Source organism: Tachysurus fulvidraco, chromosome 16, assembly GCF_022655615.1.
Source record: "Tachysurus fulvidraco isolate hzauxx_2018 chromosome 16, HZAU_PFXX_2.0, whole genome shotgun sequence".
Taxonomy (NCBI): domain Eukaryota; kingdom Metazoa; phylum Chordata; class Actinopteri; order Siluriformes; family Bagridae; genus Tachysurus; species Tachysurus fulvidraco.
The window spans coordinates 18,687,259-18,809,154 of record NC_062533.1 but is presented as its reverse complement, the minus strand read 5'-3'; the positions used below and the strand labels follow the sequence as shown (position 1 = coordinate 18,809,154).

General features: G+C 43.0%; 5 protein-coding genes and 1 long non-coding RNA gene across 6 annotated transcripts; 1 reads left to right on the top strand and 5 right to left on the bottom strand.

Moving 5' to 3' along the window:
- Nucleotides 1-1,732: 1,732 nt before the first annotated feature.
- Nucleotides 1,733-32,512, bottom strand: LOC125138987 (NACHT, LRR and PYD domains-containing protein 4E-like). Its single transcript, XM_047801542.1, has 10 exons — nucleotides 32,459-32,512; nucleotides 31,278-31,394; nucleotides 30,796-30,844; nucleotides 30,389-30,593; nucleotides 28,388-30,164; nucleotides 24,555-24,728; nucleotides 16,268-16,320; nucleotides 15,156-15,160; nucleotides 2,770-3,293; nucleotides 1,733-1,985 (listed from the first exon to the last, which is right to left on the bottom strand). Exons 1-10 carry the CDS (start codon nucleotides 32,509-32,511, stop codon nucleotides 1,733-1,735), a joined length of 3,210 nt encoding a protein of 1,069 aa, XP_047657498.1. The 5' UTR covers nucleotide 32,512.
- A 10,290-nt stretch (nucleotides 32,513-42,802) lies between these two features.
- Nucleotides 42,803-64,289, bottom strand: LOC113660200 (NACHT, LRR and PYD domains-containing protein 12-like). Its single transcript, XM_047801811.1, has 9 exons — nucleotides 64,165-64,289; nucleotides 60,459-60,575; nucleotides 59,977-60,025; nucleotides 59,541-59,745; nucleotides 57,541-59,311; nucleotides 48,651-48,824; nucleotides 44,070-44,243; nucleotides 43,236-43,409; nucleotides 42,803-42,983 (listed from the first exon to the last, which is right to left on the bottom strand). Exons 2-9 carry the CDS (start codon nucleotides 60,572-60,574, stop codon nucleotides 42,803-42,805), a joined length of 2,844 nt encoding a protein of 947 aa, XP_047657767.1. The 5' UTR covers nucleotide 60,575; nucleotides 64,165-64,289.
- LOC125139031 lies at nucleotides 60,966-62,235 on the top strand. Its single transcript, XR_007138141.1, has 2 exons — nucleotides 60,966-61,608; nucleotides 62,065-62,235. It is a non-coding gene; the product is annotated as an uncharacterized LOC125139031 (long non-coding RNA).
- Nucleotides 64,290-68,150: 3,861 nt separating the features above from the next.
- On the bottom strand, nucleotides 68,151-69,524 carry LOC125139030 (ankyrin repeat and SOCS box protein 2-like). The gene is made up of 2 exons (XM_047801814.1): nucleotides 68,799-69,524; nucleotides 68,151-68,711 (listed from the first exon to the last, which is right to left on the bottom strand). The coding sequence occupies exons 1-2, from the start codon at nucleotides 69,106-69,108 to the stop codon at nucleotides 68,707-68,709; spliced, it is 315 nt and encodes a 104-aa protein (XP_047657770.1). The 5' UTR covers nucleotides 69,109-69,524; the 3' UTR covers nucleotides 68,151-68,706.
- Nucleotides 69,525-90,255: 20,731 nt separating this feature from the next.
- LOC125138986 (NLR family CARD domain-containing protein 3-like) lies at nucleotides 90,256-107,045 on the bottom strand. Its single transcript, XM_047801541.1, has 4 exons — nucleotides 106,959-107,045; nucleotides 103,758-103,862; nucleotides 92,264-92,465; nucleotides 90,256-92,036 (listed from the first exon to the last, which is right to left on the bottom strand). The coding sequence occupies exons 1-4, from the start codon at nucleotides 107,043-107,045 to the stop codon at nucleotides 90,256-90,258; spliced, it is 2,175 nt and encodes a 724-aa protein (XP_047657497.1).
- A 7,644-nt stretch (nucleotides 107,046-114,689) lies between these two features.
- LOC125138938 (NLR family CARD domain-containing protein 3-like) lies at nucleotides 114,690-115,737 on the bottom strand (the record flags this gene model as incomplete). The annotated part of the gene is made up of 1 exon (XM_047801324.1): nucleotides 114,690-115,737. A coding segment is annotated over one exon (819 nt), but the record flags the coding sequence as incomplete, so codon positions are not given.
- Nucleotides 115,738-121,896: the final 6,159 nt, after the last annotated feature.

Genomic DNA, 121,896 nt, shown 5'->3' with positions numbered 1-121,896 from the left:
TCTGTACTGTACCTGTATCTGTACTGTACCTGTACTGTTCCTGTACCTGTTCCTGTACAGTACCTGTACCTGTACCTGTATTGTACCTGTACATGTTACTGTTCCTTGGTCCTAAAGTCTTGGTCCTAATGTCTTTTTTTCAGTGTAAAAGTCAGGATTAAATCCTACAGCTTTAATAAATAACTAAAATATTACAAATTATTAATAATTTATTTAAAATAATTTATTGGTTCAGGATCAGAAAAGAAGAAAAACATGAATGGGAACAAACCAAGAATCTATCAGAGAGGAGAAAACAGCAGATACACAACACTACAAAACTACACAACACAACACAAAACAACACAATGCTACACTACACAAAACAACACAACAAAACACAACACAATACTACAGATCACCAGCAAAAAACACAAAACAACACAACAATTCTGACTGGACATGAAGGAGCTGAATGTGTTAAATGAGTAAACACTTTAATAAGGCCTGCACCTAAAGGGGGTCCAAACTTTTGAACACAGTAATATTTGTTTTTTTCCATGTTTCTCCACACCGAGCTGCTGGTTCATTTGGATGTACAGAATGTACCTGATTTGTCTCTGATGTGTGTCCAGGAATCATCAGTTTCCCGTTTTTGGAGTCTGGAGCAGAGTTTGACTCGAGAGACATAATCCAAGAGCAGGTTAATGGGGGTCCAGTGCAGTGACACACCGACCGAGTCGAGATCATCTCACAGAACTGTTTGTGGAGATACCGAAGATAAAGATGATGAAGCAGAAAAAAATCATTACATTTGCGAGAAGGTTTTGAAAGTAAATAACACCTGCAGTCTTGGACGTGTCTCTGCCTCACTCCAGCTGTATGCTGGATGCTCTTCAGATCCATGTTCACACTGAAAACATGCTTCTACATTACAGCCGTGGTCCAACAGTCATTTTATCATAGTGACGCTGAACATTATGCAGGTGTGGAACGTACTAGGGTGTGTGGGAACAGAGGCATTAACGGTTACTGTTGTCTACAGCAACGTACAGAGGTGACAGACGACGATCTTCATGCATGCAGGAACGTTCTGGAGCCAGCAGAAGTTGACATCAAAGCGAGTGTGGATGAGGAGCTCAAGGTCTTCGTCCTGGCTGCTCTGGGTTGAGAGATGCATGGGGCTGATGCCACTGTGCTGGAGTTAACTCAAATATGTAACTGGGATCAATCTGGAGATGATCCTGGAGGACACGTAGAAGCTTTATCTCCTTTACAGAGCTAGAACCACCTAATAAAGGAGAACTCTTGAGGAACCTCTTTTCTACCAAAATATTCACAGAAACATCTGTACCTGTAACTGTACATCACCAAAACTGATGTTTTATAAAACCTGATAAAAGTGTGTGAGGAGGACCAACCTGCCACAGCACAAATGTTTTCAAGGGGGACACCCCTGGCCAAGGCACTGGACGAGGTAATACCCCGAGTGAGCCCTGATGCCAAGAGAAGAGGAAAGACCACGCACCTCATAGGCCTGAGCTAATGGCCTCCACTACCCAGTGCGCCATGCGCTGCTTGGAAACCGGATTACCCTTATTCCGGCCCCGAAAAAAGACAAAAAATGTGGAGGAGTTACTCCACGAGCAAGAGCGGTGGACATAAATCCTCAAGGCCCTCACTGGGCAAAGCAAATGCAGCCTCTCCTGTTCCGCTGACTCATGGGGCGGGGGAGAGTAGGCCTGCAGTATGACTAAACAGCCAGCTGTCTTGGGCACCTTAGCGACATCTCCTGCCCTGGGGTGCAGAACAGTCTTGGAAATGCCAGGGGAATACTTCTAGGCAGGCAGTGGGCTATTGACAAGGCCTGCAAATCCTTCATTCTTTTGAGAGAGGCCAAGGCTAGCAGCAGAGCCACCTTCAGGGTCAGAAACTCCAGCAGCCCCTCCATGACCACAAAGAAGTCCCAGGAAGGAAGGTGCATTCTGCAAGAAGTCCTTAGCCACCTGACACCACGCAGAAAGAGAGAGACCAGAGGGTGCCTACCCAAGGAGACCTCAAAGACAGGTTCATGGTTCGCAGCGATGGTGGCCATGTACACCTATAAAGTAGATGGGGACAGGACCCAAGAAAAGCAAGACTGCATGAATTATAGCACTGTACTGACCAGGCAGTGAACTGGATCCTGACAATATTCATTGCACCAGAGGCGAAAAAGCCTCCACTTCAGATCATATAGCTTCCTAGTGTAGGAAGCCCTAGCATTCAGTAGAGTATTGGTCAACTCAGATTAGAGGCCTGCCTCTAGGAACTGGTCCCCCTCAGGGGCCAGACCAGAAGCTTCCACATCTCAGGGCAGGGGTGTAGGATTGCCCCCTGCACTTGAGAGAGGAGATACTCCCTGACGGGAACCTCCCATGGAGTGCCATTCAAGAAGGAGGCTAGGACCATAAATCAACTCAAAAGGGCCAACGAGGGGCAACTAGGAGAAGATTGACGCGGTTATGGCGCACTCTAGCTAGGACATGCGGGAGCAGAGCTACCGGGGGGAGGCGCAAGGACGGAGCCTCGGTCACGTCCATACCATGAGAAAGGGAAAAGGACAGCAGAAAGTGGGTCGACGCCTTGGAGGTGAAGAGATCCACTTCTGCCCGGCCGAAAATTGCTCCACCACATGGGGTGGAGACGTTACTCCCCGGGCCTCAGCACCTCCCTCGACAGGAAGTCTGCCTCACAATTTTCATAATTTTAATTATTTTCAAAGGAATCTGGAGAATTTGCTGTGCCAACCTGAAACGGGGCGCAAATGCAGACCGACCTGATGACTGATACAGGGAACCACCACAGCGCTGGCTGTCCATACTAAGACATGTCAGCCCCTGAGGTGTGGAAGAAAGTGTTAGAAACACAGCCCTCATCTCCAGGAGGTTTATGTGCCATGAGACATAGGGGCCCACCCATAGACCCTGGGCAGGATGGCCGTCCAAGGCCGCTCCCCAGCCCGAAAGTGAGGCATCCTTCGAAAGAGTCCTGCGATGGCCAGGAACCGGGTTCTTTTCCACATAAGAAGGGTACGACGCCCACAGCACGTACCCCTTTATAACCCTGAGGGGATGTCTGCGAGGATGGAATCCCGCACCCCTGAGGCAGAGCTGGAATGGCCTCATGTGAAGCAGACCCAAAGGGATAATGTTGGCTGCTTCTGACATGAGGCCAAGCACCCTCCGTGCCTCGGCAACATAGAGGCCTCCTATGCTCATGTGAAAATAAGCGTCCTCGAGGTCAATCGTCACAAACCAGTCTTTGGACCTGATCTGGGACACGATAACCTTGAGCGTGAGCATCTTGAACCGTTAAGTCTTCAGAGTACAGTTTAAAGCCTGCAGGTCCAAAATCTGACACAGCCCCCCGTCCTTCTTGGGAACAACGTGTAGCGATTTTGGCTCGCGAAGCAAGGTAAATATTTATAAGTAACTACAACGTGTTATAGTGACTTCTAAATATTTTAACCTAAGTTGAAATTAATGGTAATGGAATTAACGTTACGCTTATTTGGTCTGTTCGTCCGGCGAACAGGCCGTGTAACCTTTATTAATTCTATGAAGGCGGTATCTTCCCGGCCAAGAAAGATTCGCTTCCCTTTTACTTTATACCGTAATTTAAATTAAATTAACTTAATAGAGCATGTAGTTCAGACCAGATGTTGCAGGTACCTTAATTTGTGAGCGATACTCAGAGACAATCACTTATTTGGCACAAAATTATGGCATTTAATGAATGAGACAAACACAACATAAACTAACTACACAAACAAACAAAAGAAATAGGGAAAACGAAGATGAAAATAAAATAAAACAAAAGAAATTAAAATTGGGGAAAGGGAGGAAGAGACTGGAAAGAAGAAATTAGAGAAAGGAAGGAAAGGAACGGCAAGCTTAAACTTCAAAATTAATCACACCCTAACTGGGAAATCGTCACAGAAACTTAAATTCACCTTATGATTCAATGAAAGATTCCTACTTAAAATTACGCATCTAAATTGATTGGTAGAGGAACCGGTTACTTGCATTGGCTTACTGCACAAGAGTCCGGATGCAACAGAGAAATCTCTGAAAAGTCAGTTAGGGTGGGGTCAGACGTTCTTACAAGTTCTCCTGAAGATAAGAGAACTTGTCGTTCTTGGAAGTGAAGCTTGCTGGAACTTTTGAAGGAAGATGGAGTCGTCTCCAAGCTGTTCCAAAGTCTGACCACGGATTAGTGTTGTTTGTGACACTTTAAAGGTCGCGAACGCCACCCATCTTTGGGGAGATGACCAATACTTCGGTCAAGATTTTGGAGGGAAAAACTCCCTTTGTTTCAGGTGTCTGTGGGCGTGGTTTAGCTATCAAACTTTTAGATGACTTTAAAGTTTTATCCAGGGTTTATTAAGACGGTATGGCGCCTTTTGTGCTCAAATAAAATACACCATTGTTTGAAAAATGAGTAACCGATAATTTTGTGGTCATTTGGATACTAAACATGAAGGGTAATGACGGTATAAAGGGTAATGACGGTATACATTACATACACAGATCAGTAATCGAAGGGTAACTGATGTTAATACAATATTGTGTTCTTATAAAGGCAAAGAAACAAAAATTAAACATAAAACAAGATGTACTTTCATTAGAGAAGTAAAAAGAAAACAATAGCTTCGTATACATTCTGACATCAGACCTTAAAGGGGCATACAGCATAAGAACAGGTATACATTAAGATGCCATGATCAGTAATTAGAGTATAACTGATGTTAAATACAATGTTGTTTTCTGACACATGAATAAAATACCCCCTTGTCAGGAAATTAAGGAGCAAATAATTTTAAGTCAGGCAAGCCTTAACAGAAGAACACATTACAAAAAGGATTATAAGAATGAGAACCTTAGAGTACCTTATCTTTGGGTTTTATTAGTAAAAGGAATGTCTCATTGTATTGTGTGTGTGTGTGTGTCAGTGTTGTATAAAGTACTAGAAAGCAATACTTGAGTAAAAGTACAAGTATTGTACTAGAAAAAGACTTCAGTAGAAGTGAAAGTCACCTTTTAGAATATTACTGAAGTAAAAGTCTTAAAGTATCTGATATTTACTGTACTTAAGTATCAAAAGTCATTTTCTGATATTTAATGTACTTAAGTATTTGAAGTAAAAGTAAAAAGTAAAATTTCAGTGATTTTCAGTAGGTATAAGATCAGGGGCAGTTCTGGGGTTTCATCTTTAGGGGTTTTATCCCTCAGTGAGAATTTAAAACAAGAAGAGTTTTATATTATATATTATATGACTACATAGTAAGCCAAAAGTTATGGTGTTATTAAATGGCAAAAGTGGGCACCAAAATTTTATGCATGATGTAATGATGTCAGTCTTGAATCAGATCAGTTCATGTGTATGTGCATTCTCTACAAACAGTGTGTCCGATGAATGCAGTCTTTAATAAACTAATATTCACAAGACAAAGACCAAATATTATATATGGTTATTATTATTATTATTATTATTATTATTATTATTATTATTATTATTATTATTATAATAAATGTTATTTTTGTTCAGTATTGATATTGCATTAATATTTAGTTTGTGCTACAACTCTGGTAATAAGAATAGTGACATTTCACTGCTTTTGGTTGCCGTATTTGCGGCTTTCCGCAGATTAAAGTTATAGATAAACGCCCCCAGCTCTGACTGCGCGTGCACGCTGCGCGTACCTGTGCTTCTCCGTAGAGCGTGCGGAGCATAATACAATCTAGGAGCAGTGATACACCAAACCTCCCTTATTACAGTCACACACATTTCTGTTGCGTTTATTTTGTAGTAACAAGTAACGAAGATACTTAGTGGAAATATAACGGAGTAAAAGTGTACATTTTATCTCGGAAATGTAGTGGAGTAAAAGTGAAAGTTGTCATAAATTTAAATAGCGAAGTAAAGTACAGATACGTGACATTTCTACTTAAGTACTGTAACGAAGTGTTTTTACTTCGTTACATTACAACACTGGTGTGTGTGTGTGTTCTGGTTGAGGGCCCCTATGAGTTCAATCAGAGAAGCCACATGGGGTCATCTGGTCATTGTGTAGGCTCCAGTCATTCTGGAGCCAGTTGTGTGTGTGTGACGCTGTGGAGTGTAGCCCTCGATAAAATCGTAAAACTGAGTGGTCATCAATTTATTGAGGAGTAGATGTTGAAATTTAGGGTGCCTGGGTCATGAAATCACCTCCCGGGTGCCCTGAAACACCGCACTGGCAGGTGCTAACCCAGGGAGATCCGTGCAAGGAAGAGGAACAGGCACAGACCCTACTGCTCCCCGAAACACCGGAGGCGGCTGGGCAGGCAGTAAGGGAGCCTTCCTGATTGAGAAGCTCCTCGGAACCCCAGCGCTCAGGCATCGGGTCTGGGCCAGGGTATGCTGACCTGCCTCCCTAGTCTTAGACGGGGGCACGGCCAGCCACACTAACCTGCCTTACTGCCCTGAGTGAGCTAGGAGTTGGTTGGGTGGGGCTGGAAGATGACCCAGGCTGCGCACCTGAAACTCCCTGAACGCCTCTTACTGGCATTTTACCTCCTGGTGTCTGTCAATGACAATAATAATAATAATAATAATAATAATAATAATAATAATAATAATAATAATAATGTAGCGTTCAGCATCAGTTAAGGCAGGCCACACAGTCAAGTTCGGCTATCAGCTGATGTCAATTTTCTAACCCTGCCCATCAGCATTTACACTGGTCGGTCGGCGCTGTTTCTGTTACTGTGTATTGTCTTTTGTGTATTGCATTTTTTGTACTTTTTGTATTGTCTTGTAACTTAATGTCTGCACTGTTTTTTGTCCTGCACTGTCTTTTGTCCTGCACTGTCTTGCTTGTCTTGTCCTGCACTGTTTGCACCAGGTTGCACAGTTGCACTTTATGTGGCTAAGACTACTTACATGTCCTTAGCCCTGTCTTTGTTTTATGTAGCACCTTGATCCTGGAGAAACGTTGTCTCATTTCACTGTGTACTGCAACAGCTATATATGGTTGAAATGACAATAAAAAGCTTCTTGACTCTTGACTTGAGCTGATCTGATTCCTAAGCATGCTTTTGGTCCATTTCAAACAGGGCGCCCTATTTAAATGCTTTTTTCAGTCTGTCTGCTTGGCTGTTTCCTCTGCATTGCTGCAACTGCGATTTAAACTTGGCAGCTATTTGGAGTTTAAACTATCTTCTTTTGTGGGGGCTGCTTCCTCTGCTTTGCTGCTGCTACGATTTAAACTCGGTGGCTAATACGAGTTTAAACCACAAGCTATCTCCTTTTGTGAACTATAAGAGGTTGTGATTACTATTAGTATACTCGAGCCGAAGGGGATGTTTTGATGACGCTTTGAACTTACAGTAAATCGATACGGCGTGCATGTTCGTGTATAATGGTGCGTTTGTTGAGCCGGAAGCGACCTTAGGGCTGGCGTGTTGTACAGTCTGTTGTGCTACGCTACGTTAGGCTATGTTTCACTATGCTATGTATGTTATGCTATGTTAGATTGTATGTTACGCTATGTTATAAGATAAGGTTATGCTATGCTTTTGCATTGCTCGTCATGATGGGTCATGCCAAGCTTGCTATACTAGGCTAGATTACTTTATGCTAGGTAATGCTATGCCTCGATATGCCTTGCTATGCCAGCTCATTATTGTATGCTAGCCTATGTTATGCTAGGTAGGCTAAGCCTTGCTAGGCTATGTTACATTATGCTATGCCTAGCTAGGCCAGGTTAGGTTACATTGCGTTTATTATAACTCGCTAGGCTGTTATGATACGTTATGCTATGCCTCGCTAGGCTATGTTGGGTTACGTTATACTATGCCCTGCTAGGTCAGGTTAGGTTAGGTTGCGCTATGTTATGCCTTGCTAGGCTGTTATGATACGTTATGCTATGCTTCACTGGGTTATGTTATTTTACGATATGCTATGCCTTGCTAGGATAAGTTAGGTTACGTTATGCCATGCACTGCTAGGCTATGTTATGTTATGTTATGCTATGCCTCGCTAGGCTATGTTAGGTTACTTTATGCTTTGCCCTGCTAGGCTATGTTGCGTTATGCTATGCCTCACCAGGCAATGTTAGGTTACATTATGCTATGCCTTGCTAAGCTATGTTAGGTTACATTATGCAATGCCCTGCTAAGCTATGTTAGGTTACGTTATGCTATGCCCTGCTAAGCTATGTTAGGTTACGTTATGCTATGCCTTGCTAAGCTACGATAGGTTATATTATGCTATGCCCTGCTAAGCTACGTTCGGTTACGTTATGCTATGCCTCCTTAGGCTATGTTATGTTACGTTATGCTTGCCTTCCCTGCTAAAAAAATAGCATTGCTGGTCCAGCATAAGGTATGTTTTGCATGCTGGGACAAGCTTGGGATGGTGGCATGCTGGTCCAGCATTAGCTGCTGGTTGCTGGTCTGCTGGCCGACTAGCCTGGGATGCTGGTGTGCTGGCCAACCAGCTTGGAATTGTGGAATGCTGGTCCAGCATTAGGTGCTGGTTGCTGGTGTGCTGGCTGACCAGCCTGTGATGCTGTGTTTGTTTAAAATATTTACTGGACAAAGACATTTGCCATCACACTGTAATATTACACACGTGCACAAATAACGTTACATAATTTAACCTTCACAACACACATTTTTGATCTTAGCTTCCGCTCTCTCTTTTAGCGAGTAACAAGTTGTATGTGGTGGCGATGACCATGTTTTTTTCAGAGGTGCTACCCGGAGTCATTTACTTTAGACAACTCCTGCTCTATGTCTTCTTTATTCTTTGAAAAATTATAGAAACAAAACTATATATCACTCATTTGTTTATATTGTGCAGTGAACGAGTTACGATAAAACAGCTACTGCTTACGTTAAATACCTTTAAGCATCAGTATTTGTGCCCTGAAGATGTCTTGTTTCCATCGTAGCTACCCAATAAACCTGAGTTTGGTCAAACATGTCATAGTTAAAGTCCTTAATTTCGCTAGTTGAAACAACTGCCGTGCAGCCGTCATCCAGGTACCTCACATATGCAAACATTCTGATTCCCAGTGATCAGCAGATTCGTCGTGTAGAAGCAGAAGCTTTTTATTTACCCAAAAACAAAATCCTAATTATGGTGGCAAAAACATGATGATCTGGAACACGTGCACTTACACTAATTTCGATAAACACTGTAAGGTATATAATGTAGTCGAAAACATTGTGAGATTTATTTTTGGAAAGTGCAGGAACTACATTTACCTTCGTGAACATAGTTGCTTTAAAAGTTGCATAGCAATGCTGATGCTGGGTAATATCTCTTCACATTATCGCTTTACTAAAAAAACTTCTTAATTGAGACAAATGGATTATATATATATACCATCATTCTGTATGCTTTATATGCTGCTTCCCTCATGGAGCCCGGAAAGTAAACATTTGTTGGTATTACTATATTTAATTTGTGGAGACACTTTAATCCCTAATGAATGATTTTTAAATGTTTTTATTCTTTGTTATTCAAAGCTTTTTGAGCTTTGTTATTTCAGTTCTTTATTCAAAAGAGGGAGCAAAAGAAATAACACATTTCTAATTAAATATATTCCAATATATTGTGTTTTAATCTTATATTAATGTGTTACATAGAAACATACACAAGCAAAAATATAGGTTGTTCCCATAAAGCTCATTCAAGAAAGATCATACTGGTTAACCGGCTACACCAGCCCCGTTTTGCTTGATAACACCATGACTATGCTGGCCACCCATCTATACCAGCACTATACCAGCACTGACCAGCATTATACCAGCACTATACCAGCATGAACCAGTAAAAACCAGTCTGGACAAACCCCTCCACCACAGTAAGGTGGCAGTTCAAGGAGGGGGATTTTGGACCAGCTGTAATTAATTTAGGGTAGCGTTTGAAACCCCAACCATCAAAGCATTACAATAATCAATGCTGGAAAACACAAAGATATTGATCAGCTTTTCAGTCACCGGGAGTGACAGCATAGGACGCAATTTGGCAATGTTTTTCAAATGAAAGAATGATCTCTTTAGAGTGTTCTGAACATGGGGAACAAATGTTAATTGTGCATTAAATATTACCCCTAAATTATTTAGTTTGTTTGGAATTCTAGTGTAGAGCCATCCACAATTAGAGATAAAGACCCAGCATTATGTAATTGGTAGTGTGAACCAATGAGTATTACCTCTGTCACTGTTGACACAAGAAATTTCCAGACATCCATTTTTTTTATCTCAGAGATACATTGTGAGAGAAAAGACACAGCCACCTTAACATCGGGTTTTGAATGTACATAAACCTGTGTGTCATCTGCATAAAAGTGAAAGTTGAGACCAAGTGATCTTAAAAGTTCACCAAATGGATAAATGTAAATGCTAAAAAGTAAGGGTCCCAAGATTGATCCTTGAGGAACACCAGATTCCACAACATCAATATCAGACCTGTAACCACACATAGTAATGAACTGCTTTTGATCTGAAAGATGTGACTCAAACCAGCTCAGTGCAGTCCCAGAGACACCAAACACAGACTCTAACCGAGTAAGTAAAATTGAGTGATCAACAGTGTCAAATCTTGGATCAATCTTGGAGCTAAAGAATTCAAGAAACTTATTACAAAGGTGAGTTGAGGCAGAACCAGTCAAAGAGTTATTACATTTAAGTAGTTTGTTGATGGAATGAAACTATTGTCTCAGGTTATTGTTGTGAAAAATCTTAGTAGAAATAATTAAAGTATTATTCCTTACAATACTATAACCAAAGTAAAGTATTAGTCCTTGCAAAATATTACAATTGCTGTCATAAGACATATGTAGGCGATGTTGTAGGCCAAAGATGTTTATTGTAATCATAAACTTAGTAAAAGTAACCAGATTCGGGGCTGTCAGGCCTAGTCAGTCTGAGCTCTCTGTTCAACAATGTGTGAGGAAGTGAAAATCAAAATGCAAAGCAACATTATAACAGCAAGGGCTTAGCAAAAAACAGTAATACAACATAACCAATATAATCACGAACTTTCATCATAAGTCAAACTCATAAAACTAACATATAATCAATCAGTTATATAATCAGTAGAAATCATATATAATAGCAAGAAATGAAATGAGGAAACTTGCTCATTGTAGCTGTAAAAAAAGGATTAATCCTCCACTTTGACCAGGAAGTAAGGCTCTTTTGAGCACATTTGTAATAACAAATACAAAATTGTTATGTAGAATGGAGAAAACCATGGTTCCCAGACCTTAGCTCATAAATTGTTATGTAGAATGGAGAAGACCTTGGTTCCCAGACCTTAGCTCATAGCGATAACTTGTTATGCAGAATGAAAAAGGCATTGGTTCACAGACCTAGGCCCTGAGAACTAAGTGGAGGAAAATCCATAAATGGGCATATGGGAAAAATGTGATGGGAAATAAGGGGAAATTAGGTCAGTGTATTTAGAAAACATAGGAGGTGATGCTGCTAAATAAGGTGATATGGCACCGTGGGACTCCAAGATATACTGGGAACCAAAGAGGAGGCTAGGAGCACCAGGGTATATATTGAGAAGATATCTGGGGCACGGGGTGAAGGTGTGTGTGTCAAATTCTTCTGGCCAGATGAAGGAGGCAGCCCCACGTGCATGTGTGTGTGCGTGTGTGGTGTGTGCATGTGTGGTGTGTGTGCGTGTGCATGTGTGTGAGGTGTGTGTACATGTGTGGTGTGTGTGTGTGTGTGTGGAGGTGTGTGTTTTTTACTTTTGCAAGAACGTCGCGAGAGTTTTTGTTTTTGATTGATTTTTGCATGACATGCTCTTTTTGGGGTTTTCATTTGTTACTTTCAACTTGGCAATTTCTCTTAGAGAATTGTTGGCTGATTGACCACAATAAAGAAGTTTGCTCATTCTCATCCAGGTCTGAGGAGTTTTCTCAGTGTTTTTTGTAGTAATTATTAACTAAAACAGTCTTTAGTAACCAAAAAGTTTGAGAGGAGGACACCCTGCAATGTGTCTACTTGGAGACGGGCTCTGAGTTACGACATTATTCTTATTGTTATCAACAATCTGTGCAAAATAGGCAGATCTTGCTGCTGCAATTTTAGTATTATATTCAAGTAAGCGGTCTTTCCATGCCAGCTGATAGACAGTCAGGCCAGACACACGCCACCTACGCTCCATTGTACGACATGATGTCTTCATTGCATGCAGATCATCATTAAACCAGGGAGAGGATCGTCCAAAGGAAACGGATCGTGATTTCAAAGGGGCAAATAAATCCAGGCCAGATGAGAGAACAGAGTTCACCATAAAGACTTTGTCTTTCAATGCAGCAGATGGAGAAAAACAACTTAAAGACGAGTCAATGTATTCAGCAAAATCAGAGGGGTCAGTAGATCTCCATTTGTGATACTTTATTATGTGTGATGAGGTATTGCTCATGTCAAGCAATTCTATATTAAAATAGACAGCAAGATGATCAGATAGTCCTAGGTCAGAGGTGGACAACTGGGACACAAATGAACCATTTAGGATCACTAAATCAAAAGTGTGGCCTTTATTATGAGTAGGACAGTCCACTAGCTGGTTCAAATCGAAACTCTCAAATAGAGATGAAAAGTCTTTTGTTGTTATAGAATCTTTTATGTCCATGTGGACATAAAATGTGGATATAAAATGAGAAATCTCTCAAATTTGAGGCACAATAAGTCACTGCGTCGCCGAACAAGCCCTGAGGTGACACGGCATGTGTTACCACCTCGAGGAGCTCTTCAAACACCACCGATTGTGTCAGCTGTTTAGTGGGGAAAAGCCCCTCCCCACCCGCATCGAAAGCCCCTCCCCACCCCACTCTCTTCTGGGTTGTTAGAAATCACAGTGCGAGCTCCCGAAACCGAAACCGAGCGAACGGAGTCAGGGGAGAGGGCAAGAGAATGGGAATACCCGTCTCTTGCTCCGCTTCCGCTAACTCAACCTACAAACCCCATGATCGAATCAACAACCTACAAACCCCATGCTCCTCTCCCAAACAAACAACGCAAAGAAAGTGCATGTCATCCCCCGTGATAAAGCGGGGGCATGGATGGATGCAACTCTTAACATGCTTTAACATATTTTGTCTCTCTGCACTAGACAGACATGGCAAACATTTGACACACATACACAGAGCGCTTCCTGAAGACAAAGAAGCTGGAGTAATGTGACGTAGATGCCCTTATATGGACTTACTGGCGCATAATCACTTTGTCACGTGTCCTTCCCGAGCCATTAAATTGGCGTGTGTGCACACAGAACTTCAGACACAACTTCCTCACAGAAGCTTTCCCATAGCGTCAGCACTGACACAGCATCGAGTTCCCTCGAAAGGGAACAACAAATACATTGCGCCCTTTGCTGGAATTAATCGCTATCGTCCAACTGGTCAGCTTACTGGTCGCCCTACTGGTCAGCTATTTTCTCCACTATCATCACTAATGTCAGCTGTGAAGTAGAGGTGTTCACAGGTCCACTTAGAACCCGAGCGGGTTCGGGTCTAAAAGTTTCATGTGTGCCTCGGACATGGATCGGGTCTAATAATAGCGGCATCGGGTCTCGGGTAATTTAAAATAAATGTGTTTTTACCGAACGGACCTGAGAAGACCTGAACTACTGTATCTCGTGTGTGTGCATTGACTCAACTCCATTTCCAACCGCTCCTCTGTTTGCCAAGACCGCTTGTGACATTGTCTGGCTAGCGGTAAGCTAATTTTTGTTGGAACAGACCTGTCAATCAATTTTGAATCCACTCTGTAGAGGTTACTTTAGTGCAGAGTTATGCAACATTCGGGTCCAGTCGGGTTAAAAAAAAAATTGCCGTCGGGTCGGACTCGGGTCTAATTTTTCCGGGTTTGTCTCGGGTCGGGTCTTTATTAAAAAAAAAAAAATTATGCACGTTGGGTTTGGGTAAAAATTGCTTTGGGTCGGGTACATTTTTTTAGACCCGAGAAGACCTCTACTGTGAAGCCTAAACATTTTTTACCACAGAGCATAAACTCCTTCAGCCATCATCACATAATATCTCTGGTAGTGATACTCTTGGTTACTGTGTCTGTTTAAACCAAATTATTTATTAATGTTCAGTTACATCCCTAGCAGCCAGACAGACAAAGCAAGGTTTATATATCTACTATAATAAACTTCATTGTGATTGATATTCTCATCTATGGTGGATTCTTGTCACATGTCCAGTATTACTGGGATAGACTCCAGATCAACAGCAACCCTGTGGTTGAACATGAAATGAGGTACACAGATGTACAGAGTTAAGAGCCAGTCTAGGGTTAGATTTCACAGAGTAATAAGTTCAGGATTCAAGGACTTGCTATATTTAATAGGACCAGGAATGATAGACACACAGAAAGGTTCCAACAAAAGAGTGTTGGTATATTGTTAAACACTGCGCCGAGCCTTTAATCTTTATTGTACTGGTTATCAGGAATACAGAATAGCGTCATCAGTGTATAACGATTTCTTTATTGCAAAAATGATACAACCCACACTACAGAAAACACTTCAGGCAGAAGAATAGTAAATATTTTTTATGGTAAAATATGTTAAAGTGTGAAGTAGCTGAGAGGATAAAAGGATGTGATCAGTCACAGTTATTGTTATGAATCTTCTACATCTGAATATGAATGATTCAGCTCCCAAACTGCTGGAAATGTGGGACGTGTTCTAACGCTTCACCACCATAACTGATTTATCCTGGAAAAAAGGTCTGAGGAGAGACTCCTGTCATACACCAGACTTGGTGAGTGTCTTATTCTTAATGCTGAAAAACACAACAGGACAGAATTACAGACAAATTTAAACACATTGTTTATGAACAACAGAAGCATAAATACACACATTAGATGTGACATTTTACAGCACACAGTGAATATCACTCAATATCATACAGTAAAGAGACAGTAAGTCAGTAACTCACTGTAGTGTCTCCAGTTTACAGTGTGGATCCTTCAGTAGATCAGAGAGCAGCTTCACTCCTGATTCTCCTGGATTATTATTGTTTAGATCCAGTTCTCTCAGGTGTGATGAGGAGTTTGACCTCAGAGCTGAAGCCAGAGCAGCACAACCTTCATCTCTAATACTGCATTTACACATCCTGCAAGAAAGAAAACCTTCTCACACTTAGCACACTCAGTTTTAGTATTGAAAACATGAACTACACAAAATCTTCACTATATTTGCTATCAATCTCAGACACACAACAACGACAATATATCAGATCACTACAATTACAGTTACCACAGAGGAGAACTGGATGTTTTGTTGTGTTTATACCACAAGTGTGTGTGTGTGTGTGTGTACCTCAGTATCTCCAGTGTACAGTGTTGATTCTTCAGTCCATCAGAGAGCAGCTTCACTCCTGAATCCTGCAGTTTATTGCCACTCAGGTTCAGTTCTCTCAGACTGGAGGAGTTTGAGCTGAGAACTGAGGACAGAACTCTACAGCTTTCCTCTGTCAGATTACACCGACACAGACTGGAAGAGAAATGATGAAGTGTTTGATTTATAGTGAAATGAGGTGTTTCCATCAGTGAGAAATAAAGTGTCTACCTTAACACAATGATCTCAGCTATAGGTTAGAAATCTGGGTGTAATAGTCGACTCTGACCTCAGCTTTGTTCCTCACGTCAATAATATGTCTAAAGTCACATTTTATCATTTGAGGAACACTGAAAAATTTTGTCCATTTTAATGTCAAAAAGACAGAAAAACTTTTTCTACATACATTAATTCCAAGTAGATTAGATTAATGTAACGCTCTCTTTTATGTATTTCACAAAAAAAAAATCTTTATCCATTACAGTTAGTAACCAAATCACTCCTATTGTACAGGAACTGTACTGGTTACCTGTGACATTCACAATCATTTTGATATAATCTCAAATATTTGTTTATCATCAACAAATGCTGACTTCCTTAAGGTGAATTTTAATAAGAAGAAGCTTCATTCAAACTGCTTTTAGTGTCGCTGCTCCCAGGATGTGGATCTCACTCTCAGTGTTTATCCATCAGTCACCTTCACTAAATACATTTACAAAGCAGCTAAAATATGCGTGTGTGTGTGTGTGTGTGTGTGTGTACCTCAGTATCTCCAGTGTACAGTGTGGAACCTTCAGTCCATCAGAGAGCAGCTTCACTCCTGAATCCTGCAGTTTATTGTCACTTATGTCCAGTTCTCTCAGACTGGAGGAGTTTGAGCTGAGAACTGAGGACAGAACTCTACAGCTTTCCTCTGTCAGATTACACCGACACAGACTGAAAGAGAAATGATGAAGTGTTTGATTTATTTCTCTGATAGTGAATTGAGGTGTTTCTATCAGTGAGAAATAAAGTGTCCACCTGAACACAAAGTTCTAATATCAGGATAAAAATATAAGATGAACATCGGTGTATAGATGGCAAGTAAGAATGCGCATCACAGAGAAAAGGATCCTGCAGTTTCTCGCCACATCACAAGAGAGTATGTAAAGCTGACATTAAGGTGTTTTTTATCGACAGACGCTTAGCGTCATCATTAAGTCACCGTCTCCCATACTGAACCTGTGTTGGTTCGAGGCTCTGAGCTGGACAAGTAGGATTAGTCCCTTTGAAAACCACTAGCCACAGTATCAAGCCCTGTTTACAGGTATAGGTTTAACATTTGTTAACTTTATTATTCCTTATATTTATTAAAGTTTGATTTATGATTTTATTGATTTTAAAAATGATTTATAGCATTTATTGGTAATATTAAGTGTAAATAGTAGTTATACGATATTGGTACTTATAAATAGTGGCAGATACGATTTGCAACTCAGTATTGTTGTGCATTAAACATTATGTAATGATAGAGTGTAAAGATTGTTACATTATAAAGTCTTATACAGTTTTTTACAATCGCTATGACAGTTTTTTCAATACATTTAACAAGTTTCCGAAACTCTTAACACGGTTAGCACAACATCCGTCTTTGTAGGCTATACAATTAACACGTCTTGTTGCTTTGATACAAAATGCACACAGTTAACGCAAATTTAAAATGCTTGAACCTCTTTTACACACAAGCTCAACCAAGACCAAAACAATGTAATTTTACAGTCACATTTACAAATGCTTTCACACTGTATGTGAGAACAGATAACATCATGCTCTAAACATAACTTATATAGGCTAAAGTCAAAATGAACAGCTGTTCAGATTGGGACTTGAAATACAAATATATTCCCTGTATTTTATTCCATCGCTAATGAGAAAAACAGCTTATTGCAGTTATGCAAATATATAAATCAATATATAACAACAACAATATAGAACAACACAAAGAAAGAAATTAAGAGAGAAAGAGAGAAAGAGAGAAAGAAAGAAAGAAAGAAAGAAAGAAAGAAAGAAAAATGCCTGCACGAGGGAGAGGAAGACGAGTACCAGGACAAGGGAGTGGAGTGGGGCAAGGACAAGGACAAGAGAGGAGTTAGAATGCATGGTGGCGCTCAAAGGAGGACCAGAGCTAGGGTAACTGATCAAATAAGAGACCATGTCATAAACCACGGGCTATCATACAGAGAGGCTGGTGAACGAGTACAGCCAAATCTCAGCCGGGACAAGGTGGCATCCATTATCCGTATTTTCAGAGAAACCAACAGATATGATATTGCTTCTCCTACAGCAGAGTGTAAATAATTTTACAGTCCCTAATATGTAACTGTATTTTGTCCCTCTAAGGATTCAACATCTACCTCCCTCAGGGGGCAGAGGAAAGCTCATGTATGAAGAACAGGGACTTGCTATTGGCAACATGGTGATTGCTGACAATGAAATAAAACTGAATGACATTCAGTCCAGAGTTGTAGAGGACAACCTTGTCTTTTGGAACATTGCAGAAATCAGCATAACATCCATTTCTCAGACTCTAGCTAAACACAGAGTCCGAATGAAACAACTATACAAAGTTCCTTTTGAACGGAACAGTCACCAATATGTCCAGGTAAGGTTATGCAATTCCACCATTCACTTCACAGCCTGGTTTGATGCCCATCCAAGGATGATGTCCCATCTCCTTGCCCCTTACTCCCCTTTCCTCAACCCCATTGAGGAGTTTCTCTCAGACTGGAGATGGAAGGTTTTTGACCATCGTCCACATGACCAAATGTCCCTCCTGGATGCAATGGATGCTGCATGCCAAGACATCACAGCTGAACACTGCCAGGAGTAGATAAGGCATGCCAAAATATTCTTCCCACGATGCCTTGCCAGAGAAGATATCAGATGTGATGTGGATGAGAACATGAGGCCAAATGCAGAAGACCGGGCAGATTACTTTGTTTTTTTTTTTTTATTATAATGCCGGTGCTTTTTCTGTTTGTATATCTTGCAGTAATGTCACAGCAAAAAAAAAAAAAAAATGCATGCATTTACTAAACCCAACAAAACAAAAATGTAGAGAGGCTTCAAAAGAAAATACAGTGCAAAACACAATCTATGATCAATAAAATATACTGTCTATTGTATAAGAGCAGGCCTGACACATAAAATAATGCAGTTTCTGTAATTTCAACTGATGATAGTTTTTTTTTCATTGTGTTATGATTGACTAAATGTTCGTGTTGGAAGAGAATGTGTGTTAGTTTTTTGAATAATTATTTGATTTTGAAAACATGTATGCAGTGTTTTGTTAGACATAGTGTATTGTGTTAGTTTATTATTGTATTTTGAAAATTAGTTTTGGGGTTTAGTTTACAATGTGTGATTTTTAGCATGAAATTAACCATTTTGCCAATTGTGTGTTTTAGGTGTGTTGGTGCGTTAAGAGTTTAGGAAACTTGTTAAATGTATTGAAAAAACTGTCATAGACATTGTACAAAACTGTAACAGACTGAATAGGAGCTTAGAATGTGAGAGTTTCAACACAAAGCATTAATTATCCTCTAAATATATTTACATAGCATCATTTTTAAATAATTCCATAACAATTAGAGAGATTTAGATCGATCACTTTTGAGTTTGGGAGTTAGATACATGGTGAGACTGCTGAAAACTGCTGTGACCTTGCAAACATTTCATGTTGTCTCACCCTCAAGTGCTTACCCAGGACACGCTTCACCTACAGTATGGGGGAAGTTTCTGTTTGATGTGTTTGATGAGTCCATCTCTGATCATCTCATTCACAATGGAGTGAAGTGGAAGATAAACTCTGTGTGGCTTTAGACATGGTTTAAGTCTTACCATGTATCTGACTGTTGTATCATCAGTGTTCATATAATTGTAAGAAGGAGTTGTAGGGCTGGTGATCCATGTGCAGCGTGATTTTTATTAACAGATCGAACACAGACAGTCAGGATCAAAACATGGCAGAACAATATCGAAGGGCAGGCAAAAAATCATAAATGACAAGGCAGGCAGAAGGTCAGGGCAGGCAGCAGAGAAACAGAATACCAAAACAGAGTCAAACCGGAAAACAGAATCGCAATAAGGAAATGCTCAGAATGACAGCAAATGCTAGTCAAGACTTCGCACTGGGGGAAATTTCAAGTTCAGTCTTCATAGCGTGGGAAATGGGAAACAGCTGGTGGAGTAATTAACCCAGCGAGGGGCTTTGTGGGAATAGCAGTCGGAAGTGCCTAATATTCCGGTGAGTGTTCTCTGTGTTGTTGGCTGGGAGGCCCCCCTGCGAACGGCTCCCGATGCGAGGGCTTGTGGGGCGGCCGGGGCCCTGGTTTGTCCGGATGCTGCCGGTGAAAGTCAGCGGTCAGTGAGGAGTCCAGGATGTCCCCTGCCTTCACCCAGGAATGCTCTTCTGGTCCGTACCCCTCCCAGTTGGCCAGGTACTCCAGGTGACAACCTCTGCGTCTGTAGCTCTACTTCTACTAGGAATCTAGTAGCTCGCGGACCTGGTACGCCTCCTCGTTGCCAACTAGGAGGGGTGCCGGTGGATCAGTGGGCCCACTAGGTGTCTCGCAGGTCCCTCCGCGGGCTTCAGCAGAGAGGCGTGGAAGGTCGGGGAGATGCAGTATGTCGGAGGGAGTGCCAGGCGGTAAGAGACCGAGTTGATCTGTTTGGTGATCTGGAATGGCCCCACATATCTGGGGCTGAGCTTACAGCAGGGCAGACGGCTATCTACCCATGACCTCTGTCGCCAGACACACTGACCAGGTTGGTAGTCTGGATGCTCTCGGCAACGCCTGTCAGCTTGCTTCTTCTGTCGGCACATGGCTCGCTGCAGCTGCCGGTGTGCCGCACTCCATGTCTCCTCACTCCGTCAAAACCAGTCATTGACAGCCGGCATCGTGGAGGGAGTGTCGGACCATGGAAATAGCGGAGGTTGGAAGCCCAGGACAGACTGAAACGGAGTCAGACTGGTGGTGGGTTTGATGAGGGAATTTTGTGTGTGTTCGGCCCATAACAAATACTCCAGTCAGACTGATTGCTGTGACAATATGAGCGGAGGAAACGGATGAGTTCTTGATCTGCCCATTGGCCTACGAATGGTACCCCGAGGTGAGGCTGAGGTTGACACCGAGCTGCTTGAAGAACGCCGACCAGACGCGCAAGGTGAACTGGGGACCGTGATCGGACACGATGTCTTCGGGCACCCTGTAGTACCGGAAGACGTTATTACACAAAGCCTTGGCGGTTTCGAATGCCGTGGGGAGCTTAGGCAGGGGAATTAGACGACAGGCCTTGGAAAATCAGTCTATTACAGTGAAGATGACCGTGGAGTTGTTTGAGGGGGGAAGATCGGTGACGAAGTCAAGAGCGATGTGCGACCAGGGCTGTTGTGTTGTGGGTAATGGCATCAGGCTGCCTGCGGGGAGCTGGCAAGAGGGCTTGGAGGTGCTGCAGACGGCGCAGGAATGGACTTATGTTCATGCGTCCGCAGACAGACAGCAACCAGAACTGATTTTGCGCTAGGTGCGTTGTTCCCATAATGCTGGGGTGACCGGAGCTAGGCGTGGAGTGCAAGAGCTCCATGAGGCTGGCATGTAGGTTCTCTGGCACATAAATTTTTGAGTGCGGACACTCAGCTGACGGTGGTGTCTGTGCGTTAGCCTGGGTGATCTCGGTCATGATGTCCCACTGGATGGGTGTGAGGATGTGGGTCTCAGGAATGATGATCTCGGGAGGCGTGTCCGAGCCGGGTTCCCGGAACATTTGGGACAGGGCATCGGCTTTGGCGTTATTGATTCTGGTAGGTACGTCACCGAGACTCGGAAGCGGGTGAAGAACATGGCCCATCTGGCCTGGCACGGGTTCATGCGTTTGGCGGCACGGAGATATTCCAGGTTACGGTGATCGGTGAGAACTGTAAATGGGTACAGAGTGCCCTCTAGCCAGTGCCGCCATTCCTCGAATGCAGCTTTCATGGCGAGCATAACTTGCGCTAGTAGTACGCGCACAGGAACATCTTGTTGGCTGCCCCCTGGCGTTGAGACAATACAGCTCCAATTCCAATGCTGGAGGCGTCCACCTCCACTATAAACGGATGGTTCGGATCTGGATGGTGAAGGATGGGGGCCAAGGTAAAACTTTCTTTCAGGCGTCCGAATACTGTCATGGCTTCAGGGGACCAGGTAAGCCAATTTGACACCCTCTTGGTCATGGAAGTGAGCGGCGCGGCAATCGTGCTGAACCCGCGGATGAAGCGACGGTAAAAATTGGCAAAACCCAATGAAGCGCTGCAGCTCTTCATCGCTCTGCGGTCGGGGCCACTGCAGTACTGCACGCACTTTGGAGTCATCCATCACGACCCCTTCAGCTGAGATGACGTAGCCTAAGAAAGTCGTCGAGGTTCGATGAAACTCGCACTTCTCCACTTTGGCGTACAGGCGGTGCTGGATGAGGCGTCCGATTACGTCTCGCACGTATTGGATGTGCACGTCCAGGGTTTTGGAGTAAATCAGGATGTTATCTATGTATATTATTACCCATTGGTCTAACATATTGTGAACACGTCGTTGATAAATGATTGGAACACAGCTGGACTGTTCGAAAGGCTGAACAGCATGACTAAATATTCGTAGTGGCCTGACTGGGTTGAGAAGAAATATTCGTAGGTTGTCCCCTCTCTGATCCGGATGAGGTTGTACAGGTGCACAGGTCCAGCTTCATGAAATATCGAGCCCGACAAAGCTGTTCCAAGGCAGACGGCATGAGAGGAAGGGGATACCAGAACTTGACGGTTATGTCGTTCAGTGCTCAGTAATCAATGCAAGGATGGAGGTCTCCATCCTTTTTCTTTACAAAGAAGAACCCGGATGATGCTGGAGAAATGGAGGGTCGGATGAACCCCTTCTTGAGCTCCTCCTCGATGTACTCTTTCATGGCCGCGGTCTCAGATTGTGATAGGGAGAATTTTCTCCCTCTAGGAGGTGTGGTGCTGGGAAGGAGCTCTATGGCACAGTCGCCTAGTTGGTGTGGCGGCAGTTCTCCGGCTCGTGTCTTGCTGAAGGCCTCCGCGAGGTCCTGGTAGTCTGCGGGGAGTTTGTAGTCTGCGGGGAGTTTAGGGATGTTGGAGGTGGCACACACCGTGATCTTGGTGTTGCGATGTGAGGGCCCTGCGGTGAGCTGCTGATGTTCACTGCACGTCTCGCCCCAGCTTGAGAAGCGCAGGTCCCTCCAGGATATGATGGGGTTATGGAGCTGCAGCCAGGGGAGGCCCAGGATGACGGTGTGACATGGAGAGTGGATGATGTTGAACCGGATGAGTTCTTGAGGGTGAGGACCCACCTGAAGCTGGAGGTCCTCTGTGATGTGGGTGATGCGGCCTTTACCCGAGCGGCCGGCCGTCTATCGCCTTCATTGCCAAAAGGAAAACACATGAAGTTACTGGCAATTCGTGAGCGTGAGCGAACTCTCTTGACATAAAATTCCCCGCGGCATCGGAATCAATGAGAGCGGGTAGACTAATCCACTCCCGCCGTATACTGAATTGCACTTGAACTTGGGCATAGCTAGGGGGTTGAGGAGTGAAGGAGTCAGAACTCACCAAGGTGTTCTGCCTGCTGGGAGGTCTGGTGGGCCAGTTTGTTTCCGGCCTCCCCGCAGTACAGGCAGAGTTGAAGATGGAAGCGTTGCGCTCGTTCCTTAGGCATGAAGTGTTTGTAGTCCAGCTGCATCACTTCCGGATACGCTGTACGGGCTACAGGCCCTTGCGATACAGCACTCGCAAGGGGCGCTCCTCCCAGCCAGCCTCTGCTGCAAGGGTGTGGAAGGCAAGCTCGTACTCCACACACGGGTGGTCGCCTTAAGAGATGGCTAACAGGCGCTTCTCCACGCTCTCCCCTGTGGTGGAGTGATCGAAGATGGCCTGAAATTGGGAGAGGAAGTGGGCGAACATGGGGAGCCGTACACTCCCCATACCTCAGTGGCCCATTCCAGCGCTTTTCTGGTGAGGAGGCTGCACACAAAGGCTATGTGGCTGGTGAGGAGGAGTCATATGGCTGGTGATCCATGTGCAGCGTGATTTTTATTAACAGATCGAAACATGGCAGAACGATATCGAAGGGATGGCAAAAAATCATAAACGACAAGGCAGGCAGAAGGTCAGGGCAGGCAGCAAACAATCAGAGAATACCAAAACAAAGTCAAACCGGAAAACAGAATCGCAACAAGGGAACGCTCAGAATGACAGCAAACGCTAGTCGAGACTTCACACTGGGGGAAAGTTCAAGTTCAGTCTTCATAGCGCGGGAAATGGGAAACAGCTGGTGGAGTAATTAGCCCGGCGCGGGGCTTTGTGGGAATAGCAGTCTGGAAGCGTCTAATATTCCGGCGAGGTTTCTCTGTGTTGCCGGCTGGGAGGCAGGGCAGGTGCGCCGACCGTGACAATAATGTTATGTGCTTTTACAGTATTCTGTGTGAAACACTAGAGAGAAAGAACAAGAGGCCCTTATTCTAACTTTTATGGGAACTTTAGGGGAGTTTGTGTGCAGGTGTTCAATAAGAACTGAAAATGGATTGTGGCCTTGCTGAGGTGATAACTTAAAGGGAGACATCTTCAGTAACACACACGTACACACAGACAGACACAACCACACATACGTACACACATGTACACAAACAACACCAAACACACACAAATGTACACACACACACACGTACACACAAGCACACACACAAACAAAACCACACACACTCACGTACAAACATGCCCACACACACACATGTACACAAACAATACCACACACACACACACACACACAAACAAAACCACACACATGTACACAAAAAACACACATGTATACACACACACACACACACACAAACAAAACCACACACACACACACATACATGGGGTACAAAAGGGGGAGCTAAGACACTTGTTTTTGCCTCTTCACTGTGTAGACTTTGCACTGTATGGAAGAAGCCTTTTGCTTTTACTACCAACTCTGAGTCTGAGTGTGTTTTATACCTCTTCTGACACCACACTCTCAAACTCGAACGTATCTAAAAACTTTATAATGTAACAATCTTACTTTTATTAAACTTATATATATGAATGATGTGTGTGTGTGTACCTCAGTTTTTGCAGTGTACAGTGTGGATCATTCAGTCCATCAGAGACCAGCTTCACTCCTAAATCTTGCAGTTTATTGTGACTCAGGTCCAGTTCTCTTAGACTGGAGGAGTTTGAGCTGAGAACTGAGGACAGAACTCTACAGCTTTCCTCTGTCAGATTACACTGAAACAGCCTGGAAGAGAAATGATGAAATATCAGAACACTGTTCTCAAACACACAAACACAGCCATAATCCAGCCAAAGTTGAAGATATAACAGAAATGTCAGTATGTTTGTGTCACACACACAAATCAGAGGACAGGACACCACATCAGCACATTTACAGGAGCAGGGACATCTTTCTGCACTCCACAATCTCTCAGCTACAATTTATTATAACACCATTAGGTCATGTACATAACACACTTATTTATTTATTTATTTATTTATTTATTTATTTATTTATTTATTTAACTAGGTGAGTCAGTTGAGAAGCAGTTCTCGATCACAATGACGACCTGACCAAGAGGCAACATAAAAACTAATACAATACACAAACTGTCATGATAAAGAGCAGGAGGCCAGGGCGGAGCGGGCAGAGCAGGAGGCCAGGGCGGTGCTGTAGGCAAAGCCAGAAACCACAGCAGAGCTAGCGGCCAGGATGGTGCCACAAGTCGAGCCAGAGACCATGGCGGAGTTGGCGGCCAGGGTGGTGCAGCAGACAAAGACCAGAGCAGGACTGGAGACCAGGGTGGTGCCGCAGGCAGAGCCAGAGACTAGAGCAGGACTGGGAGCCAGGGTGGTGCCACAGGTCGAGCCAGGGACCATAGCGGAGTTGGCGGCCAGGGCGGTGCTGCAGGTGGAGACAGAGACCACAGCAGAGCTGGAAGCCAGAGTGGTGCCACAGGTCGAGCCAAAGCAGAGTTGGCAGCCAGGGTGGGGCTGGAGGAGGAGGCAGAGACCCGGGCAGAGCTGGAAGCAAGAGTGGTGCCACAGGTCAAGCCAGGGGCCATAACAGAGTTGGCGGCCCGGCTGGTTCGGTCGAACCAGCTGGTTCGGTCGAACCGGTCGGACTGGCTGGTTCGGTCGACCCGGTCATCCCGGCTGGTTCCGTCGACCCGATCGGACCGGCTGGTTCCGTCGACCCGATCGGACCGGCTGGTTCCGTCGACCCGATCGGTTCGGCTGGTTCCATCGACCCAGCTGGTTCGGTCGACCCGGTCATCCCGGCTGGTTCCGTCGACCCGATCGGACCGGCTGGTTCCGTCGACCCGGTCATCCTGGCTGGTTCCGTCGACCCGATCGGTTCGGCTGGTTCCATCGACCCAGCTGGTTCGGTCGACCCGGTCATCCCGGCTGGTTCCGTCAACCCGATCGGGTCGGCTGGTTCGGTTGACCCAGCTGGTTCGGTCTACCCGGCGGTTCCGTCGACCCGGTCGGACCGGCTGGTTCCACCGACCCAATCATCCCGGCTGGTTCCGTCGACCCGGTCATACCGGCTGGTTCCCTTGACCCGATCGGTTTGGCTGGTTCCGTCGACCTGGCTGGTTCGGTCGACCCTGTCGGACCGGCTGGTCCCGTCGAACCAGCTGGTTCTGTCGACCCGGTCAGCCTGGCTGGTTCCATTGACCCGAACAGTCCGGTTGGTTCTGTTGACCCGATCGGTCCGGCTGGTGAAGCAGATGGCTTAGGGATGCCGGCTGCCCAAACCGACATCAGAGTATCCACCAGGTTGGAGATCAGCCGGTTCGCACGGTCCTCAACAGAGCTTGCCGGTATGGCAGCCATGTGAACAGGCTCGGTCACAGGCCTGCACAGGACTGGGCTGGACGAAGTTACTGTAGTGCATACGGGCATCCGTGGCTGGTTTGGCTCCGTAGACTACTTACCCCGATGCTTACTGCCCCCACCAAAAAAATATTTAAGGCCGGCTTCCGTTTCTCCACTGCCCATGGTTAACGAGGACCCGCTCAAGAGCAAGGCTAAGTTGACAAAGTCTGACAACGACCCCATTTCTCGGCCAGTCGGCATTAGATAGCGCAACCTGTACTCCGGTCCATGCCTGAAGATGACTTTAAGAGCCTTCTACCTGGTTACACAGGTGGACAAATACCTCAGCATATTCCTCGATGGCAGAATCTTCCTGACGTAGGCAAAATAAGATTTCTGCTGGATCCATTGTGGCGAGTCGTTCTGTCATGATAAGACAAAGACGAGTGAGGATCCAATTGCAGTTAACCAAACACCAGACAGACTCATTACACAAACACAGCTATAAACAATGACATGTAAAAACAAACAAAAAACTAAAAGTACAGTGATCGTGAGTTAGTGACTGATTTGAATATTTAAAGGAAGAAAGAGATATAAATGAACTAAGCTTAAGAGTCAGCTGCAGATGATTCCAATCATATGCAGCATAAAACTGAAAAGAGCAATGAACAAAAGGACGTACGGACTTTAGGAATGCAGAAATTATAGAATCAGCTAGAACGCAGATTACGACTTGTATTATTAACATTAAGAAGAGACCGTAAATATGAGGGAGTTTTACCAATAAGAGTTTTATAAATGAACAGACACCAATGAGTTTGTCTGCGAGAATGAAGAGAAGACCAATTCAATAAAGAAAACATGAGGCAATGGTGAGTGTTAAATGAAGCTCCAGTCACAAAGCGGATTGCAGCGTGATAAATAACATCCAGTTTATGAATTAGAGTTTTTGAAGTGGACCTATAAACTACATCACCATAATCCAATATTGGAAGTCGTTTTAACCAAAAACTGATTAGAAGAATGGGTAAAAGTGAGAGCGAGCAGCCTACAAACACTACACTCTGATCTGTTTTCAAGTTTCTACAACCAACACTGCAGATACAGGGCATTTTATTACAGAAAATAAAGAATTATACAGCTGTACACTACCAGTTAATAACATGACAATACTAGTCGTACTTTACACTCAGTTATATGTTGGATTTCACAGAGACCCTAAAACAGTTGGTGTGTGTTGTTCTCTGTTCTACAGGTACAAATCTGTCACCTCCAGACCTCTGATTTTACACACACACTGGTTCAGGTGTTTGGTGTGGACCTGAGTACAGGTGAAATGTTCACATATGTCCAAACACATCAAAAATAAAAAGAAAGTTTACATTTTTTTAAAACGATTCTTGATCATGATTTGTATTTTTTATAAAATATAGATGTGTAAAAATCTATCATCTGTCCTAAACAATGTAAATAAGGGATATTAGAAAAAACATTGTACTGTTTACTACAGATGTGACTGTTACTATTTCAACACAACTTAGTGAACCCTTCTTTCTCCACAGAGTAAATGGGATCATGTCTTTCATGTCCCCACAACTGAGAAGTGAATGTGGGGTTTTCTTCTCAAATCTGAGCTCCTTCCCTGTTTACAGAGTGACGTCACATCAACACGACTGCACACAGCATCAGAAATAAACAAAGTCAAACTTCTTACCTTTAAATGAGTGACACTGTATATACACAAGTATTAGCTTTAGATGGATCAACATACAGACATGCGTTTGTTAAATCTAAAACACTGACTATACACATAGCAGGGAAATCTAACCCACCTTGTAGGTAAAAATTTAAACACAACACTACTGTGTGTTACACTAAAGGATTTGTGTAGATGGGCTCCAGGTGGCTATAAGTGACATGGTAGAATGTAGTGTACCAATGTGTAATATTTTATCGTATATTAATATTTTAAAGATGATTTGAGGAACTATTAACAAACATTAATCCAAACATTGCAGTTCAGTGTTACATTAAAATAATAAACCATGCAGTCATACATTTATAAATAAAAATACTCACTCAGATTTTCTGGAGGCTTTGACCACTGGCAGCAGCCTAAGAAGACATTCATGCGACAGAGCATATTCCCTCAAAATAAACTCATCCAGCTCCTGTTCTGAGTTCAGTAACACAAACCCCAGAGCTGAACACTGAGCAGGAGAGAGTCTGGTTCCACTGAGAGGACTGTTACCTCTTCTGTTCAGGTAAGTTTGTACTTCCTGAGCTAGAGAATGATCATTCAGTTCATTCAGACAGTGGAACAGATTGATGGATTTCTCTGGAGATGGATTCTCCCTGATCTTCTCCTTGATGTACTTCACGGTTTCCTGTTTGCTGTGAGACCTGCTTCCTGTCTGTGGCATTAAGTCTCGTAAAAGAGTTTGATTGGACTCCAGTGAGAGACCCAGAAGGAAGCGGAGGAACAGGTCCAGGTGTCCATTCTCACTCTGTAAGGCCTTGTCCACTGCACTCCTGAGGAGATCAGAGAAGTTTGGATTTCTGAAGGAATTAAAAAGTCCGGTGCTTTGCTCCACAAGCACATTTGTATTTCTTAAAATAAAATAGAAAAATACATAAAAAGCAGCAAGAAACTCCTGAACACTCAGATGTATAAAGCTGAACACCTTCCCCAGGTGAAGCCCAAACTCCTCTCTGAAGATCTGGGTACACACTCCTGAGTACACTGACACTTCTCTGACATCAATGCCACACTCCCTCAGGTCTTCCTCATAGAAGATCAGGTTTCCTTTCTCCAGCTGCTGGAAAGCCAGTTTTCCCAGTGCCATGATACTCTCTCTGGTCTGCTGAGGATCAGGGTCACATTTCTGATGGTACTTTTGGTCCTTGTGTTTGATCTGAAAGATCAGGAAGTGTGTGAACATTTCAGTCAGAGTCTTGGGGATCCCTCCACCCTCTGCTTCACCCAACATTCTCTCTAGAACAGTGGCTGAGATCCAGCAGAAGACTGGGATGTGGCACATGATGTGGAGGCTCCTTGAAGACTTCAGGTGTGTGATGATTTTTTTGGCCAGGCTCTGGTCACTGATCCTCTTCCTGAAGTACTCCTCTTTCTGAGGATCACTGAAGCCTCGTACCTCTGTTGCCTGGTCTACACACTTGAGAGGGATCTGATTGGCTGCTCCTGGTCTTGTGGTAATCCAGAGGAGAGCAGAGGGAAGCAGATTCCCCTTGATGAGGTTTATCAGCAGCACATCCACTGAGGCTGACTCTGTCACATCACACACTCTCTCATTCTTCTGGAAATTTAGAGGAAGTCGACACTCATCCAGACCATCAAAGATCAACACCACTTTGTAGGAGTCACAGTCTATTGATTCTAGTTTTCTTATTTCTGGGAAAAAGTGATGAAGAAGTTTCATCAGACTGAGATTTTGCTGCTTCATCAGATTCAGCTCTCTAAAGGGAAGTGGGAACATGAAGGTGACGTCCTGATTTACTTCTCCTTCAGCCCAGTCCAGGATGAACTTCTGCACAGAGACTGTTTTTCCAATTCCAGCAACTCCTTTAGTCAGCACAGTTCTGATGGACTTGTCTTTAAAGAGCTCATTACATTTGATGGGTTTCTCCTGTGTTGCTGGTCTCCTGGACGCTGCCTCAATCTGTCTCACCTCATGTTCATTATTGACGTCTCCACTCCAACCCTCTGTGATATAGAGCTCTGTGTATATCTCATTCAGAAGTGTTGAGCTTCCATGCTGTGAGATTCCTTCATTAATTCTTTTAAACTTCTCTCTCAGATTGGACTTTAACTTTGGCTGATACACAGAGGCGAGTTCTAATAAATAAAGTAATATATAATTTAGTAATACATAGTTATAATGCAAAATCGTTCAAACACTGCTATTAATTCCTGAATGATGTTCTAAATATTATTGAAGCTGGACCATGAACAGATACAACATGATATTTAAATAAAATTTAAAACTAAAAGTTCATATCTAAAACTATTTCTCTCTAAAGTGAACCTGATGGAATAAAGTCATGACTCAGAGCTCTTACTGTTGTGCAGTGTGTTAGCGAGATCTGTGTGGTTCATGTTCTTCAGGACGTGCAGTGTGATCTTCAGCGCTCCGTCTCTGACACTGAGCAGATCCTCCTCATCCTCCACCTCCCTCTCAGTGCATGCTGGGTAATCTGGACTCAGGATCTTCCTAAACCTCTTCAGCTCATTCTTTATCAGAGTGATGACTTTGTGTTCCAGCTCCTGGTTATAAACACACAGGAACAGATCTAAATATTATCATGTTACACAGTGAGAGAAGCTTTTATTTTATCAAAAGAAGAAAAGTCTCTTTTTATTATCACATTTAAAACCCATACAACTGATTCCCCTTAATGCTGCTGCACATCAAGACATTACAAGTGATCACAACACACATTACACACTTTAAATACAACATACACACCTTGAATATAGAGTCCAGCTGATTTGTGCTGATGTTTGATTTTTGTGGTCTGTGAACAAACAAAACCCATCATGTAATATGGACTATATGTATTCATAGCTGCACAAATCACACACTAATAAATATAGAGACAGATATTTAACACTATCCTCTTAACACAATACACTGATTTCAGGATTTCTTAACTGATACCAACATGTTTAGAAACAAATGTTTGAATAAATGAATAAAATCTCTATATTGTCATTAATGTCCCAGGTGTAAATGTTCTTCTGTAGCACCACAGACCCTCCAGCTCAGGGACTGCAGACTGAACTGAACTCTTAAAGCACTTTTCCTCACTGCCAGTCCGAGAGCTGCAGCACTGCACAGTTTAGTGTTTTACTGCTTCAACACTTGATAAACCTCATGAAGGGCTTCATAATGAGACGAGTGAGTTTTATCAGGTGGAACACAGCTGTAAAACACCTCACTATACTGACCTCACATCAGTAGATCTGTCTCTGTCTCTGAAGGTAACTGGAAGTTCCATTGACCAGTCACTCTTCATGGACACACAGCTGGGTTCTGGTGAGTCTGATCTCTTTCCCTCCATCATTCTATAATTACAACAGAATTATCAGCAATAGTTAATACTCATTGATCTCAGCACTGTTAAACAATGTGTTCATCTTTAAACAGCTATAATTACATCTTTTTAATTCAGATCCAGTCTGTACACTTATTCAAACAGGAGACAGGCCTCATAAGTCAGGAATTACACTGATATCAGGAGTCTCAATCACAGCTAACTGACTCAGCTGTGTCTTAAAGCCTGTAGAGTTACTGACTCAAAGCTATGCTGCTCTGTTAGGTTGAAGGTTACTTTCAAATAAAATGTTCAATGTTTAATTGAGTCCTCTTTGTATTCACGACCAGGGCTCTCACGTTTTGAAGACAGGCAAGCGTGACATCTCCAACCCCCTCGCAACAATTTTTTTCATTGATTGTTGTGTTAAATCTTATCCAGATAGTGCTATTTTCTGATTGGCTATTGTGTAGCCTCTTTTTTGATTAGCTGATAAGTGTCAGTCTTGACTAAGAACTCCAGGGGAGACGCGCTTGATTCCTGCCCGGTTCCATAGAGGCAGCGGTGCGGACTGATACATTTTGGGCGCTGAGCCATATTTAATTTATGATAAATAGTCAAAAAAATTTCCTGCATGGGAACTATGATGTCTGGTGGGAGAGCGTGACAAAAGACCCAAATGCTTGACCATCACTCTCAATGTGTGACACTTGAAAACCCTGCTTGACATCATAACTTTAACTTGCCGGCTGCAGCAAACCAAAGATGTGTCTGCTTCTGTGCGTTGGATTTTGCAAATCGGCAGTTATGAGGCATATTTTGAGCGACAAAGAAATTAAACACTGTTTCTTTTAATGTTACAAGAGCATCATAGTCTTAGAATTACATTTTTTTTTTTAAAACTAACAAACCAGGAGCCGCGGGTTGCCGACCCCTGGTCTAAACTGTTCTTAGGTCAGATCAGTGATATATTCACTGCTATTAAACACCTTAAAGCAAAGTTGAGTTCCTCTGTTAACTTGTGTGTTTAGAGATACAGATGTGTTCCCATGAGACGGTGTGTATTTATTGCTGGTGAATGTAAAAGTAAGTCACCTCTTGTCTTTCTTTAAGTCCTGTTTTCCAGACACACTCATGTTGGAGGTCATGTCTCCTTCTCCAGATTACAGCAGGATACACGTTTACTTCACTCCGACATCGGTGTTTTAAATTAAACCCTGAATCAGCACAGAGTTCACTTACTTGATAGTCACGCTATCAAGTTATAAAACAACCTGTGTACATTTAAGCTTCAGTACAAACCCACAAAACTCTTCTGAATCTAGTGTCACTTCAGTATGTTTATATATTAGAGCTTTAGATACTCACTGTGTTTTTACTCCTGAAATCATTTAGTTTTCACTCGCCACAAAATGGAGCTGCTGACTTTCACTTCCATTACAGTTTATACTGCAGAGGGGGAAGGGCAGAGACAGAGACACACACACACACACACACACACACACACACACACGAGTAAATTTTTTTTTCTACTTTTTTGACTATAATTAAATTGTGGTACTTTTACTTAATTTAATTTAAAAATGATGTATTCAACTTCACTACATTTATTTTTCCCCAAAAGTGCAAAGAACAACAACAAAAATCATCCATGTATATTTCAAAACTATAACGTGCAGTGCTGAAATGAATTTTCTTTATGGTAATTAATTTTTGTGCTTATTTCATTTTCTTTCTACATTTCACTTTCTCTGTGGAAAGGAATGTCCCCCCCACTCTGGTCATGCTGACCTGTGATAAGTGTGTTCTTGTTTTCTTGTTTTTGTACCCTGTGTTTCTGCAAACATAAGCAGGATGCTAAGGCTTGCTGATAACGTAACCTTAATCTTAAGGGAATAGAAAACGGGGAAATCTCTGTCATGTAAAAATGTATTTCTGTGTTATATGTTATATGTCATCTTCACCTCTTCTGATTTAATGTTCTTGATTTGAGTCTATCCTATTATTTTAGTGGTCTTGACAGGATGAAGAAGAAAAGATAGGTTGACCTGCTTGTGAGATTACTCGCAGGACACTCAGTTTCTCTTTGCTCATGTACAGGCTTTCTGACCTTCAATGCTTGGATGAGAGTTGTGAGGAAGCAGCATTCTAGCATACCCCTATCTATGTTGATAAAACTTAGCCCCCGCCTTATCTCATACACCACAGCTTACTGTATTTTCATTGCGTATATATTCTGTTCTGTCGCTCAGTTCTTTGAGCAGCTGTTTGGAATAAACCAGATTTGATTTCACTCGTGTGGTTTGTTCTCTCAGTGCTCCGGAGCTCCTATTGTTTGCAGAGGTAAAGAGACGCGGACAAGTGCGAGGAGGAATCTCTCTTACATGCAGTAAGATTCATGAGACATTAAATGCGCTAGCCAATGACAAGGTGGGCCAATGACAAAATAAATGAAAGATCTGGTGCCAATGTGCATGGATTCAGTGAAAATACAGCGAAATGGCTATGGCTGCAGATGAGACCGACAGCTCCCGTCATGGTGATTATGATGATGGTGATGATGATGATGATGATGATGGCGATGAGCATCCCTGGCCTCATCTTTCTCAGATATTCAGCTACAAATGCAGAAAGGGGAAAAGCATCATGATGAGCTGCAAGATGATCAGGTTGATCATTATATATACTTCAAATAATATTCACGACAATAAATACCAGAATATTAATATTCACCTCAGTTCCATTTTAGAATAAACCATCTGAGTGATTAACTCATTCCCTGCATTAAAGTGTGACACGACAAAATCCTTAACATAAACTTGTGGATGATTTTTAACTGAATAAAAACTTCATTTACTCTCTTATGGAAATCAACCATGTTTTTAATACCGTTAAAACCAAAAAATATTTATTATAAATAATTTTTCTCCAGAATACATAAATAAATATTATTATAATAATAAATAAAATAAACATTTATTATAAATTAATTAAAATATTTATTTATATTAATATTTAGAATATATCATAATATAATTACGATATTATATTACGATATTATATTTATAATATCGTAATATAATATATATTAATATATATATATATATGTATTTATATTAAATATTTATTATATTACAATATTATATTTATAATATTCTAAATATTATAAATAAAACCACAGTAACAACAAAATAACCATGGTTTTCAAAACATAGTTAAACAGTGCTTAGTGAAGTAAAACCATTCTTTTGCTAATAGTAATCAATACAAAAAAAACAACCAACCAAAACCAACCAAAAAAACATGGTTACTACACTTTTACCACAAAAAACATGGTTGATTTTCATAAATCGGGGAACCAGATTACATACATAACCTGGTGTAGTGCCCTTTCAAGGGAACAGACTATCCCTCTGACAGGACAAACAATTGATACACATACACAGAGCGCTTCCTGAAGAGAAAGAAGTTGTAGTAATGTGACGTAGATGCCCTTATATGGACTTACTGGCGCGTAATCACTTCGTCACATGTCCTTCCCGAGCCATTAAATTGCTGCGTGTGCACACTGAGCTCAGATACAACTTCCTCACAGAAGCTTTCCCATAGCGTCAGCACTGACACAGCGTCGAGTTCCATTGAAAGAGAACAAGAAATACATTGTGCCCTTTGCTGGAATTAAATTCAACTTTCCTCCACCACTTATTGGGAAAAGTAAAATAAGTAAATATAAATAGATTCTGGTGTAAAACAATCAATTTTATTTTTTTTTTAAAAAGAATTGCAATAGTTAGGTGAATTGATTTTTTCCCCTCAGCCCTACTGGTCAGCTTCTTTCTCCACTATCATCACTAATGTCAGCTGTGAAGCCTAAACATTTTTACCACAGAGCACAAACTCCCACAGCCATCGTCACATAATATCTCTGGTAGTGATGCTCTTGGTCACTGTCAAGTCAACTCAAGTCGTCAAGTCACTTTTATTGTCACATGACCACAGCACATGTGCCTTGGTGAGTGAAATTATTGGGAACAGTTTAAGAACAATTTACATACGGGTGAATATGTGCAAAATGCTCAATACCAGGTGAAATGTGCAAATGTGAAAAAGATGCAATATGCTTGTATATAGTCAGTACACATAGTGTACTATTAGACATATTTCCAAAGCACTACACATTATATACTTTGCAGAAGTTTCCATGCTGCCGGGCTGTCTGCTAGTGGTGTCAACCTCGCACAGACCTCCCGGCAGGTGCCAACCCAGGGAGATCCATGCAAGGAAGAGGAGCAGGCACAGACCCTACTGCTCCCTGAAACACCGGAGGTGGCAGGGCAGGCAGTAGGGGAGCCTGAATGCAGCCAACTGGCATTTTACCTCCTGTTGCCTGTCGATGACAGTACTCACTGCATCGCCGAACAAGCCCTTAGGTGACACCAGGCATCCAGGAGAGAGGACCTATCCTTATCTTTAATTTTAGTTAAATTGAGCCACAGGTGCCTCTCTGTGGCACCTCTCCTCCATGCGGGCGATGTAGGTGAGAGATCAATCCCAGGCATCGCCCCATACCATGGCTTTCAAGCCCTATAATGGCTGAATAGTCAGACATGGCAGGAAAATATGCGCACTGAAAATGGATTTCTCCAAGACCTCGACACGGAGGTCTGGGAAAAGTGGCAGCCTCATGCGGCCTGAAGTCAGAAAGCGGTCGTCTAGCTTATAACAGATGACACTTACTTCCTCTTCAGGCCAATCTAATTTTAACCTAGACACAGCACGTGTCACCGCCTCGAGGAGCTCCTTGAACAACGCTGATTGTGTCGGCTGTTCAGAGGTGGGAAGCCCCTCCCCACCCACATCGAGTTTTTCAGAGCCTGACGTGGAAAGCAGCATGCTCACGAATAACAGCGCGAACTCCCAAAACCTAAACCGAGAGAACAGAGTTAGGGGAGATGGAAAGAGAAAGGGGAAAAACCTGCCTCTTGGTCAATTTCCACTAATTCAACCTGCAAAAATACAGCCAGGCGGGATCGGAGAGTACACAGAGGGAATCCCTCACAATGCACGCAGACAGCTGTTCAGAGGGGGGGAAGCCCCTCCCCGCCCACATCAAGCTCCTCAGAGCCCGACGAGTTATTACGGCTGAGCCTGAAGCTGCTGCTCACAGGTTAGGAGGAGGAGTTACTGTGGATACAGGAAGTCAAATAAAACAAACACGCTGTCTGGAAGAGATTAACATTCTGTTGCAAAATCTTTTCCACCTGAAATCAAGTCTGAATGCTGTGAATATAAACACTGACTGTTAAATCCAGTGACTAAAATGATCACATTCATACTGAGGTGTCTCATTGGTTATGGTTGGAATTCTGGGGAATTTAGAGGGACCTTGACGCTGTGTCAGTGCTGATTCTAGATGAGCACTGGACGAGGTAATACCCCTAGTGGAGTGAGCCCTGATACCAAGCGGCGAGGCAAAACCACGCACCTCATAGACCTGAGCTAATGGCCTCCACTACACAGTGCACCAGGCGCTGCTTGGAAACCGGATTGCCCTTATTCTGGCCCACAAAACAGACTAAAATTGTGGAGGAGTTACTCCACGAGCTAGAGCGGTGGACATAAGTCCTCAAGGCCCTCACTGGCCAAAGCAAATGCAGCCTCTCCTGTTCCGCTGACTCATGGGGTGGGGGACAGTTGGCCCGCATTTTGACCGGACAGCCAGAGATCCTGGGCACCTTAGGGACATATCCTGCCCTGGGGTGCAGAACAGCCTTGGACATGCCAGGGGAAAAATTCTAGGCAGGCGATCGACAAGGCCTGCAAATCCCCCAGTCTTTTGAGAGAGGCCAAGGCTAGGAGCAGAGCCAACTTCAGGGTCAGAAACTTCTCAGAGGATGACTCCATGGGCTCCAAGGGGGCTAGGAGGGAGGCTAGGACCATGAATCTACTCAAGAGGGCTAACGAGGGCAACTAGGAGAAGGTTATGGCGCACTCTGGCTTGGACTTGCAGGAGCAGAGCTACCGGGGGAAGGCACACATGCCCCTTTTCCACCGAGGCAGTTCGAGTGCTGGTTCGGAGCCAGAGCCTAATTTAGAACCAGTTCTTTCTGTTGTTTCGACCGCCAAAGCACCGGCTCTGAACCAGGAAAAGTGGTTCTTATGTAGCACCAAAACGTTGCTGGTCTAGACTTAAGAACCGCTTGGGGCGGGAGCTGGGGGCGGGGCTACTGTTAGTGCTTTTGATAATGTACCTTAAGTTTACTAATGTTTAATACACTTTTACTTTACCGCGATATGATACATTATCAGCACACATGATAGTAGATAGCTACATGCTAAGGCTAATTTTTTTTGTGTTAACGATAAAATAACGTTATGTACTTTATCGATTACAACCTCCATTTATGCAGATTACACGGAGATGCACGTACACGTTTTATTCGCCGCGTTTGGATGCCAATGTAGGTTCGCAAAGCTATGAGCATTAACAGTAAAGCAACAACCGCCATTGTTGTTGTGTTTGCCGCTGCTGCGCGAACGTTGCTGCGACATGTGACACGTATACAGTGACGTCACACTCTGCGCTGTGATGGCTCTCTAGCCGGTGGAAAGGCAAACCGGTTCTTAGAAGGTTCGCCAGTGGAACCAACTTTAAACCAGCACCCGGTTCTTTCTGGTGGAAAAGGGGCAACAGACTTCCCTCCACCCGAAAATCTCTCCAGAGTGGGGGAGGAGACGTCACTCCCCAGGCTTCCCCACTGCCCTGGGATGAAAATCTCTCAGTGAAATGAACCTGGTCTCTGCCCAGAGCAGAATCTGCTGCGTCAACCTGAAACGGGGGCACAAACGCAGACCGCCCTGATGACTGATATGGGAAGCCAACTGTCTCTCCATAGTAAGACATGGCAGCCCATGAGGTGTTAGAAACACATCCCTCATCTCCAGGCAAATAATTTGCCATGAGAGATAAGGGCTCTACCATAGACCCTGGGCAGGATGGCCATCCAAGGCCGTTCCCAGGCCCAAAGGTGAGGCGTCCGTCGAAAGAGACATGCCCCTAGAGTAGGACCCAAGGCCAGGACCCGGGGTCTTTTCCATGTAAGAAAGGTACAAAGCCCACAATGCGTAACCCTTATAACCCTGAGGGGATGTCTGCAAGGATGAAAGCCCGCACCCCTAATCCAGAGATGGAATGGCCTCATGTGAGGCAGACCAGAAGGGATAACGTTGGCTACTGCTGACATGAGGCCGAGCACCCTCTGTGCATCAGCGACAGAGAGGCTTCGGCCTAGCGGAATAGCTTTCACTGCTGACAAGATCGAAGCCACCCAAGTGGGAGACAGATGTGCCCGCATCGTACTGGAGTCCCAAACTAGCCCCAGAAAGGTGGTTCTCTGAAAAGGAGAAAGCACACACTTGTCTGGGTTCAACCTGAGGCCTAGAGACCTCATATGGGCAAGCACAGCATCTCAATGACTGGCCGCAATAGCCTTTGACTGGGCCAGAATGAGACAGTCGTCCAGGTAATACAGTACATGAATGCCCTGGTGACACAATGGTGCCGGGGCAGCGTCCATACACTTTGTGGTGAAAGGACTAGGCCAAAAGGAAGAACACAATACTGGTACATTTAACCCCCAAAAGTGAACCTGAGGAACATTCTGTGCTCTGGCAGAATGCCTATGTAAAAATAATCGTCTTCGAGGTCGATCGTCACAAACCAGTCTTTGGACCTGATCTGGGACATGATAACCTTGGGCGTGAGCATCTTGAACCTGTAAGTCTTCAGAGTACAGTTCAGAGACAACAGGTCCAAAATCAAATGCATCCAAAATCAAATGCAGGTGACCCCGGGGCGTCCAGGAGAGAGGACTTATCCTTATCTTTTATATCAGTTAATTTGAGCCACAGGTGCCTCCGTGTGAACCACATCCATTTGTGAGTAGAAATTTTAGGAGTGGAGTAACTGCCATATCACATGTAACTGCCATACAACTTGCACCTGGTTATCCTTTTCTCTCATCCAATACTATAAAGAAACAAAGTGAAATTAATGCAGCAAAAAAAGAGATACAAAATAAAAGACAACAAAGACAGAGAGCAAGGAAAAAGAAAGCCGTGGAAAATAAACTAAAAGAAATGGGGAAATTGTTATTTGACAAAGAAATTGAATATATCTGATTAAAACTGTAAAGAAAAGACATAGAAGGAACCTGATTCAACCCAAAGAGGAACAGACACTGTACCTAGACAGTGAATGTTTTTTCTTGTTTTTAATAGAATTGTTTTCTTCTCCATTTCATAAAATCACAAGCTTCATTTACCTTCATATGAATGTATGTAACTATTATGTGATTAAGAAATTATATAATCTTTATTTGTATGTTTAGATATTAAGAAAGAGAGTAACAGTGAAAGCTTAAAAAGGAAAATCACAAGGTTTTGTGTCAGCAGCTTTGTGTCAGCAGAATAAGCACACAATCAGCCATGCAGCCTAGGAGACTTCTCATGATGTTTTGCAAAAGTATGAGATCATGAGAGACCTGACGGTATGCTGACTGAGGCAGAATGACCTTTATGACATCATACTAATAAATGGCATAAATAGGGTCTTAGAACCAGTTATCGGTGTGCATTCACCTTGAGGCAAGCTCATTGTGTTATACTTTGTGATTGCTTATAGAGAGTGCATCAGGAGAACAAATGCAGGCTTACACTTGGAAAGTGTTTCTTGGTTTGTTTTATCTTTGCATTTTACTTATTTCTACTTATGCTAGAATTGTTGCTGAGGACAGGAGACGCCGTCCTATCTCTATAGGCTGGGGAGGCGGAGGCAAGTGCGATCTGATAGATTCCGAGCGGGGCTTGACATACGGGTTTCTGGGAGGCAAGTATGATCTGCCTAGTTCAAAATGAGACCTGGCATACGTGGTTCTGGGAGGCCAGGAACGGGTTGGGGGTCCCTCCTCTCTTTGTTCCTGGATACGGCGATCAATCCTGGTTGCCGGACAAACCAGGTCGTCAAGCTCGTCGGGGAGTTCTCGGGCCGCGAGTTCATCCTTCACCTGGGGGGCCAGGCCGCTGTAGAACGCATCGTAGAGCGCCGTGGGGTTCCACCCACTGTCCCCATCTGCCAATGCGAAAATACACAGCATACTCAGCCACAGAGCGGGACCCCTGAGATGATTCAAACTAGGCTCGAGTGGCGTCCATCTTAGGCAGACTGCAGTCGAAAACCTTGTGCAGCTCAGCCAAAAAGGCATCAAACGAGAAGCAGACCAACTGACGTTCCCACTCAGCTGTAGCCCAGATCTTGGCCTTCCCAGATAGCAAAGAGATAACGTACGCTACCTTATACCGATCCGAAGGGAAGGAAGAGGGTTGGAGTTCGAAGATCACAGAGCATTGCATCAAAAGGGCACGGCAAAGTTCCAACTCACCAGAGATACGCTCGGGATGTGGCAGTTGTGGCTCCCGAATGGGGTTTTGGTTCTGCATGACCACAGGTAGGGGGGGCTGGGCAGGTGGCATCGGAAAAGGTGAGGAGGCCTGTTGTGTGGTGAGCATGCTCATGCGAGGATTTGGACAAGGAGTTGAGCTGGGACTGCAACTCCTGAGATCCTGCTGGGTTCATTGTTGGCCAGATACTGTCAGCGATCAGAGGAGGGTGCAAGGGAGGAGAAGCCAAACGCAGGCCAGTGTCCAAAAAAGAGGATTTATTGAAATATATATATATATATAAAATGCACAGGAGATGTAGTCGGGCAGAGTCTAGGGCTAAACCGCATTCAGAACACAGTAGCAGAAGGACAAACACTGCACAGGTGCTAGTCTTACGCCAGGGCATAACCGTCTCAAAACCGGAAGTTCGATTAACGATTATCACGGTCAAAAAGTAATCCACACAAAGAGGAAGTTAATCCAAGCACGGGCAAAATAATCCACACAGGAAAATTTTAATCCTAACGGCAGCAATGAATGAATAACTCACGTAGTAAGTCCCGGGAAAAAAGTAATCCGAGACGGGGAAATCCACTCGGAAACAAACAGCAGCGGGGCACAGATAATCCTCGGACCGGAAGATGGCAGGAGTGACTCACAAATCGCGATGTAGTGACGAGATATCATCTGGCGACGATACAGCATGAACAGCGTGCTTAAATAGCGCTACCGAGTATAAAAATCATGCGACACGGGGATGACGTCACAGGTGCGCGCCGCGGAAGTGAGCTTCGGAGGAGTACGCTGACAACAGGACAAGGATTGACTTTATTTTATGTACAAGAAATGTAGAAAACTTTACAGACAAAATCAGATATAATCAGACAAGTTTGAGTATCATGAGTTTTTATTTTTTAAGACTGGAATAATGTAGAAAGGGGACAAGGTGTATGGATTCTAAATACAGACATTTTAAAGAGAAACGACTATGATTTTAAGATTAGAGAAATTCTAGAAAAAGATAAAGGAAATGAAATGAATGAGGAAGATAATGTCACATTTTTAATTAAACATTTTTAATTAAATATTGTAGAATGGGTGAAAGAAAGAAACAAAGAAAGAAACAAAGAAAGAAACAAAGAAAAATAACAAGTAAAAGTACATTTTAAATTAGAGAATGAATTGGCCAAAGAGAACAAATATATAAAAAAGGTAGGAAACTCAAGTGGGCAAGATGAAGCAAAATATATGGTGAAAAGAGAAAAAACGAAGTTAAATTATTTAAAAACAAGATGCAACCAAGATAAAAATGTCATGAGGAAATTAAGAAAGAAGAAATTGAAATATAGAAAAATACATCAACTACACAAAAAGGAAGATTCCTTTAATGTTTAAAGGAATTTCAATAAAGATTTTAAAAGTGTTTGGTGAAAAGGGTTTTAAAAGAAGACACTTTTATAAATAAATCAACATCACATCTGTGAGTCAATCATCTGTGGAGAAACAAATCTGAGATACAATTAAAGAGGTAAAAATAACATGGATGTGTATTTGTGTAATCAGTGTGATGATGTGATGATATCTCTGTGTTGTGTGTAGATGCTGAAGGATTTGACTTTGGATTGTAAAATATGTTAAAGTGTGAAGTAGCTGAGAGGATAAACGGATGTGATCAGTCACAGTTATTGTTATGGATCTTCTACATCTGAATATGAATGATTCAGCTCCCAAACTGCTGGAAATGTGGGACGTGTTCTAACGCTTCACCACCATAACTGGTTTCACCTGGAAAAAAGGTCTGAGGAGAGACTCCTGTCATATACCAGACCTGGTGAGTTTATCATCATTAATGCTGAAAAACACAACAGGACAGAATTATAGACAAATTTAAACACATTGAACAACAGAAGCATAAATACACACATTAAATGTGACATTTTACATCACACAGTGAATATTACTCAATATCATACAGTAAAAAGACAGTAAGTCAGTAACTCACATTAGTGTCTCCAGTTTACAGTGTGGATCCTTCAGTAGATCAGAGAGCAGCTTCACTCCTGGTTCTACTGTATAATTATAGTTCAGATCCAGTTCTCTCAGGTTTGATGAGGAGTTTGACCTCAGAGCTGAAGCCAGAGCAGCACAACCTTTATCTGTAAAACTGCACAAACACATCCTGCAAGAAAGAAAACCTTCTCACACTTAACACACTCAGTTTTAGTATTGAAAACATGAACTACACAAAATCTTTATATACATCACATTTACTCTCCATCTCACACACAACAATGACAATATATCAGATCACTACAATTACAGTTACCACAGAGGAGAACTGGATGTTGTAGTGTTTATTAGAACTGTGTGTGTGAGTGTGAGCGTGAGCGTGTGTGTGTGTGTGTGTGTGTGTGTGTGTGTGTGTGTATACCTCAGTATCTCCAGTGTACAGTGTGGATCCTTCAGTCCATCAGAGAGCAGCTTCACTCCTGAATCCTGCAGTTTATTGTTACTCAGGTTCAGTTCTCTCAGACTGGAGGAGTTTGAGCTGAGAACTGAGGACAGAAGTCTACAGCTTTCCTTTGTCAGATTACACTCATGCAGACTGGAAGTGAAATGATGAGATGTTTGATTTATAGTGAAATGAGGAGTTTCCATCAGTGAGAAATAAAATGTCTACGTGAACACAATGAGCTCTGATACAGGTTAGAAATCTGGATGTAATGGTTGGCTCTGACCTCAGCTTTGTTCTTCACATCAATAATATGTCTAAAGTCACATTTTATCATTTGAGGAACACTGAAAGAATTTTTTTTTACATTTTAATGTAAAGAAGACACAGAAAAACTTTTTCTACATACATGAATTCCAAGTAGATTAGATTAATGTAACGCTCTCTTTTATGTATTTCACAAAAAAAAAAAACCCTTTATCCATTACAGTTAGTAACCAAATCACTCCTATTGTACAGGAACTGTACTGGTTACCTGTGACTTTCACAATCATTTTAATATAATCTCAAATATTTATTCATCATCAACAAATGCTGACTTCCTTAAGGTGAATTTTAATAAGAGGCTTCAGACAAACTGCTTTTAGTGTCGCTGCTCCCACAATGTGGATCTCACTCTCAGTGTTTAACCATCAGTCACCTTCACTAAATACATTTACAAAGCAACTTAAACACGTGTGTGTGTGTGTGTGTGTGTGTGTGTGTGTGTGTGTGTGTGTGTGTGTGTGTGTGTGTGTGTGTGTGTGTGTGTACCTCAGTATCTCCAGTGTACAGTGTGGATCCTTCAGTCCATCAGAGAGCAGCTTCACTCCTGAATCCTGCAGTTTATTGACACCCAGGATCAGTTCTCTCAGACTGGAGGAGTTTGAGCTGAGAACTGAGGACAGAACTCTACAGCTTTCCTCTGTCAGATTACACCAACACAGCCTGGAAGAGAAATGATGAAATAGTTGATTTATTTCTCTGATAGTGAATTTCCATCAGTGAGAAATAAAGTGTCTACCTGAACACAAGGTTCTAATATCAAGATAAAAATATAAAATAAACATATGTGTACAGATGTGACAAGTAAGAATGCGCATCACAAAGAAAAGTATCCTGCAGTTTATCGCCACATCACAAGAGAGTATGTAAACCTGACATTAAGATGTTTTTTATAGAGATGCTTAGCACCATCATTAGTCACCGTCTCCCATACTGGACCTGTGTTGGTTGTGTTGGTTCAAGGCTCAGAGCTGGTCAAGTACTGTAGGATTACTTAGTTTTATTCCTTTGAAAACCACTAGCCACAGTACCTGTTTACAGGTATTAGTTTGCTATTTGTTAACTTTATTATTCCAAATATTTATTAAAGTTTAATGATTTATAGCATTTATTGGTAATATTAAGTGTAAATAGTAGTTATATGCTATTGGTACTTATAAATAGTGGCATATACTATTTGTACCTCAGTATTGTTGTGCATTAACCATTATGTAATGATAACAGAGTGTAAAGATTGTTACATTATAAAGTCTTATAACAGACTGAATAGGAGCTTAGAATGTGAGAGTTTACAACACGAATGATTAATTATCCTCTAAATTAATTCACATAGAATCATTTTTAAATAATTCCATAACAATCAGAGAGATTTAGATAGATCTCTTTTGAGTTTGGGAGTTAGATACATGGTGAGACTGCTGAAAACTGCTGTGACCTTGCAAACATTTCATGTTGTCTCACCCTCAAGTGCTTACCTAGGACACGCTTCACCTACAGTATGGGGGAAGTTTCTGTTTGATGTGTTTGATGAGTCCATCGCTGCTCATGGAAGATAAACTCTGTGTGGCTTTAGGCATGGTTTAAGTCTCACCATGTATCTAACTGTTGTAGTGGAAATTTTAAATATCATCAGTGTTTATATATAATGTTATGTGTTTTTACAGTATTCTGTGTGAAACACTAGGGAGAAAGAACAAGAGGCCCTTATTCTAACTGTTATGGGAACTTCAGGGGAGTTTGTGTGCAGGTGTTCAATAAGAACTGAAAATGGAATGTGGCCTTGCTGAGGTGATGACTTAAAGGGAGACATCTTCAGTAACCAGGCGGATGCATTAACACACACTCGCACACACACACACACACACAAACAAAACTACACACACACACACATGTACCCACACGCACACACACACACACACACACACACACACACACACACACACACACACAAACACATGTACCCACACATGCACACACACACACACACACACACACACACACACACACGTACTGTTATGAGAGCCATGATGGTTCCCTCTGCTGGTCTGCAGATGACATTGCCACACTTTCTCATCAGGACTCTACTTCCCACAATCCATGGCACCACCAGCTCAGCACACCTATTTCTTGTTTGTAATCACCTGGTCTATTTAAGCTCACTCAGAACTCTTGGATTACGGAAAGTATTGTTAGCACTGTATGCATACTGAGCGTTTAGTCTGTTCTGGCTATTGCCTTGTTTTGACCTTGCTTGTTTATCGTGTTTATGAATGTTTGCTACCTGCCCTGACCCACGCCCGGATTATTGACTACGTTTTTTTTATTCCCTTTGATGTTGTTGTTTGCCTGATGTGTGACCCTTGCCTGTTTTGGATATTGAATAATAAACCAGCATTTGGATCTAAGCTGTTTCATTTGCATGACAGAATACTTCACCTGACAAGATCCAGCGGTTTATTTCATCCACCCTGGTTTCATCACTGCATCAGCCATAAAACCAACAACCAAATCCAGCATTCCCAGTAAGTCTTCCGGCACCTTATTCCCTATATCCCTTAAGGACTCAGCAGTGACATTTCCCCGTTCCGATTGGTGTGTTCCCATACCGTGACATGTACTGATACAGCGGCATACAAGTTCAAGTGTTGCCCCCCTCCACTGAGGAAGAATGGTGGGACAGGTTGGATGACTTGATGTCTCTCCGCCAACAAGGACGAGCGATGAGTTGTTTTGCACAGTTATTCTGGACATGTGTGGCTGGTTTGAACTTCAGCAACGTGGAATTAAAGTTGTACTTAAATGACTGTTGGATGAACCTTTGTCTCAAGCAGAAATGCAAAGCTTACAAATTTTGGACTTTTGGGGTTTTGTCAGTAATTTAGAAAGCCGAACCTGATGGAACTTATGGGAAACCCCGGATGTAAAATCCATTGACAAAATGACCGCCACTATGCTTGTCTCCTCCTAAAACAGCCGCTGCCACGTCTGCCTCTACTCCCAAAATGGCCGCCAACACGCCTGGCTCAGATCATAAAATGGCTGCTACTATGCCTGAACCCTTGTTTAGGAGGGCAATCAGAAGAAAACGCTTTGCAAGCAAGACTGCTGTGTCTGCACCTACCCCTAATATGGCTACTGTTTTACCTGCACCTGTTTTCAAGACAGCGACTACCGTATCTGCACCAGCTGTTAAAAGAGCCACTATCCTGACGACACCTGTCCCTCAGAGGGCCGTTACCATCCCGGCACCTGTTGTCAAGGTGGCTGCCATTCCTGCGTCCCAACCACTTCACAAAATGGCTGCCACATCCGAGCCACCCCACAAAATGGCTGCCTCACCTACCTCTCCTGTTCCTACAAAGCCACAACTATTAGTGTCTAGTCTACTGGACCCCCAGATGATGTCTGTACGGGTGTCTAAGAGTCTAAATCCAGTTGTGTCTTAGTTTAATGATCCCCAGGGCTACAGAGGTATGTTCTCTCAGTTCCATGCCTCCTGTATTTGCAATGGCACCGTGGTATGCTGCTTGCTGTTCTTCTGTTTCACCAGGCAGTTCCCGAATCCATGACTCTTATTCATCTGACCCTCCTGAACCATCTGACTCTTCAGGGCCATCTGAATTATCTGACTCTTCTGAACCTTCTGAACCATCTGAACCAATTGAGTCGCCGGAGTCATTTGAGTCATCTGAACCAAGGGAATCATCGGAAACATCTGATTCAATTTATCCATGAGTTCCTTGTATTATATAGGTCCGCGAGTATGGTCACTCCTGAGCTCCAAGGACTCTCTGCCCCGCCACAATAGCTGTGAACAACCCCCACGGACTTGCAATATCACAACTCCCATAGACCCTCTGACCTTGCCAAACTAACCATGCACGACTTCCAAAGACTCAATGCCTCGTCAAATATGGTCATTTCTGTGTTACCCAACCTACCTGATTTGTCTAAAGCAGTCGACCCTGAACTATTTGCTCCACCTAAGATGGCCAACTATGAACTCTCTGCCTGGCCCAAGATGGTCGTTTCCGGGTTCCCTGAACTCTCTGCCTGGCCCGAACCAACCAATTTTCCTGTGTTATCTGTATTGCGGACTGTCACTGGCTTTGCCAGCCCCTCTACCTCCTGTCCCTGTTTACAGACCCAGAATACCTCCAGCACCGCCTTGGATTGTGGTGCTGACCAGTTTACCGAGTTACTCTGCGGCACCGCCCTGGTCTCCAGTCCTGCTCTGGTCTCTGGCTCTGCCTGCGGCACCGCCCTGGTCTCCAGTCCTGCTCTGGTCTCTGGCTCTGCCTGCGGCACCGCCCTGGTCTCCAGTCCTGCTCTGGTCTCTGGCTCTGCATGCGGCACCACCCTGGCCGCCAACTCCGCTATGGTCTTTGGCTCAACCTGTGGCACCACCCTGGCTTCCAGCTCTTATCGTGTTTACGAATGTTTGCTACCTGCCCTGACTCATGCCCGGATTATTGACTACGGTTTTTGGATTCCCTTTGATGTTGTTTGCCTGATGTGTGACCCTTGCCTGTTTTGGATATTGCATAATAAACCAGCATTTGGATCTAACCTGTTTCACATGCATGACATGTACACACACACACACACACACACATACCTGGGGTACAAAAGGGGGAGCTAAGACACTTGTTTTTGCCTCTTCACTGTGTAGACTTTGCACTATATTGAAGAAGCCTTTTGCTGTTACTACCAACTCTGAGTCTGAGTGTGTTTTATACTTCTACTGACACCACACTCTCAAACTCGAACCTGATCTATCTAAATCTCTCTGATTGTTATGAAATTATTAAAAACGATGCTATGTGAATTTATTTCAAGGATAATTAATGCTTCATGTTGTAAACTCTCACATTCTTAGCTCCTATTAAGTCTGTTAGAAGACTTAATAATGTAACAATCTTACTTCTATTAAACTCAATAAGCCTTTTAAATAAAGCCTGTTAAAAAAATGCCTTGCTAATGTTTACTAACTAATAATTTGATAATATATACAGTGTGTATATATATATATATATGTGTGTGTGTGCATATATATATTTGTGTGTGTACCTCAGTATCTCCAGTGTACAGTGTGTGTCCTTCAGTCCATCAGAGAGCAGCTTCACTCCTGAATCCTGCAGTTCATTGTAACTCAGGTCCAGTTCTCTCAGACTGGAGGAGTTTGAGCTGAGAACTGAGGACAGAACTCTACAGCTTTCCTCTGTCAGATTACACTGAAACAGCCTGGAAGAGAAATGATGAAATCTGAACACTGATCTCAAACACACAAACACAGCCATAATCCATCTAAAGTTGAAGACCATAAGATCATGCAAATAACACTTATTTGTTTATTTATTTAACCAGGTGAGTCAGTTGAGAACCAGTTCTCATTTACAATGACGACCTGACCAAGAGGCAACATAAAAACTAATACAATACACAAACACAGCTATAAACAATGACATGTAAAAACAAACAAAAAACTAAAAACAAGTACAGTGAACAAGTACAAGATCTTGAATTAGTGACTGAATTGTATATTTAAAGGAAGAAAGCGATATAAATGATCTAAGCTTAAGAGTCAGCTGCAGGTGATTCCAATCATATTCAGCAGAAAACTGAAAAGAGCAAGGACCAAAAGGACATACGGATTTTAGGGATGCAGAAATTAAAGAATTGTCTAGAGAGCAGATTACCAGGGATGCACTGATCCGATATTTTGGATTGGTATCGATGCCGATCCAAGCATTTTGAGTGGATCGGGTATCGGTGGTGTGTGACGATCCAATCCGATACCCGTGGTGGTTGATAATGAACAGCAAACATCTACCTCAGCGGGTTAAACATGTCGCTCATTTTGAATTATTTTACACTTGATTCAGCAGAGAGAATCACTGAAAAGAGGTGGATGTAGTATTTCAAATTACAATATGACAAATTTAATCAAGCATCTTCAGAAGCATCAAGCAAAAGAATACAATAGTTCACACAAGTTCAGCGGAAAAAAGTATGATCCGTCAAAGCAGATAACCCTTACTGATGCCCCGTCCCTGCCCACAGCCGAGCTGCCCTGGAAAAAAACCCTGAGAGGGGGAGAACCGGGTGCAGGACAAAGAGGGACGGGGACAGGGCTCGGAGGTGAGTGTCGGCCGTTTAACTTCCGGGGCCACGGGCGACCTTCACCTCCATGCCCTGTCCCCTAAAACACAAGGTTTCTTGTGTTTTAATTTTACATCCAGTAATGGGCATTTTTGTATTTCTTTGCCAGAAACAAATACATTTTTATAACTAAATGAGTTGTATATATTCTTAAGTTTTAAAGGTAGAAAACAACACAGATATCGGATCGGTATCAGCCAGTGATGGCAAACTCTGGTATCGGAATCGGATCAGAAGAGAAAAAGTGGTATCAGTGCATTCCTACAGATTATGACTTGTATTATTACCATTAAGAAGAGACCGTAAAAATGATGGAGTTTTACCAATAAGAGATTTATAAATGAACAGAAACCAATGAGTTTGTCTGCGAGAATGAAGAGAAGAAAATTCAATAAAGAATATAGGAGGCAATGGTGAGTGTTAAATGAAGCTCCAGTCACAAAGCGGATTGCAGCCTGATAAATAACATCCAGTTTATGAAGGAGAGTTTTTGAAGCGGACCTATAAACTACATCACCATAATCCAATATACGAAGTTTTTAACCAAAAGCTGATTAGAAGAATGGGTAAAAGTTCTGTGAGAGCGAGCAGCCTACAAACACTACACTCTGATCTGTGTTCAAGTTTCTACAACCAACACTGCAGATACAGTGCATTTTATTACAGAAAATAAAGTATTATACAGCTTTACACTACCAGTTAATAACATGACAATACTAGTCGTACTTTACACTCAGTTATATGTTGGATTTCACAGAGACGCTAAAACAGTTGGTGTGTGTTGTTCTCTGTGCTCGTACAGGTACAAATCTGTCACCTCCAGACGTCTGATTTTACACACACACTGGTTGAGGTGTTTGGTGTGGACCTGAGTACAGGTGGTGTGTTCACATACGTCCAAACTAAAGAGAAAAATTACATTTTTTTAATCTTATAAATGATTGACAGAGTGACGTCACATCAGTACAACTGCACACCGCATCAGAAATAAACAAAGTCAAACTTCTTACCTTTAAATGAGTGACACTTTAGAGGAATCAACATATAGACATTCGTTTGTTAAATCTAAAACACTGACTATACACATAGCAGGAAATCTAACCCACCTTGTAGGTAAAAATCTAAAGCCCTATTCGGACGGGACTAGTTCTACGTGGGGACGTGGGGGTAAAGTAATTATTACCACAGCTTCTCTGTGATTTTAGTTCCGTCCGAATGTGCCATCTCGGAAATCATTTCGGACAATGTCAGTAAAGATTACGGCGACTTTTACCTTCTGTAAAAAGGTCTGGAAAAATTACCTCAGGTAATACTGATCCCGTCCAAAAAGACCCGCTGTACATATGTACAGTAAAATTCCGTCATTTCCTGTATAAAAGTAGTTTTTGGCGCTTTTGCAAGCATGGAGGCGCCATGTTGTCTGTTTGAGCACGTGATAACAGGAAGCAACTTTATATGCACTTGACGACAAGGAGGTTACTATAGTGCGTAAAGCGAGTTACCCCTCCCACTTCTGCTAGTTTTACTGAGATGTCTTCTCCCGTGCGAATTGGCCAATTAATATTACAGGCATTCTGAGGTAAAATTGCATTACTCCACGTCCTCACATAGAACTAGTCCCGTCCGAATAGTTCTTAACACAACACTACTGTGCGTTTCTGTCAGAGATGCGGGTAAAAACAGACCCAACTGCAGGATAGCTAAAATAACCGGGGATTTATTAACCAAAACACGAAACAGAACAAAGACAAAACCAGACATGAAGACAATAGGATTCCGTGCTGCACAAGGCAACGCGGCTCAGTTAAACATTCAACACAATCAGAAACATCAGGAACAGGTGTGCAGAAGTGGGGGCAGACACGTGAATACAGTAGGTAAACAAAAGCACATGGCCAAAGTCCAGTGACCTGACAGTTACACTAAAGGATCTGTGTAGGTGGGCTTCAGTTGGCAATAAGTGACATGGTAGAATGTAGTGTACCAATGAGTAATATTTTATCAGTACATGATGATGAACAGAGAACAAAACCAGTCTGCTACAATGTTGTACAACAAAAATATACATTCACTACAGACAGTGTTGTAAAAAGTAGTAGAAAGCAATACTTGAGTAAAAGTACGAGTATCGTACTAGAAAAAGACTTTGGTAGAAGTGAAAGTCACCTTTTAGAATATTACTCAACTATAAAAGTTTTAAAGTATCTGATATTTACTGTACTTATGTATCAAAAGTAATTGTACTTAAGTATTTGATGTAAAAGTAAAAAGTTAAATTTCAGTGATTTTCTGTAGGCATAAGAGGCACAGGTAGGAAGAATCTTTCATTCCACTGTACAGAAACATTTCTTGCAAATACGGCTACGGGTGTATAACGTTATCTTCTCCACCCTGTTCACCACTATCGTCGGGGTGGTCGTCTACGACAGGGGCAGCCAATCCATGGCTCTCGAGCCGCATGCAGCTCTTTGCCCGGTTTCATGCGGCTCTTACGTTCATATCAAAGTTTGTATTTGTGTCTTTTTATTGTGTGTGCTTGCTTCGCTTGAGTTAAATACGGTATTTTCGTGAGTGGGATGAAAATACCTCAAAGTTTCCCAGTAGGAGCAAGATCATTTGAGTAAACAATTTGTGTCAAGTTCACTCTCAAAATGTCAGGGAAAAAAAAGGTGATGATCATGTGTGCCCATGTGTATGATGTGGCTCTTTGCGGTAACACAGTAATGTGGCTCTTGGTCTCTGACTGGTTGGCCACCCCTGGTATACGATAATGGGAGGTCCTCCAGCAGGTGCTTCCATGGCGGTTTCAGTTGTGCTTCCGCCTCCTTTTGGCAACATTACGCTGAAATAGAGCGTGCGGACCTGCGTAATGCAATCTAGTAGCAGTGATTCGCCAAACCTCCCTTATTGCAGCCGCACACGTTTCTGCTGATTTTATTTTGTAGTAACGAGCAACGAAGATGCTTAATGGAAATATAACGGAGTAAAAGTATACATTTTATCTAGGAAATGTAGTGTAGTAAAAGTGAAAGTTAACATAAATTTAAATACCGAAGTAAAGTACAGATACGTGAAATTTCTAGTTAATTAAGTACAGTAACAAAGTATTTTTACTCCGTTACATTACAACACTGACGGCAGCTGCTTATAAATTCAAACAGAGTCCACAGCTTAAAATCTCCAAAATCCACAGAAAGTTTCAAAAGAACGAAACCTGACGTCTCTTCAACAGTAACGGTGATAAACCTGACCGATCGTCACGTACAACCGTCTTTGTGTTCACCGTCTGTTTTTACCACATCCACCATCTTCTTTTGTAATGAACCAGACAAAAACTTAGTCTATAATTCAACCACAACAGATTAACAAACATCACAATCCAAGAACAAGAATGTGATCAGTCATTAACAGTTTGGTATCTTTGTCGAGCTCCAAGAAGAACAAAACAGGACTTTTTAATAACAGCGGTCACGACACTACACTAACCTGTGACTGATTATTTAACCTCTCTCTTTTTTACCTGCTTGTACACTTGATAAGCAAAGAACAAAGAACCCCATCAAAATAAATATATTCATATAAAAAGTCACATTTAAAATCCATCCTCTACAAACAGGTCAGTGTTAGAGAAAGAAAATCTTCATCACACATTTGAGTGAGCTGCCTAGCTTGTTTCTAACAAAATAAGAAGATTCCCTCTTCGTCTGTTCAATGTGTCGAGGTCAGAAATGATGATTGATGTTTTATTTACCACAAGCTCAGTCCTTGATAAAGTTTAGCAGTAGTGCTGACTGAAGGAGACTTTTGTTTTTCCTTCGTATTGGGGTTAAATTTTTAAAAAGCATTTATGTTTTATTTTTATTAGAAAGAACAATTGAGGAAAAAAGCCATGACAGAGTGAATCTCCCCACAACACTGTCACACACAACAAAAGATGAGGAACTTAAACATAAAGAGATATTTGAAGGACATTAGAGTGTTTTAATATTTACTTTTTATATTTTCTATCCATATTGATCCCATTTTGTCAGTCTGATGTTTCTCTCATGTGTGAGTTTTGTTAAATGTCACTTTCAAAATAAACAGAAAAGAAAAAGTCTTTCACTGGTGTTTAGTTCAGAAATGTCTTTAGTTCTTAATTGCATGCAGTTATTTTGTGTAGATATTTTTACATCAATTTTAGAGGACACTAAATGTTTCATGATTCATATATACATCCATCCATCCATCCATCTTCTACCGCTTATCCGGGGCCGGGTCACGGGGGCAGCAGTCTAAGCAGGAATGCCCAGAATTCCCTCTCCCCAGACACTTCCTCCAGCTCTTCCGGGGGAATACCGAGGCGATCCCAGGCCAGCCGAGAGACATAGTCCCTCCAGCATGTCCTAGGTCTTCCCTGGGGCCTCCTCCCGGTTGGACATGCCCGGAACACCTCCCCAGGGAGGCGTCCAGGAGGCATCCGAAACAGACGCTCGAGCCACCTCAGCTCTCACTCCTCTCAATCTACTCTGAGCTCCTCCCGAGTGACCGAGTTCCTCACCCTATCTCTAAGGGAGCGCCCAGCCACCCTGCGGAGGAAACTCATTTCGGCCGCCTGTATCCGGGATCTTGTCCTGTCAGTCATGACCCAAAGCTCATGACCATAGGTGAGGGTAGGAACGTAGATCGACCAGTAAATAGAGAGCTTCGCCTTGTGGCTCAGCTCTTTCTTCACCACAACAGATCGGTATATCGACCGCATCACTGCAGAAGATACACCAATCCGCCTGTAGATCTCCCGCTCCATCCTTCCCTCACTCGTAAACGAGACCCCAAGATACTTAAACTCCTCCACTTGAGGCAGGAGCTCTCCACCAACCTGAAGGGGGCAAGCCACCCTTTTCCGACTGAGAACCATGGCCTCGGACTTGGAGGTGATTCTCATCCTCGCCGCTTCACACTCGGCTGCAAACCGTCCCAGTGCACGCTGAAGGTCCTGGTTTGAGGAAGCCAGCAGGACAACATCATCTGCAAAAAGCAGAGACGAAATCCTGTGGTCCCCAAACCGGACTCCCTCTGGCCCCATACTGCGCCTAGAAATCCTGTCCATATAAGTAATGAACAGGACCGGTGACAAAGGGCAGCCCTGCCGGAGTCCAACATGCACCAGGAACAAGTCTGACTTACTGCCGGCAATGCGAACCAAACTCCTGCTCCAGTCATATAGGGACCGGACAGCCCTCAACAGAGGGCCCCGGACCCCATACTCCCAGAGCACCCCCCACAGGTCATCACGAGGGACACAGTCAAAAGCCTTCTCCAAATCCACAAAACACATGTGAACTGGTTGGGCAAACTCCCATGAACCCTCCAGCAACCTGGCGAGGGTATAGAGATGGTCCAGTGTTCCACGACTGGGACGAAACCCGCATTGTTCCTCCTGAATCTGAGGTTCGACTATCGGCCGAATTCTCCTCTCCAGTAACCTGGCATAGACTTTTCCAGGGAGGCTGAGGAGTGTGATCCCCTATAGTTGGAACACACCCTCCGGTCCCCCTTCTTAAACAGAGGCACCACCACCCCAGTCTGCCAGTCCAGAGGCACTTTCCCCAAACTCCACACGATGTTGCAGAGGCGTGTCAACCAAGACAGCCCTACAACATCCAGAAACTTGAGGTACTCAGGGCGGATCTCATCCACCCCCGGTGCCTTGCCACTGAGGAGCTTCTCAACTACCTCAGTGACCTCAACTTGGGGAATCGACGAGTCCCTCCTTGAACCGCCACCTTATTGTGGTGGAGGGGTTTGCGTGCCTGAATGATCCTAGGAGCTATGTTGTCTGGGGCTTTTTGCCCCTGGTAGGGTCTCCCAAGGCAAACAGGTCCTGGGTGACAGGCCAGACAAAGAGCGGTTCAAAAAACCCTTCTGAGTAAAGTTAAACCAAGGTCTGTGACGTCGCCCGGTAAGGCGCAACCGGGGCCCCGCCCTGGAGCCAGGCCCGGGGTTGGGGCTCGTATGCGAGCACCTGGTGGCCAGGTCTTGCCCCATGGGGCCCGGCCGGGCTCAGCCCGAAAGAGCAACGTGGGGCCGATCTCCTGTGGGCCCACCACCTGCAGGATAAACCGTAAGGGGCTGGTGCAATGTAGATTGGTTGGCAGTCGGGGCGGGGGCCTCGGCGACCCAATCCCGAGACACGGAATCTGGCACTAGGGACATGGAATGTCACCTCGCTGGGGGGGAAGGAGCCTGAGCTGGTGCTGGAGGTTGAAAGATACTGACTAGATATAGTTGGGCTCACCTCCACACACAGCTTGGACTCTGGAATCCAACTCCTTGAGAGAGGCTGGACTCTCTACTACTCTGGAGTTACCCACGGTGAGAGGCGGCGGGCTGGTGTGGGCTTGCTCATAGCCCCCCAGCTCAGCAACCATGTGTTGGAGTTCACCCCGGTAAATGAGAGGGTCGTTTCCCTGCGCCTTCGGGTCGGGGATAGGTCTCTCATGGTTATTTGTGCTTATGGGCCAAATGACAGTGTAGAGTACCCGACCATCTTGGCGTGTCTGGAAGGGGTGCTGGAAAGTGCTCCGACCGGGGACTCCGTCGTGCTACTGGGGGACTTCAACGCTCACGTGGGCAGTGACAGTGACACCTGGAGGGGCGTGATTGGGAGGAACGGCCCCCCCGACCTGAACCCTAGTGGTGTTCTGTTATTGGACTTCTGTTCTAGTCACAGTTTGTCCATAACGAACACCATGTTCAAGCATAAGGGTGTCCATCAGTACACATGGCACCAGGACTCCCTAGGTCAGAAGTCGATGATCGACTTTGTGGTTGTTTCATCTGACCTCCGGTCGTATGTCTTGGACACTCGGGTAAAGAGAGGGGCGGAGCTGTCAACTGATCACCACCTGGTGGTGAGTTGGATCCGATGGCGGGGGAGGAAGTTGGACAGACTTGGCAGACCCAAACGTACTGTGAGGGTCTGCTGGAAACGTTTGACAGAGTCTCCGGTCAGAGAGATCTTCAACTCCCACCTCCGGCAGAGCTTCAACCGGATCCCAAGGGAGGTTGGAGACATTGAGTCCGAGTGGACCATGTTCTCCACCTCCATTGTCGACGCGGCCGCTCAGAGCTGAGGCCGCCAGGTCTTCGGTGCCTGTTGTGGTGGCAATCCCCGAACCCGGTGGTGGACCCCGGAAGTAAGGGATGCCGTCAAGCTGAAGAAGGAGTCCTATCGAGCCTGGTTGGCTCGGGGGACTCCGGAGGCAGCTGATAGGTACCAAAGGGCCAAGCGAGCTTCAGTCCGGATGGTTACGGAGGCAAAAACTCGGGCCTGGGAGGATTTCGGTGAGGCCATGGAGAAGGACTATCGGTTGGCCTCGAAGAAATTTTGGCAAACCGTCCGACGCCTCAGGAGGGGGAAGCAGTGCCCTGCTCACACTGTTTACAGTGGGAGAGGGAATCTGCTGACTTCGACTGGGGACATCCTCGGACGGTGGAAGGAATACTTCGAGGTTCTCCTCAACCCCACCGACATGTCTTCCACTGAGGAAGCAGGATTCCTGAATCATATATAAAAGCTATAAAATGACTCATATGATGTTATAAGATTTTGTCCATGTGGCCCAACCCTCAGTTCAGATAGAACATGTTAGTGTAAAAAGTGAAACAATCTCCTTTAAAAGTACCAGAGGTTTGTTTAAAGATGATTAGAGGAACTATTAACACACATTAATCCAAACAGTGCAGTTCAGTGTTACATTAAAATAATAAACCATGCAATAATAAATAAAATAAATTTATAAATAAAAATACTCACACAGCTTTTCTGGAGGCTTTGACCACTGGCAGCATCCTCAGAAGACCTTCATCTGATGCATAATATTTCCTCAAATCAAACACCTCCAGCTCCTGTTCTGAGTTCAGTAACACAAACACCAGAGCTGACCACTGAGCAGGAGAGAGACTGGTGTTACTGAGACGACTGTAATAATCTCTGTTCAGGTAAGTTTGTACTTCCTGCACTAGAGAATCATCATTCAGTTCATTCAGACAGTGGAACAGATTGATGGATTTCTCTGGAGATGGATTCTCCCTGATCTTCTGCTTGATGTACTCCACTGTTTCCTGTTTGCTGTGAGATCTGCTTCCTGTCTGTGGCATTAAATCTCGTAAAAGAGGTTGATTGGACTCCAGTGAGAGGCCCAGAAGGAAGCGGAGGAACAGGTCCAGGTGTCCATTCTCACTCTGTAAGGCCTTGTCCACTGCAGTCCTGAGGAGATCAGACATGTTTGGATTTCTGAAGAAATTAAAAAGTCCGGTGCTTTGTTCCACATTTGTTTTTCTTAAAATAAAGCAGAAAAAAACATATAAAGCAGCCAGAAACTCCTGAACACTCAGATGTACGAAGCTGAACACCTTCCCCAGGTGAAGCCCAAACTCCTCTCTGAAGATCTGGGTACACACTCCTGAGTACACTGACACTTCTCTGACATCAATGCCACACTCCCTCAGGTCTTCCTCATAGAAGATCAGGTTTCCTTTCTCCAGCTGGTGGAAAGCCAGTTTTCCCAGTGCCATGATACTCTCTCTGGTCTGCTGAGGATCAGGGTCACATTCCTGATGGTACTTTTGGTCCTTGTGTTTGATCTGAAAGATCAGGAAGTGTGTGAACATTTGAGTCAGAGTCTTGGGGATCTCTCCACCCTCTGCTTCACCCAACATTCTCTCTAGAACAGTGGCTGAGATCCAGCAGAAGACTGGGATGTGGCACATGATGTAGAGGCTCCTTGAAGACTTCAGGTGTGTGATGATTTTATTGGCCAGGCTCTTATCACTGATCCTCTTTCTGAAGTACTGCACTTTCTCAGGATCACTGAAGCCTCGTACCTCTGTCACCTGGTCTACACACTCAGGAGGGATCTGATTGGCTGCTCCTGGTCTTGTGGTTATCCAGAGGAGAGCAGAGGGAAGCAGATTCCCCTTGATGAGGTTCGTCAGCAGCACATCCACTGAGGCTGACTCTGTCACATCACACAATATTTCATTCTTCTGGAAATTTAGAGGAAGTCGACACTCATCCAGACCATCAAAGATCAACACCACTTTGTAGGAGTCACAGTCTATTGATTCTAGTTTTCTTATTTCTGGGAAAAAGTAATGAAGAAGTTTCATCAGACTGAGATTTTGCTGCTTCATCAGATTAAGCTCTCTAAAGGGAAGTGGGAACATGAAGGTGACGTCCTGATTTGCTTTTCCTTCAACCCAGTCCAGAATGAACTTCTGCACAGAGACTGTTTTTCCAATTCCTGCAACTCCTTTAGTCAGCACAGTTCTGATGGACTTGTCTTTAAAGAGCTCATTACATTTGATGGGTTTCTCCTGTGTTGCTGATCTCCTGGACGCTGCCTCAATCTGTCTCACCTCATGTTCATTATTGACGTCTCCACTCCAACCCTCTGTGATGTAGAGCTCTGTGTAGATCTCATTTAGAAGTGCTGAGTTTCCATGTTGTGAGATTCCTTCATTAATTCTTTTAAACTTCTCTCTCAGATTGGACTTTAACTTTGGCTGATACAAAGAGGCGAGTTCTAATAAACAAAGTAATATCTAGATTAGTAATAAATAGTTATAATGCAAAATCGTTCAAACACTGCTATTAATTCCTGATTGATGTACTAAATAATATTGAAGCTGGACCATGAACAGATACAACATGATATTAAAATTAAATTTAAAACTAAAAGTGTTCATATCTAAAACTTTTTCCTCTCTCTAAAGTGCACCTGATGGAATAAAGTCATGACTCAGAGCACTTACTGTTGTGCAGTGTGTTAGCGAGATCTGTGTGGTTCATGTTCTTCAGGACGTGCAGTGTGATCTTCAGCGCTCCCTGTCTGACACTGTGCAGATCCTCCTCATCCTCCACCTCCCTCTCAGTGCATGCTGGGTAATCTGGACTCAGGAGCTTCCTAAACCTCTTCAGCTCATTCTTTATCAGAGTGATGACTTTGTGTTCCAGCTCCTGGTTAGAAACACACAGGAACAGATCTAAATATTATCATGTTACACAGTGAGAGAGGCTTTTATTTTATCAAAAGAAAAAAAGTCTCTTTTTATTATCACAATTAAAACTCATACAACTGATTACCCTTAATGCTGCTGCACATCAAGACATTACAAGGGTTCACAACACACACATTACACACTTTAAAAACAACACACACATTACACACTTTAAAAACAACACACACACCTTGAATATAGAGTCCAGCTGATTTGTGCTGATGTTTGATTTTTGTGGTCTGTGAACAAACAAAACCCATCATGTAATATGGACTATATGTATTCATAGCTGCACAAATCACACACTAATAAATACACACACAGAAATTTAACACTATCCTCTTAACACAATACACTGATTTCAGGATTTCCTACCTGACAACAACATGTTTAGAAACAAATGTTTGAATAAATGAATAACATCTTTATATTGTCATTAATGTCCCAGGTGTAAATGTTCTTCTGTAGCACCAAAGACCCTCCAGCTCAGGGACTGCAAACTGAACTGAACTCTTAAAGCACTTTTCCTCACTGCCAGTCCGAGAGCTGCAGCACTGCACAGTTTAGTGTTTTACTGCTTCAACACCTGATAAAGCTCATGAATGGCTTCATAATGAGACAAGTGAGTTTGTTCAGGTGGAACACTGCTGTAAAACACCACACTAAACTGACCTCACATCAGTAGAACTGTCTCTGTCTCTGAAGGTAATTAGAAGTTCCATTGACTGGTCACTCTTCATGGACACACAGCTGGGTTCAGGTGAGTCTGATCTCTTTCCCTCCATCATTCTAGAATTACAACAGAAATATCAGCAATAGTTAATACTCTGCTGTCTCAGCACTGTTAAACAATGTGTTCGTCAAACACCAATAATTCCATCTTTTTAATTCAGATCCAGTCTGTACACTTATTCAAACAGGAGACAGGCCTCATAAGTCAGGAATTATACTGATATCAGCAGTCCCAATCACAGCTAACTGACTCAGCTGGGTCTTAAAGCCTGTAGAGTTCACTGACACAAAGCTATGCTGCTCTTATTCTCCAAATTACACAGTCCTTTTTACTCTTCTCTCAGTAAATGATTTGTTTAAACCAGGGGTCAGCAACCCGTGGCTCCGGAGCCGCAAGTGGCTCTTTCATCCCTCTGCTGCGGCTCTCTGTAAATTTGGAAAGTAAATATTTAATTTAAATTTATTTTATTTTGGTTAGTTAGTTTAAAGAAAAATGTAATTCTAAATTCTAAGATTATGATGCTCTTGTAACATTAAAGTAAACCGTATTTAATTTTTTTTTGTCGCTTAAAACATGCGTCATAACTGCTGGCTTGCAAAATCCGCCGGCGCGAAATTGAAAATTCAACTCAATTCAGATCAAGCTTTTCAACCCCACACTGTAAAAAACTATTCATTGACTGAACAACCATTACTTATAAAAATAAATAAACTAAACACAAATAACAAAGTAATTTTAACTTTCCAACCTCTACTTAGCATATATAAGTTACAAGGTGTATGCCTAAGTGTATGCCTAAATATAATGAAAAAACATAAGTCACATCAACTAGTATTAAAATTGCATCAAAACTAAGTAATTATAACATAATATTTTAATTATATGACTGAGCCACATGATATGCAAATCTGGAAAAAACTGGATCCATTTTGTGATGCACATGTGAAGACGGTGGAAAGAGGTAAGCTTAACTTTCTATAAACTATGCAAAATATTTGATTTTGAGGTTTTGACATTAATAAACACTTGTTTGTAGTGTTAGGTGAAGATATTTTCTGAAACGCAAAGAGGCGAAGACGCTGAAAAGAGGTAAGATTTGTCGTTTTAACGTACATTCATTTATTTGTGTTAATGCGTTTGTGGTCAAGAAAGAAACTTTTTCAAATTGAATTTCTGAATTGCTACGAATTTAGCTTCAACAATTAGAAATGTGTTTAATACTTATGAAAGTCTAGTTTGTACAAATAAGTTATTGTATGAAAGGAGGAACGAGTGTGCACGCGATTGTGCGACTGCTAAAGCAGTGTGACTCCATCGAATGAATGTTCTAGTGGGTAATTTGTTTATTTCAGAGGAATATGACCATGCATCGCGTTGGCACGTTTGCATTAAGATAATTCGGACGAAGCTGTTCCCACCCTGGTCCATGTAATATTAAGTCTTTTTAGTATATACAATCTTTTACTGAAAATATCTATGTTAGTAAGACACTGCAATGTCTAGCCTATTCATACTAAATATAAAACTGTTTTTTTCTCCTTCCAGTTCAGAGCAAGAAAGTGTTGCAAAGGGGGCAGCATGAAGGAAGTGTCCTGTTGGAAGTGAACTTTCATTTGTTAATGTGACACATTTGTTGTACGTTCGTGATGTGTGGTTTTAGGCTTCACCATTGCATTGCAGCCTGTTTCAAAAAATAAAGTGAAATGCTTTATTTTGTGTGATTTGCATGTGTAATTTATTTTAGTGAAGTGACATATGGTGACCCATACTAGGAATTTGTACTCTGAGTTTAACCCATTAAAGCAGCAGTGCAGTATGCAGACCAATAGCTGATAATCTACAATAAGTTAAAATTTTACATTGGTTCAACTAAATTAATTGTCTTTTTTTTAACACAAATGAGCTTAAATTTTACTTAACTTGCAATTACTTAGTAGATTCTATCATGTTACATATATTTTTAAATAAACAATGTTGTGTGTACCCAAAAATTTAAGTACATATAAAAACGGTTTTCTTGTTAATTTTAAGTATTTTTTTCCAAGTTGGGTTTACTTAAAAAGTGTGATGCAAAAATGGTGCATACATATTTTAAGTATATCCAACACATCATTTTTACCAGTAAAGGTAGGCAAACATGGATAAATGCAAGAAAAGAAAAGTTTCTGGAGAAAACAGAACATTTAATGAGATGTGGACAGATTCATTTGCTTTTACTGCTGACGAGAGCGTCTTCTCAGTATGCCTAATGCTGCAGCCGGCAAGTTAAAATTTTGATGTCATGAATACGAAGAGGACTCAATTAGACATTGAACATTTTATTTGAAAGTAACCTCTAACTCAGCACCTTTTTGTTAAGGTTATTTCAAACTGTTCAAAATATTTTTGTTTGCCTGCAGAAATAAAATTGTGTTTACTCGGTAGCAGTTCATTGATTTCACACCACACCAGGGGCAGTTCTAGGATTTCATCTTTAGGGGTTTTAGCCCTCAGTGAGAATTAAAAACAAGAAGAGTTTTATATTATATATTATATGACTACATAGTAAGCTAAACGTTATGGTATTATTAAAATAGTAAAAGTGGACACCAAAATTTTATGCATGATGTAATGATGTCAGTCTTGAATCAGATCAGTTCATGTGTGTGTGTGTTCTCTACAAACAGTGTGTCCGATGAATGTAGTCATTAATAAAAAATATTCACAAGACAAAGACCAAATCAAAAAATGTTATTTTTTTTTTAGTATTGAATGGATTGTTTGCATTAATATGTTGTTTGTGCTACAACTCTGGTAATAAGAATAGTGACATTTCACTGCTTTTGTTTGCCGTCTTTGCGTCTTTCCGCCGATTAACGTTATAGATAAACGCCTCCAGCTCTGACTGCGCGTGCACGCTGCGCGTACCTGTGCTTCCCCGTTCAAATAAAGCAGACAGCTGATGACGCACTTTTGAAAGATTACAACGCATGCGCGTAAAAGCAAAGTAAAAAAAAATCGCTCTTGGATAAAAGTAATAAATAATTTTCTTTCCCATCGACGACATGTACTGCATTTTAACATAATTAATATTTTTTATTTATGAAAGTAAAAATTATACGTTTAGTTTTATGGTGGCTGAGATCACAGACAGGGGGCGCTGGAGCCACTCTAAAAAAGGGCTAGAACCGCCCTGCAACACACTACAGTTTTTTCTGTATTTTCCATGAAGGTAAAAACGACATATACAGTGTTATCTTCATTTTAGATGTCAAAAGGGTTTTGTGGCACCCTGTGCTTTTTTTAATGTGGGAAACAGGTCCAAATGGCTCTTTAAGTGTTGAAGGTTGCCGACCCCTGTCTAAACTGTTCTTAGATCAGATCAGTGATATATTCACTGCTATTAAACACCTTAAAGCAAAGTTGAGTCCTTGTGTTAACTAGTTTGTGTTTAGAGATACAGATGTGTTCCCATGAGACGGTGTGTATTTATTGCTGGCGAATGTAGAAGTAAGTCATCCATCTTTCTTTCCTTACAGGAAATAGTCACGCTATCATGTTATAAAACGACCTGTGTACATTAAAGCTTCAGTACAAAACCCACAAAACTCTTCTGTATCTAGTGTCACTTCAGTGTGTTTATATATTAGAGCTTTAGATACTCACTGTGTTTTTACTCCTGAAATCTTTTAGTTTTCACTCGTCACAAAATGGAGCTGCTGACTTTCACTTTTACTGACACTGGTCTAACTGGTTTGTCAGGTATATTCTGACGTGTGTGTTTGTTTGTTTGTGTGTGTGTGTGCGTGTGTGAGAGAGAGAGAGAGAGAGAGAGAGAGAGAGAGAGAGTGTGTTTGTGTGTGTGTGTGTGTGTGTTTGTGTGTGTGTGTGTGTGTGTGTGTGTGTGTGAGGGAGAGAGAGAGAGTGTGTTTGTGTGTGTGTGTGTGTGTGTGTGTGTGTGTGTGTGTGTGTGTGTGTGTGTGTGTGTGAGTGTGGGAGAGAGAGAGACAGAGAATAGAGATGGTGGTGGATACCTCCACAGTCACTCTCTGTCCAATTACATTTCTTCCCCTGCGTCATGATTTCGCCAGGTTGAATCCAGCTTCATCCACAAAGATAAAAGTATGTGGAGTTCGTCTGGCTTCTATCTCCTTTACCCTCTAAACTGCAGACAGTTTCACAGTAATTGACATTATGCATCAATGTGTACAGTATGTACCCTGTTTGGTTACTGAACAGACATCTTACCTGGACATATTGATACCGGAGTTCCTTCACATATTCACTGTTTCTCTCAAAGGGTACAGTGTACAGTTGCTTCATCCCTATTTTATTTTTCTATAGGACTGTTGTTGTGGCAATTGTTGTTGTGCTAACTATATTCACATTTTCAAAAGTGCTATTGTCTACCAGCATGCTCTCCGAATTTCCCGCAGTTTTATTGCATTGTTGGCAAATACCATATCCACAATGGCAATTTCTTGCGCATCAGAACAGATTCTGTCTCTCCCTCCTCTCGTGGGCAACCTTTGGATCCTACAGTAAATCACAACTATTACTGTATTGTTTTTTGTTTTTTTAATTGCAATTAGCTTTTAATGATTTTTTTTTTTTAATTTTTGGCTATAAAATTAAGAATATTATAAAATAATTACTGCATAAATGGTTGGAATTTGCCATCATTCTGTTTTGAATGTGTTTTTAATCATTTTGTGTGTTAGCATTAGAAAAAATGTGCTGAAAATACACAGTATTTTGCATGTTGTGGAGTATGAATGGGAAAAGAGTTCCTGAATTTTGAAAAGTGTGTTCACTGAATGCCTTTTTGTCTGAAATCAATGAAAAATGGTTCACAGTTTGGTCTGCATTGACTTCTGTTCCGCTGACTGTGTGAAGAGTTGAAAATGTGGTTTCAGTATTGAAAAATGCTCTTTAGCAACTGAAAAAACTGTAACACACACACACACACACACACACACACACACACACACACACACACACACACACATTAACACACACATTAGCACACACACACTCATTCATACACAATCAAAAGCAACTACAGGTATTTATCAAAGAATATTTCTAAATGTTATAAAAAAAAGTTTTTAAAACTATGTGTGTAATAATCTTTTTCTTCAAGCTAATATTTAAAATAGTTTGTATCCATGTATTTCGAGTTTTATTGTAACATGACTAAACATACACATGATGTACATAAAGGTTCTTATTAAAAATAACTCTACTGGAAATAGAAATAAATTTTCTAGAAATAATCTGAGTGATCCGTGTGTGTGTGTGTGTGTGTGTGTGTGTGTGTGTGTGTGTGTGTGTGTGTGTGTGCCTGAGACACACAAAATGATGACTCTGTTACTCTCTCCTGTGAAAGACAGAGCAGAGGTACATACACCATGGGCCCTGAACCTCAGCATGGTTCATGTTCACACACAACATGCCATCTGACTCCACTGAACACATGAGACTTGTAGAGACTAGAAATAACGTCACCATGTCTTCACACTCATCACACTCATCACACACGACCTGCAAAACTCTCAACATTTATTGCCTCACTGTACATATCTGAGTCAAATTATCCGCTTAGTGTAGAAAAGACAAAACTGTACAAGTGTTCGATAAATAATTAGAGGAATAATTTGCATATTATTTGAATATATTGTAATAAAATCTATTGAAAAAGGTCTGGTTTCATTTCAGAACAAGTAAAGATTCAAAACCATATAATAACATGGCAGACATTTATGTCTTCTTCTTCTTCTTCTTCTTCTTCTTCTTCTTCCTTTTCCTCTTCTTCCTTTTCTTCTTCTTCTTCTTAAGATTGGATCAGATTCTTTGCATTTCTTTTTTTACTGTAAGGTTCGTCTGGTTTACAGATTGGATATTTTAATGTACTACTGTATACATACATTGTACATATAAATATATATACACAATTAGGTGGTGGGGCTTTAACATGAAGCTAGCTGTTTTCTACTTAATGTCTCGAAATGTTTCCAAGATTCAGGCTGCGTCTCAGGTCGCTTTCCGGCTCCCTAGGTAGTGAACGAGTGTGTAGTGTAGAGGAGTTGTGGCTCTGGTAAGGACTCAGACTCACCACACACTGAGACACTGATGACTCCATTTCCTCATCAGTCAGTGTACAAAAATTAACGAACTTAACTGAAATTCTCTTAAGTAAACTTAACTGCTACAATTTCTGTTTTCTTTATATTAATTTTGCTTAATTTTCTAAAACGCTTTTCTCTTTACTTGTTTTTGCCTTTTTTGTCACTCTTTCCTCACTAACATCTGCCGGTTGTTTTAATAAAAATCCTGTCCGGTCGGCATATCAAATTTTTTAACTGATCCAACGCTCAAAACGGATCCGAAAATTCTCACGCAGCGCCTTTTCGACTCTCCATAGAAAATTAATAACTTCTGTTTTATCGGCCGTCGTTTGTTGTGTGCAGTGGAAAGGCGGCTTTAACCGAGTGAGACGCGGGAAGCTGAGGTGGGGGAAACAGAGCACATGTGGTTTTTGGGGATCTTTGTTTCGTATGTCAAGGCATCACTGTACAGAATATTTTATATTTTAAGGGTAAATAAGTTTTGTGATACACATCAACACATGAGCCAACAATGGATTTATTAAAAGCAGGAAAACAAATAAACACAACAGAGTTTGTTTTAATGAAATGTAAATCTGTAGAAATGAACTGAAAACAAACATACACACACACACACACAAACACAGAGAGAGAGAGAGAGAGAGAGAGAGAGTGTGTGTGTGTGTGTGTGTGTGTGTGAGAGAGAGAGAGAGAGAGAGAGAGAGAGAGAGAGAGAGAGAGAGAGAGAGAGACGCTCACATATTAAGGATGTGTCTATCAGATTTATTTATATATTATAACTCGAGCTCCATCATCTGGCTAAAATTCTCTCTCTCTCTCTCTCTCTCTCTCTCTCTCTCTCTCTCTCTCTTTCTCTATCACACACACACACACACACACACACACACACACACACACACACACACACAGTAAGACTTTTGTATTAATATTCAGGACACCACAGTACTCCTGAATCGTGTACTCTGATTAGTCAGAAGGTGTTGATTAGTTTTCTATAGCAGCAGCTCTTACAGGTTTTATAGAACCAAATGGAACTAAATGTATTGGTTCAGGACTAGAAGAGAAGAAAAACATGAAAGGGAACAAACCAAGAATCTATCAGAGAGGAGACAACGGCAGATTATTAATTACACAACACCATACAAAACTACACAGCACAAAACTACACAAAACAACACAAAACTACACTAAACATCACACAACACCATACAAAACAACACAACACTACACTAAACAACAATACACAAAACCATACAAATCTACACAACACTAAACATCACAAAACACCATACAAAACTACACAACACTTTATAAAACAACACAACACTACAGAAAACAACACAACACTCACTACAGAAAACAACAGAAAACTACACAAAATTTCACTAAACAACATCACACAACACCATAAAAAACTACACAATACTGCACAAAACACTACAATGCCACACAACACTACACTAAACACACACAAAACATCACAACACTACACAAAACAACACAACAATACACAACACTACACAAAACAACACAACAATACACAACACAATACTACAGATAACCAGCACAACACTACACAAAACACCACAACAATTATATAAAACAAATATATTTTAATATATAACAAAATATGAAGGTGCTGAATGTGTTAAATGAGTAAACACTGTAATATGTTTAGGCCTGCACCTAAAGGGGGTCCAAACTTTTGAACACAGTAATATTTTTTTTTTCTGGGAGATGTTTCTCCACACGGAGCTGTTCACTTGGATGTACAGAATGTACCCTGATTTGTCTCTGATGTGTGTCCAGGAATCATCAGTGTCCAGGAGTTTCTGAAGTTTGACTCGAGAGACGTAATCCAAGAGCAGGTTAATGAGGGGTCCAGTGCTGTGCCAGACCGACCAAGCTGAGATCATCTCACAGAACTGTTTCTGAAGATACAGAAGATGAAGATGACGAAGCACAAAAAAAAAAAAATCATTACATTTGCGAGAAGGTTTTGAAAGTAAATAACTCTTGCAGTCTTGGACGTGTCTCCGCCTCACTCCAGCTGTATGCTGGATGCTCCTCAGATCCATGTTCACACTGAAAACATGATTCTGCATTACAGCGGTGGTCAAACAGGCATTTTATCATTGTGACGCTGAACATCATGCAGGCGGGGTGACGTACTAGGGTGTGTAGGAAGGGTGGCATTAACATTAGCTCCATGCTCCAGGAGTAAGGTGGCCATGTACATGTCTCCCTGCCTCACAGCCAGCAGTAGGACGTTGAATGGGTCCAGGTTTGGATCAGCACCTGCATCCAGGAGCATGCTGGCAGCCTCACAGTTCCTGTTGTCTACAGCAACGTACAGAGGAGACAGACGACGATCTTCATACATGCAGGAATGTTCTGGAGCCAGCAGGAAGTTGACGTCAAAGCCAGTGTGGCTCAGGAGCTCGAGGGCTTCGTCCTCACTGCCCTGGGTTGAGGGATGCATGAGGCTGATGCCACTGTGCTGGAGTTCACTCACACTTGTGAGTGGGATCAGTTTGGAGATGATCCTGGAGGACACGTAGAAGCTTTATCTCCTTTACAGAGCTAGAACCATGTAATAAAGGAGACCTCTTGAGGAACCTGGTTTCCACCAAAACATTCACAAAAACATCTATACCTGTACAGTATGTCACCAAATCTGATGTTTCTTTAAAAACTAGGCTTTAAATGATCAGATTAAAAATTAGAATTATTCAGTAGACCTGAGAATCAGTGTTAGAAATCTGAGCTTTACAGTTTGATTTGTCATGTTTGTGTTTGTTTGTGTGTGTTGGTTTGTCTTTATTTGTTTGTTTGCGTTTGCTTATTTGTTTTTTTGTGTTTGTGTTTGTTTACTTATGTTTGTTTGTGTGTCTATTTGCTTGTTTGTGTTTCTTTGTGTTTGCTTGTTTGTTTTATGTTTGTTTGTGTTTGTGTGTTTATTTGCTTGTTTGTGTTTGTTTGTGATTGCGTTTGATTGTGTTTGTGTTATACCTGTTGTTTCCGTGTTTTTTTAGCATGTGGTTTAATTGTTTGTTTGTTTGTTTATGATTAAGTATGCAGGTTCAGAGGAGGATCAGAGGAGTCTGTGAGAGAGAAGTGTTTACAGGTTCGAATGTCAATCATCTCAGGAACAGCTGAAAAAACCCACAGAATCTCTTCTAGACAGGATGTAATTTTATTTGACTTCCTGTATCCACTTCTCCTCCTCACCAATAAGCAGCTGATTCAGGCTCGGCCGTAATGACTGGCCTCGTGAATTGTTATCCAGCCATATGCATCCGGACTCAGAAGATTTCTCTGAGTTTCCTCACACATCAGAATGTTCTTGGCTTTAATCACATCTCCAGACCCCACAGCTGACAGCAGCTGATCCTCATCCCTGTCAGTCAGAGGTCAGAGGTCAGAAGTATTTTACACTGTTACTTTAATGGTGAATATAATTTGTATTTAAGTACTGGACAGGTATGAGGGAGTCGAGATGGAGGAGAGTTCTCCATGTCACACACGCCGGCTGCATGACATTGTTAGAGCACACGATCCTGTTCACTGATCATCTACACGCTGAAGCATGGGTGTCGGAAGCAAATAAAAAGTGGGTGGGTCCTGTCCCACCTACATATACAGTAATGGCCTGCAAAACTGCCATGGTGTGCAAAGCCTCACCTGCTTGGCCTGCTGCTGTGTAGGCTTTACCCACAGGGGCTGAAGTAGTCCTACAAGGCTTGGATGGAAGTCAGGTTTCCTCCAAAAGCGCGATTTAGGTGAGAGATAGCCCGTAAGCGTCTCTTCAATTCCAGGCATCGCCCCATACCATAGCTATAAAGCCCTATAATGGCTGAATAGTCAGACACGACAGGAGAAAATGGATTTCTCCAAGACCTCGATACCTCGGCATGGAGGTCTTGGAAAAATGTCAGCCACCTGCGTGAAGGTGCCTGAAGTTAGAAAGCGGTCATCTAGCTTAGAATAGACGACATTAACTCCCTCTTCAAGCCAATCTGAATTTAACCTAGAAACAGCACATGTCACCACCTCCAGGAGCTCCTCAAACACCACTGTGTGTCAGCTGTTCAGAGGGGGAAAGCCCCTCCCCACCCGCATCAAGCTCCTCGGAGCTCGACGTGGAAAGCAGCATGCTCTCTTCCGGGTTGGGAGAAATCACAGCGCGAGCTCCCGAAACTGAGTGAACGGAGTTAGGGGAGAGGGCAAGAGAAAGGGAATACCTGTCTCTTGCTCCGTTTCCGCTAATTCAACCTGTGAACCCCATGATCGAAGCCGCCACGCTGCCTCAGCGGATGTGAGACCCGAACTACGAGGTGCAACCGGAGTGATAAAGTGGTGGCACGGATGCACACATCTCGTAACGTGCTTTAACATAATTAGTCACTCTGTAGAGGCTTTGCAGGGCAGTCCCTCTACAGGCCTACACTGCACTCGGCATCACGGGTGAGAGAAGAAGAAGGGCTATCTGCAATAGCACAGAGGCTGCAGAGAAGGTTCGAAGGTGGCTCTGGATCAAAAGAGCAGATCCGTGGACAAATGCTGCTAGGGCACAAGCTGAAACTTGATCATCCTCAGTTGGGTCACCTGAAGGAGGGTGTCTGATGTTTCGAAAGACCTGAAACACCCAATGAGATCAGGAACATCACTGATGATGTGCCCTAGCTGAGCATCAGTTGATGTATCATTACAACTAATTACACTGATTAACTGTTTTGTTGCAGCCAAACCAACCTGTGAACGCTTGATCTCTACTGATCGCGGAAGCTAAGCAGAGTCGGGCCTGGTGCTGGAATCCCAGGTGCTGTAAACTTTTGACAAAGGCATTCATTTACTTTACTGTTTGAATTCGGTAAACACATCATTTTATAATTCAGTGGCAGCAGTCAGGAGAGTGAAGCTTTCCTATATTTCAGTTTGTTTTTTATTAGTTTGTTTTTTCTTTTTCTTTTGAAACCTGACAGCAGTTTAAAGCTGCCCTTCCACACAAAACCATTTTTACTTGTATTTTTTAATATGTGTTAGGTCCATATGTGTTTGTGTTGTGTCGGGAATGTGAAAATGAACTGCTACCTCCCCTGTCAACTCTAGCCACTGAAATAAGCAGAGAAATCAGGTCAATTAGAAAAGCTGCTCAGTGTGACGTGGAATTGATTGAGCTCATTAGTATTCATGAGCTCTACCACTTGAGACCGCGCCCCAAGCTCAGTGAGTTTCCTATACATTACAGCAAGGATGGCTGAACGTCAATAGGCTTGTGCTCTATGCGGGAATAGAAGTTCAACAATGCACATGTTGCCCAAGAACCCAGAGTTGAGGGTGAAATGGCTTCAGATCATTTTTGGAACAATGCTACAACAGGATCATTCGAATTTAGTTCTCTGTTCAACGCATTTTGACTTTCACCTTCAATGGAATTCTATTGCAATAATTGAATGGATCTCTCGCAGAATGATATCCCTTGCCATTCACTGTGGTTATTATATAGCCTAATTATATAGATTTAACAGACCTCAGAAGGCCCATTCATGTGAATGAAACTATATGCAGCAGCACTCTGAAGAAAATGCAGGCATCGCCCTTCTTGTCATCTACACACATTTGGCCACTAGCCAATGGTGTAATGGTTTAAAAGTGAAAATGTCAGAAGACAATTGCCACGAATACATTTTATTAAGTTTCAAAATGCTTGATGGTTTACTTGAATGGTTAAATTACCATCCAGATACGTCCATGGCTAAACGAGCTGGTTGTGGTTCTTCTGGTGCTTCTGTCTCCTCTTCAGATTCAGGGTCATATATATATATATATATGGCAATATACCTGAAGAAGCAATTCTGCGGCAATTCCAGTTGATTGTAAACAAAGATCCTCTAGCCTAGGTTACTTATTGCGCTGGGTGAATGGATAGTCGTGCTCTCATATCCTAGCGGTTAGCCAATCGGAGCCAAGCAGCATAGCTCATTGAATATTAATGAGAACTGGCGCAAATCGAGCTTGAAACAAGGTAACCAAACCATTTTTTCCACAAAAAATGTTACATAGTCCATGGTAAACTTCAGACATTACCACAAAAGCAATGGAATACGTGCGGCAGTGCATCTTTAAAGCAGTCTAGAGGCTGGTGTAGAGGAAATTTTAAATATCATGACTGTTTTTATATAATTATGTGCTTTTACAGTAAATTCTGTGTGAAAGACTATGGAGAAAGAACAAGAGGCCCTTATTCTAACTGTTAAATTTGTACAAATCTAAATTTGTAATAGAAAAATTTGTACAAAAAGAAGACGCTTTTAAAGGAAAATAAATAAATCAACATCACAACTGTTAGTCAATCATCTGTGGAGAAACAAATCTGAGATACAATTAAAGAGGTAAAAATAACATGGATGTGTATTTGTGTAATCAGTGTGATGATGTGATGATATCTCTGTGTTGTGTGTAGATGCTGAAGGATTTGACTTTGGATTGTAAAATATGTTAAAGTGTGAAGTAGCCGAGAGGATAAAAGGATGTGATCAGTCACAGTTATTGTTATGGATCTTCTACATCTGAATATGAATGATTCAGCTCCCAAACTGCTGGAAATGTGGGACGTGTTCTAACGCTTCACCACCATGACTGATTTATCCTGGAAAAAAGGTCTGAGGAGAGACTCCTGTCATACACCAGACCTGGTGAGTTTCTTATTCTTAATGCTGAAAAACACAACAAATTTAAACACATTGTTTATGAACAACAGAAGCATAAATACACACATTAGATGTGACATTTTACATCACACAGTGAATATTACTCAATATCATACAGCAAAGAGACAGTAAGTCAGTAACTCACTGTAGTGTCTCCAGTTTACAGTGTGGATCCTTCAGTAGATCAGAGAGCAGCTTCACTCCTGATTCTCCTGGATTATTATAGTTCAGATTCAGTTCTCTCAGGCGTGATGAGGAGTTTGACCTCAGAGCTGAAGCCAGAGCAGCACAACCTTCATCTGTAATACTGCAGAAACACATCCTGCAAGAAAGAAAACCTTCACACACTTAACACACTCAGTTTTAGTATTGAAAACGTGAACTACACAAAATCTTCATGTACAGTACATTTACTCTCCATCTCACACACACAACAATGACAATATATCAGATCACTACAATTACAGTTACCACAGAGGAGAACTGGATGTTGTAGTGTTTATTAAAACTCTCTCTGTGTGTGTGTGTGTGTGTGTGTGTGTGTGTGTGTGTGTGTGTGTGTGTGTGTGTGTGTGTGTGTGTGTGTGTGTGTGTGTGTGTGCATGTACCTCAGTATCTCCAGTGTACAGTGTGGAATCTTCAGTCCATCAGAGAGCAGCTTCACTCCTGAATCCTGCAGTTTATTGTTACTCAGGTTCAGTTCTCTCAGACTGGAGGAGTTTGAGCTGAGAACTGAGGACAGAAGTCTACAGCTTTCCTCGGTCAGATTACACCGACACAGACTGGAAGAGAAATGATGAAGTGTTTGATTTATTTATCTGATAGTGAATTGAGGTGTTTCCATCAGTGAGAAATAAAGTGTCTACCTGAACACATGGTTCTAATATCAGGATAAAAATATAAAATAAACAGTCTGTGTACAGATGTGACAAGTAAGAATGTGCATCACAGAGAAAAGGATCCTGCAGTTTCTCACCACATCACAAGAGAGTATGTAACCCTGACATTAGGATGTTTTTATAGACAGACGCTTAGCATCATCATTAAGGCACCATCTCCCATACTGGACCTGTGTTGGTTGTGTTGGTTTGAGGCTCAGAGCTGGTCAAGTAGGATTAGTTAGTCTTATCCCTTTGAAAACCACTAGCCACTGTATTAAGCCCTGTTTACAGGTATAAGTTTACCATTTGTTAACTTTATTATTCCTTATATTTATTAAAGATTAATGATTTATAACATTTATTGGTAATATTAAGTGTAAATAGTAGTTATATGCTATTGGTACATATAAATAGTGGCAGATAATATTTGCACCTCAGTATTGTTGAGCATTAAACATTATGTTATGATAACAGAGTGTAAAGATTTTTATCATAAAGTCTTATAACAGACTGAATAGGAGCTTAGAATGTGAGAGTTTACAACACGAAGCATTAATTATCCCCTAATTAAATTCACATAGCATCGTTTTTAAATCATTTCATAACAATCAGAGATTTAGATAGATCACTTTTGAGTTTGGGAGTTAGATACATGGTGAGACTGCTGAAAACTGCTGTGACCTTGCAAACATTTCATGTTGTCTCACCCTCAAGTGCTTACCTAGGACACGCTTCACCTACAGGGTGGGGGGAAGTGTGTATATATATATGGGTAGTTGACATGACATGGCTTTTTCACTGTCACAGAAGATAAAACATAATTTATTTCACATTTTCATAATTTAGAATACTGTAAATGGTTAAACATTTTCTTGTTTTATATGAATTTGTTGTTTTAATACCCAAGTTATTGTTAGTTTTTTTAGAACTTTGAGCTAAATCTCAAATTTGTCCTATGGTGTGACGGTAGACAACATTATTTCATAAATATTACACTTTATAAATAAAGAAAATAATTTTTACAAATCTTAATGAACACTCCTGGCATAATTTTGCAAGTGTCTATTTCACTAAGTGGCCATCACTTTTCATATACATACATTTTTAAAAGTGTAGGAATTTCATAAAGTTTGTCACAGAAAAAAATGTCCTTTGGTGTTATGCAAAAACCTAATTTTAATTTGGGCAATATCATGGACAACTACATTTAATTGAAAGACCCCACTCAAGGTCATGTGACTGAAGACCCCTATAAAGGCCATGAGAAGTGCACATGGTAAGTATTTCTCTCAGAATTGTTTAAATATTTAACTATGTTTTAAGACCACTGAAGTTGTTAAGTTTTTTGTCCTTTGGTGTGACACCATTCATCTATTCATGGTGAAAATGATTCTAATTAATACTTTCATGTAAAATCAATATCACTTTAAGAAAATAATGTTTTAATAATGTGAACAATTCTGTCTCAAGTATTTATTTTATGTTATTTAATATAATTTCTTAGTACTTTTTAAATGTCACACCATAGGACACATTTACAGTATTGTTGTGTGAAAAAGTGAAAAAAATATGTGAAGTCATTGACAAAATGAGTGACCAGTACTATTTTCTGAAACTGCAGTTTTCATACTCCACAAATATATATATATTATTATTATTATTATTATTATTATTATTAGTGTGTATATATATATATATATATATATATATATATATATATATATATATATATATATACGTGTGTGTGCGCGCACGCACGTGTGTACCTCAGTATCTCCAGTGTACAGTGTGGATTCTTCAGTCCATTAGAAAGCAGCTTCACTCCTGAATCCTGCAGCAGTTTATTGTAACTCAGGTTCAGTTCTCTCAGACTGGAGGAGTTTGAGCTGAGAACTGAGGACAGAACTCTACAGCTTTCCTCTGTCAGATTACACCGACACAGACTGGAAGAGAAATGATGAAATATCAGAACACTGATCTAAAACACACAAACACAGCCATAATCCAGCTAAAGTTGAAGATGTAACAGAAATGTCAGTGTGTTTGTGTCACACACACATCAGAGGACAGAACACCACATCAGCACATTTACAGGAGCAGGGATGTCTTTCTGCACTCCACAATCTCTCAGCTACAATTTATTATAAGACCATTTGGTCATTTACATAACAGACATTTTATTTTATTTTTTTCATTATTTAACCAGGTGAGTCAGTTGAGAAGCAGTTCTCATTTACAATGATGACCTGACCAAGAAGCAACATAAAAACTAATACAATACACAAACACAGCTATAAACAATGACATATAAAAAAACAAACAAAAAACTAAAAACAAATACAGTGATTCTATTCACTAAAGAATACAGGAGGCAATGGTTAGTGTTAAATGAAGCTCCAGTCACAAAGCGGATTGCAGCGTGATAAATAACATCCAGTTTATGAAGGAGAGTGTTTGAAGCGGATCTATAAACTATATCACCATAATCCAATATTGGAAGTATTGTCATTTTAACCAAAAGCTGTTTAGAAGAACGAGTAAAAGTTCTGTGAGAGCGAGCAGCCTACAAGATGAGATCAAGATGGCGGCGCGTACACATCGCGAGGCTCAGCGTCTCTCCAGATTTGGTGTATTTGTGCTTATTTAAGCACTATTCTTCTGCGTGCTTGCACGATTTTGTCATGCAAACATATCATTCAACAGACAGTCACTTTTAGATATTGGTCACATCTGCACAGACTCTGTTTCGGACTTTACTTTCACATTTGATCAGATACAACTGGAGCTCGTAAGGAATCACAGCAAGCCCTTTATCCCGACCGGACGTGTCCGGTGCCGGCGTCGAGACTCAAAACAGTGACAGGGAAAACGAGGAGGACTTCGGGCTAAGTTAAAGCTAAACCCACATCGACCAGTGCTTCCAAGTATTTTTCTAGCCAAAGTTCGGTCCCTGACAAACAAACTGGATGAGCCCAGGATCTGGACCTGTCACAACCGGAAGAGGAAGGAGACAGACCCGTATGCAGGATAGCTTCAAAGGAAAGGGGTTTAATAAATAATAAAGACAACGACATAAAGACGATAATAAAAGCAATACAAATGAAGACACGTAACATAGACTAGACATGACGAGGGGTAAACGTAACTAATGACTCCGCGCTGCACTCGGCAACGCGGCTCACTTAAATATAAAAAGACACGATGACACAATAAGGATCAGGTGTGAGGACAGGGAAGGGCAGACGAAGGCGGGGCAGACACGTGACAAAGAAGGTAAACAAAAACAGCACGTGGCCAAAAGTCCGGGTTGAGTCCTGATAGTACCCCCCCCCCCCCCCCCTCGAGACGCGGCTCCCGAATCGCCAAACCCCGACAAGGTCCGGGGGTGGGCACACGGCGAAGGCAGATGGGGGAGCGAGGAACACGGCGAAGGCAGATGGGGGAGCGAGGAACACGGCGAAGGCAGATGGGGGAAGCGAGGAACACGGCGAAGGCAGATGGGGGAAGCGAGGTCCACGGCGAGGCCGGTGGGGGGAGCAAGGTCCACGGCGAGGCCGGTGGGGGGAGCAAGGCACACGGCGAGGTAGGTGGGGGGAGCAAGGCACACGGCGGGCACAGCCAGCGAGGGCCGAGCGACGTCCACAGCCAAGCAGAGGGGCCAAACGACGTCCACAACCGAGCAGAAGGGCCGAGCGACGTCCACAGCCGAGCAGAAGGGCCACGCGACTTCCATGGCCGAGCGACATCCACAGCCGAGCTGGAGGGCCGAGCGACGTCTACAGCCTAGCTGGAGGGCCCAGCGACGTCCACAGCCGAGCTGGAGGGCCGCACATAACCCCCGACGCACAGCTGCCAGATCCACGTCCCGATGACCAGAATATGAAGGGTGGGAGGGTGGGAAAAGTCCTTCGCCCTGGGCCTACAGCACCCCCCGCGGATGAAGTGAAGCGACGCCCTCCTCGGAACGGAACCGAAAGTGGAGCGACGTCCTTCACCGAAAAAAATGCGGGGCGATGCCGCAGGGCACCAAAAAATAAAAAAGGGGCAAAAACGGTATGGTGACATCCTCCGCCAAGGAAGTGAGGCGACGACCGCTTCAGACGGAACCGAAAGTGTAGCGGCGTCCCTCACCAGAAAAAGTGCGGAGCGATGCCACCGAAAAAAGAAAAAAGGGTCAGAAGGACTGCCGGAACAGTCCAGGGGGAGAAGAAAAAAAAACGGTCCGAGCTGGAAGCTATCCTGCTGGGTCTCAGTTCTTAGGCGGAATCATTCTGTCACAACCGGAAGAGGAAGGAGACAGACCCGTATGCAGGATAGCTTCAAAGGAAGGGGGTTTAATAAATAATAAAGACAACGACATAAAGACGATAATAAAAGCAATACAAATGAAGACACGTAACATAGACTAGACATGACGAGGGGTAAACGTAACTAATGATTCCGCGCTGCACTTGGCAACGCGGCTCACTTAAATATAAAAAGACACGATGACACAATAAGGATCAGGTGTGAAGACAGGGAGGGGCAGACGAAGGCGGGGCAGACACGTGACGAAGAAGGTAAACAAAAACAGCACATGGCCAAAAGTCCGGGTTGAGTCCTGACAGGACCTTCACACAGAGAATGATTACGGACTGCAATATCATGGTCTTCTCGGAAACTTGGCTCAACACCCGCATCCCAAATAGCGTGCTAGAGCTCGAGGGGCGCATGATTTTCAGGGCGGATAGAGATGCAGCATGTACGGGTAAGAACAGAGGAGGTGGCTTATGCATTTATGTAAACAAAACATGGTGCACTGTCTCTGTCACTGTTTCTTCTCACTGCTTCAAGTTCAAGTTCAAGTTTTTCTTTATTGTCAACTCTTTCACATGTACAATATATACACAAAAAAGAATTGAAAATGTATTTCTCTCAGTCCCAAGGTGCAAAGACTGGTGCATGTTTCCTTATGTTAGTGGGAGGAGTGGAAGGTCCTTGGGGATGTGGGATCTGAAGGGGAGTGTTGGTTCATAGATCTGTGGAGCCTGCGGCAGAAAAGAGAAGTGGAGGCAAGTTTGAGAGTGAGTTCAGCTTACAGACAGCCTGATGAATGAAGCTGTCCTTCAATCTGTTGGTCCTGGCCCGGAGACTCCACAGTCTCCTCCCTGATGGCAGCAGACTGAAGAAGCTGTGTAATTGGTGGGTGGAATCACCTGCAATGCAGAGGGCTTTTCGGGTGAGATGGGTCGCGTAAATGTCCTGGAGGGAGGAGAGAGACACAGATAATCTTCTCAGCTGCTCTCACTATGCTCTGTAGCATCTTCAGGCAGGATGCGTTGCAATCACCGTACCACACAGTGATGCATCTCGATAGTATGCTCTTCATTGTGCCTCTGTAGAAGGTGTGCATGATGGGTGGCGTGGCTCTGGCTCTTCTCAGTTTGTAGAGGAAGTAGAGATGCTGCTGTGATTTCTTGGCCAGTGCTGCTGCGTTTCCAGTGATGACCACAGAGCAGGTGGCCGGGGCGGCGCCGGCAGAGCAGGAGGCCAGGGTAGCGCCGGCAGAGCAGGAGGCCGGCACGGCGCCGGCAGTGCAGGTGGCCAGAGCGGAGCTGGCAGTGCAGGTGGCCAGAGCGGAGCTGGCAGGGCAGGTGGCCAGGGTGGAGCCTCAGGCAGAATCAGAGACCAGGGCAGGACTGGGAGCCACGGTGGTGCCACGGGTCGAGCCATCGACCAAAGCGTAGTTGGTGGCCAGGGTGATACTGGAGGCAGGGCCAGAGACCAGAGCAGGACCGGAGACCAGGGTGGTGCTGGAGGCTGAGCCAGAGACCAGAGCAAGGCCGGAGACCAGGGCGGTGCTGCAGGCAGAGCCAGAGACCAGAGCAGGACCGTAGACCAGGGTGCTGCTGGAGGCGGGGTCAGAGACCAGAGCAGGACCGGAGACCAGGGTGGTGCTGGAGGCGGGGCCAGAGACCAGAGCAGGACCGGAGACCAGGGTGGTGCTGGAGGCGGGGCCAGAGACTAGAGCAGGACTGGAGACCAGGGCAGGGCTGCCGATGCACTCAGTGAGCTGGCCGGGATTGCAACCCATGGTGGTGCTGTGGGTGCTCTGTGCCTGTAAACAGGGACAGGAGGTAGAGGGGCTGGCAAATCCAGTGAAATGAAACACAGGACAGATAAAACAGGAAAATTGGTTGTTTCAGGCCAGGCAGAGAGTTCAGGGAGCTTGGGTGTAACCATGTCGACTGCGTTATCCGACTCTGTCATTTTGGTCAACCCGGTCGGTTTGGCTGGTGCCGTTGACAGGGTTGGCCCATCTGGTTCCGTTGACCCGGTTGGCCCATCTGGTTCCGACGACCCGGTCAGTTCGGCTGGTTCCTTCGACCCGGTTGGCCTATCTGTTCCGTTGACCAGGTTGGTTCGGGCAACCTGGTTGGTTCCGGCAACCTGTTCGGCCCGGCTGGTTCCGTTGAACCGACTGATTCGCTTGGTTCCGGCGACCCGTTCGGTCTGGCTGATTCCGTTGAACCGGCTGATTCCGGCGACCTGGCTGGTTCGGTTGTTTCAATGACCCGGTCGGCTCATCTGGTTCCGACGACCCGGTCGGTTCTGCTGGTGAGGCCAACGGCTTACTGATGCTGGCCGCCCGAACCAACTTCATCGGGGTATCCACCAGTTTGGTGGCTGAGCCATCAGCCGAGCTTGCCTGTATGGTAGCCATGTGAACCGGCTTGGTCACAGGTGTGCACGGGACTGGGCTGGACGGAGGCACTGTAGGGCATTCGGGAATCCGTGACTGGTTTGGCTCTGTAGCCCACGGACCCCGATGCTTGCTGCCCCCCCCCCCCCCCCAAAAAAAATTTTAAGGCCGGCTTCCGTCTCTCCACTGCCCATGGTTACCAAGGACCCGCCCAGGAGCAACGCCAAGTTGACGAAATCCGACACCGATCCTATCTCTCGGCTAATCGGCATTAAGTAGTGCAGGTTGTTCTCTAGTCCATACCTGAAGATGTCATTGAGAGCCTTCTCTCCAAAGTTGACCTGGTTACACAGGTCCACGAATACCTCAGCATATTCCTCGACTGGGGAATCCTCCTGACGTAGGCAAAACAAGATTTCTGCTGGATCCATTTGTGGTTGGTCGTTCTGTCACGATGAGTCAAAGGCGAATGAGGACCCAAATGCAGTTTTTTGGACTTTTAATCGCCCAACACACGAAACAGAAAAACAGTCAGGCAGTCAGAAGACAGAAACAGGGCAAAAACACAGACAGACTCAGTGTTAGAGAAAGAAAATCTTCATCACTCATCTGAGTTAGCTTCCTAGCTTGTTTCTAACAAAATAAGAAGATGAAGCTCAGATATATAATGACTTGTCGACCTGTCCAAATGGATCCCTACTCCAGCTTTGAAGCTCAGCTCCTTCACCTCAATTGGAATGGCCCCGTCTGTTTACAAAACTGACCTAGGTGGCGCTAGACCGGTTTTTCCCTTACCTTTAGACGCGTCTCTTTCTTCACTGGGGTAATATATTCCAACACAAATAATCCACAAAAATCCACACAGGTCCAAGGAAATTGAAGGAATTGAAATCTGTAAGCCTTTTAATCCAAAACGCTCTGGTCGCACCGCAAATATTCCGTTAGTGTTCTGAAAACTGGAAACAGAAGTGCGCCATCATCTCATTTTGCCGCTCTAACTCCTAATTGGGATATTCAAAAATTCAAAGTCTACGTCATATTTATAGCCCAGGTCCTAACGAATCAAATAAGCCCTCATTTGAGCCAATCGGTGCTTGTATGGCAGAGATAGACGGCTGGGAAGCCAATGGTGGCATGACCTCATTTTTGGGAACCCGCCTTTGACTGACAATTACTCCTTCCAATAGCAATGAAATGGGCTGGGACCTATACAGCTGTTTAGCCAATAAGCAGACGATTCCAACGGTACACGACATGCCTTACATTCTTTGCCTGTGTCTGTGTGAACTGGATGCGCAGAAGAATTCTTGCGTAATCCCTGAACTTTTGTCCCTCTCACAGCTCAGGGTGTCAAGTTACAGGCCTGTTTTCACACCAGAGTGATAGAGAGAGAGTCTAGGCTTATTTATGGCTTGTCAGACTGAGCCTGCAGCCTTTTATTTCAAAGTTATATAGTAAACAAGTACACAAAAACGCTGCACCAGACGACCATGGCTGTAGAAAAATATTTTTATTGAAGCCATTTTTGGGTCTTTTGACTTGAATTTTTTTTTTGGTGAAAGCCAAGACATGTGGCTATGACTCTCAGTTGTTATTTGGTCCCTAACATGTTCCAGAAAAATAAGATTAATCAGTTTATCAGCAAAACAACGCAGGCGGACAGGAAAATCTGCATTCAAACCCCTGTAACTTTGTGCCAGTAAGGCCTAGAATCAATCTGAAACTAGCTCTCCCCTGTGTGTCAAAGTATGTGGGAGCTGTACCACTTTTTGTTGGGTAGGTCATGTAGGCGAAAAAGCTGCAAAAAGGGGGCAATGCTTAAAGGGGTTTTAAATATGATCGTTCTAAAATGGTTTCAGTCATACCTATCAAACAGAAAGTACATAGTTCAGTCAGGATCACTTGAGTCAAAATAAAGACAATTCTTTGAAATATTTAAATTTTTTATTTGCAAGCTTAGGAAATTTACATTTGGCGGTATGGCTCTGTTCTGAATTCCCCTTCCTTTTCATGAGCTCCATGAAAGCTAGTCAGGGAACAGCAGCAGCTTCGTGGGGGGACAATCTACCATTAACTGGGAAAGCAGCCAGACAACCCCCCCCCATTTAGAACAGAGCCTGCATCAGTGACAACAGAATGACACTGATTAAGTTAAACACAGTTCCAAGGAGGAGCTAGGGGAGGAGGTGGGTTGCAGCAATGCAGAGGAAACAGTCAAGCAGACACACTGAAAAAAGCATTTAAATAGGTCGCCCTGTTTGAAATGGACCAATAGCGCGCTTAGGAATCAGATGAGCTGATGGGCGGGGTTAGACAGTTGACATCAGCTGATAGCCGAGCTTGACTATGTGGCCTGCCTGAACTGACGCTGAATGCTATATTTCTGTCAGGACCACTTCAGTCAAAATAAAGACAATTCTTTGAAATATTTAAATTTTTTATTTGCAAGCTTATGAAATTTACATTTGGTGGTATGGCTCTGTTCTGAATTCCCCTTCCTTTTCATGAGCTCCATGAAAGCTAGTCAGGGAACAGCAGCAGCTTCATGGGGGGACAATCTCCCATTAACTAGGAAAGCAGCCAGACAAAATCCCGCCCAAACAGATGTAGTGGAAATTTTTACTTTAGAGAAGAACACATGAATCTGTCCTTCTAGGCTTCTGTATTTCCCATGGCTGGTAGTTATTGTGACTAGAGATTTCAGTTGTTTCTTCCTAAAACTCTTTTTAATCAGACCTTTCCCATGAGACCTTTTCTGTTCCCGTGGGATTAGCTTGGTCAGAAGATGAACAGGTGATGCTTCTAAGCCAATGGTGGATGATGTTTTGGCTTTACATGTCCTGTTTATTTTATTCCTGTCTATAAAATGCTGGTGTTATCTGATTTTACACGTAGAGTGTTGGGTCCTTCTGCAAAGCTGAAAACAATAAACCGTGAAAACCTTTATACTCTTGCCCGTGCCTGTTGGTGTGATATTTATATGCTTTAATTCTCTCGAACCTCAAAACTTCCACAACACAGACCATACCAGGCAATCCTCCCTGGCTCTTCATGCTAACTGAAGAGCCAGCAGAGGATTAAAGCAAGCTTTTCACTAGCCAAACTCATTAGTAAAATACCAACAGAGCAGAGGACATGTTATCAGGCACGGAAAGCAGTTCCTTTACCATTTACTAGCAACCACTGACCATTAAACCCCCCCCCCCAAAACCAACGGAAGGCTCAGTGCCTGTATACGATTCAAGGCTGCAGAAGACTCCAGATCATCATGAACATCATGCCATCCCAATTTCCCAAGGAGCAACCAGAACCTTTAATCTTAGGGACAGCAGGAGAGGAGGAGAGCTAGCAGCAGCAGAGGAAGAGAGCTAGTGTAGCAGCAGCAGAGCTAGCTCAATCACAAACAGAACACGAGATCCAAGTGCCTCCTCCCTGAATATCCCGAGTAGCCATCCCTCTAGGATCCATCCAACAACCCGAGAAAGGAGACTTCAAAAGACCCAACAAGAAATCCAGTCTTAACTTCCTTTTCCAATTTCAGGTTCTTTAACGGCAGAAAGCAAATTATAGGCAAACTAATGAGTAGTCAACCAAAACACTCCTGCGAAAACCTTGGATAAGTCCAGCTATTAAATAATTGAAGAAGCAATGATTAGGATGTTTCTCGGGGCCTTTCCAGCTTTGGATCGATCGATCGATCATTCATTCATTCATTTATTTATATGTAAGGAACAGAAAAAATACAAGCAGGGCCAGGAGCCATTGATTATCAATCCAAAGGTCTCTATCTTTCGCTGGACACTGCTACAGAGAGGAGAGAAATTTAATCAAGCTTTTCATTTTCATTGCTGGCTAAAATTTAACCATGTAAAGTTAAACCATTTGCCAGTAAATATTTCCTGCATAACGTATCATAACAGCCTAGCGAGGCATGGCATAACATATCACAATAGCCTAGCAAGGCACAGCGTGACGCAACATAACGCCTAGCAAGTCATGGCATATCATATCATAACTGCCTAGTAGGGCATAGCACAACATACCATAGCCTAGCGAGGCATCGTATAACTTAACAACGCCTAGCAAGGCATGGCATAAGGCCTCATAACGGCCTAGAGATTCCTAGCACAAGGCAACATAACGCCCAGCAATGCATGGCATAAGGCATTACAACAGCCCAGCGAAGCCCAGCCCAGCAAGGCATAGCCCAGCGAAGCACAGCCCAGCAAGGCATAGCCCAGCGTTACGCAACCCGACACAGCCCAGCAAGGCATATCATAACGTAACTCAACACAGCTCAGCACGGCATCGCATAACGTAACGCAAAACAGCCCAGCAAGGCACAGCACAATGCAAAATAACACCTAGCAAGGCACCGCATAACGTATCACTACAGCCCAGCGAGGCACAGCACAACGCATTACACCAGCACCACGCAACACAACATAGCACAGCGCAACGCAACACAGCCCAGCAGGGCACAGCACAATGTAACAAACACAGCCCAGCAAGGCACGGCACAACATATAATAGCCAAGTGAGGCACAGCATAACGTAACAAAACACCTAGCAAAGCACAGCCTAACGCATCACAACAGCCTAGTGAGGCACAGCACAACGTAAACGCCTAGCAGGCATGGCCTAACGCATCATAACAGCCTAGTGAAGCACAGCACAACGCATCACAACAGCCTAGCGAGGTACACAGTGCAACGTAACCTAACATGGCCTAGCAAAGCATAGCATAACGCAACGCAACACAACATAGCCTAGCGATGCACAGCACAATATACTGTACCATAACACAGCCCAGCGAAGCATAGCGCAACGTATCACAACACAGCCTATTGAGGCATAGCATAACGCATCACAACAATCTAGCAAGGCACAACATATGGTAACGTTACCCAACACGGCCTAGCACGGTACAGCCAACCGCAATGCAACACAACATAGCCCAGCAGGGCACAGAACACCACACCATAACACAGCCTAGCGAGGAATAGCATAACACATCACAACAGTCTAGTACGGCAAAACATATGGTAACGTTACCTGACACAGCCTAGCAATGCAACACAACATAGCCCAGCAAGGCACAGCACAACACACCATAACACAGCCTAGTGAGGTATAGCATAACGCATCATAACAGCCTAGCGAGGCATAACATAGCGCAACGTAACCTAACATCACCTAGCAAGGCACAGCACAATGTATCACAACAGCCTATCGAGGCAGAGCCCGACGTATCACAACAGCCTAGCGAGGCACAACATAGCGAAACGTAACCTAACACGGCCTAGCAAGGCACAGCACAATGCAACAAAACAAGCCCAGCAAGGCACAGCACCAAGCACCATAACACAGCCTAGCGAGGCATAGCATAATGTATCATAACAGCCAACGAGGCCTAACATAGCGTAACATAACACATCTTAGCAGGGCATAGCATAACGGAACCTAACCTAGCTTCGCAGGGCATAGCATAATGGAACCTAACATAGCTTGGCAGGGCATAGCATAACGGAACCTAACATAGTTTAGCAGGGCATAGCATAACGTAACCTAACATAGCCTGGTGAGGCATAGCATAACGTAACATAGCCTAGTAGGGCAAAGCATAAAGTAACCCAACATAGCCTAGCAAGGCATAACATAACATAACAAAGCCTAGCAAGGGATAGCATAACGTAACCTAACATAGCCCAGTGAGACATAGCATAACATAACGTAACCCAACATAGCCTAGCAGGGCATGGCATAAAGTAACCTAACATAGCCTAGCGACGCATAGCATAACATAACGTAGCCTAGCAGAGCATAACATAGCCTAGCGAGGCATAGCATACCGTAACTTAACATAGCTTAGCAGGGCATAGCATAACGTAACCTATCGTAGCTTAGCAGGGCATAGCACAACGGAACCTATCGTAGCTTAGCAGGGCATAGCATAACGGAACCTAACACATCTTAGCAGGGCATAGCATAACAGAACCTAACGTAGCTTCGCAAGGCATAGCAAAATGGAACCTAGCATAGCTTGGCAGGGCATAGCATAACGGAACCTAACATAGCTTGGCAGGGCATAGCATAACGGAACCTAACATAGCAGGGCATAGCATAACGGAACCTAACATAGTTTAGCAGGGCATAGCATAACGTAACCTAACATAACCTGGTGAGGCATAGCATAACGTAACATAGCCTAGCAGGGCAAAGCATAAAGTAACCCAACATAGCCTACCAAGGCATAGCATAACATAACATAACAAAGCCTAGCAAGGGATAGCATAACGTAACCTAACATAGCCCAGTGAGACATAGCATAACATAACGTAAAGTAACATAGCCTAGCAGGGCATGGCATAAAGTAACCTAACATAGCCTATTGAGGCATAGTATAACGTATCATAACAGCCTAGCGAGGCATAACATAGGGCAACGTAACCTAACCTGGCCTAGCGAGGTATAGCATAACGTAACACAGCCTAGCAGGGCATAGCATACCGTAAGCCAACATAGCCTAGCGAGGCATAGCATAACCTAACATAGCTTAACAGGGCATAGCATAATGTAACCTAACATAGCCTAGTGAGGCATAGCATAACAAGTCGTGGCCTAATGGTTAGAGAGTCTGACTTGTAATCCTAAGGTTGTGGGTTCGTGTCTTGGGCCGGCCACGATTGAGGTGCCCTTGAGCAAGGCACCGAACCCCCCAAATGCTCCCTGGGCACCGCAGCATTAATGGCTGCCCACTGCTCCGGGTGTGTGTTCACGGTGTGTGTGTGTTCACTGCTGTGTGTGCACTTTGGATGGGTCAAATGCAGAGAACAAATTCTGAGTATGGTTCACCATACTCAGCCGTATGTCACGTCACTTTCACCGAACATAGCCTAGTGAATCATAGCATAATGTATCATAACAGCCTAGCGAGTCATAACATAGCGTAACGTAACCTAACCTGGCCTAGCCTAGCACAACGCAACATAGCCTAGCAAGGCGTAGCCTACCTAGCATAACAGACTGTACAACACGCCAGCCCGGTTGCTTCCGGCTCAACAAACGCACGATTAGACACGAACATGCGCCCCATATCGATTTACCGTAAGTTCAAAGCATCTTCAAAATTTCCCCTTTGTTCGAGTATACTAATAGTAATCACGACCTCTTATAGTGCCATATCGTGAACACAAAGGAGATAGCTTGCGGTTTAATCTCTAATAGCCACCGAATTTAACTCGCAGCAGCAGCAATGCAGAGGAAACAGCCCCATAACATAACGAGCTGGCAAAGCAAAGCATATCGAGACATAGCATTACCTAGCATGAGGTAAACTAACCTGGCAAAGCAAGCATGGCATGACCCATCGTGACGTGCATAGCATAACCTCATCTTATAACATAGCATAACATACAATAATATAACCTAGCATAGCATAACATGCATAGCATATCGAAGCATAGCCTAACGTAGTGTAGCACTGTACAACACTCCAGCCCTTCCGGCTCAATAAACGCACTATTATACTGTACACGAACATGCGCGCCTTATCGATTTACCGTAAGGTCAAAGCGTCTTCAAACGTCCTTTTCGGCTCAAATAGTAATCACGACCTCTTATAGTCCCATATCGCGAGACCAAAAGAAGGAGATAGCTGTGGTTTAAACTCTAATTAGCCATCAAGTTTGAATTGCAGCAGCAAAGCAGAGGCAGCAGCCCCACAAAAGAAGATAGAAGATAAACAAGTTTAAATCGCAGTTGCTGCAATGCAGAGGAAACAGCCAAGCAGACAGACTGAAAAAAGCATTTAAATAGGGCACCCTGTTTGAAATGGACCAATAGCACGCTTAGGAATAAGATCAGCTGATGGGCGGGGTTAGAAAGTTGACATCAGCTGACAGCCGAGCCTGCCTGAACTGACGCTGAACGCTATATTTAAACTGGTTAACTTTTCCTCCTCCACTGCCCCACTGTCTTGTGGTCTTCTTCAAGGTTCAATTCTGGCACCTTCCCTGTTTTCTTTGTACATGTTACCACTGGGCTCCATTCTGAGGAAATACGGATTGTCGTCTCACTTTTACGTGGACGATACCCAAATCTATTTACCTTTTAAGAAAAATGACCCCTCATCCATTACATCCCTTTTATTCTGTTTAGATGAAGTTAAAGCTTGGCTAGCCCAAAACTTTCTGTTTTTAAATGAAGATAAAACTGAGGTGATAGTGTTCGGCCCCACAGAAAGTGTAAAGGTCAACAACCCTGACTTAGGATGTCTTTCCGTCTTTAGGTCTCCGCAGACCTAAACGGAATCTGGGTGTTCTCTTAGACGAGTCCTTAAAATTTGATGAACAAGTTTCCGCTGTCATTGGATCTAGTTTTTATCAGCTACGCATTTTATCAAAAATTACGCACTTTTTAACTGATAAAACCTTAGCGATGGCAGCACATGCTCTAATCACATCTCGTTTAGACTATTGTAACTCTCTTTACTCTGGTGTTGCCAAAAAGCAATTAACCGTTTACAATTGGTTCAAAATGCTGCTGCCAGATTTATTTTAAAAAAGTGCAAAAGCGATCACATTACCCCTCTTCTGAGGACTCTTTACTTGTTGCCTATTGATTACAGAATTTGTTTTAAAATACTTTTATTTGTTTTTAAGTCCCTGCATAATCAAGCTCCTATTTATTTATCTATCTGAGTTTTTACATCCGTACTCTCCTTCAAGAAGGCTAAAATCAGGCAACCAGAACCTCCTCACTGTTCCCTTTTCAAGAATCAAGCCTAGAGGGGATCGAGCTTTTTCAGTGATTGGGCCACAGCTTTGGAATGATTTGAAAAATAGAATTAAGATTAGCACCCTTTCCCTTTTAAAAACGTATCTCTCTTCCTCAGCATATCTATAGTTGTCCTTTTCATTTTCTTCTTATTGTTTTCTAATTGGTCTATTATTGCTTGTTTTAGTGTTTTAGTGTGTATTATTGTATTGTTTAATTCTATTTTTCTTTTTATTATTATCTCCTGTCTTAGTATCTTTTTTTTCTGAGTATTTTTACTAACACTTTAATGTACAGCACTTTGGTCAGTCCTGTGGCTGTTTTAAATGTGCTTTATAAATAAAGTGAACGTGAACTTGACTCATATGATGTTATAAGATGTTGTCCATGTGGCCCAGCCCTCAGTTCACATATAACATGTTAGTATAAAAAGTGAAACAATCTCCTGTAAAAGTACCAGAGGTTTGTTTAAAGATGATTAGAGGAACTATTAACACACATTAATCCAAACAGTGCAGTTCAGTGTTACATTAAAATAATAAACCATGCAGTAATACATTTATAAATAAAAATACTCACTCAGCTTCTCTGGAGGCTTTGACCACTGGCAGCAGCCTCAGAAGACATTCATGTGATGGATCATATTTCCTCAAATCAAACACATCCAGCTCCTGATCTGAGTTCAGAAACACAAACCCCAGAGCTGACCACTGAGCAGGAGAGAGACTGGTTAAACTTAGAGGACTGTAACCTCCCCTGTACAGGTAGGTTTGTACTTCCTGCACTAGAGAATGATCATTCAGTTCATTCAGACAGTGGAACAGATTGATGGATTTCTCTGGAGATAGATTCTCCCAGATCTTCTCCTTAATGTACTTCACTGTTTCCTGTTTGCTGTGAGATCTGCTTCCTGTCTGTGGCATTAAGTCTAGTAAAAGAATTTGATTGGTCTCCAGTGAGAGACCCAGAAGGAAGCGGAGGAACAGGTCCAGGTGTCCATTCTCACTCTGTAAGGCCTTCTCCACAGCACTCCTGAGGAGATCAGACATGTATGCATTTCTGAAGAAATTAAAAAGTCCAGTGTTTTGCCCCACAAGCACATTTGTATTTCTTAAAATAAAGCAGAAAAATACATATAAAGCAGCCAGAAACTCCTGAACACTCAGATGTACAAAGCTGAACACCTTCCCCAGGTGAAGCCCAAACTCCTCTCTGAAGATCTGGGTACACACTCCTGAGTACACTGACACTTCTCTGACATCAATGCCACACTCCCTCAGGTCTTCCTCATAGAAGATCAGGTTTCCTTTCTCCAGCTGCTGGAAAGCCAGTTTTCCCAGTGCCATGATACTCTCTCTGGTCTGCTGAGGATCAGGGTCACATTTCTGATGGTACTTTTGGTCCTTGTGTTTGATCTGAAAGATCAGGAAGTGTGTGAACATTTGAGTCAGAGTCTTGGGGATCTCTCCACTCTCTGCTTCACCCAACATTCTCTCTAGAACTGTGGCTGAGATCCAGCAGAAAACTGGGATGTGGCACATGATGTAGAGGCTTCTTGAAGACTTCAGGTGTGTGATGATTTTATTGGCCAGGCTCTGGTCACTGATCCTCTTCCTGAAGTACTTCACTTTCTGATGATCACTGAAGCCTCGTACCTCTGTTACCTGGTCTACACACTCAGGAGGGATCTGATTGGCTGCTCCTGGTCTTGTGGTTATCCAGAGGAGAGCAGAGGGAAGCAGATTCCCCTTGATGAGGTTCGTCAGCAGCACATCCACTGAGGCTGACTCTGTCACATCACACAATCTCTCATTCTTCTGGAAATTTAGAGGAAGTCGACACTCATCCAGACCATCAAAGATCAACACCACTTTGTAGGAGTCACAGTCTATTGATTCTAGTTTTCTTATTTCTGGGAAAAAGTGATGAAGAAGTTTCATGAGACTGAGATTTTGCTGCTTCATCAGATTCAGCTCTCTAAAGGGAAGTGGAAACATGAAGAAGACGTCCTGATTTGCTTTTCCTTCAGCCCAGTCCAGAATGAACTTCTGCACAGAGACTGTTTTTCCAATTCCAGCAACTCCTTTAGTCAGCACAGTTCTGATGGACTTGTCTTTAAAGATCTCATTACATTTGATGGGTTTCTCCTGTGTTGCTGGTCTCCTGGACGCTGCCTCAATCTGTCTCACCTCATGTTCATTATTGACATCTCCACTCCAACCCTCTGTGATGTAGAGCTCAGTGTAGATCTCACTCAGAAGTGCTGAGCTTCCATACTGTGAGATTCCTTCATTAATTCTTTTAAACTTCTCTCTCAGATTGGACTTCAACTTTGTCTGATACACAGAGGTGAGTTCTAATAAACAAAGTAATATCTAGTTTAGTTATAAATAGTTACAATGCAAAATCATTCAAACATTGCTATTAATTCCTGACTGATGTACTAAATATTATTGAAGCTGGACCATGAACAGATACAACATGATATTAAAATTAAATTTAAAACTAAAAGTTTATATCTAAAACTTTTTCCTCTCTCTAAAGTGAACCTGATGGAATAAAGTCATGACTCAGAGCTCTTACTGTTGTGCAGTGTGTTAGCGAGATCTGTGTGGTTCATGTTCTTCAGGAAGTGCAGTGTGATCTTCAGCGCTCCGTCTCTGACACTGTGAAGATCCTCCTCATCCTCCACCTCCCTCTCAGTGCATGCTGGGTAATCTGGACTCAGGAGCTTCCTAAACCTCATCAGCTCATTCTTTATCAGAGTGATGACTTTGTGTTCCAGCTCCTGGTTAGAAACACACAGGAACAGATCTAAACATTACTAGAGAGGTTAGATCCCACGAGAGCGCCGCGCGAGCCGGCCCCCCCCCCCCCCTCCCCATATATCAATACAAGTCAAACATCATTGCACAACTTGTACAGTTTGTACCACAGAAAGCTCTGTCAGAAACGGACAGAAAAAAATGAACGAATCACAAAATCAGAATAAATAATTAATCTCACAATAATGGACTTATAATGCTCAGAGAAGAAGTAGACTGTGTGGACTGTTAGATAGGGTCATGAAGGACAGTAGAATTATGTGGATGTAACAGTCAGAGTGTGTGAGTGGCGTGTCTGTTGGAGAAGAAAAAACAGATCGGAGAAGATGAAGGAGGATATGAATGTGTGTGCTTTGTTGTTGATTGGATTCGAGAATTACGACATTCACTGTGTGCCGTGAAAGAACAAGGTCCTCCAAGTACGCGTAGAACGGAATATCGAACTCTACAACAGTTTGTATTGACCTATCTCTGCTTACCATTCAACTATTTTGAAACTTTTGTGTACAATTCTGGTTCCGTATCACATCCCCAAGCCCATCCCATCACATGTCTTACCCCTCCCCAACATGTCTTTTTCCAAAACCTATTAGTTACATTCACTCTACATCTATGAATCTTTTTTCTTATATTGGTCAAGCGCCCGACTTGCCCTGTCTTGATGTTTGATTTTTGTGCATCTGTGAACAAACAAAACCCATCATGTAATATGGACTATAGTATCAGAGCTGCACAAATCATCACACATCGATAAATAGCACACGGCACAGATGATTAACGCTATCCTCATTAGACACACATACACTGATTTCAGGATTTCCTAGCTGACGCACCACATGTATGATAGAACAATGTTTGAATAGCATGAATAGACAGCTTTGATATGTACATTAATGTCCCAGGTGTGTAATGTATCGTCTTCTTCTGTAGCACCACAGACCCTCCAGCTCAGAAGGCACTGACCAGACTGAACTGAACTCTGTAAAGCACTTTTCCTACACTGCCAGTCCTGTGAGCTGCAGCACTGCACAGTATAGTGTTTACTGCTTCAGAACACTTGATAGACTCATGAAGGAAGGCTTCAGAACTGGGTATGGAACGTGAGTTGATCAGGTGGAACCAGACTGCTGTAAACACTCGTCACTATACATGACCTCACATCAGTGTCGACGGTCGTCTGTCTCTGATAAAACCATAGTGGGACGATCCATTGACTGAGTCGCATCTCATGACCACAGCAGCGGGTGTCTGGTGATGAGTCTGAGCTCTTCCCTCCATCATTCTAGAATTACGACAGAAATATCAGCATAATTGAATACTTCTGTTTTGTCTCAGCACTGTAAACAATCTGTCGTTCACATCATTACACCATGATCCATCTTTATTACAAGTTCAGAGTGCCAGTCTGTACACTTATTCAAACAGGAGGACAGGTCTCATTAAATCAGGAGATTACACTGAATCAGGAGTCCCCCAATCACAGCTAACTGACTAAGCTGGTCTTAAAAGCCGGTTAGAGTGTCACTGACTCAAAAGCTATGCTGCTCTTATACATCCACATTCCCAGTCCTTTTTACTCTTGCTCAGTGAATAAATCGGTCTAACTGTTCTTAGATCAGAGATATTAATAACAATGACATGAACAACGAACAATGCAAGGAAAGAAAAAACAAACAATTACAACTAAGTAACTGAGTGAACTAAAAGAGTACACAAACCGTTCAACTCTAGTAATGCATTAGTAATGCATTACAATAGTCCAGTCTAGAGGTCATAAATGCATGAACTAGCTGTCTAATATAACACCCAGGTCCTTCACTGTTGATCTACTAGTAACAGTACATCCCTCTAAATGGAAGTTAACTTGTGAGAGTTTCTGTGTACTTGTTTTTGGACCTATAAGTAGTATTTCTGTCTTATCGGAGTTTAATAACAGAAAATTACAGGTCATCCAATCTTTTATCTCTCTAATGCACTGAGTTAATTTGGACACTGTGGCTATTTCATCTGGTTTTGATGAGATATATAACTGTGTATCGTCAGCATAACAGTGGAAATTAATCCCATGTCTTCTAATGATGTTCCCTAATGGAAGCATGTATGTCGAGAAGAGCAGGGGTCCAAGGACTGATCCTTGAGGGACCCCATAATTAACTGGCAATAAGCTGGAGGATTCACCATTTAATACTACAAAATGGTGTCGATCAGACAGGTAGGATTTAAACCAACTTAAAGCCTGTCCATGAATACCTGTGTAATTTTGTAAGTGATCTAGGGTAACCTAAAGATAGCAAGGAGTTAATAATATTAAGAAGAGGCTCACCAGCTTTATATAACACTTCTTTTAGTAATTTAGTTGGGATGGGGTGTAGTGAACAAGCTTATCTAACTCTTCCTGTCCTGTACTTGTAAAGCACTGTAGTTGTGAGTGTAGCACTTTAGGTGAGACTGAGGCACAAGCTGCTCTCACATGTTGAACATCACCTATTTTGTTCCTGATGCTTTTAATTTTATCAGTGAAGAATCTCATAAAATCCTCACAACTGAATTGAGATCACTAGAGACCTCCACGACCAGTCTGACGAGGCTCATGCTTATAGATATATCCTGATGGTGTAGACTCATTTAGACTGTTGTATTCATTTGGTTTAAAATCTCTTTAAAAAATAAAATCTCTTATTGTTTTTCTTGCCAGGCATATATTTTTCTCTCCCTGCACTTGACAGACAGGGCAAACAATTGACACACATACACAGAGCGCTTCCTGAAGACAAAGAAGTGTGGTGTGATGTAGGTGCCCTTATATGGACTTGCTGGCACATAATCACTCCGTCATATGTCCTTCCCGAGCCATTAAAATGGCGTGTGTGCACACAGAGCTTCAGACATAACTTCCTCCCAGAAGCATTCCCATACCATCAGCACTGACGCAGCATCGAGTTCCCTCAAAAGGGAACACAAGGTTTTGTGTCCACAGCTTTCTGCCAGCATCATATGAACACACAGTCAGCAGTGCAGCTGAGGAGACTTCTCAGGATGTTTTGCAGAAGCATGAAATCATGAGAGAGGAGCAGAATGACCGTTATGAGATCATACTAATAAATCATATAAATAGGGTTTTAGATTATTAATTCATTCATTCATTCATTCATTCATTCATTCATTCATTCATTCATTCATCTTCTACCGCTTATCCAAACTACTCGGGTCACGGGGAGCCTGTGCCTATCTCAGGCGTCATCGGGCATCAAGGCAGGATACACCCTGGATGGAGTGCCAACCCATCGCAGGGCACACACACTCTCAGTTTTAGATTATTGTTATTGGTTTTTGGTGTACATTCACCCCGAGGCAAGCTCATTGTGCTCATTGTGCACTTTGTTATTGCTTATAGAGGGTGGATCAGGACAACAAACACAGGCTTACACTGAGAGTGTTTCTTGGTTTGTTTTTATCTTTGCATTTTACTTATTTCTACTTATGCTAGAATTGTTTGACTATTTGAAGGAGATTTTGGTTTGTAATTTTCTTCTTTTACCTTACATATATTACACACACCTATTTGTATTACACTACTTTTAATAAAAACAAGGCCTCCCATTGTGAGGATCCTGAAAAGACAAAAAGGTCTAAGTCTGACTCCTTCATCTAAAGATTCAAACAATAGATTATGTAGAAGAACTTGAAGAGGATCCTTTGTTAGAAGACAGAGGGACATCGAAGGACACCTGCGTTCAAGGTAAGAGTAACTCTACTTGTGATCTTGTGTTTTCAAAACTAACCCATGCAAAATAAGACACATCCTTTAGTGGGAGGGTGGAAGGGTTTCCTACGCACTCCGAAAACATGTGTCACTAAGGAACAAGTACATCAGTATAATTACTTCACTTCCCTCCACCACCTCTTAGGAAAAGTAAAATAAGTAAATATAAATCGATTCTGGTGTAAAACAATCGATTTTAAAATTGTTTTAAAAAGAATTGCAATAGTTATGTAAGGACGAGTCATACGGCTAGTGATCCATGTACAGCGTATTTTATTAACAATTCGGATACAGACAGGCAGGGTCAAAAACAGCAGAACGATATTGAAGGACAGGCAAAATCATAAACGAAAAGGCAGGCAGAAGGTCAGGGCAGGCAGCAAACAATCAGAGGATCAAGGTACAAAACAGAGTCAAAACCAAAATCAGAATCACAACACGGAAACAGTCAGAATGACAGCAAAAGCTAGTCGAGACTTCGCACTGGGGGAAAGTTCAAGTTCAGTTTATATAGCGTTGGAAATGGGAAACAGCTGGTTGAGTAATTAGCCCCGGAGAAGTTGTTTGTGGGAACTGCAGTCGTCAGTTTCTCTTAGTTGCCGGTTGTGAGGCGGGGCAGGTGCGCCGACCGTGACAAGTTAGGTGAATTGATTTTTTTCCCTCAGCCCTACTGGTCAACTTCTTTCTCCACTATCATCACTAATGTCAGCTGTGAAGCATAAACACTTTTTACCACACAGCACAAACTCCCTCAGCCATCATCACATATCTCTGGTAGTGATGCTCTTGGTCACTGTGTGTTTAATCCAAATGATGTATTAATGTTCAGTTAAAACGTTACAGTCTGTACAGTAGCGTTATCTGTGTACAGTGTTAAGAGCCAGTCTAGGGTTAGATTTCACAGAGTAATCAGTTCAGGATTCAAGGACTTTGTATATTTAATAGAACCAGGAATGACAGACACACAGAAAGGTTCCATGAAAAGAGTGTTGGTATATTGTTAACACTGATATCAGGATTGAGCTGAGCCTTTAATCTTTATAGTATCATCAACTAAAACATGTTGAGGACAGTACAAAGAGATATAGTGAAAAACTTGCAGGACAACGATTGACTATTTTATGTACAAGAAATGTAGAAAACTTTACAGACAAAATCAGATAAGGAAACAAGTTTGAGTATTCAATTCAATTCAATTCAATTCAAGTTTATTTGTATAGCGCTTTTTACAATAGACATTGTCTCAAAGCAGCTTTACAGAACATAAACACAGAGCAGAAGGTAAACATAATTAATGATAAAGGAATTAACGAATAATAAAAGAAATAAGAATTAACAGAATAAAAATTCTAGATTATTATTAGATGTATATAGTTCACAGTGTGTATGTATTTATTCCCCTATGAGCAAGTCTGAGATGACTCAGGCAGCAGTGGCAAGGAAAAACTGCCTTAAATTGGTAAAGGAAGAAACCTTGAGAGGAACCGGACTCAAGGGGGAACCCATCCTCATATGGGTGACACTGGGGGTGTGATTGTAATATACAGTCAGTTAAATGTGGTATTGGTGTGAGGTTCAAGGACTTCTGATCTCCTGAGTACCACAGAGTCTAACTGGAGATGTCTCAGGATTCTTAGAGTCGGCCTCGGCTCAGTGGACGTCCAAAGGCTTCGTCCCACAGAGGACGTTGGGAGCTGGTACAGTGTCTGGATGCCTCGGGATGGGTACAAAGAGAGAAGCAGTGGAAAGGGATTAACATATCTGCTGTTCATAAAAATGTGCTGGTCTGATGTACTGGTGCATGATATTATGGGATGTATTATGTGTACGCCTGACTAAAGAGATGAGTTTTTAATCTACATTTAAACTGGGAAAGTGTGTCTGCGCCCCGAACACTATCAGGAAGACTATTCCAAAGTTTGGGAGCTAAATAAGAAAATGCTCTACCACCTTTAGTAGACTTAGATATTCTGGGAACTAGCAGAAGTCCTGAGTTTTGTGATCTCAGAGAGCGTGAAGGATTGTAACGTGTTAGAAGACTAGTTAGATACATGGGAGCTAAACCATTAAGAGCCTTGTACGTAAGTAGCAGCAGTTTGTAGTCAATTCTATACTTAACAGGTAGCCAGTGTAGAGATGATAAAATTGGGGTTATATGGTCATACTTTCTTGTCCTAGTGAGAACTCTGGCAGCTGCATTTTGGACTAACTGTAACCTATTTATTAAAGATGCAGGACAACCACCTAGTAATGCATTACAATAGTCCAGTCTAGAGGTCATGAACGCATGAACTAGCTTCTCAGCATCAGATACAGACAGGATGTTTCTCAGCTTGGCAATGTTTCTAAGGTGGAAGAAGGTTGTTTTGGTAGTATGGGCGATATGATTTTTAAAAGACAAGTTACTGTCTAATATAACACCGAGGTCTTTCACTGTCGAGCTACTAGTAACAGTACATCCCTCTAAATGGGAGTTAAGTTGTGAGAGTTTATGTGCACTGGTTTTTGGACCTATGAGTAGTATTTCTGTCTTATCGGAGTTTAACAATAGAAAGTTGCAGCTCATCCAGTCTTTTATCTCTCTAAGGCACTGAGTTAATTTGGACACTGTGGCTATTTCATCTGGTTTTGATGAGATATATAACTGTGTGTCATCAGCATAACAATGGAAACTAATCCCATGTCTTCTAATAATGTTCCCTAATGGAAGCATGTATATAGAGAAAAGCAGAGGTCCTAGAACTGATCCTTGAGGGACCCCATAATTAACGGGTAGTAAACTGGAGGATTCACCATTTAATTCTACAAAATGGTATCGGTCAGACAGGTACGATCTAAACCAGCTTAAAGCCTGACCATGAATACCTGTGTAATATTGTAAGCGATCTAGAAGAATGTTGTGATCTATAGTGTCGAATGCAGCACTAAGGTCAAGTAGAACTAATAGTGACATACAGTCTTGGTCCGAAGCTAAGAACAAGTCGTTTGTAACTTTAACAAGTGCAGTTTCTGTGCTATGATGGGGCCTGAAACCTGACTGAAACTCTTCAAGGATGTTGCTCTCCTGTAAGAAGGAGCTCAGTTGAACAGACACAACCTTTTCAAGTATTTTAGACATAAACAGGAGGTGTGAGATAGGTCTGTAATTTGATAGTTCATTAGGGTCTAAGTTAGGTTTTTTGATGAGTGGCCTAATAACTGCCAACTTAAAAGACTTCGGGACGTAACCTAAAGATAACGAGGAGTTAATGATATTAAGAAGAGGCTCACCAGCTTTATGTAACACTTCTTTCAGTAGTTTAGTTGGGATGGGGTCTAGTGAACATGTTGTTGATTTAGCTGTAGTAATAAGTTTATCTAACTCTTCCTGTCCTGAACTTGTAAAGCTGTGCAAAGCCTTAGGTGAGATTGTGTCACTGGTTGCTCTCATATGTTGAGCGTCGCCTATTTTATTCCTGATACTTTCGATTTTATCAGTGAAGAATCTCATAAAGTCACTACTGAAATGTGATGGAATAGTGTGTTCAGATTTCTGATTTTTTGTTAAACTAGCCACTGTGCTAAATAAAAACCTGGGATTGTTCTGGTTATTTTCTATGAGTTTGCTCAGGTGCTCAGCCCTAGCAGCTTTTAGAGCCTGTCTGTAGCTGGACATACTGTCCTTATACGCAATTCTAAACACCTCTAATTTAGTTTTTCTCCATTTCCGTTCGAGGTTACGGGACTCCCTCTTGAGTGTGTGAGTATGACTATTATACCATGGTGCAAGTGTTTTATCTCTAACCTTCTGTAATCTGACTGGGGCAACAGTGTCTAATGTGCTAGTGAATATAGCGTCTATGCTGTTAGTCATTGCATCTAGGTCGTTTGAGTTTGAGGGTACAGTAAGAAGTCCAGACAGATCAGGCAGGTTATTTGTGAATCTGTCTTTGGTGGTCGGAATAATGGTTCTACCGAGTCGATAACGTGGTGAGACATAGTTAGTCTGTTCTATAGGTAGTGTGTACATTATGAGGTAATGGTCTGTGATGTCATCACTTTGAGGTATGATATCTATATCAGTGACTTCTATGCTGTGTGATATTATTAAATCTAGTGTGTGGTTACGTCGATGAGTTGCACTAGTGATGTTTTGTTTGAGCCCAAGTGAGTTTAGTAAGTCCATAAATGTGAGTCCTAAAGCGTCGTTTGTGTCGTCAACATGAATGTTAAAGTCTCCTACAATTAATGCTTTGTCAAAGTTAACTAATAGGTCTGAGAGGAAATCTGTGAATTCTCTAAGAAAAACTGTGTAGGGCCCTGGGGGTCTGGGGCCCTGGGGGTCTGTACACGGTCGCTAGAGCAAGAGACATCAGGGATTTCTTCGTGTGCACGTGCGATAGTGTAACATTAAGGACGAGCACTTCAAAAGAACTAAATCTACGCTGTGTTCTCTGGGTAACAGTGAGGTAATCACTAAGGATAGTGGCGACACCACCTCCACGACCAGTCAGACAAGGTTCGTGCTTAGTGTCTACTTGAACACAAGGTTCTAATATCAGGATCCATCCATCCATCCCTCCATCTTCTACCGCTTATCCGGGGCCGGGTCGCGAGGGCAGCAGACTAAGCAGGGATGCCCAGACTTCCCTCTCCCCAGACACTTCCTCCAGCTCTTCCAGGGGAATACCGAGGCGTTCCCAGGCCAGCCGAGAGACATAATCCCTCCAGCGTGTCCTAGGTCTTCGCCGGGGCCTCCTCCCGGTTGGACATGCCCGGAACACCTCCCCAGGGAGGCATCCAGGAGGCATTCGAAACAGATGCCCGGCTGACCCCTCTAACCCCTCTCGATGTGGAGGAGCAACGGCTCTCCTCTGAGCTCCTCCCGAGTGACTGAGCTCCTCATCCTATGTCTAAGGGAGAGCTCAGCCACCCCACGGAGGAAACTCATTTCAGCTGCCTGTATCTGGGTTCTTGGCCTTTCGGTCATAACCCAAAGCTCATGACCATAGGTGAGGGTAGGAACGTAGATCGACTGGTAAATAGAGATCTTCGCCTTGCGGCTCAGCTCTTTCTTCACCACAACAGACCGGTATATCGACCGCATCACTGCAGAAGATACACCGATCCGCCTGTCGATCTCCCGCTCCATCCTTTCCTCACTCGTGAACAAGACCCCAAGATACTTAAACTCTTCCACTTGAGGCAGGAGCTCTCCGCCAAACTGAAGGGGACAAGCCACCCTTTTCCGGCTGAGAACCATGGCCACTGACTTGGAGGTTCTGATTCTCATTCCTGCCACTTCATAATCAGCTGCAAACCATCCCAGTGCACACTGAAGGTTCTGTTTTGAGGAAGCCAACAGGACAACATCATCTGCAAAAAGCAGAGATGAAATCCTGTGGTGTCCAAAACGGACTCCCTCCGGCCCCTGACTGCTCCTAGAAATCCTGTCTATATAAATATTGAACAGGACCGGTGACAAAGGGCAGCTCTGTCGGAGTCCAACATTCACTGGGAACAAGTCTGACTTACTGCTGGCTATGCGAACCAAACTCCTGCTCCGGTCATATATGGACCGGACGGCCCTTAGCAGAGGGCCCCGGACCCCATACACCCGGAGCACCCCGCACAGGTCACCACGAGGGACACAGTCGAATGCCTTCTCCAAATCCTCAAAGCACATGTGGACAGGTTGGACAAACTCCCATGCACCCTCCAGCAAGCTGGCGAGGGTATAGAGATGGTCCAGTGTTCCACGACCGGGACGAAACCCGCATTGTTCCTCCTGCATCCGAGGTTCGACTATCGGCCGGATTCTCCTCTCCAGTACCTGGCATAGACTTTTACGGGGAGGCTGAGGAGCGTGATCCCCCTGTAGTTGGAACACACCCTCCAGTCCCCCTTCTTAAACAGAGGGACCACCACCCCAGTCTGCCAGTCCAGAGGCACTGTCCCCAGCCGCCACACGATGTTGCAGAGGTGTGTCAACCAAGACAGCCCCACAACATCCAGAGACTTGAGGTACTCAGGGCGGATCTCATCCACCCCTGGTGCCTTGCCACTAAGGAGATTCTTAACTACCTCAGTTACTTCAGCTTGAGAGATCGACAAGTCCACAACCGAGCCCTTGGCCTCTGCTCCCTCACTGCTTCCCCCTCCTGAGGTGCCAGACGGTTTGCCAGAATTTCTTCGAGGCCAACCGATAGTCCTTCTCCATGGCCTCACCAAACTCCTCCCAGACCCGAGTTTTTGCCTCTGCAACCACCCAGGCTGAAGCTCGCTTGGCCCTCCTGTACCTATCAGCTGCCTCCGGAGTCCTCCGAGCCAACAAGGCTCGATAGGACTCCTTCTTCAGCTTGACGGCATCCCTTACTTCCGGGGTCCACCACCGGGTACGGGGATTGCCGACACAACACTCACCGGAGACCTTACGGCCACAGCTAGGATCAGTCGCGTTGACAATGGAGGTGGAGAACATGGTCCACTCGGACTCAATGTCTCCAACCTCCCTCGGGATCTGGTTGAAGCTCTGCCAGAGGTGGGAGTTCTGATCTCTCTGACCGGAGACTCTGCCAAACGTTCCCAGCAGACCCTCACAGTACATTTGGGTCTGCCAAGTCTGTCCAACTTCCTCCCCCGCCATCGGATCCAACTCACCACCAGGTGGTGATCAGTTGACAGCTCCGCCCCATTCTTTACCCGAGTGTCCAAGACATATGGCTGGAGGTCAGATGAAACAACCACAAAGTCGATCATCGACCTCCGACCTAGGGTGTCCTGGTGCCATGTGAACAGATGGACACCCTTATGCTTGAACATGGTATTCGTTATGGACAAACTGTGACTAGCACAGAAGTCCAAAAACAGAACACCACTTGGGTTCAGGTCGGGGGGGCTGTTCCTCCCAATCACATCCCTCCAGGTGTCACTGTCGCTGCCCATGTGAGCGTTGACGTCCCCCAGTAGAACAACAGAGTCCCCGGTTGGAGCATTTTCCAGCACCCCTCCTAGAGACGTCAAGAAGAAGGTCAGGTACTCTACACTGCCACTTGGCCCATAAGCACAAATAACTGTGAGAGACCTATCCCCGACCCGAAGGCGCAGGGAAACGACCCTCTCATGGTGAACTCCAACACATGGTGACTGAGCTGGGGGGGTATGAGCAAGCCCACACCAGCCCGCCTCCTCTCACCATGGGCAACTCCAGAGTAGTAGAGAGTCCAGCCTCTCTCGAGGAGTTGGGTTCCAGAGCCCAAGCTGTGCGTGCAGGCAAGCCCAACTATCTCTAGTCGGTATCTCTCAGCCTCCCGCACCAGCTCAGGCTCCTTTTCCCCCAGTGAGGTGACAGTGAGGCCCCTGCCTTTGACTGCCACCCAATCCACAATGCACCAGCCCCTTACGGTTCCTCCTGCAGGTTGTGGGCCCACGGGAGATCAGCCCCACGTCGCTCCTTCGGGCTGGGCCTGGCCGGGCCCCGTGGGGGAAGACCCGGCCACCAGGCGCTCACATGCGAGCCCCAACCCCGGGCATGGATCCAGGGTGGGGCCTCGGTTGCGCCATACCAGGCGACGTCACGGACCTTGGTTTTGACTTCTTCATAAGGGGCTGCAGTCTGTGTACAGGTGTGACAAGTAAGAATGCACATCACAGAGAAAAGGATCCTGCGATTTCTCGCCACATCACAAGAGAGTATGTAAACCTGACATTAAGATGTTTTTTATTGACAGATGCTTAGATGTTTTTTATGGACAGACGTGTGTGTGTGTGTGTGTGTGTGTGTGTGTGTGTGTGTGTGTGTGTGTGTGTGTACCTCAATGTCTCCAGTGTACAGTGTGGATCCTTCAGTCCATCAGAGAGCAGCTTCACTCCTGAATCCTGCAGTTTATTGTAACTCAGGTTCAGTTCTCTCAGATTGGAGGAGTTTGAGCTGAGAACTGAGGACAGAACTCTTCAGCTTTCCTCTGTCAGATTACACTCACGCAGACTGGAAGAGAAATGATGGTGTTTGATTTATTTCTCTGATAGTGAATTGAGGTGTTTTCATCAGTGAGAAATAAAGTGTCTACCTGAACACAAGGTAGTAAATATCAGGATAAAAATATAAAATGAACATCTGTGTACAGATGAGAGAGCAGCTTCACTCCTGAATCCTGCAGCAGTTTATTGTTACTCAGGTTCAGTTCTCTCAGACTGGAGGAGTTTGAGCTGAGCACTGAGGACAGAACTCTACAGCTTTCCTCTGTCAGATTACACCAACACAGACTGGAAGAGAAATGATGAAATATTTGATTTATTTCATTGATAGTGAATTGAGGTGTTTCCATCAGTGAGAAATAAAGTGTCCACCTGAACACAAGGTTCTAATATCAGGATAAAAATATAAAATAAACATCTGTGTACAGATGTGATAAGTAAGAATGTGCATCACAGAGAAAAGGATACTGCGATTTCTCGCCAAATCACAAAAGAGTATGTAAACCTGACATTAAGATGTTTTTTTATCGACAGACGTGTGTGTGTGTGTGTGTGTGTGTGTGTACCTCAGTATCTCCAGTGTACAGTGTGGATTCTTCAGTCCAACAGAGAGCAGCTTCACTCCTGAATCCTGCAGTTTATTGTGACTTAGGTTCAGTTCTCTCAGACTGGAGAAGTTTGAGCTGAGAACTGAGGACAGAACTCTACTTTCCCCTGTCAGATTACACCGACACAGACTGGAAGAGAAATGATGAAATATATCAGAACACTGATCTCAAACACACACAAACAGCCATAATCCAGGTAAATTTGAAGATGTAACAGAAATGTCAGTGTGTTTGTGTCACACACACAAATCAGAGGACAGGACACCACATCAGCACATTTACAGGAGCAGGGACGTCTTTCTGCACGCTACAATTTATTATAAGACCATTAGGTATAAGACCATCGTGTACTGTACATAACAGATTTTTTTAAATTTATTTTATTATGTTTTATTTCTTTATTTAACCAGGTGAGTCAGTTCAGAAGCAGTTCTCATTTACAATGATGCCCTGACCAAGAGGGAACATAAAAACTAATACAATACACAAACACAGCTATAAACGATGACATGCAAAAACAAACAAAAAACTAAAAACAAATACAGTGATCGTGAGTTAGTGACTGAATTGAATATTTAAAGGAAGAAAGCGATCGAAATTATCTAAGCTTAAGAGTCAGCTGCAGATGATTCCAATCATATGCAGCAGAAAACTGAAAACAGCAACGACCAAAAGGATGTACGGACTTTAGGAATGCAGAAATTAAAGAATCGGTTAGAGCGCAGATTATGACTTGTATTATTAACATTAAGAAGAGACCGTAAATATGAGGGAGTTTTACCAATAAGAGTTTTATAAATGAACAGAAACCAATGAGTTTGTCTGTGAGAATGAAGAGAATACCAATTCAACAAAGAATACAGGAGGCAATGGTGAGTGTTAAATGAAGCTCCAGTCACAAAGCAGATTGCAGCATGATAAATAACATCCAGTTTATGAAGGAGAGTTTTTGAAGCAACTTAGTGAACCCTTCTTTCTCGACAGAGTAAATGGGATCATGTCTTTAATGCCTCTACAACTGAGAAGTGAACGTGGGGTTTTCTTCTCAAATCTGAGCTCCTTCCCTGTTTACAGAGTGACATCACATCAGCACGACTGCACACAGCATCAGAAATAAACAAAGTCAAACTTCTTACCTTTAAATGAGTGACACTGTACATACACAAATATTAGCTTTAGATGGATCAACATACAGACATTTGTTTGTTAAATCTAAAACACTGACTATACACATAGCAGGGAAATCTAACCCACCTTGTAGGTAAAAATCTAACACAACACTTCTGTGTGTTACACTAAAGGATTTGTGTAGGTGGGCTTCAGGTGGCTATAAGTGACATGGTAGAATGTAGTGTACCTGTCACGGTTAGTCACAGGCGAATGCGGATCCAAATACAGTTAAATCATTTTAATAGACAAAAACAGGAAACAAGAAACAAACAAGCAGGCAAAAACAGAACAGGGCAGAACACTGAGCAGGACAGGGCACAGAAACAGAGACATAAACAGACAGCATAGCACATACTAACAACGACTCCCAACAGGGAAAATGAACAGAGTAGATATAGGGAACAAGAACCAATCACAAGAAGGAGGCAATCACAGACTAAGACAAAATGAGTGCAGTTAATGTCCATGGTAACAAATAGGTGGGCAGGGTCAACAATTAACAGCAGACCCCCCCCCACCCCCCTACGTGCGGCTTCCAGACGCTCCCAAGTTTACAGAAACCAGTCCAGGAGGATGGACCGAAGGCACATCCAGGGTGGGGAGCGGTTCGGGTTTGTGTAGTGGCGGCGCCAGCCGAGCAGGAGGCCAGGGCGGCGCCGGCAGAGCAGGTGACCGGGGTGGTGCAGCAGGCGGAGCCGGAGACCAGAGCAGGACTGGAGACCATGGTGGTGGTGGAGGCGGAGCCAGTGACCAGAGCAGGACCGGAGACCAGGGTGGTGCTGGAGGCAGAGCCAAAGACCAGAGCAGGACCAAAGACAGGGTGGTGCCGCAGGTTGAGCCAGGGACCAAAGCGGAGTTGGCGGCCAGGGTGGTGCTGGAGGTGCTCTGAGCCTGTAAACAGGGACAGGAGGTAGAAGGGCTGGCAAATCTAGTGAAACAAAACACAAGACAGATACCATAGGAACATTGGTAGGTTCAGACCAGGCAGAGAGTTCAAGGAGTTTGGGTGTAACCAAGTCGACTGCGTTCTCCGACTCAGTCATTTCGGTCAACCCAGCCGATTCGGCTGGTTCCGTCGACCCAGCTGGCCCATCTGGTTCCGTCAACCCGGTCGGTTCCGTCGACCTGGTCAGTTCCGTCGACCCGGTCGGTTCAGCAGGTTCCATCGACCCGGTCGGTTCCGTCGACCCGGTCGGTTCAGCAGGTTCCATTGACCCGGTCGGTTCCGGCTGGTTCCGATGACCCGGTCGGTTCCGGCTGGTTCTGGCGACCCGGCTGGTTCCGGCGACCCAGTCGGTTCGGCTGGTGAGGCCGAGCTTACCGGTACGGTAGCCATGAGAACTGGATCATGGCTATATGGCTCATGGCTTTATATATATATATATATATATATATATATTTATATATATATATATATATATATATATATATATATATATATATATATATATTAATTTTTTACTATATTAATTCTTTTTTCTCCTTGTGTTTAACTTCTGTTCTATGTTTATGTTCTGTAAAGCTGCTTTGAGACGAAGCCCATTGTAAAAAGCGCTATACAAATAAACTTGAATTGGCTCGGTCACAGGTGTGCACGGGACGGGCTGGACGGAGGCACTGTAGGGCATTCGGGCATCCGTGGCTGGTTCCACTCTGTAGCCCACGGACCCCGATGCTTGCTGTCCCCCCCCCAAAAAAAAATATTTACGGCCAGCTTCCGACTCTACACTGCTCAAGGTTAGCGCGGACCCACCCAGGAGCAACGCCAAGTTGACGAACTCCGAGAATGATTCTATCTCTCAGGTAGACAGCATCAAGTATCGCAGGATGTCCTTTAGTCCATACTTAAAAATGTCCTTGAGAGCCTTCTCCCCAAAGTTGACCTCCTCAACTGGGGAGTCCTCCTGACGTAGACAAAACAGGATTTCTGCTGGATCCATTTGGTGAGTCGTTCTGTCACAGTTAGTCACCGGCAAATGCGGATCCAAATGCAGTTAAATCCTTTTAATAGACAAAAACAAGAAACAAACAAGCAGGCAAAAACAGAACAGGGCAGAACAGGGCACAGGAACAGAGACATGAACAGACAGCATAGCACATACTAACAATGACTCCCAACAGGGAAATGAACAGACAGAGTAGATATAGGGAACAAGAACCAATCACAAGACGGAGGCAATCACAGACTAAGACAAAACACCTGGGGAAGAGAATGAGTGCAGTTAATGTCCATGGTAACAAATAATTGGGCGGGGTCAACAATTAACAGCAGGGAATGACAGCAGACAGAAACAAGGGAAAACACAGACAGACTCGTTACAGTACCAATGTGTTATATTTTATCAGTACATAATAATGAACAGAGAAAAAAACCAGTCTGTTACAACGTACAACAAAAATATAGATTCACTACAGCTGCTTATAAATACAAACACAGTCCACAGCTTAAAATCTCCAAAATACACAAAAGTTTTGAAAGAACGAAACCTGAAGTCTCTTCAACAGTAATGGTGATAAACCTGACCGACCGTCACATGCAAGCATCTTTGTGTTCACCGTCTGTTTTTACCACATCCACCATCTTCTGATGCAGTGAACCAGACAAAAAACTCATCTGAGTTAGCTGCCTAGCTTGTTTCTAAGATTATAAGAAGATAAAGCTGAACATTTTCCCACTTCGTCTGTCCAAAGTGTCGAGTTCCAAAATGATGATTGATGTTTTATTTACCACGAGCTCAGTCCTTGATAAAGTTTAGTAGTGCAGACTGAAGGACACTTTTGTTTTTCATTCGTATTGGGGGTACATTTTTAAAAAGCATTTATGTTTTATTTTTATTAGAAAGAACAAATATAGTGTTCAGCGTTAGTTCAGGCAGGCTCACGCTGAACGCTATATTTGTTCTTTCTAATAAAAGGCACATAAAGCTCGGCTATCAGCTGATGTCAATTTTCTAACCCCGCTCATCAGCTGATCTGATTCCTAAGCGCATTATTGGTCCATTTCAAACAGGGCGCCCTATTTAAATGCTTATTCAGTCTGTCTGCTTGGCTGTTTCCTCTGCATTGTTGCAACTGCGATTTAAACTCGGCAGCTATTTGGAGTTTAAACCGCAAGCTATCTTCTTTTGTGGGGCTGCTGCCTCTGCTTTGCTGCTGCAATTCAAACTTGCCGGATAATTAGAGATTAAACCACAGCTATCTCCTTTTGGTTTCGCGATATGGGACTATAAGAGGTCGTGATTACCATTAGTATACTTGAGCCGAAAAGAAAGTTTGAAGACGCTTTTACCTTACGGTAAATAGATACGGCACGCATGTTCGTGTACAGTATAATAGTGTGTTTATTGAGCTGGAAGGGCTGGCGTGTTGTACAGTCTGTTATGATACACTACGTTAGGCTATGCTTTGATATGCTATGCATGTTATGCTATGCTAGGTTATATTATTGTATGTTACGCTATGTTATAAGATGAGGTTATGCTATGTTTTTGCTATGCATGTCACGATGGGTCATGCCATGCTTGCTTTGCTAGGCTAGATTACCTCATGCTAGGTAATGCTATGCCTCCATATGCTTTGCTATGCCAGCTCGTTATGTTATGTGGCTGTTTCCTCTGCATTGCTGCTGCGAGTTAAATTCGGCGGCTATTAGAGATTAAACTGCAAGCTATCTCCTTTTGTGTTTGCGATATGGCACTATGAGAGGTCGTGATTACTATTGGTTATGCCTTGCTACGCTATGTTGCATTATGCTAGGCTAGGCCAGGTTAGGTTACGTTACGCTATGTTATGACTCACTAGGCTGTTATGATACGTTATGCTATGCCTCACTAGGCTATGTTCACTGAAAGTGAAAGTGACGTGACATACGGCTAAGTATGGTGAACCATACTCAGAATTCGTTCTCTGCATTTGACCCATCCAAAGTGCACACACACAGCAGTGAACACACACACACCGTGAACACACACCCGGAGCAGTGGGCAGCCATTAATGCTGCGGTGCCCAGGGAGCATTTGTGGGGTTCAGTGCCTTGCTCAAGGGCACCTCAATCATGGCCGGCCCAAGACACGAAACCACAACCTTAGGATTACAAGTCAGACTCTCTAACCATTAGGCCACGACTTGTTATGCTATGCCTCACTAGGCTATGTTAGGTTACATTATGCTATGCCCTGTTAAGCTATGTTAGGTTATGCTATGCCTCGCTAGGCTATGTTGGGTTACGGTATGCTATGCCCTGCTAGGCTGTGTTACTTTATGCTATACCTCGCTAGGCCAGGTTAGGTTACGTTGCCCTATGTTATGCCTCGCTAGGCTGTTATGATACGTTATGCTATGCCTCACTAGGCTATGTTAGGTTACGTTATACCATGCCTTGCTAGGCTATGTTAGGTTACGTTATTCCCTGCTAGGCTATGTTAGGTTACGTTATTCCCTGCTAGGCTATGTTAGGTTACTTTATGCTATGCCCTGCTAGGCTATGTTATGTTATACTATGCCTCACCAGGCTATGTTAGGTTACGTTATGCTATGCCCTGTTAAGCTATGTTAAGTTACGGTATGCTATGCCTCGCTAGGCTATGTTATGCCCTGCTAGGCTATGTTATGTTATGCTATGCCTCGCTAGGCTATGTTAGGTTACTTTATGCCTTGCACTGCTAGGCTATATTACGTTATGTTATGCTATGTCTCACTGGGCTATGTTAGGTTACGTTATGCTATCCCTTGCTAGGCTTTGTTATGTTATGTTATGCTATGCCTTGCTAGGCTATGTTAGGTTACTTTATGCTTTGCCCTGCTAGGCTATGTTACGTTATGCTATGCCTCACCAGGCTATGTTAGGTTACATTATGCTATGCCCTGCTAAGCTATGTCAGGTTACGTTATGCTATGCCCTGCTATGTTAGGTTCCGTTATGCTATGCCCTGCCAAGCTATGTTAGGTTCCGTTATGCTATGCCCTGCCAAGCTATGTTAGGTTCCGTTATGCTATGCCCTGCGAAGCTACGTTAGGTTCCGTTATGCTATGCCCTGCTAAGATGTGTTAGGTTCCGTTATGCTATGCCCTGCTAAGCTACGATAGGTTTCGTTATGCTATGCCCTGCTAAGCTATGTTATGTTACGCTATGTTAGGCCTCGTTGGCTGTTATGATACATTATGCTATGCCTCGCTAGGCTGTGTTATGGTGCTTGGTGCTGTGCCTTGCTGGGCTTGTTTTGTTGCGTTGTGCTGTGCCTTGCTAGGCCGTGTTAGGTTACGTTACGCTATGTTGTGCCTCGATAGGCTGTTGTGATACATTGTGCTGTGCCTTGCTAGGCGATGTTAGGTTACGTTGCGCTATGTTATGCCTCGCTAGGCTGTTATGATGCGTTATGCTATGCCTCGCTAGGCTGTGTTATGGTGTGTTGTGCTGTGCCTTGCTGGGCTATGTTGTGTTGCTTTGCTAGGCCGTGTTAGGCAACGTTACCATATGTTGTGCCTCGCTAGACTGTTGTGATGCGTTATGCTATGCCTCGCTAGGCTGTGTTATGGTGTGGGGTTCTGTGCCCTGCTGGGCTATGTTGTGTTGCATTGCGGTTGGCTGTGCATTGCTAGGCCGTGTTGGGTAACGTTACCATATGTTTTGCCTTGCTAGACTGTTTTGATGCGTTATGCTGTGCCTCGATAGACTGTGTTGTGATACGTTGTGCTATGCTTCGCTGGGCTGTATTATGGTATAGTATATTGTGCTGTGCCTCGCTAGGCTATGTTGTGTTGCGTTATGCTATGCCTTGCTAGGCCATGTTAGGTTACGTTGCACTGTGTACCTCGCTAGGCTGTTGTGATGTGTTGTGCTGTGCTTCGCTAGGCTGTTATGATGTGTTAGGCCATGCCTGCTAGGCGTTTATGTTGTGCTGTGCCTCACTAGGCTGTTGTGATGCGTTAGGCCATGCTTTGCTAGGCGTTTTGTTACGTTATGCTGTGCCTCGCTTATCTATTATATGTTGTGCCATGCCTTGCTGGGCTGTGTTTGTTATATTGTGCTGTGCCCTGCTGGGCTGTGTTGGGTTGCACTGTGCTATGTTGTGTTGCGTTGTGCTGTTGTAATGCGTTGTGCTGTTGTAATGCATTGTGCTGTGCCTTACTGGGCTGTGTTGCGTTACGTTATAATATGCCTTGCTGGGCTGTGTCGGGTTGCATAATGCTGGGTTATGCCTTGCTGGGCTGTGCTTCGCTGGGCTGTTATGATTCCTTATGCCATGCCTTGCTATGCGTTGTTACATTATACGATGCCTCGCTAGGCTATGGCATGTTGTGCTATGCCCTACTAGGCAGTTATGATATGATATGCCATGAGTTGCTAGGCGTTATGTTACATCACGCTGTGCCTTGCTAGGCTGTTGTGATATGTTATGCCATGCCTCGCTAGGCTGTTATGATACGTTATGCAGGAAATATTTACTGGCAAATGGTTTAACTTCTTAACTTGACATGGTTAAACTTTAGCCAGCAAAGAAAATGAAAAGCTTGATTAAATTTCTCTCCTCTCTGTAGCAGTGTCCAGCGAAAGATAGAGACCTTTGGATTGATAATCAATGGCTCCTGGCCCTGCTTGTTTTGTTTCTGTTCGTTACATATAAATAAATAGATAGATAGATAGATAGATAGATAGATAGATAGATGGATAGATAGATAGATAGATAGATAGATAGATAGATAGATAGATAGATAAAGTAAATGTTCCAAAGCTGGAAAGGCCCCGAGAAGCATCCTAACCGCTGCTTCTTCAATTATTTAATAGCTGGACTTATCCAAGGTTTTCGCAGGAGTGTTTGGTTGACTACTCATTAGTTTGCCTATAATTTGCTTTCTGCCGTTAAAGAACCTGAAATTGTTGGAAAAGGAAGTTAAGACTGGATTTCTTGTTGGGTCTTTTGGAAGTCTCCTTTCTCGGGTTGTTGGATGGATACTAGAGGGATGGCTACTCGGGATATTCAGGGAGAAGGCACTTGGTTCTCTTGTTCTGTTTGTGATTGAGCTAGCTCTGCTGCTGCTATGCTAGCTCTCCTCCTCTGCTGCTGCTAGCTCTCATTTTCTGCTGCTGCCAGCTCTCCTCCTCTGCTGCTGTCCCTAAGGTAGCTGAACCGGGAGTGGAACGTTAAAGGTTCTGGTTGCTCCTTGGGAAATTGGGATGGCATGATGTTCATGATGATCTGGAGTCTTCTGCAGCCTTGATTCGTATACAGGCACTGAGCCTTCCGTTGGTTTTGGGGGGGTTTAATGGTCAGTGGTTGCTAGTAAATGGTAAAGGAACTGCTTTCCGTGCCTGATGAACAACATAAAGCTCTGTTGGAATTTTACTAATACGTTTGGCTAGTGAAAAGCTCGCTTTAATCCTCTGCTGGCTCTTCAGTTAGCATGAAGAGCCAGGGAGGATTGCCTGGTATGGTCTGTTTGGGGGGGATTTTGTCTGGCTGCTTTCCCAGTTAATGGGAGATTGTCCCCCCACGGAGCTGCTGCTGTTCCCTGACTAGCTTTCATGGAGCTCATGAAAAGGAAGGGGAATTCAGAACAGAGCCATACCACCAAATGTAAATTTCATAAGCTTGCAAATAAAAAATTTTAATATTTCAAAGAATTGTCTTTATTTTGACTGAAGTGGTCCTGACTGAAATATAGCGTTCAGCGTCAGTTCAGCGTCAGTTCAGGCAGGCCACATAGTCAAGCTCGGCTATCAGCTGATGTCAATTTTCTAACCCCGCCCATCAGCTGATCTGATTCCTAAGCGCGCTATTGGTCCACTTCAAACAGGGCGCCCTATTTAAATGCTTTTTCAGTCTGTCTGCTTGGCTGTTTCCTCTGCATTGCTGCAACCCACCTCCTCCCTAGCTCCTCCTTGGAACTGTGTTTAACTTGATCAGTGTCATTCTGTTGTCACTGATGCAGGCTCTGTTCTAAATGGGGGTGGGGGGGGGGGGGGGTGTCTGGCTGCTTTCCCAGTTAATGGGAGATTGTTCCCCCACAAAGCTGCTGCTGTTCCCTGACTATCTTTCATGGAGCTCATGAAAAGGAAGGGGAATTCAGAACAGAGCCATACCGCCAAATGTAAATTTCATAAGCTTGCAAATAAAAAATTTAAATATTTCAAAGAATTGTCTTTATTTTGACTCAAGTGGTCCTGACTGAATTGATGAAAAAAGCCATGACAGAGTGAATCTCCCCACAAAACTGTCACACACAACAAAAGATGAGGAACTTAAACATAAAGAGATACTTGAAGAACATTAGAGTGTTGATATTTATATTTATATTTACTTTTCATATTTTCTATCCATATTGATCCCATTTTGTCAGTCTGATGTTTTTCTCATCTGGGAGAGTTTTGTTAAATGCCACTTTCAAAATAGACAGAAAAGAAAAAGTCTTTCACTGGTGTTTAGTTCAGAAATGTCTTTAGTTCTTAAATGGATGTAGTTATTTTGTATAGATGTTTTTACATAAATTTTAGAGAACACAATGTTTCATGATTCATATATAAAAGCTATAAAATGACTCATATGATGTTATAAGATTTTGTCTATGTGGCCCAGCCCTCAGTTCAGATATAACAAAAGTGAAACAATCTCCTGTAAACGTACCAGAGGTTTGTGTAAAGATGATTAGAGTAAGTATTAACACACATTAATTCAAACAGTGCAGTTCAGTGTTACATTAAAATAATAAACCATGCAGTAATACATTTATAAATAAAAATACTCACTCAGCTTCTCTGGAGGCTTTGACCACTGGCAGCAGCCTCAGAAGACCGTCGTGTGATCCATCATATTTCCTCAAATCAAACACATCCAGATTCTGTTCTGAGGTCAGTAACACAAACACCAGAGCTGACCACTGAGCAGGAGAGAGTCTGGTGTCACTAAGACGACTGTCACCTCATCTGTTCAGGTAAGTTTGTACTTCCTGCACTAGAGAATGATCATTCAGTTCATTCAGACAGTGGAACAGATTGATGGATTTCTCTGGAGATGGATTCTCCCTGATCTTCTCCTTGATGTACTTCACTGTTTCCTGTTTGCTGTGAGATCTGCTTCCTGTCTGTGGCATTAAATCTCGTAAAAGAGTTTGATTGGTCTCCAGTGAGAGACCCAGAAGGAAGCGGAGGAACAGGTCCAGGTGTCCATTCTCACTCTGTAAGGCCTTGTCCACTTCACTCCTGAGGAGATCAGACATGTTTGGATTTCTGAAGAAATTAAAAAGTCCAGTGCTTTGCCCCACATTTTTATGTCTAAAACAAAAAAATACATATAAAGCAGCCAGAAACTCCTGAACACTCAGATGTACAAAGCTGAACGCCTTCCCCAGGTGAAACCCAAACTCCTCTCTGAAGATCTGGGTACACACTCCTGAATACACTGACACTTCTCTGACATCAATGCCACACTCTCTCAGGTCTTCCTCATAGAAGATCAGGTTTCCTTTCTCCAGCTGCTGGAAAGCCAGTTTTCCCAGTGCCATGATACTGTCTCTGGTCTGCTGAGGATCAGGGTCACATTTCTGATGGTACTTTTGGTCCTTGTGTCTGATCTGAAAGATCAGGAAGTGTGTGAACATTTGAGTCAGAGTCTTGGGGATCTCTCCACCCTCTGCTTCACCCAAAATTCTCTCTAGAACAGTGGCTGAGATCCAGCAGAAGACAGGGATGTGGCACATGATGTAGAGGCTTCTTGAAGACTTCAGGTGTGTGATGATGTTATTGGCCAGGCTCTGATCACTGATCCTCTTCCTGAAGTACTGCACTTTCTGAGGATCACTGAAGCCTCGTACCTCAGTTACCTGGTCTACACATTCAGGAGGGATCTGATTGGCTGCTCCTGGTCTTGTGGTTATCCAGAGGAGAGCAAAGGGAAGCAGATTCCCCTTGATGAGGTTCGTCAGCAGCACATCCACTGAGGCTGACTCTGTCACATCACGCAATATCTTATTCTTCTGGAAATTTAGAGGAAGTCGACACTCATCCAAACCATCAAAGATCAACACCACTTTGTAGGAGTCACAGGCTATTGATTCTAGTTTTCTTGTTTCTGGCAAAAAGGGATGAAGAAGTTTCATGAGACTGAGATTTTGCTGCTTCATCAGATTCAGCTCTCTAAAGGGAAGTGGGAACATGATGGTGACGTCCTGATTTACTTCTCCTTCAGCCCAGTCCAGAATGAACTTCTGCACAGAGACTGTTTTTCCAATTCCAGCAACTCCTTTAGTCAGCACAGTTCTGATGGACTTGTCTTTAAAGAGCTCATTACATTTGATGGGTATCTCCTGTGTTGCTGGTCTCCTGGACGCTGCCTCAATCTGTCTCACCTCATGTTCATTATTGACATCTCCACTCCAACCCTCTGTGATGTAGAGCTCAGTGTAGATCTCATTCAGAAGTGCTGAGCTTCCATGCTGTGAGATTCCTTCATTAATTCTTTTAAACTTCTCTCTCAGATTGGACTTCAATGTTGGCTGATACACAGGGGCGAGTTCTAATAAACAAAGTAATATCTAGATTAGTAATAAATAGTTATAATGCAAAATCGTACAAACACTGCTATTAATTCCTGAATGATGTTCTAAATATTATTGAAGCTGGACCATGAACAGTTACAACATTATATTTAAATAAAATTTAAAACTAAAAGTGTTCATATCTAAAACTATTTCTCTCTAAAGTGAACCTGATGGAATAAAGTCATGACTCAGAGCTCTTACTGTTGTGCAGTGTGTTAGCGAGATCTGCGTGGTTCATGTTCTTCAGGACGTGTAGTGTGATCTTCAGCGCTCCCTCTCTGACACTGAGCAGATCCTCCTCATCCTCCACCTCCCTGCATGCTGGGTAATCTGGACTCAGGAGCTTCCTAAACCTCTTCAGCTCATTCTTTATCAGAGTGATGACTTTGTGTTCCAGCTCCTGGTTAGAAACACACAGGAACAGATCTAAATATTATCATGTTACACAGTGAGAGAGGCTTTTATTTTATCAAAAGAAGAAAAGTCTCTTTTTATTATCACATTTAAAACCCATACAACTGATTCCCCTTAATGCTGCTGCACATCAAGACATTACAAGTGATCACAACACACACATTACACACTTTAAATACAACACACACACCTTGAATATAGAGTCCAGCTGATTTGTGATGATGTTTGATTTTTGTGGTCTTTGAACAAACAAAACCCATCATGTAATATGGACTATATGTATTCATAGCTGCACAAATCACACACTAATAAATACAGAGACAAATATTTAACACTATCCTCTTAACACAATACACTGATTTCAGGATTTCCTAATTGACACCAACATGTTTAGAAACAAATGTTTGTCATTAATGTCCCAGGTGTAAAAGCACCACAGACCCTCCAGCTCAGGGACTGCAGACTGAACTGAACTCTTAAAGCACTTTTCCTCACTGCCAGTCCGAGAGCTGCAGCACTGCACAGTTTAGTGTTTTACTGCTTCAACACCTGATAAAGCTCATGAAGGGCTTCATAATGAGTTGAGTGAGTTTGATCAGGTGGAACACTGCTGTAAAACACCTCACTATACTGACCTCACATCAGTAGAACTGTCTCTGTCTCTGACGGTAACTGGAAGTTCCATTGACCAGTCACTCTTCATATGATATCAGGAGTCCCAATCACAGCTAACTGACTCAGCTGGGTCCTAAAGCCTGTAGAGTTCACTGACTCAAAGCTATGCTGCTCTTATGCTCCACATTACACAGTCCTTTTTACTCTTCTCTCAGTGAATGATTTGTCTAAACTGTTCTTAGATCAGATCAGTGATATATTCACTGCTATTAAACACCTTAAAGCAACGTTGAATTCCTGTTTAACTAGTGAGTGTTTAGAGATACAGATGTGTTCCCATGAGACGGTGTGTATTTATTGCTGGTGAATGTAAGTCACCTCTCGTCTTTCTCAGGTTTTGTTTCCCAGACACACTCATGTTGGAGGTCATGTCTCCGTCTCCAGATTACAGCAGGACACACGTTTACGTCACTACAACATCGGTGTGTTAAATTAAACCCTGAATCAGCACAGAATTCACTTACAGGAAATAGTCACGCTATCAAGTTATAAAACAACCTGTGTACATTAAAGCTTCAGTACAAACCCACAAAACTCTTCTGCATCTAGTGTCACTTCAATGTGTTTATATATTAGAGCTTTAGATACTCACTGTGTTTTTACTCCTGAAATCTTTTAGTTTTCACTCGTCACAAAATGGAGCTGCTGACTTTCACTTTTATTACAGTTTATACTGCAGAGGGGAGAAAGGTCAGACACACACACACACACACACACAAACACTCATTCATACACAATCAAAAGCAATTACAGGTATTTATCACAGAATACTTCTAAATGTAATAAAAAAAAGTTTTAAAACTGTGTGTAATAATCTTTTGCTTCAAGCTAATATTTAAAATAGTTTGTATTCATATATTTCAAGTTTTATTCTATAATGACTAAAGATACACATTATATACATAAAGGTTCTTATTAAAAATAACTCTACTGGAAATAGAAAAAATTATCTAGACATAATCTGAGTGATCTGTGTGTGTGTGTGTGTGTGTGTATGTGTGTGTGTGTGTGTGTGTGTGTGTGTGTGTGTGTGTGTGTGTGTGTGTGTGTGTGTGTATGTATGTATGTGTGTCTGTATGTTTGTGTATGTGTGTGTGTGTGTGTTTGTGTGTATCTGTGTATGTGTGTGTTTGTGTGTATGTGTTTGTTTGTTTGTGTGTATATATGTGTGTGTGTGTGTGTGTGTGTGTGTGTGTGTGTGTGTGTGTGTGTGTGTGTGTGTGTGTATATGTGTGTCAGTCCAAGTAAAGGTTCAAAACCATATAATAACATGGCAGACATTTATGTCTTCTTCTGCTTCTTCTTCTTCTTTTTCTTCTTCTTTCTTTTCCTCTTCTTCCTTTTCTACTTCTTCTTCTTCTTCTTCTTCTTCTTCTTCTTATTATTATTATTAAGATTGGATCAGATTCTTTGCTTTTCTTTTTTACTGTAAGGTTTGTCTGGTTTACAGATTGGATATTTTAATGTATTACTGTATACATTGTCCATATAAATATATATACACAATTAGGTGATGGGGCTTTAACATGAAGCTACCTGAAGAACCCTGTTTTCTACTTAATGTCTCGAAATGTTTCCAAGATTCAGGCTGCATCTCAGGCCGCGCTCTGGCTCCATAGGTAGTGAACGAGTGTGTAGTGTAGAGGAGTTGTGGCTCTGGTAAGGACTCAGACTCACCACACACTGAGATACTGATCACTCCAAGTCCTCATCGGTCAGTGTACAAACCCAAATATATTAAAGCTTTTAGTTTCCTATACCTCTTAGAAATGTCTTCACTTCATCACACACTTTTCTCTCATGCTTCGAGCAGGATCGTAGGCTCGCTAGTGGACTTTTTAAACTCATTCCACACTTCAAAACAGACATACACACACACACACACACACACACACACACCCCTAATATGTGAGCGTGTCTCTATCAGATTTATTTATATATTATTACTCAAGCTCCATCATCTGGCTAAAATTCTCTTTCTCTCTCTCTCTCTCTCTCTCTCTCTCTCTCTCTCTCACGCACACACACACAAACACACACACACACACACACACACACACACACACACACACACACACACACACAGAGAGAGAGAGAGAGAGAGAGAGAGAGAGAGAGAGAGAGAGAGAGAAATTGAACGTGTAATAAGCACTCTTCAGAGTAAGGTGATGTTTATTTTTATTTATTTATTTATTTATTTGAGATACGAACTGTGATTCGACCAAATTTTTGTCGTGAGATACGAGCAAATTTTTGAGATACGAGCATCCGAGCCGGCGCCGAAACAAAAATCCAGAACAACCACATGTGCTCTGTGTCCCCCCTTCAGCTTCCTGTGTCTCACTCGGTTAAAGCCGCCTTTCCACTGCACACAACAAACGACGGCCGATAAAACGAAAGTCATTCATTTCCTATGGAGAGTCGCAATGGCGCTGCGTGAGGTGCCGACCATCTGCGGATCTGTAATTTTCGGATCCGTTAAAAAATTTGAACTTGTGCAACTACACCACATCCGATATGCCGACGGGACAGGTTTTTATTTTATTTTTTAGTGAGGAAAGAGTGACAAAAAAGGCAAAAACAAGTAAAGAGAAAAGCGGTTAAAAATTAAGCGTTATTAATGTAAAGAAAACAGAAATTGCAGCAATTAAGTTCAGTTAAGAGAATTTCAGTTAAGTTCGTTAGTTTTAGTGAAGTTTAGTTAAATTCCATTTAAATAATATTTACTGCATAACTTATATTTACAGCAATAAGTGGAAGGTTTTACGTAATCAACAAATGGTTAATACAAAGCACAAGCTTTTACTTGTAGTTACTTTGTTTAGATGCTCTTTACTGCATAACTTACCTGCAATCACCTACTACAAAGTAACTGCAATCACCCCACAACATGGTGAAAACAGGAAAAAACAGGAAAACAGGAAAAAATCTGTTTTCTTTCGAATCCCCGAGAGGAGGTGGATTAGTATTGGGGATTGTGTCAGTGGTCTATCAAGGCTAAATGTTATGAAGCAGCTAAAATAAAGACTGTGGGGAGACATAAATAATGCATATTTTATTTTTTATAAATAATGCATAATTATTTTTTTAATAATTCATATTATATTTTACACGTGTACACATGGACATGAGGGTGATGCCGTTTTTTTTTTTTTTGTTTTTTTTTGTTTTTAATAAATGAATATATTACGAGTGTAGGGCAGGGGCGGTTCTAGGATTTCATCTTTAGGGGGTTTTAGCCCTCAGTGAGAATTTAAAACAAGACGTTTTATATTATATATTATATGACAACTCTGGTAATAAGAATAGTGACATTTCACTGCTTTTGGTTGCCGTCTTTGCGTCTTTCCGCCGATTAACGTTATAGATAAACGCCTCCAGCTCTGACTGCGCGTGCACGCTGCGCGTACCTGTGCTTCTCCGTTCAAATAAAGCAGACAGCTGATGATGCACTTTTGAAAGACTACAACACACGCGTGTAAAAGCAAAGTAAAAAAAAAACGCTCTTGGATCAAACTGATAACTAATTTTCTTTCCCATCGACGATCGTCCTGCATTTTAACGTCATTTTTATTCATGAAAGTAAAAATTATCCTTATAGTTTTAGGGTGGCTGAGATCACACACAGGGGAGCTGAAGCCACCCTAAAAAAGATGTAGAACCGCCTCTGGTGTAGGGGCATCTGTATTCGGCCTGAACGTAATGAAACAGGCGTATTGTGTACATGTATTTGACTGCATGTAGCACTGTGCGGACTAATCAATCTATTACATCAAAGTTCCTCAAGAGCCATTCAAAAGCTTATCACTCTCGCCTTACATTCATCTCATGTGTCGAATGATCTGCACCGCGCAGGTTGTTAATCTCTCTATTGTGATATGCCTCAATGGCAAATAATCAGACAAAAATGCTAAATTAGTACATAACTACATAAGAACCTCTATATTGCGATATGCTCAATGCACATAATCAGACTAAAAATCATGTGTTAAACAGTGTTTATTGTTCAGAGAACTCTTAATATAAAAAAAAAAACTCTCAGCATTACACATTGTATTTAGATAACATTGTATTTTATAAAATATATAAATAATGAATTAAACACAAAGGAAATCCAAAGTAGCATCGAGTGTTACCAAAAAGCCAGCCGTGACAGCGGAGATGGTCGCAGATGTGACTGTTTATGTAACCGGCAAAAGAAAATAACACATACTGTCGACTCGTCAGCATAGAGGACAGTTTCATGTCGGCTGACGAGTCGACAATGTGTGT

Bases quoted from the DNA above. Each gene is read 5' to 3' on its own strand.
- LOC125138987 (XM_047801542.1), bottom strand. From the start codon at position 32,511: ATGACCTCCAACATGAGTGTGTCTGGAAAACAGGACTTAAAGAAAGAC. The intron at 31,395-32,458 runs GTGACTTACTTT...TTGTAATTATAG, and splicing joins GACTTAAAGAAAGACAAGAG to AATGATGGAGGGAAAGAGAT. The intron at 30,165-30,388 runs GTAAGAGCTCTG...TTTATTTATTAG, and splicing joins CGCTAACACACTGCACAACA to AACTCGCCTCTGTGTATCAG.
- LOC113660200 (XM_047801811.1), bottom strand. From the start codon at position 60,574: ATGATGGAGGGAAAGAGATCAGACTCACCTGAACCCAGCTGTGTGTCC. The intron at 59,746-59,976 runs GTGTGTGTGTTG...GTTTCTAACCAG, and splicing joins AGCTGGACTCTATATTCAAG to GAGCTGGAACACAAAGTCAT. The intron at 59,312-59,540 runs GTAAGTGCTCTG...TTTGTTTATTAG, and splicing joins CGCTAACACACTGCACAACA to AACTCGCCTCTTTGTATCAG.
- LOC125139030 (XM_047801814.1), bottom strand. From the start codon at position 69,108: ATGCATCCCTCAACCCAGGGCAGTGAGGACGAAGCCCTCGAGCTCCTG.
- LOC125138986 (XM_047801541.1), bottom strand. From the start codon at position 107,045: ATGACTGAGTCGGAGAACGCAGTCGACTTGGTTACACCCAAACTCCTT. The intron at 92,466-103,757 runs GTGAGCGCCTGG...TCTAACCAGGAG, and splicing joins CCCGGGGTTGGGGCTCGCAT to CTGGAACACAAAGTCATCAC. The intron at 92,037-92,263 runs GTAAGAGCTCTG...TTTGTTTATTAG, and splicing joins CGCTAACACACTGCACAACA to AACTCACCTCTGTGTATCAG.